Source organism: Stenella coeruleoalba (genome assembly GCF_951394435.1).
Source record: "Stenella coeruleoalba genome assembly, chromosome: 16".
Lineage (NCBI taxonomy): Eukaryota > Metazoa > Chordata > Mammalia > Artiodactyla > Delphinidae > Stenella > Stenella coeruleoalba.
Genome location: NC_137162.1, coordinates 47,803,088 through 47,947,266, shown reverse-complemented (window position 1 = coordinate 47,947,266; position 144,179 = coordinate 47,803,088). Strand labels below are relative to the sequence as shown.

Here is a 144,179-nt window from a genome sequence, read left to right as displayed (position 1 = left end):
GTGTCATCCAGTAGCTGATGGGGTAAAATCAGCGTGTGATGAGACTGAGGGTCTGTTGCAGGTCAGATTCGTTGCCACCTTGGTTCCAGCCGGTTCGGTTTTTTTTTTTTTTTTTTTTTTGGTCTGTATAGCTTCCTCCTTTTGTCTGCAGATCCTGTGACTTAAAGTTACATGTTTATTCCTTTTCGGGGGCGGGTTGGTGGGTTTTGGGTAAAGACCTGGCACAGCTCAGGCAACAGAATCCCTCCTTTCCTTGTCACTGTTCCTCATTCTTGAGGGGCGCTGAAGGTCAAAGTTCTGCCTTCTGAAGCCACTTCTCGCTGAATATGGGTGCAGATTTTCCCTGCATTAGAGGAGTAGAAGTGTTCCTAAGTAGCCGAAAATATGTCTGCTTCTCACCAGGCTGCAGTCCCAGTTGCTCGTACCCTTGTGTTAGTATCATCTGCAGTCTGATGGCTTCAGTCCATTCACTAAGGAAGTTGACGAGGCAGTGAAGGAGGCGAGGCCCCAAGATGAGCAGGAGGATAACAGCAGTTACTGGACCGAGAGGTGGAGGAGACCAGGTTTAACCGGGAGGCTCTGTGTGACCATATTCCAATGCAGCTTGGATCTGGACCTTGTGTGTTACATCTTTGTAGCCTTTGAGCTTGCTCGTAGGTCTGTTTAATGTTTACCTCAATCCGACCAGAGTTATTGCCAAAACTGCAGCAGGTTTTCTTCGTAAGTGCACATACTGCCCCTTGCTCAGCCAGGAGATAGTCAAGGGGCAGCCTGTTGTCGAGGACGACAGCTGCTAGTGCGTCCAGGGAATTACGGAGTCCTTGTAAGGAATCCCCCCTAGTTTTAGAAAAGTCATGAAGGGCCTGAAGGTAAAAGCTTGCCCTCTGTGCACCGGAGCCGGATCTAATTTTGGAGGCAGAGTTTAGGGTGAAATAGAGAAGAACAGCTTTACTGCTTTTTCGGGCAAGGGGGACACATCGGGCTTCTGTCCCGAAAAACTGTGTGTCCCCGACCCGTGGGGATTCGATGAGGAGTTTTATAGCAATCGTTTACGGGGATGTGGGTACCTGTATAGAGGCCTTGCCTCAGTCCTGGAGCTTAGGGGAGATGTGGGGAGCAGGGTAGAGGCCCAGCCTGGCCTCAGTACTGGGAAGCTCTGGGCTTCTGTCTGCATGCCAGTGCTCAGATGTCTGTGGCCTGGAGCTGAGATGGGCTTGTCTGGGTAACAGCGCTCCGCTCTGAGCGTAGTTACGTGGCCCCCCCAGGGTCAGTGCTGTCGTAGGGGCCTTAGTCCTTACCCCTCTGAGGGTCACCTTCCCTGGGCCCGGTGGTGACTCCTCAGGTGGGCTACCTGGTAATTATTCCAATTCAGCAGCACGCAGAGGGCGAGGAGGGAGGCAGGTTTACCTGGTGAATTGATTGCTGGGCCCATGGAGCTGGGCTTAAAGCTGATGGGCAGCAGGTGAGGTTGCTACTGCGCTCGCCTTCCGGTCGGCCATCCCCACTCAGCAGAGCCGGGCCCTGCTGCTCCTCTTTCAGCCCTGCTGTTGGGGAGTTTTCTGCACACCTCGGTGAGCAGGGAAAGGGCCGAGCCTGCCGGAACCAAGGTACTGTGTTCAACTTTAGGCTGAAAGCTTTAGAACAATGAAAATAACATGGAACCAAAGTGAAACAGGAAGGCACTGACTTTCCTGGGACAAATGTCAGGCGTGGAGATGGAACCTACACTTCCACTACAGTCCTAGGAGGTCCCAGGGACCTGGCTCGTTCACACGTTGGGAGCCCACGCAGCACAGCCACGGTGTCCTGACCAAGATGAATGTGTGACCCCAGGTACAGGGTCTGGGGAGGTGGGGTCCCCCTGGTGAGTGTGGACGTGTGACCCAAGGTGCAGGGTCTGGGGACTGTGTGGTCTCACCCCATCTGCATGGGTCAGGAGCACATATAGGGGGGAGACCCCATACCTGCTTTCTGCCTGCAGTGTGTCTTGTCCCCTCTGAGACTTCCAACGTGTGAGTCGAGGGTTTTGCCATGATTCACCTGTGGTCCCTTTTCGTCTCTTTATTGTTATGTTATTGTGTTCATGTGAGGATGAACAACCTGCAACGGGTGCTGCTCCATGTTTTTTTTTTGGCGGTACGGGGGCCTCTCTCTGTTGTGGCCTCTCCCGTTGCTGAGCACAGGCTCCGGACGCGTAGGGTCAGCGGCCATGGCTCAGCGGCCCAGCCGCTCCGCGGCACCCGGGATCCTCCCGGACCGGGGCACAAACCCGTGTCCCCTGCATCGGCAGGCGGACTCTCAACCACTGCGCCACCAGGGAAGCCCCTGCTCCATGTTCTGCTGAGTGGTCAGTAACCCTGATCTGATGTGAGGATTATAGGGGGGTCAGAATTGAAATCTTCATAATCTGTGTATTAGTAGCTTCGGTATCATTGCTGACCCGTAGTTTTTACTGTGAGGGAAGCGTTATCGATTTCAGGTGTCATGTAGAGGATTCGCAATGATGATAGGACAACTCCAATTAGAATGATGGTTGGTAAATGTTTCCAGTTGTCTCTACTTGGCCCTTTCTGGATTTGTATACAGCGTAGGATTTTCCATTCAGTTAATGTAAGGAATGCTATAGTGAGTAAAATTGGGTCATTAGTGAAACAACGTTGATTATAAACGCATTCTTAGGAAGAGGACTTGAACCTCTGTGGATACAAGTTTGCTTAATGCCGTTGCTGGGCTCTGCAAACCCTAACAAACCCTGTCTGCAGTAGGGTGTGCATGACCTAATTGCATGTAGATTTTATCATCATTTAGTTTGAGGACATTTTGTAAAGTATGCCTTACTTGTCTTGAACTTTCATACTGGGAGAAACCTATAGTACAGGTAGAAACCGACTGGGATTACACCAGTCTGAACTCAGATCATCTAGGACGTTCATCACTGAACAAACAGATCATTAATAGCAGTTATACCATTAGGATATCCTGATTGGAAACGCTATGGTTGACGTGAACTCTGGAAAAGGATTGCGTTGTGTATCCCTAGGATAACTTGTACCATAAGCATAAGCAGTATGCTTGATCAGTGTTTCAGAACAATAGGCAATAAAGCATTGTGACTAGTTGGTCTAAATTTTAATCACTAGAAGGTTGTTTCAATCTCCAGGGTCACCCCAACCAAAATTGTTAATACATTGAAAGCTATGTTATCCCTTAAAAGTTCAGTTGTTTATTTTTTTGGATTAATTAAGCTCGATAGGGTCTTCTTATATTATTCCCACCTCTTCACGGGAAGGTGAATTTCATTGCTTAAAAGAGACAGTAAAAGCCTTGTGTAACCAGTCATGCAAGTCCTTATTTAGAGAACAAATGACTATGCTACCTTTCCACACTCAGGATACCACAGCCGTTAAACAGATCTCACTGGGCACACGGTGCCTCCGACCAGAAGTGCTAGAGGTAATGTTTTTCATAAACAGATAGGTTTGTATTGCTGAGTTCCTTTTACTTTTCAAAATCTTGTCTTTTCTTTTTAAAAAATTTTTTTTTCTGTTTTTTTTTTGCTGCGTTGGATCCTTGTTGCTGTGCGTGGGCTTTCTCTAGTTGCTTTGAGTGAGGGCTACTCTTCCTTGTGTGTGCAAGCTTCTCATTGTGGTGGCTTCTCCTGTTGAGGAGCACGGGCTGTAGTCGTGCTGGCTTCAGTAGTTGCGGCACGTGGGCTCAGTAGTTGTGGCACACGGGCTTAGTTGCTCTGCGGCATGTGTTATCTTCCCGGACCGGGGCTCGAACCCGTGCCCCCTGAATTGGCAAGTGGATTCTTAACCACTGTGCCACCAGGAAAGCCCTAAAATCTGTTCTGAAACACATACTTGTGTTGGGTTAACAATGTTTGAATAGGATAAGTATTAGTTTACGTTTCTTTTATTGTTAACTGTCATGGGTTATCTATTCTGATGTAAGCTTATGCAAGGAGAAATTTCTTGTTACTCATGTTAACAGTATTGCTTCTAATAATGAATAGGTTAGCCCAGTATTAAGTTAGGAGTTGCTTTATCTACTCTTGGTATGAAGATGAAAGTGTGTGTGGTTGACCTTGCACACTTTCTTAACTGGTGGCTGCTTTTAAGGCAACTACGGTGTTGTTTATGCTTTTTCTCTAGAGAAGGTTTATCCTGTATCTGAAAAGCTGTAGCGTTGCAAAGTAAGATTTAAAATTACAGTAAAAGTTATGATTTTTTAAAGTAATATATAAGTTGAACTAAAATTCCTTTCTGGACAACTAGCTGTCACCAGGCTTGTTAGGCTCGTCACCTCTACTCACACGTCTTCTCACTAGTTTGCCTTTAGATGAGTTTGTTCTTGTACACTGTTCCTAAGTAGCTCATCTGGTTTCAGAATATTTAAGTTCTCTTTCTCAAAGTTTTCTAGTTAAATCATTATTCAAAAGGTAAACGGGGTAGTAAGTTTTTTTGGTACTTTTCATGCTTCTTTCATCATTCCCTTATGGTTCTTTATCTATAGCACCAGATTTAGATTTCTATCTTCTATACAATAGATGTTGACTGTTTTATTTAATTTACTTATGCCCGTTGAATTTGGTGGGACATTTGGGCTACTTCTAGTACAGATTGTTCATGCAGTATGAAATGTCCTGGGTATAAACTAGGTGCTTTTCTTTAAGCTACACTTTGATTCATCCAAGCACACTTTCCAGTCTGCTCACCTCATTACAGCTTATCTCCTCTTCTACGTTTGGTACTTGTTAATAGGTTATGAAAAGTTATCTATATTTAAGGAGAGTGATAGGCACTGTGCCCCTGCTTCAGGGCCTGATTCCATTAAGCACTCTATTAATTTACTAGGAAATCCTCCTCTGATTTTTAATGTCATAAAAACTTCCATATAAACTATTTTATGTTCTTGAGGTAGAAAATGTAGCCCACTTCTCACCCTCCCATGGGTTCCACTTTGACCTAACATTTTTATGTCTGATGATTATGCTTAGAGTTGTTCTTTACCCGGGTTTCCTGAGGATGGCGGTATATATGGCTGGTGAGGTTTCTCAGAGTTTATCGATTATAGAACAGGCTCCTCTAGAAGGGTGTGAAGCACCAGCAAGTTCTTGGACTTTCAGGCTGAGGCTAGTAGTGTTCGGTGAAGGATTCTGTTGTTACAGTTATTTGGATTTAGGGCTAAGCATAGTGGGACATGTAATCCTAGTGTGGATCTTAGCTGTCATGTAATCAGAAATGTTAAAGTCAGTTTCATAGCTCATTTTTGTTTTAGCTATGTCTTGTTACAGCTTAGCTAGGACTTAACTTTATTTGGGGATAATCTTTAACATCCTTTACATTGGGTTTCTATTAATGTGAGTTAATCTCTTGACCAAGGTGGCTGATACGAAATTTCCCAACCCTAATTACTTCATATAACTTACTGAAGCTTCCTTTTAATCCTGTATGAATTAGAGGGGATTCTTAATGGGATGCAGATACTTGCATGTGCAATTATAGTTAAAAATTAGTAGGCTGTGTGTTTATAAAGTTGGCAAAATCAACTAGACATTTGCAGAGCCTCACATCAACTACTATTGATGTGTGTTATATGGTCATTCAGTGTCGCAGTTTGGGTTGTGTTAAAATTAGTATTGAAATATTAAATATTTTTTCTTTCGGGGATTATTAACACGTACTTCACTTTTTATTTTCTTTGAGGTACATGGTGGGTCTAGGGGGATGTCTTTCTATATAAGCCTTCTGTAAGTAATTGATTGGCATTATTAGGAGGCTAGTTTGTGTTTGTACTAAGTTTGGATTGGTGAAGTAAGGGCAGTCTGTTTGCTAGATGGGTTACCTGACTCTTACGTAGTTCTGTGCTTCGCCTTGTTTGGGGGTTCGGCAGGGCCACGATGGCCTACAAAACATGAGATTTAGTGTTAGGTAGGAGGGTTTGATTAAGGAAGCTGTTTACCTGGTAATCACGTGCATATGCATGTATGTGTGTAGATGCTCTATGCCTGGTGATCGTCGACTCAAGAACACATTATAGTTGATTATCTTGGTAAATAATATTCAACTTAAGCTCAGCTGCAAGTTGCTTGACTTGTTAAGTGTTAACTTGTTGACTTGTTAAGCCCTCTGATGGCCACAGCTGAGTCACAGCATCCCACAAAATTAAAAAAATACCAAATGCATGACACCAGTTTTGTGTGAGCATAGGCTGCTTGGATCGTCCATCGAGGTGTCTTATTTAAGGGGAAAGAGTGGGCAAGTTTAGGTGAGATGGCCCTGAAGTAAGAGCCAGGTGCCTAATATAGTTCCTTTATAGATATCCGCATAGTTCATGGCCCAGAACGAGGAGAGAGGCACGTTTGTGGGCGGGTTGATGGTATATCGAGGCTTTCTGGTTATCGGTTATGATAAGCATGTTGACGGGAAATGTTCGGAAATAACGTTGCATGTACAATTAATAAACATATGTCCTGTGTAAAATCAATCACTCCAATTACCCCTGTGACTATTTCATAGGGACTGGAATCTAGTGTGCATTGAACTGTAATATCAGTAGACTGATGTACATGGTTATACACATGGAGTAGATAATTAATACCTGATTGTATGATCATGTATAATGATAAAGCATAGGTATCCTACTTATATATGTAGAAGGGCATGTAATGCACAAAGTCCATAGTAATGTCAGTTTTCATGATGTCATATTTTAATACTGAACATAGTACTTAACAATAGTGTTACTGTCCCATAAGCAAATTGTTCAGGGAATTCTTTAAGTCGAATTTCAGCTTTGGGAGCTGAAGGTGGAGGTGGAGCCTCTTCCTTGAGTCTCAGGGAGATATGTTGTTGTTTTCCGATTTACAAAACCAGGGTAATAAACATACTGCAAAGACTTTTCTTTTCAGGAGATTATTTTCAACAATGCTTGTTATTGGTATAAGGACAAAAATGAAAAGAAAGTATAGAATAGATGCTGGTTCGGGTTTGTGCAGCCAAAACGGGAAAGCGAAGCTGAGACCGACGCAGCCCAAGGTTTATTCTGTGGCCAAGGAATGGAGAAGCGAGACCTTAGTTCACAGATCAACTTCTCACCCACGGGGTGAGAGGGATTCGATTTTAAAGAGTGAAGACTGAAGCGAGGAGGAGTGAGGCTAATGACGGGGAGACAGATGCATTAGTCTACTAGGGAAGGGGCAGCGTTTTCCTGGAAGTGGGGTGCACCACCTTCTATCCTTTTTTGGTCCCCATCTTCCAGGCATGGCCACCAGTACGTGTGTCATCCAGTAGCTGATGGGGTAAAATCAGCGTGTGATGAGACTGAGGGTCTGTTGCAGGTCAGATTCGTTGCCACCTTGGTTCCAGCTGGTTCGGGTTTTTTTTGTTTGTTTTTTTTTGGTCTGTATAGCTTCCTCCTTTTGTCTGCAGATCCTGTGACTTAAAGATACATGTTTATTCCTGTTCGGGGGCGGGGAGGGGCGGGTTGGTGGGTTTTGGGTAAAGACCTGGCACAGCTCTGGCAACAGAATCCCTCCTTTCCTTGTCACTGTTCCTCTCTCGAGGGGCGCTGAAGGTCAAAGTTCTGCCTTCTGAAGCCACTTCTCGCTGAATATGGGTGCAGATTTTCCCTGCATTAGAGGAGTAGAAGTGTTCCTAAGTAGCCGAAAATATTCTGCTCACCAGGCTGCAGTCCCAGTTGCTCGTACCCTTGTGTTGTATCATCTGCAGTCTGATGGCTTCAGTCCATTCACTAAGGAAGTTGACAAGGCAGTGAAGGAGGCGAGGCCCCAAGATGAGCAGGAGGATAACAGCAGTTACTGGACCGAGAGGTGGAGAAGACCAGGTTAAACCGGGAGGCACTGTGTGACCATATTCCAATGCAGCTTGGATCTGGACCTTGTGTGTTACATCTTTGTAGCCTTTGAGCTTGCTCATAGATCTCTTTAATGTTTACCTCAATCCGACCAGAGTTATTGCCAAAACTGCAGCAGGTTTTCTTCGTAAGTGCACATACTGCCCCTTGCTCAGCCAGGAGATAGTCAAGGGACAGCCTGTTGTCGAGGACGACTCCTGCTAGTGCGTCCAGGGAATTACGGAGTCCTTGTAAGGAATCCCCTCTAGTTTTAGAAAAGTCATGAAGGGCCTGAAGGTAAAAGCTTGGCCTCTGTGCACTGGAGCCGGATCTAATTTTGGAGGCAGACTTTAGGGTGAAATAGAGAAGAACAGCTTTACTGCTTTGCCGGGCAAAGGGGGACGCATCGGGCTTCTGCCCCGAAAAACTGTGTGTCCCCGACCCGTGGGGATTTGATGAGGAGTTTTATAGCAATCGTTCACGGGGATGTGGGTACCTGTGTAGAGGCCTGGCCTCAGTCCTGGAGCTTAGGGGAGATGTGGGGAGCAGGGTAGAGGCCCAGCCTGGCCTCAGTACTGGGAAGCTCTGGGCTTCTGTCTGCATGCCAGTGCTCAGATGTCTGTGGCCTGGAGCTGAGGTGGGCTTGTCTGGGTAACAGCGCTCCGCTCTGAGCGTAGTTACGTGGCCCCCCAGGGTCAGTGCTGTCGTAGGGGCCTTAGTCCTTACCCCTCTGAGGTTCACCTTCCCTGGGGCCGGTGGAGACTCCTCAGGTGGGCTACCTGGTAATTATTCCAATTCAGCAGCACGCAGAGGGCGAGGAGGGAGGCAGGTTTACCTGGTGAATTGATTGCTGGGCCCCTGGATCTGGGCTTAAAGCTGATGGGCAGCAGGGGAGGTTGCTACTGCGCTCGCCTTCCGGTCGGCCATCCCCACTCAGCAGAGCCGGGCCCTGCTGCTCCTCTTTCAGCCCTGCTGTTGGGGAGTTTTCTGCACACCTCGGTGAGCAAGGAAAGGGCCGAGCCTGCCGGAACCAAGGTACTGTGTTCAAGTTTAGCCTGAAACCTTTAGAACAATGAAAATAACATGGAACCAATGTGAAACAGGAAGGGACTGACTTTCCTGGGACAAATGTCAGGCGTGGAGATGGAACCTACACTTCTTTCTACAGTCCTCTGGGGTCCCAGGGACCCGGCTTGTTCACACGTTGGGAGCCCACGCAGCACAGCCACGGTGTCCTGACCAAGGTGGATGTGTGACCCCAGGTACAGGGTCTGGGGAGGTGGGGTCCCCCTGGTGAGTGTGGACGTGTGACCCCAGGTGCAGGGTCTGGGGATTGTGTGGTCTCACCCCATCTGCATGGGTCAGGATCACATGTAGGGGGAGACCCCATACCTGCTTTCTGCCTGTAGTGTGTCTTGGCCCCTCTGAGATTTCCAGCGTCTGAGTTGAGGGTTTTGCCATGATTAACCTGTGGTCCCTTTTCGTCTCTTTATGTTGCTGTGTTCACGTGAGGATGGACAACCTGCAACGGGTGCTGCTCCATGCTCTGCTGAGTGATCAGTAACGCTGATCTGATGTGGGGATTATAGGGGAGTCAGAATTGAAATTTTCATAATCTGTGTATCAGTAGCTTCGGTATCATTGCTGACCCGTAGTTTTTACTGTGAGGGAAGCGTTATCGATTTCAGGTGTCACGTAGAGGATTCCCAATGATGATAGGACAACTCCGATGAGAATGATGGTTGGTAAATGTTTCCAGTTGTCTCTACTTGGCCCTTTCTGGATTTGTATACAGCCTCAGATTTTCCATTCAGTTAATGTAAGGAATGCTATAGTGAGTAAAATTGGGTCATTAGTGAAACACGTTGATTATAAACATATTCTTAGGAAGAGGACTTGAACCTCCGTGGATACAAGTTTGCTTAATGCAGTTGCTGGGCTCTGCAAACCCTAACAAACCCTGTCTGCAGTAGGGGGTGCATGAACTAATTGCATGGAGATTTTATCATCATTTAGTTTGAGGACATTTTGTAAAGTATGCCTTACTTGTCTTGAACTTTCATGCTGGGAGAAACCTATAGTACAGGTAGAAACCGACTGGGATTACTCCAGTCTGAACTCAGATCATCTAGGACGTTCATCACTGAACAAACAGACCATTAATAGCAGTTATACCATTAGGATATCCTGATTGTAAACGCTATGGTTGATGTGAACTCTGGAAAAGGATTGCGTTGTATATCCCTAGGATAACTTGTACCATAAGCATAAGCAGTATGCTTGATCAGTGTTTCAGAACAATAGGCAATAAAGCCTTGTGACTAGTTGGTCTAAATTTTAATCACTAGAAGGTTGTTTTAATCTCCAGGGTCACTCCAACCAAAATTGTTAATACATTAAAGGCTATGTTATCCCTTAAAAGTTCAGTTGTTTATTTTTCTGGATTAATTAAGCTAGATAGGGTCTTCTCATTTATATTATTCCCACCTCTTCACGGGAAGGTCAATTTCATTGCTTAAAGAAGACAGTAAAAGCCTTGTGTAACCAGTCATGCAAGTCCTTATTTAGAGAACAAATGACTATGCTACCTTTCCACACTCAGGATACCACAGCCCTTAAACAGATCTCACTGGGCACACGGTGCCTCCGACCAGAAGTGCTAGAGGTAATGTTTTTCATAAACAGATAGGTTTGTATTGCTGAGTTCCTTTTACTTTTAAAATCTTTTCTCTTTTTGAAAAAATTTTTCTTCTTTTTTGGCTGCGTTGGGTCCTTGTTGCTGTGCGTGGGCTTTCTCTAGTTGCTTTGAGCGAGGGCTACTCTTCCTTGTGGTGTGCAAGCTTCTCATTAGGGTGGCTTCTCTGGTTGAGGAGCACGGGCTGTAGTCGTGCTGGCTTCAGTAGTTGCGGCACGTGGGTTCCGTAGTTGTGGCACACGGGCTTAGTTGCTCTGCGGCATGTGTGATCTTCCCGGACCAGGGCTCGAACCCGTGTCCCCTGCATTGGCAAGTGGATTCTTAACCACTGTGCCACCAGGAAAGCCCTAAAATCTGTTCTGAAACACATACTTGTGTTGGGTTAACAATGTTTGAATAGGATAAGTATTAGTTTAGGTTTCTTTTATTGTTAACTGTCATGGGTTATCTATTCTAATGTAAGCTTATGCAAGGAGAAATTTCTTGTTACTCATATGAACAGTATTGCTTCTAATAATGAATAGGTTAGCCCAGTATTAAGTTAGGAGTTGCTTTATCTACTGTTGGTATGAAGATGAAAGTGTGTGTGGTTGACCTTGCACACTTTCTTAACTGGTGGCTGCTTTTAAGGCAGCTACGGTGTTGTTTATGCTTTTTCTCTAGAGAAGGTTTATCCTGTATCTGAAAAGCTGTAGCGTTGTAAAATAAGATTTAAAATTACAGTAAAAGTTATGATTTTTTAAAGTAATATATAAACTGAACTAAAATTCGTTTCTGGACAACTAGCTGTCACCAGGCTTGTTGGGCTCGTCACCTCTACTCACACGTCTTCTCACTAGTTTGCATTTAGATGAGTTTGTTCTTGTACACTGTTCCTAACTAGCTCATCTGGTTTCAGAATATTTAAGTTCTCTTTCTCAAGGTTTTCTAGTTAAATCATATTCAAAAGGTAAAAGGTGTATTAAGTTTTTTTGGTACTTTTCATGCTTCTTTCATCATTCTCTTATGGTTCTTTATCTATAGCACCAGATTTAGATTTCTATCTTCTATACAATAGATGTTGACTGTTTTATTTAATTTACTTATGCCCGTTGAATTTGGTGGGACATTTGGGCTACTTCTAGTACAGAATGTTCATGCAGTATGAAATGTCCTGGGTATAAACTAGGTGCTTTTCTTTAAGCTACACTTTGATTCATCCAAGCACACTTTCCAGTCTGCTCACCTCATTACAGCTTATCTCCTCTTCTACGTTTGGTACTTGTTAATAGGTTATGAAAAGTTATCTATATTTAAGGAGAGTGATAGGCACTGTGCCCCTGCTTCAGGGCCTGATTCCATTAAGCACTCTATTAATTTACTAGGAAATCCTCCTCTGAGTTTTTAATGTCATAAGAACTTCCGTATAAACTATTTTATGTTCTTGAGGTAGAAAATGTAGCCCACTTCTCACCCTCCCATGGGTTCCACTTTGACCTAACATTTTTATGTCTGATAATTATGCTTAGAGTTGTTCTTTACCAGGGTTTCCTGAGGATGGCGGTATATATGGCTGGTGAGGTTTCTCAGAGTTTATCGATTATAGAACAGGCTCCTCTAGAAGGGTGTGAAGCACCAGCAAGTTCTTGGACTTTCAGGCTGAGGCTAGTAGTGTTCGGTGAAGGATTCTGTTGTTACAGTTATTTGGATTTAGGGCTAAGCATAGTGGGACATGTAATCCTAGTGTGGATCTTAGCTGTCATGGAATCAGAAATGTTAAAGTCACTTTCATAGCTCATTTCTGTTTTAGCTATGTCTTGTTACAGCTTAGCTAGGACTTAACTTTATTTGGGGATAATCTTTAACATCCTTTACATTGGGTTTCTATTAATGTGAGTTAATCTTATGACCAAGGTGGCTGATACGAAATTTACCAACCCTAATTAGTTCTTATAACTTACTGAAGCTTCCTTTCATGCCTTCATGTTTATCACTTATTTCTCATGGGGCAGAAGTTCAGCAAGGGATTGTGAGCTATGCCTGCTGCTTTTAATCCTTTATGAATTAGAGGGCCTTCTTAATGGGATGCAGATACTTGCATGTGTAATTTTCGTTAAAAATTAGTAGACTGGGGTTTCCCTGGTGGCGCAGTGGTTGAGAGACTGCCTGCCGATGCAGGGGACACGGGTTCGTGCCCCGGTCCGGGAAGATCCCACATGCCACGGAGCGGCTGGGCCCGTGAGCCATGGCCGCTTTACCTGCGCGTCTGGAGCCTGTGCTCTGCAAAGGGAGAGGCCACAACAGTGAGAGGTCCAAGTACCGCAAAAAAAAAAAAAAAAAAAAAAGAAAACATTAGTAGGCTGTGTGTTTATAAAGTTGGCAAAATCAACTAGACATTTACAGAGCCTCACTTCAACTACTGTTGATGTGTGATATATTGGTAATTCACTGTTGCAGTTTGGGTTGTGTTAAAATTAGTATTGACATATTAAATATTTTTTTTTGGGGATTATTAACATGTACTTCACTTTTTATTTTTTTTGAGGTACATGGCTGGTCTAGGGGGATGTCTTTCTATATAAGCCTTCTGTAAGTAATTGATTGGCATTATTAGGAGGCTAGTTTGTAGTTGTACTAAGTTTGGATTGGTGAAGTAAGGGCAGTCTGTTTGCTAGTTGGGTTTCCTGACTCTTCCGTAGTTCTGTGCTTCTCCTTTTTTGGGGGCTCGGCAGGGCCACGATGGCCTACAAAACATGAGATTTAGTGTTAGGTAGGAGGGTTTGATTAAGGAAGCTGTTTACCTGATAAACACGTGCATATGTATGTATGTGTGTAAATGCTCTATGCCTGGTGATTGTCGACTCAAGAACACATTATAGTTGACTATGTTGGTAAATAATATTCAACTTAAGCTCAGCTGCAAGTTGCTTGACTTGTTCAGTGTTAACTTGTTGACTTGTTAAGCCCTCTGATGGCCACAGCTGAGTCACAGCATCCCACAAAATTAAAAAAATACCAAATGCATGACACCAGTTATGTGTGAGCGTAGGCTGCTTTGATCGTCCATCGAGGTGTCTTATTTAAGGGGAAGGAGTGGGCAAGTTTAGGTGAGATGGCCCTGAAGTAAGAGCCAGGTGCCTAATACAGTTCTTTTATAGAAATCCGCATAGTTCGTGGCCCAGAACGAGGAGAGAGGCACGTTTGTGGGCGGGTTGATGGTTTATCGAGGCTTTCTGGTTATCGGTTATGATAAGCATGTTGACGGGAAATGTTCGGAAATAACGTTGCATGTACAATTAATAAACATATGTCCTGTATAAAAGCAATCAGTCCAATTACCCCTGTGACTATTTCATAGGGACTGGAATCTAGTGTGCATTGAACTGTAATATCAGTAGACTGATGTACATGGTTATACACATGGAGTAGATAATTAATACCTGATTGTATGATCATGTATAATGATAAAGCATAGGTATCCTACTTATATATGTAGAAGGGCATGTAATGCACAAAGTCCATAGTAATGTCAGTTTTCATGATGTCATATTTTAATACTGAACATAGTACTTAACAATAGTGTTACTGTCCCATAAGCAAATTGTTCAGGGAATTCTTTAAGTCGAATTTCAGCTTTGGGAGCTGAAGGTGGAGGTGGAGCCTCTTCCTTGAGTCTCAGGGAGATATGTTGTTCTTTTCCGATTTACAAAACCAGGGTAATAAACATACTGCAAAGACTTTTCTTTTCAGGAGATTATTTTCAACAATGCTTGTTATTGGTATAAGGACAAAAATGAAAAGAAAGTATAGAATAGATGCTGGTTCGGGTTTGTGCAGCCAAAACAGGAAAGCGAAGCTGAGACCGACGCAGCCCAAGGTTTATTCTGTGGCCAAGGAATGGAGACGCGAGACCTTAGTTCACAGATCAACTTCTCACCCACGGGGTGAGAGGGATTCGATTTTAAAGAGTGAAGACTGAAGCGAGGAGGAGTGAGGCTAATGACGGGGAGACAGATGCATTAGTCTACTGGGGAAGGGGCAGCGTTTTCCTGGAAATGGGGTGCACCCCCTTCTATCCTTTTTTGGTCCCCATCTTCCAGGCATGGCCACCAGTACGTGTGTCATCCAGTAGCTGATGGGGTAAAATCAGCGTGTGATGAGACTCAGGGTCTGTTGCAGGTCAGATTCGTTGCCACCTTGGTTCCAGCTGGTTCTATCTGGTTGTTTTTTTTTTGTCTCTCTGTATAGCTTCCTCCTTTTGTCTCCAGATCCTGTGACTTAAAGTTACATGTTTATTCCTGTTCGGGGACGGGTTGGTGGGTTTTGGGTAAAGACCTGGCACAGCTCTGGCAACAGAATCCCTCCTTTCCTTGTTACTGTCCCTCATTCTTGAGGGGCGCTGAAGGTCAAAGTTCTGCCTTCTGAAACCACTTCTCGCTGAATATGGGTGCAGACTTTCCCTGCATTAGAGGAGCAGAAGTGTTCCTAAGTCGCCGAAGATATGTCTGCTGCTCACCAGGCTGCAGTCCCAGTTGCTCGTACCCTTGTGTTAGTATCATCTGCAGTCTGATGGCTTCAGTCCATTCACTAAGGAAGTTGACAAGGCAGTGAAGGAGGCGAGGCCCCAAGATGAGCAGGAGGATAACAGCAGTTACTGGACCGACAGGTGGAGGAGACCAGGTTAAACCGGGAGGCTCTGTGTGACCATATTCCAGTGCAGCTTGGATCTGGACCTTGTGTGTTCTATCTGTGTAGCCTTTGAGCTTGCTCGTATATCTCTTTAATGTTTACCTCAATCCGACCAGAGTTATTGCCAAAACTGCAGCACGTTTTCTTCGTAAGTGCACATACTGCCCCTTTCTCAGCCAGGAGATAGTCAAGGGGCAGCCTGTTGTCGAGGACGACTTCTGCTAGTGCGTCCAGGGAATTACGGAGTCCTTGTAAGGAATCCCCCCTAGCTTTAGAAAAGTCATGAAGGGCCTGATGGTAAAAGCTTGCCCTCTGTGCACTGGAGCCGGATCTAATTTTGGAGGCAGAGTTTAGGGTGAAATAGAGAAGAACAGCTTTACTGCTTTGCCAGGCAAAGGGGGAACATCGGGCTTCTGCCCCGAAAAACTGTGTGTCCCCGACCCGGGGTGATTTGATGAGGAGTTTTATAGCAATCGTTCACGGGGATGTGGGTACCTGTGTAGACACCTGGCCTCAGTCCTGGAGCTTCAGGGGAGATGTGGAGAGCAGGGTACAGACCCAGCCTGGCCTCAGTACTGGGAAGCTCTGGGCTTCTGTCTGCATGCCAGTGCTCAGATGTCTGGGGTCTGGAGCTGAGGTGGGCTTGTCTGGGTAACAGCGCTCTGCTCTGAGCGTAGTTACGTGGCCCCCCAGGGTCAGTGCTGTCGTAGGGCCCCTAGTCCTTACCCCTCTGAGGTTCACCTTCCCTGGGGCTGGTGGAGACTCCTCAGGTGGGCTACCTGGTAATTATTCCAATTCAGCAGCACGCAGAGGGCGAGGAGGGAGGCAGGTTTACCTAGTGAATTGATTGCTGGGCCCATGGATCTGGGCTTAAAGCTGATGGGCAGCAGGTGAGGTTGCTACTGCTCACCTTCCGGTCGGCCATCCCCACTCAGCAGAGCCGGGCCCTGCTGCTCCTCTTTCAGCCCTGCCGTTGGGGAGTTTTCTGCACACCTCGGTGAGCAAGGAAAGGGCCGAGCCTGCCAGAACCAAGGTACTGTGTTCAACTTTAGCCTTAAAGCTTTAGAACAATGAAAATAACACGGAACCAATGTGAAACAGGAAGGGACTGACTTTCCCGGGAGAAATGTCGGGCGTGGAGATGGAACCTACACTTCTTTCTACGGTCCTATGGGGTCCCAGGGACCCGGCTTGTTCACACGTTGGAAGCCCACGCAGCACAGCCACGGTGTCCTGACCAAGGTGGATGTGTGACCCCAGGTACAGGGTCTGGGGAGGTGGGGTCCCCCTGGTGAGTGTGGACGTGTGACCCCAGGTGCAGGGTCTGGGGACTGTGTGGTCTCACCCCATCTGCATGGGTCAGGATCACATGTAGGGGGAGACCCCATACCTGCTTTCTGCCTGCAGTGTGTCTTGTCCCCTCTGAGACTTCCAACGTGTGAGTCGAGGGTTTTGCCATGATTAACCTGTGGTCCCTTTTCGTCTCTTTATTGTTATGTTATTGTGTTCATGTGAGGATGGACAACCTGCAACGGGTGCTGCTCCATGTTTTGTTTTTGCGGTACGCGGGCCTCTTACTGTTGCAGCCTCTCCAGTTGTGGAGCACAGGCTCCAGACGCGCAGGCTCAGCGGCCATGGCTCACGGGCCCAGCCGCTCCGCGGCACCTGGGATCCTCCCGGACCGGGGCACAAACCCGTGTCCCCTGCATCGGCAGGCGGACTCTCAACCACTGCGCCTCCAGGGAAGCCCCTGCTCCATGTTCTGCTGAGTGATCAGTAACGCTGATCTGATGTGGGGATTATAGGGGAGTCAGAATTGAAATCTTCATAATCTGTGTATTAGTAGCTTCGGTATCATTGCTGACCCGTAGTTTTTACTGTGCGGGAAGCGTTATCGATTTCAGGTGTCACGTAGAGGATTCCCAATGATGATAGGACAACTCCGATGAGAATGATGGTTGGTAAATGTTTCCAGTTGTCTCTACTTGGCCCTTTCTGGATTTGTATACAGCCTAGGATTTTCCATTCAGTTAATGTAAGGAATGCTATAGTGAGTAAAATTGGGTCATTAGTGAAACAACGTTGATTATAAACATATTCTTAGGAAGAGGACTTGAACCTCTGTGGATACAAGTTTGCTTAATGCAGTTGCTGGGCTCTGCAAACCCTAACAAACCCTGTCTGCAGTAGGGGGTGCATGAACTAATTGCATGGAGATTTTATCATCATTTAGTTTGAGGACGTTTTGTAAAGTATGCCTTACTTGTCTTGAACTTTCATACTGGGAGAAACCTATAGTACAGGTAGAAACCGACTGGGATTACTCCAGTCTGAACTCAGATCATCTAGGACGTTCATCACTGAACAAACAGACCATTAATAGCAGTTATACCATTAGGATATCCTGATCCAGCATCATGATCGTAAACGCTATGGTTGATGTGAACTCTGGAACAGGATTGCATTGTTTATCCCTAGGATAACTTGTACCATAAGCATAAGCAGTATGCTTGATCAGTGTTTCAGAACAATAGGCAATAAAGCCTTGTGACTAGTTGGTCTAAATTTTAATCACTAGAAGGTTGTTTTAATCTCCAGGGTCACCCCAACCAAAATTGTTAATACATTAAAAGCTATGTTATCCCTTAAAAGTTCAGTTTTTTACTTTGTTGGATTAATTAAGCTGGATAGGGTCTTCTCATCTTATATTATTCCTACCTCTTCACGGGAAGGTCAATTTCACTGCTTAAAGGAGACAGTAAAAGCCTTGTGTAACCAGTCATGCAAGTCCTTATTTAGAGAACAAATGACTATGCTACCTTTCCACACTCAGGATACCACAGCCTTTAAACAGATCTCACTGGGCAGATGGTGCCTCTAACCAGAAGTGCTAGAGGTAATGTTTTTCATAAACAGATAGGTTTGTATTGCTGAGTTCCTTTTACTTTTCAAAATCTTGTCTTTTCTTTTTAAAAAATTTTTCTGTTTTCTTTTGGCTGCGTTGGGTCCTTGTTGCTGTGCGTGGGCTTTCTCTAGTTGCTTTGAGTAAGGGCTACTCTTCATTGTGGTGTGCGGGCTTCTCACTGTGGTGGCTTCTCCTGTTGAGGAGCACGGGCTGTAGTCGTGCGGGCTTCAGTAGTTGCGGCACGTGGGCTCAGTAGTTGTGGCACACGGGCTTAGTTGCTCTGCGGCATGTGTGATCTTCCCGGACCAGGGCTCGAACCCGTGTCCCCTGCATTGGCAGGCAGATTGTTAACCACTGTGCCACCAGGGAAGCCCTAAAATCTCTTCTGAAACACATACTTGTGTTGGGTTAACAATGTTTGAATAGGATAAGTATTAGTTTAGGTTTCTTTTATTGTTAACTGTCATGGGTTATCTATTCTGGTAGAAGCTTAGCAAGGAGAAATATTTCTTGTTACTCACGTGAACAGTATTGCTTCTAATAATGAATAGGTTAGCCCAGTATTAAGTTAGGAGTTGCTTTATCTACTGTTGGTATTAAGATGAAAGTGTGTGTGGTTGACCTTGCACACTTTCTTAACTGGTGGCTGCTTTTAAGGCAACTACGGTGTTGTTTATGCTTTTTCTCTAGAGAAGGTTTATCCTGTATCTGAAAAGCTGTAGCGTTGTAAAATAAGATTTAAAATTACAGTAAAAGTTATGATTTTTTAAAGTAATATATAAATTGAACTAAAATTCCTTTCTGGACAACTAGCTGTCACCAGGCTTGTTAGGCTCGTCACCTCTACTCACACGTCTTGTCACTAGTTTGCCGTTTAGATGAGTTTGTTCTTGTACACTGTTCCTAAGTAGCTCATCTGGTTTCAGAATATTTAAGTTCTCTTTCTCAAAGTTTTCTAGTTAAATCATTATTCAAAAGGTAAACGGGGTAGTAAGTTTTTTTGGTACTTTTCATGCTTCTTTCATCATTCCCTTATGGTTCTTTATCGATAGCACCAGATTTAGATTTCTATTTCTATACATTAGTTGTTGACTGAATGTTTTATTTAATTTACTTCTGCCCGTTGAATTTGGTGGGACGTTTGGGCTACTTTTAGTACAGACTGTTCATGCAGTATGAAATGTCCTGGGTATAAACTAGGTGCTTTTCTTTAAGCTACACTTTGATTCATCCAAGCACACTGTCCAGTCTGCTCACCTCATCACAACTTATCTCCTCTTTTAATTTCGTACTTGTTAATAGGTTATGAAAAGTTATCTATATTTAAGGAGAGTGATAGGCACTGTGCCCCTGCTTCAGGGCCTGCTTCCATTAAGCACTCTATTAATTTACTAGGAAATCCTCCTCTGAGTTTTTAATGTCATAAGAACTTCCCTATAAACTATTTTATGTTCTTGAGGTAGAAAATGTAGCCCACTTCTCCCCCTCCCATGGGTTACACTTTGACCTAACATTTTTATGTCTGATGATTATGCTTAGAGTTGTTCTTTACCAGGGTTTCCTGAGGATGGCGGTATATATGGCTGGGGAGGTTTCTCAGAGTTCATCGCTTATAGAACAGGCTCCTCTAGAAGGGTGTGAAGCACCACCAAGTTCTTGGACTTTCAGGCTGAGGCTAGTAGTGTTCCCGTGCATGATTCTGTTGTTACAGTTATTTGGATTTAGGGCTAAGCGTGGTGGGACATGTAATCCTAGTGTGGATCTTAGCTGTCATGGAATCAGAAATGTTAAAGTCACTTTCATAGCTCATTTTTATTTTAGCTATGTCTTGTTACAGCTTAGCTAGGACTTAACTTTATTTGGGGATAATCTTTAACATCCTTTACATTGGGTTTCTATTAATGTGAGTTAATCTTATGACCAAGTGGCTGATACGAAATTTCCCAACCCTAATTAGTTCTTATAACTTACTGAAGCCTCCTTTCATGGTTCATGTTTATCACTCATTTCTCATGGGGCAGAAGTTCAGCAAGGGATTGTGAGCTATGCCTGCTGCTTTTAATCCTTTATGAATTAGAGGGCCTTCTTCATGGGATGCAGATACTTGTATGTGCAATTTTAGTTAAAAATTAGTAGGCTGTGTGTTTATAAAGTTGGCAAAATCAACTAGACATTTGCAGAGCCGCACATCAACTACTATTGATGTGTGTTATATGGTCATTCAGTGTCGCAGTTTGGGTTGTGTTAAAATTAGTATTGAAATATTAAATATTTTTTCTTTTGGGGATTTTAACACGTACTTCACTTTTTATTTTTTTTGAGGTACATGGTGGGTCTAGGGGGATGTCTTTCTATATAATCCTTCTGTAAGTAATTGATTGGTATTATTAGGAGGCTAGTTTGTATTTGTACTAAGTTTGGATTGGTGAAGTAAGGGCAGTCTGTTTGCTAGTTGGGTTTCCTGACTCTTCCGTAGTTCTGTGCTTCGCCTTGTTTGGGGGTTCGGCAGGGCCACGATGGCCTACAAAACATGAGATTTAGTGTTAGGTAGGAGGGTTTGATTAAGGAAGCTGTTTACCTGATAAACACGTGCATATGTATGTATGTGTGTAAATGCTCTATGCCTGGTGATCGTCAACTCAAGAACACATTATAGTTGACTATGTTGGTAAATAATATTCAACTTAAGCTCAGCTGCAAGTTGCTTGACTTGTTAAGTGTTGACTTGTTAAGTGTTAAGCCCTCTGGTGGCCACAGCTGAGTCACAGCATCCCACAAAATTAAAAAAATACCAAATGCATGACACCAGTTATGTGTGAACGTAGGCTGCTTGGATCGTCTATCGAGGTGTCTTATTTAAGGGGAAAGAGTGGGCAAGTTTAGGTGAGATGGGCCTGAAGTAAGAGCCAGGTGCCTAATATAGTTTCTTTATAGAAATCCGCATAGTTCATGGCCCAGAAGGAGGAGCGAGGCACGTTGTGGGAGGGTTGATGGTTTATTGAGGCTTTCTGGTTATCGGTTATGATAAGCATGTTGACGGGAAATGTTCGGAAATAACGTGGTACGTACAATTAATAAACATATGTCCTGTATAAAGTCAATCACTCCAATTACCCCTGTGACTATTTCATAGGGACTGGAATCTAATGTGCATTGAACTGTAATATCAGTAGACTGATGTACATGGTTATACACATGGAGTAGATAATACCTGATTATATGATCATGTATAATGATAAAGCATAAGTATCCTACTTATATATGTAGAAGGGCATGTAATGCACAAAGTCCATAGTAATGTCAGTTTTCATGATGTCATATTTTAATACTGAACATAGTACTTAACAATAGTGTTACTGTCCCATAAGCAAATTGTTCAGGGAATTCTTTAAGTAGAATTTCAGCTTTGGGAGCTGAAGGTGGAGGTGGAGCCTCTTCCTTGAGTCTCAGGGAGATATGTTGTTCTTTTCCGATTTACAAAACCAGGGTAATAAACATACTGCAAAGACTTTTCTTTTCAGGAGATTATTTTCAACAATGCTTGTTATTGGTATAAGGACAAAAATGAAAAGAAAGTATAGAATAGATGCTGGTTCGGGTTTGTGCAGCCAAAACAGGAAACCGAAGCTGAGACCGACACAGCCCAAGGTTTATTCTGTGGACAAGGAATGGAGAAGCGAGACCTTAGTTCACAGATCAACTTCTCACCCACGGGGTGAGAGGGATTCGATTTTAAAGAGTGAAGATTGAAGCGATGAGGAGTGAGGCTAATGACGGGGAGACACATGCATTAGTCTACTGGGGAAGGGGCAGCGTTTTCCTGGAAATGGGGTGCACCCCCTTCTATCCTTTTTTGGTCCCCATCTTCCAGGCATGGCCACCAGTACGTGTGTCATCCAGTAGCTGATGGGGTAAAATCAGCGTGTGATGAGACTGAGGGTCTGTTGCAGGTCAGATTCGTTGCCACCTTGGTTCCAGCTGGTTCGGGTTTTTTTTGTTTGTTTTTTTTTGGTCTGTATAGCTTCCTCCTTTTGTCTGCAGATCCTGTGACTTAAAGATACATGTTTATTCCTGTTCGGGGGCGGGGAGGGGCGGGTTGGTGGGTTTTGGGTAAAGACCTGGCACAGCTCTGGCAACAGAATCCCTCCTTTCCTTGTCACTGTTCCTCTCTCGAGGGGCGCTGAAGGTCAAAGTTCTGCCTTCTGAAGCCACTTCTCGCTGAATATGGGTGCAGATTTTCCCTGCATTAGAGGAGTAGAAGTGTTCCTAAGTAGCCGAAAATATTCTGCTCACCAGGCTGCAGTCCCAGTTGCTCGTACCCTTGTGTTGTATCATCTGCAGTCTGATGGCTTCAGTCCATTCACTAAGGAAGTTGACAAGGCAGTGAAGGAGGCGAGGCCCCAAGATGAGCAGGAGGATAACAGCAGTTACTGGACCGAGAGGTGGAGAAGACCAGGTTAAACCGGGAGGCACTGTGTGACCATATTCCAATGCAGCTTGGATCTGGACCTTGTGTGTTATATCTGTGTAGCCTTTGAGGTTGCTCGTAGATCTCTTTAATGTTTACCTCAATCCGACCAGAGTTATTGCCAAAACTGCAGCAGGTTTTCTTCGTAAGTGCACATACTGCCCCTTGCTCAGCCAGGAGATAGTCAAGGGGCAGCCTGTTGTCGAGGACGACTTCTGCTAGTGCGTCCAGGAAATTACAGAGTCCTTGTAAGGAATCTCCCGTAATTTTAGACAAGCCATGAAGGACCTGATGGTAAAAGCTTGCCCTCTGTGCACCGGAGCTGGATCTAATTTTGGAGGCAGAGTTTAGGGTGAAATAGAGAAGAACAGCTTTACTGCTTTGCCGGGCAAAGGGGGACACATCGGGCTCGTGCCGCAAAAGACTGTGTGTCCCCAACGCAGTGTGATTTGATGAGGAATTTTATAGCAATCGTTCACGGGGATGTGGGTACCTGTGTAAAGACCTGGCCTCAGTCCTGGAGCTTCAGGGGAGATGTGGAGAGCAGGGTAGAGACCCAGCCTGGCCTCAGTACTGGGAAGCTCTGGGCTTCTGTCTGCATGCCAGTGCTCAGATGTCTGTGGTCTGGAGCTGAGGTGGGCTTGTCTGGGTAACAGCGCTCCACTCTGAGTGTGGTTACGTGGCCCCCCAGGGTCAGTGCTGTCGTAGGGGCCTTAGTCCTTACCCCTCTGAGGTTCACCTTCCCTGGGGCCGGTGGAGACTCCTCAGGTGGGCTACCTGGTAATTATTCCAATTCAGCAGCACGCAGAGGGCGAGGAGGGAGGCAGGTTTACCTGGTGAATTGATTGCTGGGCCCATGAAGCTGGGCTTAAGGCTGATGGGCAGCAGGTGAGGTTGCTACTGCGCTCGCCTTCCGGTCGGCCATCCCCACTCAGCAGAGCCCGGCCCTGCTGCTCCTCTTTCAGCCCTGCTGTTGGGGAGTTTTCTCCACACCTCGGTGAGCAAGGAAAGGGCCGAGCCTGCCAGAACCAAGGTACTGTGTTCAACTTTAGCCTGAAAGGTTTAGAACAGTGGAAATAACGTGGAACTAAAGTGAAACAGGAAGGGACTGACTTTCCTGGGACAAATGTCAGGCGTGGAGATGGAACCTGCACTTCTTTCTACAGTCCTAGGAGGTCCCAGGGACCCGGCTTGTTCACACGTTGGGAGCCCACGCCGCACAGCCACGGTGTCCTGACCAAGGTGGATGTGTGACCCCAGGTACAGGGTCTGGGGAGGTGGGGTCCCCCTGGTGAGTGTGGACGTGTGACCCCAGGTGCAGGGTCTGGGGACTGTGTGGTCTCACCCCATCTGCATGGGTCAGGATCACATGTAGGGGGAGACCCCATACCTGCTTTCTGCCTGCAGTGTGTCTTGTCCCGTCTGAGACTTCCAGCGTCTGAGTTGAGGGTTTTGCCATGATTCACCTGTGGTCCCTTTTCTGTTTATCTTGTCATGATCCTATGAGCACAGGCACCTTGGAACAAGCTGCTGCCTCATGTTCTGCTGAGTGAGCCGTAACCCTTGGTGGCCTAGTATTCACAACATGTCGTATATCAGATCCATTTATACGGGTCACCACTGTGTGGTTCCCCGGGTCAGAGCTCAGGTAGCATAGACTAGCCGCGCTGAGAATGGTCCCTCACAAGCCATGGGGTGGCACCATGACGGCCCCTGCCGTGGGGGAGGGTGCTTGGGCCTCGCACATTTGTGACAAAGGGGAGTCATAACTGGAATCGCAAGAAGACATCATTTCAAAAGTTTATCATCTTCTAAGTGGACTAACAATACGTTACACACCCTTTACCATCGTTACCATTTAGGTGCGTGTTTCTGAGGCATCAGGTACATTCACCTTGTCATGGAGCCATCACACCATCCCTAGAACTTCTCATCTTGTAAAACCAAAATTTCACAACCTTGAAAGTCTCACTACCCACCCCCTCCTGCAGCCCTGGCAGCGTCGTCTACTCTGGTCCACGAGTTGTTGACTCCAGGCCCCCCATGTGGGTGGAATCCCGCAGTGTTTGCTGATGGGTCAGTTTGGAAGAGCTGACTTTCATTCTGAAGCTCTCTCTTTGCATCTGAAGAACTTGCATTCAGGTAGAAGCTGTAGGAGGGACAGCGTGTCCAGGGTGCAGATGAGCTAGGACCTGACCAGACACTTTGGAGACCCTCTGGTCCCACCTCTTGGGCTGTGCCTCAGCTGCATCATCGTGGTCCCTGCTGCTGCCCCTGGGAAGCTGGTGCCGAGTGAGATTCCTCTGGTGCCCCTGCTGCCCTCCCCTCTTCCTGCCAGTTGGGGAGGGAGATGGCAGCTGAGTGGCCGTTGCTCCTGAGGCAGGAAGGAGCTTACAGGGCAGACTCTGAGTGTGGGGTGTGATCCCCAGAGCACGCACCCCTCATAGGACACAGTGTCGGTGTGGTGACAGGTGCTCAGGTTGCCTCATCACTAACATGGACTGTTCCCAAGATCCTGCTCAGGAGGGCGTGGTGGTTGGCCTGCGAACCCAGCGGCCCTGTTCCTATCCTGGAGCTCAGAGAGCAGGTCCACCATGAGCTCCGGATTCACCCTGGGTCTCAGCCGTCTCCTCTGTCCTGTCTTTGAAAACAGGAAAATGACTTCTACTGCTCATTGTCCGTAACATAGACCTGGTCCTGTCGATATTAGGGTTCTTTAATTTAGGCATCCTGGGATAGCAGGTGTTCTTAGCCCTAAAGAAGGAAAAGCTCATGAGTGTAAAAACATTTTCAGATGAAAGTAATATTTGATGACTGTCTCTATACTACTTTGCTGTTCACTTCTCTTAGTCATAATTCTCCCGGTTTTAGACCTGATGGGATTATAGGGGAGTCAGAACTGAAATCTTCATAATCTGTGTATTTGTAGCTTCAGTATCATTGACGATCCACAGTGTCTATGGTTAGGGAAGTTATTGATTTCATGTAAAGGATTCCCATTGATGATAGGGCAATTCAGATTAGAATGATGGCTGTAAATTGTTCAAATGTCTCTACTTGTGCATCTAGTGTATGCATCTGAGTCAGTCTAGTTGTCAATATTAGTGAAATAATATAGAAGACCAGAGAACTTATCCAAAAATAATTATTAATGTGATCATGAAAATGTAAAAGTTTTTCCATAATTGGTGACGTTGCATCTTGAGAACCTAGATGAAATGGATATGCCTTCGTGATATACAGTTTTGCCTACGATTTAAGTTTGACGGTTATGTAATTTTTGTTTTTACTGTTATCTCATTTATTGAGAAAGACATAATGATTATGCTGTTGGCTTGACACTGGTTGACAAGGACTTGATTTCTTCCTTCTTTATTTTAAATTAACATAGGTAGGGTCTTCAAACGTAGGATGTGGTGGAGGGCATCTGTCTAACCATTATAGGTTATAGTAGTAGTTTCCACTACTGAGACTTCTTGTTTCGATGCAAATCCTTCTCAGATTATGACGATTATTAGCATTACTGCTGATGATGAGAGGAATGAGCCTAGAGACAAAATGTTTCATGTTGTATGTGCCTCAGGGTAGTCAGAGTAATGCAGCGATATCCCTGAAAGGCCAGGAAAGTGCTGCGAGAAGAGTCATATTTACTACTACAAAGAGAGTTGTGAAGGGAATTTTTGCTCATGTTGAGTTAAGTGTGTAAGCTGAGCACAGTGGGAATCAGTGTAGGAAGCCTCCTGTAATAGTGGAGACTGCTCCCCCTGACATTACATGATGGAATGTGCTACTACATAGTCTGTATCATGGAGGACAGTGTCCCGGGATGAACTGGCTAAGATGATTCCTGTCAAACCACCTACTGTAAGGAGAAAAATAAAGCCTAAAGCTCATAATATAGTGGGAGATCATGTAATATGACCTCCGTGAAGAGTTGCAAATCAGCTAAATACTTTTACTCCTGTAGGAATAGAAATAATTTTGGTGGCTGATGTGAAGTGTGCTCAGGGGTCAACATCTTTCCCCCGGTAAACATCTGATGGGCCCACAAGATAAATCCTAAAAAGCCAATGGACGTGATTCATAGTCTTCCCATATATCTGAAAGGCTCTTTTTGTCCTAAGTAGTATGTAATGATTGTGAGATCATTTCAAACCCTGGTAGGCTACGAATAGAGACTTCTGGGTGACCAAAGAATCAAAATAGGTGTTGATACAGGATTGGGTCTCCTCCTGCAGAGTCAAAGAAAGTAGCGTTTAGGTTTGTATCTGTTAACAGTATGGTAATTTAGGCTGCTAGGACTGAGAGTGACGATTATAGTAATATGGCTATAGTTGGGGAGATCAAATAATGGTGTTTGGTGTGGAGATGTGTCTGCTGGTTTTATATTAAAAACTACAGTAATAATTTTTTTTTTTTTTTTTTTTTTTTTTTTTTTTTTTTGGCGCACGCGGGCCTCTCACTGTTGTGGCCTCTCCCGTTGTGGAGCAAGGCTCCGGACGCGCAGGCTCAGCGGCCATGGCTCACAGGCCCAGCTGCTCCGCGGCATGTGGGATCCTCCCGGACCGGGACACGAACCTGTGTCCCCTGCATCGGCAGGCGGACTCTCAACCACTGCGCCACCCGGGAAGCCCTATAGTAATAAATTTAATAGCACTAAGTATTGAAGAGATACTTGCTAAATGTTAGGAGAAAGTGGTTAGGTCGACAGAGGCTCCTGCATGGGCCTGATTGACGGCTAGAGCTGAATATACGGTTCCACCGGTACCAGCACCAGCTTCTACTACTGATGATACCAGGAGTAAGAATGAATGGTGGGGGAAGTAACTAAAAGTTTATATTATTTATTCGGGGAAATGCTATATCGGGTGCCCCAGTTATTAGTGGGACAAGTCAGTTTCTGAACCGTGCAGTCGTAATGGGTACACCTCTAAAGGACATTATTACCAAGGCAGGGGCTGCTATGACTAGGCTACAGATTGCTCCTCTCCAAGCAGTGCTCCAGGTCAGCATAGCTCAGCCTGGATTAATAGACTGAAGGTGCTGCCTACTCTTCCAGCTCAAGAAACAAACTGCAAATGTGAGGTGCCGATAACTTTGTGATTTGTTGCAAATAATCATCAGTTTATGAACAGAGGTAAAATGACTGAGCTAGCATTAGATTGTTAATCTAAAGAAAGAGATTGAGCCCTCTTTTTGCCAGACCCTGTGGTGAATCAACAAATCGCATTACAGATTGAAAGCAGCAGCTTCAATCCTGCTGGTGCTTTTCTTGCCCTTTTTTTTTCTTAAAGGCTGGAGAAGTAGATTGAAGCCAGTTGACTAGGGTATTCACCTGTTAACTAAAATTTCCTGGGGTGTAAGCCCATCAATCTAGTAAGAATTTGGCTTAATTAAAATGTTTTATTTCCATTTAATTGATGTAGGATTGAGTCTTGCTTATTTTCAGGATTTAAGTAAATTGCACTTGCTTAGGGTTTTGAAAGCTCTTGGTCTACACTAATCTAAATTCCTAGTCCAGCACTGATAGAGTGGGTGTTAAGGGTAGTAATAGTGTAGATATTATGATTAGTAAGGATAGGAATGTTATTTTTTTAATGCTACTGAAGTATAGTTGATTTACAATGTTAAGTTCTGTACAGCAAAGTGACTCAGTTATATATATATGTATATATATTCTTTTTCATATTCTTTTCCATGATGCTTTATCCAAGGATATTGAATACAGTTCCCTGTGCTATACAGTAGGACCTTGTTGTTTATCCATCCTCTCTATATATTAGCTTTCATCTGCTAATTGCAATCTCTCAATCCATCCCTCCCACACCCACCCCCTTGTCAACCACAAGTCTGTTCTGTCTGTTTCTGTTTAGTAGCTATGTTCATTTATGTCGTATTTTAGATTCCACATATAAGTGATATATAGTATTTGTCTTTCTCTTTCTCACTTTGCTTAGTATGATAATCTCTAGGTCTATCCGTGTTGCTGCAAGTGGCATTATTTCAGTGTTTTTATGGCTGAGTAATATCCCATTGTGTATATGTACCACGTCTCCTTTATCCATTCATCTGTCAAAGGACATTTAGGTTGTTTCCATGTCTTGGCTATTGTAAACAGAGCTGCTGTGAATCTAGGGGTGCATGTATCTTTTCGAAATACAGTTTTGTCTGGGTACATGCCCAGAAGGGGGATTGCTGGATCATATGGCAACTCTATTTTTAGTCTTTTGAGGAAACTCCATACTATTTTCCATAAGGGCCGCACCAAGTAGGTTATTTGTTTTGTATATTCTGTTTTATTTTTATGTTGTTTATTGAAGGGAATATAGTTAGTGATGTGGCATATGTTAGCTGCAAGTAGAAATATATGCTGAGGACTGCTCTGATGGCTATTAGTGTGGTAGAATGTTCTTCTTTTTTTTTTTTTTTTTTTTTTTTGTGCGGTACGCGGGGCTCTCACTGCTGTGGCCTCTCCCGTTGCGGAGCACAGGCTCCGGACGCGCAGGCTCAGCGGCCATGACTCACAGGCCCGCGGCATGTGGGATCTTCCCGGACTGGGGCACGAACCCGTGTCCTCTGCATCAGCAGGCAGACTCTCAACCACTGTGCCACCAGGGAAGCCCTGTTCTCATTTTTGTGATCTCTTGGATAATTATTCATTTGGGTAAAAACCCTGATAGTGGTGGGAGACCTCCTAATGGTGCTACAATGGTGAGGATAAGTATTGTGATGGGAGGTGTTTTATTTCATGTGTGTGATAATGATCCTGCTGTTGTACATAAGCTGGGCATAAATAGAAGACAGAGTGACATTGTGATATAAATTAGCATGCTTAAGATTGTTACGGTTAGATTATACATTATAATAGCTGTTGTTCATCCCATATGGGCAATTGACGAGGAGGCTATAATTTTTCCTAGGTGATTATAGTTAAGTCTGCCTCAGCCTCCAATTATGATTCATAATATACCTATGATTAATAGTTTGTTTAGGTTGATGGATGGTGAGATTTGGTATAAAACTGAGAAGGGTGCAAGTTTGTTCTGATAATAGCATCTGGCTTGCTGTTCATGGAGTGACTTGTGTTACTTCAGGGACTGAGATGTGAAATGGGGAAAGACCTAATTTTATGACAAGGGCTATTGTTATGATGGTAGATGCTGTTGCATTAAAGATGTTTGTAATTCATTGTGTTCATTGACCAGAGTATATTAGATTAACAAAATAGCCATGACAAGTAGTATTGATTTGGTAGATTGTTTTAGAAAATATTTGTTGGATGCTTCTATAGTTTATAGGTTAATGTTTTTATTAGAATGGGGTAACATTAACCAGTGTGGGCTTGTTACAATTATGGTTCCCGATATAACTGTCAGTAGAATGATAATAAAAACAATATGGTTTATTATTCCAGGAAGGATATAAAACAACATTTTGGGGGTATGGGCCTAATATCTTACTTTTGGTCCTTACTGTAGCATGTGGTGTAATGTGGTAGCATGGAGAATGTAAAACTCTTAAGAGTAGGTTCAATTCCTACTATTCTAGGAATAAGAGGGTTTAAGCCTATATTATTTATTCTATCAAAGTAACTATTTTGTCAGACATATTTATGTTTGTGGCGAGATGCCTGATGTGATTACAGATTGTGAAACCTCTCAGATACACAGAGCTAATGTTAGTGGTAAAAAAAAAAACTTTTATATAGAGATGTGTAAGCTGATCATATCAAAATTGTGGGTAGGATGCTCGAATTCCTAGAAAGCAGATTGTGAGGAGTGTTTTAATGATGAGGCTGGCTGTATATAATTCTGGCACGTAGTGGTTGTAAAATGCTCCTGTAGGTAGGATTGTCGTGAACATGTTTATTATGATATTGACATATTCTCTAGGAAGAACAGGGTGAATGTGCCTGTGTTTTCTCCATTGAAGCCAAATACACGTTTTGATTGTACGTTTGCAAAATCAAATGGCGCTTCATTGGATTTCTGCTAGAATAATCAAATTATGGGTAGGGGTCAGGATGGGAAAATTAGTCAGAGGTGTTTTTTGTGCGATTACTGTTGATAGTGTAAATGATCCACTTACCAGCAGGACTGATACGAGAATAATTGCTAATGTTACTTCATATGAGATTGTGCTACTGCCTGCAGAGCTCTAATTAGTTCATATTTTGAATCTGAAGCTCATCCAGGTCAGAGGATGGAATAAATGGCTAGGCTTGATACAGCTAATATAAATAGTATGCCTAGGTTTATAGTAATTGGTGGAGAAGTTATGGGAAGAGGAATTCATACTGTGAGAGCCAGGGCTAAGGCTAGCACTGGTGCAGTAATAAATACATAAACTGATGATCTTGACGGTCATAGTGGAGCTTTAATAAAGGATTTGACTGCATCAGCAATGGGTTGTAATAACCCACAGGGGCTGACCATGTTTGGCGCTTTCTGGATTTGCATACAGCCTAGGATTTTCCGTTCAGTTAATGTAAGGAATGCTACAGCGAGTAAAATTGGGTAATTAGTGAAAGAATGTTGATTATAAACATATTCTTAGGAAGAGGACTTGAACCTCTGTGGATAAAGGTTTAAGTTTCACGCAGTTGCCGGGCTCTGCAAACCCTGACAAACCTTGCCTACAGTAGGGTATGTATAAATTAATTGAATGTAGATTATATCACCATTTAGTTCAAATACATTTTGTAAAGTAGGCCTTCTTTCTCTGGTCCTTTCTTATTGGGAGAAATCTATAGTAGATAGAAACCGACCAGGATTATTCCAGTCTGAACTCAGATCATGTAGGACTTTAACTGTTGAACAAAGAGACCATTAATAGCAGTTAAACCATTGCAATGTCCTGATCCAGCACCAAGGTCGTAAACCCTGTGGTTGATATGAACTCTAGAATAGGATTGCACAGTTATCCCTAGGATAACTTGTTCTGTTGATCAGTGTTTTAGAACAATAGGCAATAAAGCATTCTGACTAGTTGGTCTAAATTTTAACCACTAGGAGGTTATTTTATTCTCCAGGGACACCCCAACCAAAATTGTTAATCCATTTAAAGCTATGTTATCCTTTAAAAGGTCAGTTGTTTATATTTTTGGATTAATGAATTAATTTAAGCTCCATAGAGTCCTCCCATCTTATATTATTCCCGCCTCTTCACAGGAAGGTTAATTTCACGGATTGAGACAGTAAAAGCGTTTTATGACCAGTCACGCAAGTCCTTATTTAGAGAACAAATGACTATGCTACCTTTCCACACTCAGGATACCACAGCCCTTATTAAACAGATGTCACTAGGCAGGAAGTGCCTCTAATACCGCAAGTGCTAGAGGTGATGTTTTTTATAAGCAGGCAGGGTTTGTGATTCCCAAGTTCCCTTTACTTCTTATAATCTTTTCGTAAATGCATACTTGTGTTGGGTCAACAGTGTTTGAATAGGTTAAGTATTAGTTTAGGTTTACTTTGTTGTTACCTATCAGTGGGTTATCTGTTCTGATATAAGCTTATGCAAGGAGAAATATTTCTTGTTACATTAAGAGTATTGTTTCTATTAATGAATAGATTAGTCCAGTATAAAATTAGGAGTTGCTCTATTTACTATTAATATTAAGATGAATGTGTGTGATTGACCTTGAATGCTTTCTTAATTGGCTGCTTTTAAGCCAACTATGGTATTGTTTATGCTTATGGTCTAGAGAAGGTTGTACCCTTTATCTAGAAAGCTGCAGTGTTTTAGAATGACACTTAAAATTAGAGTAAAAGTCTTTTTCTAAAAAAATATTTAAAGTTGAACTAAAATTCCTTTCTGGACAACCAGCTGTCACCAGGCCTGTTAGGCTCGTCACCTCTACTCACACGTCTTCTCACTAGTTTGCCATTTAGATGAGTTTGTTCTTGTAAACTGTTCCTAAGTAGCTCATCCGGTATCAGGGAATTTAACTTAAGTTCTCTGTAAAGTTTTCTAGTTAAATCAGTATGAAAAAACTAAAAGGGGTAAGTTTTTGGTACTTTTCATGCTTCTTTCATCATTCCCTTATGGTACTTTATCCATATCAACAGGTTTAAATTTCTATCTTCATACATTAGATGTTGACTGAATGTTTTATTTAGTTTACTTATGATAGTTGAATTTGGTGGGAAGTTTGAACTAGTTTTAGTAAAAAGTGTTCATGCAGTATGAAATGTCCTGGGTGTAAACTAGGTGCTTTTCTTTAAGCTGCACTTTGATTCATCCAAGCACTTTGCAGTCTGCTCACCTTCCAGTATGCTTACAGTTTATCTCCTGTTTTATGTTTGGTACTTGGTAATAGGTTATGAAAGATTATCTGTATCTGAGGAGAGTGATGGGCAATGTGTGTGCGCTTCACGGCTTGGCCTGATTCAATTAAGCACTATGTTCTTAATTTACTACTAAGTCCTCCATTGGTTTTTTTATTTCATAGAAATAAAAAAGGTTCCCCCATAGGCTTCACCTTGACCTGTCGTTTTTGTCTGATAATTATGCTTACTATTGTTCTTTACCAGGGTTTTCTGAGGATGGTGGTATATAGGGCTGGTGAGGTTTATCAGAGTTTATCAATTATAGAACAGGTTCCTCTGGAGGGGTGTGAAGCACTACCAAGTTCGACTTTTAGGATTATGCTAGTAATCTTCTGGTAATTTTGTTACAATTACTTTGATATAGGGCTAAGCATTGTGGGACATCTAATTCCAGTTTGGATCTCAGCTGTCATGTAATCAGAAATGTTAAAGCACTTTGATAGCTTATTTTTATTTTAGCTATGGCTTTGTACAGCTTAGCTAGGGCTTTATCTGGTGGTAATTTTTAACACGCTTTATGCTGGATTTCTTAATAAATATGGGTTAATCTTATGACCAGGGTGGCTGATGCAAAATTTACCAACCCTAATTCTTTTTTTAAAATATAAATTTATTCATTTTATTTATTCATTTTTGGCTGCGTTGGGTCTTAGCTGCTGTGCGCGGGCTTTCTCTAGTTGTGGCGAGGGAGCTACTCTTTGTTGCGGTGTGCGGGCTTCTCATCGTGGTGGCTTCTATTGTTGCGGAACACGGGCTCTAGGTGTGTGGACTTGAGTAGCTGTGGCTCACTGGCTCTAGAGCGCAGGCTCAGTAGTTGTGGCAACCGACTCAGTTGCTCTGTGGCGTGTGGGATCTTCCCGGACCAGGGCTCAAACCCAAGTTCCCAGCATTGGCAGGCGGATTAACCACTGCGCCACCAAGGAAGCCCCCTAATTCTTAGCAGAACTTAAGCTTTCTTTTATGGCTTAATTTTTAATCACTGCCATTTCCCACGGGGGCGAAGTTAAGCAAGGTCTGAGCTACTTTTTAGTGTGCTGGAGGCCTGCTCCCTTTAATCTTTTGATTCAGAGGGCATTCTCAATGGATGCAGACTTGCATGTGTAATTTTATTAGAAATTGGTAGGCTGGGACCACACCTATGAATTTATGGAGTTGGCAAATTCATCTAGGCATTTACAGAACCTGACTTTACTTATTAAGCTACATCAACAGGTTGAGGAGGACTTTGTACGTATAAGATTTATGTATTTATGTGATATATTGGCATTCAGTGTAGTAGTTTGGGTTGTGTTACAATTAGTGTTGAAATATTTAATATTTTTTCTTTTAAAGATTATTAAATGTACTTTTTTTTAAGGTACATGGCAGAACTAGGGAGGCATCTTTCTTTGTAAGACTACTATAAGTAATTGATTGGTATTATTAGGAGGCTACTTTGTAGTTATACTAACTTTGGATTGGTGAAGGACAGTAGGTTGTTAGATGAGTTACCCAGCTCTTACGTAGTTCTGTGCTTCGCCTTGTTTGGGGGGTTCGGCAGGGCCACGATGGCCTACAAAATATGAGATTTAGTGTTAGGTAGAAGCGTTTGATTAAGGAAGCTGTTTACCTGATAAACGTGCATATGTATGTGTCTAAATGCTCTGTCTGGTGATTGTGGACTCAGGAACACATTATAGTTGATTATGCTGGTAAATAACATTCAACTTAAGCTCAGTTACAAGTTGCTTGACTGTGTTAAGGCCTCTGATGGCACAGCTGAGTCACAGCATCCCCCAGAATTAAATGATACCAAATGCATGAAACCAGTTATGTGTGAGCATAAGCTGGTTTGATAGTCCAGCCAGATGTCTTATTTAAAGGGAAAGAGTGGGCAGTTTTAGGTGTGATGGCCCCAACGTAAGAACCAGATGCCAGATATAATTCATTTCTAGAAATCCCTGTGGTTCTTGGGCCCAGAACGAGGAGAGAGGCATGTTTCAGTGGGTTGATGGTGTATCAAGGCTTTTGGTTAAGCTCTGGTTATTGGTTATGATAAGCATGTTGCCTGGAAATGTTTGGACATAATGTGGTATGTACAACTAATAAACATGTCTTATATAATAACGATCACTTCAATTACCCCTTTGAATATTTCATAGGGACTGGAATCTAATATGGATTGAAATGTTTAATGTGTCCTATAGTATCAGTAGGCTGATGTACATGCTTATAGACATGGGGTAGATAATTAATACATGATTACAGGATCATGTATTATGGTAAGGTGTATGTATCAAACTTATTTATGTGGAAGAGCGTGTATGTACAAAGTACATAGTAATGTCAGCTTTTATGATGTCATTTTTTAATACTTACACAATACTTAAAGATAGTGTTAATGTCCCGTAAGCAAATTGTTCAGGGAATTCTTTAAGTAGAATTTCAGCTTTGGGAGCTGAAGGTGGAGCTGGAGCTTCTTGAGTCTTAGGCGGATAAGTTGTTCTCCTTTTCTGATTTACAAAACCAAGACTTTTCTTTTTAAGAGATTATTTTCAATAATACTTGTTATTGGTATAAGGACAAAAATGAAAAGAAAGTATAGAATAGATGCTAGTTCAGGTTTGTGCAGCCAGAAAAGGAAACCGAAGCTGAGACCGACGCAGCCCAAGGTTTATTCTGTGGCCAAGGAATGAAGAAGCGAGATCTTAGTTCACAGATCAACTTCTCACCCACGGGGGTGAGACGGATTCGATTTTAAAGAGTGAAGAGTGAAGGGAGGAGGAGTGAGGCTAACGACGGGGAGACAGATGCATTAGTCTACTGGGGAAGGGGCAGCTTTTTCCTGGATATGGGGTGCACCCCCTTCTATCCTTTGGTCCCCATCTTCCAGGCATGGCCACCAGTACGTGTGTCATCCAGTAGCTGATGTGGTAAAATCAGCGTGTGATGAGACTGAGGGTCTGTTGCAGGTGAGATTCGTTGCCACCTTGGTTCCAGCTGTTTCTATCTGGTTTTTTTTTTTTTTTTGTCGCTCTGTATAGCTTCCTCCTTTTGTCTGCAGATCCTGTGACTTAAAGATACATGTTTATTCCTGTTCGGGGGTGGGGAGGGGCGGGTTGGTGGGTTTTGCGTAAAGACCTGGCACAGCTCTGGCAACAAAATCCCTCCTTTCCTTGTCACTGTTCCTCATTCTTGAGGGGCGCTGAAGGTCAAAGTTCTGCCTTCTGAAGCCACTTCTCGCTGAATATGGGGGCAGATTTTCCCTGGATTAGAGGAGTAGAAGTGTTCCTAAGTAGCCGGAAATATGTCTGCTGCTCACCAGGCCGCAGTCCCAGTTGCTCGTACCCTTGTGTTAGTATCATCTGCAGTCTGATGGCTTCAGTCCATTCACTAAGGAAGTTGACGAGGCAGTGAAGGAGGCGAGGCCCCAAAATGAGCAGGAGGATAACAGCAGTTACTGGACCGACAGGTGGAGGAGACCAGGTTAAACCGGGAGGCTCTGTGTGACCATATTCCAATGCAGCTTGGATCTGGACCTTGTGTGTTCTATCTGTGTAGCCTTTGAGGTTGCTCGTATATCTCTTTAATGTTTACCTCAATCTGACCAGAGTTACTGACATACCAGCAACAGGCTTTATTTGTAACTGCACATACTCCCCTTTTCTCAGCCAGGAGATAATTAAGCACTTGCCTGTTGTTAAGAACATCTGCTAGTGAGTCTAGGGAAGTACGGAGGCCTTGTAAGGCATCCCCCATATTTTTAGATAAGTCCTTAAGGGCCAGCGTTGAGATTGTGTAGAGTGGTTTCATGCTATGTGAAACCTCCACAGGAAGCCACCAGTGTGAGGGCAATCTATGCTTCTGCCAGAATGAGATCTATCGCCCTTTTATCTCAGGGTGGGGTGATATCATGAATGGTTATACCTAGGTTCCTGGAACACAGCTGGCCTAGCATGCACTGTGCACAAATTGGGGACTACCTAAACAAGGGTAGCCTAGAGCCCACCCTGGAGAAGGGTAGGAGTTAGGGTTGTTCTTATGGGGCAATTGGTTTACTCTCAGGCCACAAAGGAAGAGGTACCCAGGGGGACTGCATGCCTGGTGCACTTCTGAGGAGTTGAACCACCTCCATAAGTGGCTAGCCAAGACGGGGTGCCCTTGCAGTGTGGGGAGAGAGGCCCACCTGCACAGCAGGGGTCACTGGGGTATTCTTGACTAGTGGTTTTCCCCCAGGCCTCAGGAGGGCCATATACTAAACACCAGACAACCAGTGTCTTCCCTCCCCAAAGAGTACATTTCCCATCTGGTCCTTGTGTGTATTCATGGAGTCAGCGTGGAGGGCACCAGTAGGAGAAATTTCCATAGAAGTCAATCCCGGGGCACTTAATTGTGGGGCAATGGAAGAAGCACTGATCAGAGTGCAGATCAGCCACACGGTGTTACTGGAAGTTCCGCCCTTTGGTGGAGGCTGTTGATAGGGGCAGTGGCAGCAAGACCGGTAGACAGATGGCACTGTAGCGTGAGTGCTCTGTACTCCTTAGAGGTGTTGATGCGAGGGGTGAGCTCCAAGCAGGAAAGCTGTGTTAGGGATGACATATGAACTTCAAGAGGGGTAGGATTAGCAGACCTGTTAAGCAAGGTGAGAGTGAGGCTGTCATTCGTAGGAGTAAAATGTGATAGCTTTAATCCATAGGCATCACCTTGTGGGTGGGGGTGACAGACCAGCACTGGGATGGTTTTGTCCACGGGCTGTGAGCCTCAAGAAATTTACTACTGCACTGAATTCGCATTCCGCGTGGATACTTATGAGGCAGAGCAGAGAAGGAAAGGAAGAACAGACAGTAATGGCCACTCATGCTGCCACCTGTATTAATATCCCCTATATCCAGCATGGACAGAGATGTTTGCCAGAGGAAGGGGTTTCACAGAACAGCAGAGCCAAGTAAGACAAGGGCAACTACTCAGCCTGTCTGTCCCATTACTTATTGGTAAATTCGTCCTTTTGAAAAGTAACTTAAGGTCTGTGACAGGTTCACAGATATATTGAATGGGTGCCCCAGTAACTTCCTCAGGCACAGGTCTATGCCCTGTAATTGTAAGGCAGAATGAGTGGTCACTGTTACTAGATAAGGTCCTATCCGCTTGGGGTCTAACTGGTCTTGTGGATTTCCAGCCTTCCAGGTTTTCAAATAAAGCCAATCCCCAGGGGAGAAAGGATGTAAAACCATGTCAGAAAGGGAAGGCAGCTCTGGATTCCTGCAGGCATGTAAATCTCTGATTACTTCCCCTCCCTGTAAGGTATATTTCCATCGGTCCATAGCCCTAAGTTTGGTCTTGGAGCTGGGTCCTTCAGCAATGGGCCTCCCATGCATAGGCTCCTAAGGATTCAACCTGAGCTTTCCTTTAGGGGCTACTTGCATTCTCAAAAGTGCTACAGGGAGAAGCAAGATCCAGGGTTGATGAGTGTCTTGACAAAGTTTGGTTAAGTTTCTTTTGAGGATTTGATTTCTTCTACTTTTCCTAGGGACTGTGGTCTCCAAGTGGAGTATAAACCCCATGTATACCTAGAGCTTAGACTCCCTTAGTAATTCGGGAAAGGCAGGCCCACTGTCACTCTGGATGGACTTATGGAGCCCAAACCGAGGGATTATTTCCTTAAGTAGGGTCTTAGAGACCTCCAAGGCAGTCTCAGTTTGGGGGCGGGGGGAATGCCTCCATCCACCGGGAGGTGTCACTAAAACCCAGCAAATGTCTAAAAGTTCCTTGTGCCCAGGGCCTGACTGTAAAATCACTTTGCCAGTCTTGACCTGGATATGTGCCTCTAAACTGGGTGGGGGGTCACTCCATTGACCTTGGGGTTGGGGCAGGGGAGTGTTGGGCTTATTCCAGAGGCAGATAGGGCAAGCTTCAACCACCTGTTTAAGGAGATTATGGACACTGGGAGTAGTCATGCATTTGATGAACCACTGATATAGGGCCTCCTGCCTGTAATGTGTGCTCTGGTGAGCTTGCCTGGTGGCCTGCAGGGTAACAGCTGATGGGAGGAACCGCTGCCCATGACCATTAACCATCCATCCCAGATATTCTGGGCTTTTAAAATAGCCCCATCTCAAAGCCTTTTCCCTTTCTTCTGGGGTACATATGGGAGTGTAGGAGTTAAGGTCTGGGTGAGCTGGTAGGAGTGGCATTTGAAGTCCGTCCCCATCCTCAGCTACTTGTTTAGCTGCCATGTCTGCTCTGTTAACTCTTTTTTTTTTGCTTCTCCCTTTAGTTGGCCTCTGCAGTGAATAACTGCTACCTCCTTTGGCAGGAGTATAGCCTCCAGCAGCTGCATAATTTCCCTCCATTCTTTTTTTTTTATTGGAGTATAATTGCTTTACAATGTTGTGCTATACAATGATGTGAATCATCTATATGTATACATATATCCCCTTCCTCTTGGACCTCCCAATCCCGCACTTCTAGGTCATCACAGAGAACCGAGCTGAGCTTCCTGTGCTTTATAGCAGGTTCACACTAGCTATTTTACAGGTAGTGTATCATGTCAATCCTAATCTCCCAATTCATCCCACCCTCCTTCCCCCCCCCCCCATGTCCACATTATTCATTCTCTACGTCTGTGTCTCTGTTCCTACCACGGAAATAGGTTCATCTGTACCCTTTTGCTAGATCCCACATACACACGTTAATACACAGTATTTGTTTTTGTCTTTCTGACTTACTTCACTCTGTATGACAGATTCTAGGTCCATCTGCCTCAATACAAATAACTCAATTTCGTTCCATTTTATGGCTGAGTAATATTCCATTGTAGATATATACCAAATCTTCTTTATCCATTCATCTGCTGTTGGACATTCAGGTTGTTTCCATGTGCTGGCTGTTGTAAAGAGTGCTGCAATGAACACTGGGGTACACGTGTCCTTTTGATTACGGTCTTCTCAGTATATATGCCCACTAGTGGGATTGCTAGGTCATATAGTAGTTCTATTTTTAGTTTTTTAAGGAACCTCCATACTCTTTCTCCATAGTGGTGGTCTCAATTTATATTCGCACCAACAGTGCAAGAGGGTTCCCTTTTCTCCACACCCTCTCCGGCATTTACTGTTTGTAGATTTTTTGATGATGGCCATTTTGACCGATGTGAGGTGATACCTCATGTAGTTTTGATTTGCATTTCTCTAATGATTAGTGATGTTGAGCACCTTTTCATGTGCCTCTTGGCCACCTGTATGTCTTCTTTGGTGAAATGTCTATTTAGATCTTCCACCCATTTTTTGATTGGGTTGTTCTTTTGATATTGAGCTGCATGAGCTGTTTGTATATTTTGGAGATTAATCCCTGGTCGGTTGCTTCATTTGCCTATATTTTCTCCCATTCTGAGGGCTGTTTTTTGTTTTGTTTATAATTTCCTTTGCTGTGCAAAAGCTTTTAAGTTTAGGTAACGCATTTGTCTTTGTTTTTATTTTCATTACTCTAGGAGGTGGGTCAAAAAAGATTTTGCTGTGGTTTATGTCAAAGAGTGTTCTTCCTATGTTTTCCTCTAAGAGTTTATAGTGTCTGGTCTTACATTTAGGTCTCTAATCCATTTTGAGTTTATTTTTGTGTATGGTGTTAGGGAGTGTTCTAATTTCATTCTTTTCCATGTAGCTATCTAGTTTTCCCAACACCACTTATTGAAGAGGCTGTCTTTTCTCCATTGTATATTCTTGCCTCCTTTGTCATAGATTAGGTGACCATAGGTGCTTGGGTTTATCTCTGGGCTTTCTCTCCTATACCACTGATCTATATTTCTGTTTTTGTGCCAGTACCATACTGTCTTCACTACTGTAGCTCCGTAGTACAGTCTGAAGTCAGGGAGCCTGATTCCTCCAGCTCCGCTTTTCTTTCTCAAGATTGCTCTGGCTATTCGGGGTCTTTTGTGTTTCCATACAAATTATAAAAGTTTTTGTTTTAATTTGGTGAAGAATGCCATTGGTAATTTAATAGGGATTGCATTGAATCTGTAGATTGCTTTTGGTAGTCATTTTCACAGTACTGATTCTTCCAATCCAAGAACATGGTATATCTCTCCATCTGTTTGTATCATCTTTAATTTAGAGTTTTCTGCATGCAGGTCTTTGGCCTCCTTAGGTATTTTATTCTTTTTGTTGCAATAGTAAATGGGAGTGTTTCCTTAATTTCTCTTTATGATCTTTTGTTCTTAGTGCATAGGAATGCAAGAGATTTCTGTGCATTAATTTTGTATCCTACAACTTTACCAAATTCATTAGTTTTCTCGTAGCCTCTTTAGGATTCTCTATAGTATAGTACAGTACCATGTCATCTGCAAACAGTGACAGTTTTACTTCTTTTCCAATTTGGATTCCTCATTTCTTTTTCTTCTCTGATTGCCGTGGCTAGGACTTTTGAATATGAGTGGCGATAGTGGACATCCTTGTCTTGTAGCTGATCGTAGTGGAAATGCTTTCACTTTTTTACCTTTGAGAATGATGTTTGCTGTGGGTTTATCATATATGGCCTTTATTATGTTGAGGTAGGTTCCCTCTATGCCCACTTTCTGGAGAGTTTTTATCATAAACGGGTGTTGAATTTTGTCAAAAGCTTTTTCTGCATCTATTGAGATGATCATATGGTTTTTATTCTTTAATGTGTTAATATGGTGTATCACATTGATTTGTGTATATTGAAGAATCCTTGCATCTCTGGGATAAATCCCACTTGACCATGGTGTATGATCCTTTTAATGTGCTGTTGGATTCTGTTTGCTAGTATTTTGCTGAGGATTTTTGTGTCTGTTCATCAGTGATATTGCTGTAATTTTCTTTATGATATCTTTGGTGTTGGTATGAGGGTGATGGTGGCCTCGTAGAACGAGTTTGGGAATGTTACTCCCTCTGCAATTTTTTGGAAGAATTTGAGAAGGATAGGTGTTAGCTCTTCTCTAAATGTTTGACAGAATTCACCTGTGAAGCCATCTGGTCCTGGAATTTTGTTTGTTGGAAGATTTTTAATTACACTTTCAATTTTATTACTTGTGATTTGTCTGTTTATATTTTCTATTTCTTCCTGGCTCTGTCTTAGAAAGTTGTACCTTCCTAAGAATTTGTCCATTTTTTCCAGGTTGTCCATTTTATTGGCATATAGTTCTTTGTAGTAGTCTCTTATGATCCTTGTATTTCTGCAGTGTCTGTTGTAACTTCTCCTTTTTCGTTTCTAATTTTATTCATTTGAGTCCTCTCCCTTTTCTTCTTGATGAGTCTAGCTAATGGTTTATCAATTTTGTTTACCTTCCTAAAGAACCAACTTTTAGTTTTTTTGACCTTTGCTATTATTTTCTTCCTTTCTGTTTCATTTATTTCTGCTCTGATCTTTATGATTTCTTTCCTTCTACTGACTTTGGGTTTTCTTCTTCTTCTCTGGTTGCTTTAGGTATAAGGTTAGATTGTTTGAGATTTTTCTTGTTTCTTGAGGTGAGACTAAATTGCTATAAACTTCCCTCCTAGAACTGCTTTTGCTGTGTCCTATAGGTTTTGGGTTGTCATACTTTGTCATTTATTTCTATGTATTTTTTATTTCCTCTTTGATTTCTTGAGCGATCTCTTGGTTATTTAGCAGTGCAGTGTTTAGCCTCCATGTGTGTGTGTTTAATTTTTTTCCTGTAATTGATTTCTAATCTCATAGTGCTGTGGTTGGAAAATATACTTGATACATTTTCAGTTTTCTTAAATTTACCAAGGCTTGATTTGTGACCCAAGATGTGATCTATCCTGGAGAACATTCCGTGAGCACTTGAGAAAAAAAGTTCCACTTTTGGGTGGAAGGTCCTGTAAATTATCCATTAAATCTATCTGGTCTGTTGTGTCATTTAAAGCTTGTGTTTCCTTATTTTCTGTATGGATGATCTATTAGTGTAAGTGGGGTGTTAGAAGTCCCCCACTATTATTGTGGTACTGTCAATTTCCCCTTTTATGGCTATAAGCACTTGCCTTATGTATTGAGGTGCTCCTATGTTGGATGCATAAATATTTATAATTGCTTTATTTTCCTCTTGGATTGATCCCTTGAGCATTATGTAGTGTCCTTCCTTATCTCTTGTAACCGTCTTTATTTTAAAATCGCTTTCATCTGATATGAGTACTGCTACTCCAGCTTTCTTGTGATTTCAATTTGCATGGCATATCTCTTTCCATCCCCTCAACTTTCAGTCTGCATGTGTCCCTAGGTGTGAGGTGAGTTTCTTGTAGACAACATATATATGGGTCCTGTTTTTGTATCCATTCAGCCAGTCTGTGTCTTTTGGTTGGAGCATTTAATCCATTTACATTTAAGGTAATTATTGATATGTATGTTCGTATTACCATTTTCTTAATTGTTTTGGATTTTTGTGGGTCTTTTTCTTTTGTGTTTCCTGCCTAGAGCTGATCCTTTAGCATTTGTTGTAAAGCTGGTTTGGTGGTGGTGAATTCTCGTAGCTTTTGCTTGTCTGTAAAGCTTTTGATTTCTCCGTCGAATCTGGATGAGAGCCTTGCTGGGTAGAGTAATCTTGGTTGTAAGTTTTTCCCTTTCATGGCTTTAAATACATCCTGCCACTCCCTCTGGCCTGCATTTTCTGCTGAGAAATCAGCTGATAACCTTATGCAAATTCCCTTGTATGTTATTTTTTTCTTTTCCCTTGCTGCTTTTAATATTTTTTCTTTGAATTTAATTTTTGTTAGTTTGATTAATATCTCGTTTGTTTGTTCTTTAGTTCTTCTAGGTCTTTGTTAAAGACCTTGATCTGTGCCTCCATTCTATTTCTGAGATTTTGGATCATCTTTACTATCATTACTCTGAATTCTTTTTCAGGTAGGTTACCTTGCTCCTTCATCTGTAACATAGTTTGTTGTCTCTTTTTTTGATGGGTGGGACTGCGTTCCTGTTTTACTGTTTGTTCGGCCTGAGGCTTCCAGCACTGGAGTTTGCAGGCAGTTGGGTAGAGCTGGGTCTTGGTGCTGAGATGAGGACCCTCTGGGAGATCTCACTCTGATTAATATTCCCTGGGGTCTGAGGTTCTCTGGTAGTCAAGCAGTTTGGACTCTGTGCTCTTACCACAGCAGCTCAGGCCCGACTTCTGGCCTGGGAACCAAGATCTCACAAGCTGCACAGCAAAAGAAAAGAAAAAAAGGCGCAGTACAATAACAAAGAATAAAAAATATATTAAGAAAAATAAAAATATAATTGAAACAACTACAACTAGGCAAAACAGAACCACAACATAAAAAAAGACATAAAAAATTAGAAAAAATATAAATGAATCAACTAGAAGGTGAAACAACCACAACCTGAAAGAAGAAAAAAAAAAGAAAAATGCCAGACAAGGCCTTGGCTGTGGAGGCAGAGTTTAGACAGGGAGTGGAACTTAGGCAGCAGCAGGCTTTAGTGGGGGCAGCAGGGCCTAGGCTCAGGTCCTTGTAGCTGGAAAAAGCCTTGGGGGTGGGACCTAGGCAGGGAAAAGCAGCATGGCCTGAGGGGTGCCTTGCACTGTGGAGTTTGGAGATAAAGGGGTGTGTGGGCAGGGTTGGAGGGGGTCTTAGGGTGCTGGGTGGGGCTTAGGCTTTGTGCAGCAGGAAGGAGACTCTGAGGGTGGAGCATTAGTCCTGGGAGCCCAAGAGGGCAGGGGAAGCACTTGTTGCTCCCTTCCATTCCTCTGCTCTCCTGAGGGTCTCCCCTGTCACTGCTGAACCCCTAATGTGGGTGGGCCCCAGTGGGTGTAGAAACTCCTCCCCTTCCCCAGCTGCCTCTCAGAGGCACCTGTCCCCTCAGTCTGGTCTTTACTTTTGCTCCCCCTTCCCTCCCTCCCACTCCCTCAAGACCCACATGGCTGAAGGGGGCCTTGGTGGGCAGAGGGTCAGGCCTGGGATCTCAGCAGGCTCCCTGGGGCCCAAGTGGGTAGGGGAAATGCTGGCTGTGCTCCCTTCTGATCCTCTGCCCTCCCAACAGTCCCCCTTCTTCCCCCTTGGGGCATGGGAGCCCCTCCCCTACCCCAGCTGCCTCTCAGGGGTGCTGGTTCTGCTCCCCACCACCTCTCCCCCTTCTTCCCCACAAATCCTAAGCAGTTGCTTAGGACATCCGAGGGGGTTTTCCTTCAGTCCCTGGATGACTCCTTGAATCCTATTCTAATTTATGGGTTTCTTCGCAGCCTATTGAATGCCCTGAAGTATCAAGTCCCTGAACTGTGTGAGGTGCTGCTGACCGTTTTCCTCTTAATGGTTCCACCCCTAGAGTCCATGTCAGGAATGGCCTGGATTCAAGTCTGGTATAGAGTGTGTCCTGCATTATTTTGGTCTTATCAGCTTCCTCCTTTTCATTAGTTATAATCAGTGCCTTTTCTTCCCCAGAGACTAAGATGTTCAGGAGGGTTTGGACACTCACCCAAGTGGGGAAAGGACTGTGGAATATTCCTCAGACTAAATTGGGCAGGGAGGCCAAATGCCCCTTTGGCGTGTGTCCAGTTCTCCATTTGCTCAGCTACAAGGACCCAAGGACTTTGGACGATTTGGGGGTCCTTTTCTTGTTTTCCCAGTAGGCAAGGTGATTTTCCTGAAATCTGGCAGAAACATTTGTAAAGAGTTTGTGTCTGAGAAGGGATCCCTAGGGATCTGCAGTGGAGGGTAGTGGGGAGAGACCTGTCCAACAGAGACATGTACCCTGCCCCGGGATGGCAAATTGGGATACAACAGACCAACACCAAGGATGTGCTCTTGGGTTTTTGATTACATCCTGAAGGTGGGAATGCAGCAGGGGTTCTGGGGGCTGTGAGCATTCACAGTTGCCTACTTACATTTTTTTCAGTCAGCAGGATGCCTAGTGCTCATCTACCCTGCTCTGTGACAGACTTATCCTTTCGTGGAAGTCTTCCAGTGGTAAGTGCCCCAGTGACCTTTAAAAATGCTCAGCGTGTGCCCACATTTGCAGCAAGGGGTTTCAAGAGCATTAGGACAGACAACAGAGACTGAAGCTTCAATCGTATAAAGAACAGACTAGGACGTACAACACACACAGAAAACAAAGAGATATTCTTACCATGTGGTGGCCTCTCGTCCAGTCTAGTCCCCTTTTGGGGAACCAGTTCAACGAGACAGCCAATTGTTCAATCTCACTCACTAGTAGAGGACTGGCTATATTTAGACAACTATGTAGCTGTATGGATCCCAAGGAGGGGTCCATACAACTTAATTTGGCAAAAAAAGCAGTGTACACATTCAATGTAATCCCTCCAATATTCAAACTGCATTTCTCATGGAAACAGAACAAACAATCCTACCAATTGTATGGAACAACAAAGAACCCTGAATAGCCTAAGTGAGCCTAAGAGAAAAACACAGCTGGAAGCATCTCCCTCCGTGACTTCCTACTACACTATGAAGCTATAGTAACTAAAACAGTGTAGTTCTGGCACAAAAACAGGTGTATGGGCCGGAGGAACCGAAACCCATTTGTACGTCATCAGTTAATTCATGACAAAGGAGCCAAGAACACAAGACAGGGAAAGGACAGTCCCCTCAATAAATGGTGCCAAGAAAGCTCTACACCAAACATCAAAGAACACCAGACACTGTCAACACCACACACAAAACTAATATCCACAATTTTCCACATCAAGCCCTTCCTCTGCTGGGTCCTCTGAAAATGGACACCCCCCCCCCCCCCCCCGCCCCACCGCTTAGCAGTAAAGCACACACAGGAGGTTTCTCCCCACCTTTTCCTCACCTTTTCGTCCCATGGTGGTGCCTCCTGGCAGTTCCTGAAGACATCTGGTTCCTGCCTGCATGGACTCAACAGTGTTGTCCCAATGCTGAAACCATGGCGGATCCTGAAGAGACTGAACTTCAATCAGCAGCATGAGAAGCCAAGTTCCTTCACAAGCCAAGTTCATCAGTGGAGCACATATGCACCTCAAGGATCAGCAAGGTGGGCGTACCACCTCCTGCTGGTCAACTGGGAAGTGCAGGTCACAACCTCTCAGTTCAGTGGAGCCCATGCTCCAAGCTGGCAAGCCTGCAGAAACCACTAAATTTGGAAATTCAAACTGAAATGGAGCCAAATATCCCATGACTTCTCCAAAAAGAGTTACAGAATAATTGGAAACCATATGCAATCAAAAGAATGTAGACACAAACTTTACAGCCTACACCAAAACTCACTCAAAATTGTCCACAGACAAATTTAAAATGGAAAACTATAAAAACTGTAGATGAAAACACAGAAGCAAATCTACATTACCTTGGATTTGGTGATGGATTTTAACACAAAACCTCAAAAGCCTATCCACAAAAGAAATAAAATGAACATGGACTTTAAAAATTTAAAACATTAGACTCCATGAAATACCTTATTCAGAAAACCAAAAGACATGCCACAAACTGAAAGAAAAATTATTTGCAACATGATAAAAGATTTGTACTCAAATTACACCAAGAAATCTAGAACAAACCTCCTTAAAAATGGGTGAAGATTAGAACAGACACCTGGCCAAAGAAGATTATACAGACAGTAAATAAGCATACAAGAATATGCCCAACATCATATACCATTAGGGAATTACAAATGGAAACAGAGATAGCACTGCACACCTATTAGAATTAATAAACTCCAAAAAAAAGCCACTACTGATTGATGGGAGGTGAACAGGAACTCTCCTCTACTGCTGGTGAAATGCATATACAGCTACTTTAAAAGATATTTTGGAAGTTTTTTCCAAAGCTAAATAAGACTCACCTCAGGATCCAACATCCTGCCTCCAGTATTTAGACAACTGCTTTTCAGAACTATGTCCAAACGCAAACAAGGATGTAATTAAGCACAGCACTTCTACTCATAATGGCTATAAACTTAAAGAAACCAGGATGTTCTTCAGCAGAAGAATGCATAAGCAAATTGGGGTACCTCCATTTCAAGGGGAGCGGAATATGCCACCCCAATATGCCTCTTGGCATAAGGATTATTTTGAGCTGATTATTTTTTGTTTTTTTTTTAAAAAGAAGACAACATGAGAATCTCTGAAAACCAAGTCAAGATTGCCCTTTTGTGAGGGAAATATATATATTTATAAGGGAAATCTCCATTTGAAAGGTTATCTCCCTTTCCATTGCAAGGAATAGGAAGGATGACTAAATCTCAAGAAACTCTACCAATGGAGAAAGCTACTACTTAAATCTGCACAACACCCATACCCTTCCTTTCTTTTGTCTTTAGATGAAGATGGTATTTAAGGTGATGGTTTGGGACATTTCAGGGCATTACTCAGTGTTCCTGAGTATCTCCCTTGCATATAGGAGGTACATATGTTATTAAACTTCTGATTATTTGTCTCCAGTTCATCTGCCTTTCATTTTTTATGGGGGGTAAGGAGGGGACCTCAATGAAGAACAAAGAAGGGTAGAGGGAAAATTATTTTTCCTTCCATATATGCAATGGTATAGCAAAGGAGTGAACCATCAACCCATGCAAAAACATAGATGAACCTTACATGTATATTGCTAAGTAGAAGAATCCAGTCTGAAGTGCTAAACACTGTATGACCCCATTTATGACATTCGGAAACAGGTAAAACAGACGGTAAACAGGTTATGGGTGGGGGACTGAAATATTCCATACAATACTTCAGTGATGAATACCTGCCACTATGCATTTGTCTAAACCCAGAAACTTTTACAGCCCAACAAATAAATCATAATGTATTCAATTTTAGTTATTTAGCATATGGGAGTGCCACAGGATGCATTACAGAATTTAACAAAAACTGATTTAGTAATGTATGAGAAAACCTCACTGTTGGTAGTGGGACAAAAGGTGCTGACCTTAGTAATTCTGGAAGTAAATGGAATCTCTAGACTAAATGCAAAATGTACTGTACCCAAACAGTGGACTCAAAGTTCTTTCCCTGCAGGCAGGAGCTAAGAATGTTGAAGCCACTGTATCTGTAATCTGGAATGGAACAAGCAATGAATTCAAAAAATGACAGATGGTGGAAGCCAGGTTTCTAACCATTGGAATAGGAAGCTACAGATAAGCAAAGGGAGAAGGTTACAATATCCATGTAATAATGGATCAGGGTGATGACATCTATATAAATTCATCTTTAGTTTAACATGGATACAGACAGTTCCACATAGAAATCTTTATAATTAGGTGTATATGCACAGGTTGGAATACATGCATATATATTTCAGTGCATTATCAGCTGAGTACATTTAGCTTTCAAACGTGTTTTTAATACCATCCTCTAATTAAAGGTATCAGGGCTCTTTGAAGAAATGGCTGCTACTAGGACTCAGTAAATATATGAGCCAGGATAATCTTAAAGTATCAAAGTAAAGAAGTACCAGCAGGGGGCTGGGGGGACGGACGACTCACAAGATGTTTTCATTTGACATAATTCCATGAGACAGTGGAGAAAGCTCTCAACAGTCAAAGCAAGAATGAACTAAGCACCCAAATACTGTACTGTACTGCTGAATTATAACCACAAGTGTAAAAACTATTCAGGTGTCCACACTAGTAAAATGACTACAAACACTTTTTACGAACTGTGTTGAATAGAAATGTCCTATGCAGAAGAATTCCAAATAACTGATGTAGACACACAGCCATCCATCCATCGAGGAGGGTAACCCTCTTCTGAAGTGTGGGTTCTTCCTAAATAAGATACACAGCATGGACATGGGAAAAATAACTTCACAGCAGGGAAAACTGACAAACAGGACCTCAGCCACGTGACCAAAGTTAACATGAATGGTGATAAGTTGCCTTGAGAGCCTGTTCCTTTGACCTAAAATGATGAGAACGCACTTGACCTAAAATGATGAGAACGCAGTTGACCTCTGTGATTTGCTTCCTCAAAACCCATAAACCCAGTCTTATCATGACAGAAAAACACCACGTAAATCCCAACATGGGACAGTCTACAAAATACCTGACGAGTCCTCCTCCACAAAGAACAAGGAGAGTCTGAGAAACTGTCAAAGGCCAGACAGACATGATGACTACATGTTATGTGGTGCCCTGGATGGGATCTGGGACAGAAAAAGGAAAAACAAAGGGAATTAGAATAAAATATGGACTTCAGTTAATATATAAAAAGGTATCAAAATGTGTTCATTCATTGTGACAATTCTGTAGGAAGCTAGAAGGAAGGAAAAATTAAAAGTCAAATAAGAGAAAGCTATTGTATCAAACTGGAAATGTAGAGGAAATGGGTGATTTTGTAATAAAAACACATTAACAAAATGCCCCTAAAATAAGGCAAATACAAACAGACCAATTAGCCACCCAGGGACCCCTTTCCGCTGCTGGTTCTCCTCTCATTACTCTGGGGTTTCCCTCTTCTAGACAGGGAAGGAACAAGAACAGAGATGCCCAGCAGCTCCCCTAAGATCTGACCCCACCCAGTGTTGCCACCTCTGCCCACCATGACCCCCCAGGTGAGGACACCCTGCCAAAGGGAGCCTCAGGGATTATTGGTTCTGATGTGTCAGCAAGGAATTTTTTGATTCCAAGGGACTGGACACACTTACTGACAGGAAATAAGTTAATAAATTTAATAAATTTCTTAATGATAGAAAATAATATACTTGCAAGAGGCAGTTATAGGAGTGGTTTTGAGCCTGGTGAGACAAGCTCACACTCTCACAGTATGACCTGGTCCCTTTCTCTTACTAAGTGACTTTGTGGTGGCCCCATCCACAGGCACAGTCTCTCTGCATCAGGAGCCTTCAGCAACTGCAGGCTAACACCCACTCATGTCCATCCTACTGCGAAGGGTCTCTCCTTCTTTAGGTTCCATGAAAAGTCATGGCTTTAAATACCTTTGCTCTGGCTTAGGTCATGGTCTCATGCTTGAACCCACCAGAGTGCCAAGAGGATGGAACATGGGATTGGCTAGAGGTGGATCATATGTCCATCTTCAAGGGGGGGTGGAACATGGGATCAATCCTCTGCAAATGTGTGGACCGGAAGCAGGCAAGATGTAATTCCCAAAAGCTGAGATGTTGAGAATAAATGCTGGGTTGCGGAAAGCAGCAGATACCACGTTACTGACAGCCTACTGCATAGCTGTGTATCTGAAGCCCAAGGAAGGACGGGATTCACTTAGGGTCAGGGGCTGTGGCCACTCATCCAATCCTGTCCTCCCAGTTTGGCAAGAAGCTCTTCCATTTGCTGAAAAAGCAACTTTGTTGCTGGTGGTAAACTCAGGGTTCCTGGTTTGGGCATCCGGTCCTCACATTTTAAAGACTGGCCAAGAATAGCCTGTGTGCCCTCAGAAGGCACACAGACCTCATTCCTGGCCCTGGGGGGTGGGAGCCATGCCTACCCCTTGGCCACATTACTCACTCACCCACAAGGAACAAATTTGCTCATTTTCCAGTCTCTTCTCTCTATGAAGAGCAGAGACCAACTACTAGAGTTGCAGTAGTTGAAATGAAACAGAGGGAGTCTCGTGGATTATTTTATACCATGATAACACAGTTGGTGTCTTTCCAGAGACCACAGGGTATGGGCCAGGGATGCACATATCTCCCCAAGGCCATATGGCCACAACATGAAACTGCCTGCTAGGAGGCCCAGATGCTTCCATACCTTTGATTCTCAATGAACATGAATGTCAATCTTTGTTACAACCAGAAGGTCAAAGAATTTCAGGGCCACAGTCTGTTCATTATTGTCATGACCAGGGCCAAGCTCAACATTTGGAGGGTTATTACTTGTCTTGGCAGGCTAAGAGGCTGTAAGGGAAGAGATATTTGTCTCAATGACATGGATGTTGGGAACTGAAACATCCCAAGGAACTGTCTAGGCTGCCCAGGTAGTTGTTCAATTACCCAGCAGCACAATCAGTAACTGGCCACAGGGGGCTTGAGGGGCCAAGGCTGACCTGAGCTGGAAGACCATGGATGTCTGCCTGGATGCTCAGAGGCCAAGGGCTGTTCTGAGTCCTGTTTCTACACCCATGCAGATGGAACAAAGAACACATCCAGTCCCAGGAGGGCCCCACCAGACCTCAAGAAGGCAGCACCTGGGGGCTGGCAGCTCAATGCACCCACTCCTGTATAAAATCCACACGTCGGGGCTTCCCTGGTGGTGCAGTGGTTGGGAATCCGCCCGCCGATGCAGGGGACACGGGTTCAAGCCCTGGTCTGGGAAGATCTCACATGCTGCGGAGCAACTGAGCCCATGCGCCACAACTACCAAGCCTGCGTTCTAGAGCCCGTGTGCCACAACTACTGAGCCTGCATGCCACAACTACTGAGCCTGCGTGCCACAACTACGGAAGCCCATGTGCCTAGAGCCCATGCTCCACAACAAGAGAAGTCACCACAATGAGAAGCCCGTGCACCACAACAAAGAGTAGCCCCCGCTCGCTGCAACTAGAGAAAGCCCGTGTGCAGCATCGAAGACCCAACACAGCCAAAAAAAAAAAAAAAAAAAAAAAAAAAAAATCCACACGTGTCTACTGAGTACCCTGCATGTCAGGGCTCTGCTGGACGTGGGGCTGCCCTGACAGAGTGGGGCCTGCATCACCCTTCCCAGGTGGGAGCGTGGAGGGAAACCCTGCATGACCTCTGAGACCCTAAGAACACTTGGCTGAGGTTGAGTTCAGTTTGGAACAGTGAGTGGCCAGAGCAGACATTTCATTCATCTTCTATCAGAGCCCAGAACAGGAGAAGGAGAAAAGCAATGGCCTAGCTCAACCCTGACCCCTAATCCTGACACTGACCCTAACCCTAAACTCTGACCCTGACCCTAAACCCTGACCTAACCTTAGCTCTAGCCTATACCCTAAACCTGTACCTTACCCTAACCCATATTCATACCCATATCCTACCTGTACCCTAATTCTAACCCATACCCTAACACCCATACTCCAACACAGAACCCTAAGGCCAAAGACCCTGAGACCAAAACCATAAACCTTAACCAATAAACAAAACCATAACCATAATCAAACCGTAATGCTTATTAATTAACCATATGCATAAGTAAGTCATAACCATAAAAATTAGATCGCAACAGCAAACATAAACCACGACCCAACTTGGCCCCCACACCAGTCTCAGCCCTAATGCTAACCCTCCAAACCACTAACACCAAACCAAATGAATAAAAATCACACAAATACATCATAAAAAAGAAAACAACAGCAGTATACCTTATAAATAGGAATGTAAGAATCCTCCACAAATAAGAGCATGAAACCAACTGAACATGAAACGGATGATGCCACAAGCAAATGTCTCTACACCAGAAAGGTCAGGTTGTTCAACATTAAAACTAAGCAATGTATTAAACCACAATAAAGGTGTGAAGTAAAAACACATGATCATATCAATTATTACAGAAAAAGCTATAATCAAAATCCAGTGCTATTTCATGATACAAACACTCAAGAAAGTAGGAATAAAAGGAAATTTGTTCAATATGGAAAAGAGTAGTATACAAAGCCACAGGAAACATCATGCTCAAGTTAAAGATTTATTCTTGAAATCAGAAACAAGGCCAGGAAGCTGGCCTTCACCACTGTTACTCAATAGTGTACTAGAGGTTCTACCCAGTCTTGAGGAAACAAATAAAAGGCACCCACGTGTCAATGGAAAAATTAAAACTGTGTCTATGCACACAACACAGACTATATCATCTTATAAATAAAACTTCCTTTATCAACAAAAAGTTATTTGAGCTAGTCAACTAATTCGGCAAAATTACAGGAAAACTATCAGGCTCGGAGTCTGACGTGGCTGACTATAGGGAGCTCCGCAACCCATTGGTACCGAACCACTCCCCTCAAAAATGATCCAATTGATGTTCAAACTGACAGGCTCCTGGATTAGAACTCACCTTTAAATGGTAGCAATAAAAAAAGCTTGGTGGGGAGTTGCCCTAAACCCAATCCTAACTTGCAAAAGAAGGAAAGCTGAAGCTGAAGGTTTGAGGCCATCAATCTTGTGACATATCTTACATGAAAAACATTAGCAAACTAGACAAGAAAAGGATTACTGACCAAAACTGAAGGAAAACGGCTAACAGGACTTATGTGAGATTGATTCATTATAAAGAACTGGCTGACTGGCTCATGCAACTGCAGAGGCCAACAAATCTGAAGATCTGTAAGAACGGGCCATCTAGGATTGGTTCAAGGTGGCAGAGTAGAAGGACGCGCTCTCACTCCCTCTTGCGAGAGCACCGGAATCACAACTAACTGCTGAACGATCATCGACAGGAAGACACTGGAACTCACCAAAAAAGATACCCCACATCCAAAGACAAAGGAGAAGCCACAATGAGATGGCAGGAGGGGCGCAATCACAATAAAATCAAATCCCATAACTGCTGGGTGGGTGACTCACAAACTGGAGAACACTTATACCACAGAAATCCACCCACTGGAGGGAAGGTTCTGAGCCCCATGTCACACTTCCCAACCTGGGGATCTGGCAACAGGAGGAGGAATTCCTAGAGAATCAGACTTTGAAGGCTACTGGGATTTGATTGCAGAACTTCAACAGGACTGGGGGAAGCAGAGACTCCAATCTTGGAGGGCACACACAAAGTAGTGTGTGCACTGGGACTCAGGGGAAGGAGCAGTGACCCCATAGGAGACTGAACCACACCTACCAACTAGTGTTGGAGGGTCTCCTGCAGAGGTGGGGGGTGGCTGTGGCTCACCGTGAGGACAAGGACACCGGCAGCAGAAGTTCTGGGAAGTACTCTTTGGCGTGAGTCCTCCCAGAGTCTGCCATTAGCCCCACCAAAGACCCTGGTAAGGCTCCAGTGTTGGGTCACCTCAGGCCAAACAGCCAACAGAGAGGGAACCTAGCCCCATCCATTAGCAGACAAGCAGATTAAAGTTATACTGAGCTCTGCCCACCAAAGTAACACTCAGCTCTACCTACCACCAGTCTCTCCCATCAGGAACGTGCACAAGCCCCTTAGATAACCTCATCCACCAGAGGGCAGACAGCAGAAGCAAGAAGAATTACAATCCTGAAGCCTGTGGACCAAAAACCACATTCACAGAAAGACAGACAAGATGAAAAGGCAGAGGGCTATGCACCAGATGAAGGAACAAGATAAAACCGGAGAAAAACTAAATGAAGTGGAGATAGGCAAACTTCCAGAAAAAGAATTCAGAATAATGATAGTGGGCTTCCCTGGTGGCGCAGTGGTTCAGAGTCCACCTGCCAATGCAGGGGGACATGGGTTCGTGCCCCGGTTGGGGAAGATCCCACATGCCGCGGAGTGGCTGGGCCCGTAAGCCATGGCCGCTGAGCCCGCGCATCCGGAGCCTGTGCTCTGCAACGGGAGAGGCCACAACAGTGAGAAGCCCGCGTACCAAAAAAAAAAGAAAAAGAAAGAATAATGATAGTGAAGATGATCCAGGACCTAGGAAAAGGAATGGAGGCCAAGATCAAGAAGATGCAAGAAGTGTTTAACAAAGATCTAAGAATTAAAGAACAGACAAACAGAGAAGAACAACACAGTAACTGAAATGAAAAATACACTAGAAGGCATCAATAGCAGAATAACTGAGGCAGAAGAACAGATAAGTGACCTGGAACACAGAATGGTGGAATTCACTGCTGCAGAACAGAATAAAGAAAAAAGAATGAAAAGAAATGAAGACAGCTTAAGAGACCTATGGGACATTAAATGCAACAACATTTGCGTTATAGGGGTCCCTATAGGGAAGGAGAAGAGAGAGAGAAAGGACCTGAAAAATATTTGAAGAGATTATAGTCGAAAACTTCCCTAACATGGGAAAGGAAATAGTTAATCAAGTCCAGGAAGTGGACAGTCCCAGGCAGGATAAACCCAAGGAGAAACATGCAGAGATACAGAGTAATCAAATTGGCAAAAATTAAAGAAAAATTATTGAAAGCAACAAGGGAAAAATGACAAATAACATAGAAGGGAACTCCCATAAGGTTAACAGCTGATTTCTTAGCAGAAACGCTACAAGCCAGAAGAGAGTGGCATGACATATGTAAAGTGATGAAAGGGAAGAACCTACAACCAAGATTACTCTACCAGGCAAGGATCTCATTCAGATTTGATGGAGAAATCAAAAGCTTTACAGACAAGCAAAAGCTAAGGGAATTCACCACCACCAAACCGGCTCTAAAACAAATGCTAGAGGAACTTCTCTAAGTTGGAAACACAAGAGATGAAAAGGACCTACAAAAACAAACCCATAAAAATTAAGAAAATGGTAACAGGAACATACATATCGATAATTACCTTAAACGTGAATGGATTAAATGCTCCAAGCAAAAGACAAAGGCTTGCTGAATGGATACAAAAACAAGACCCATATATATGTTGTCCACAACAGACTCACTTCAGACCTAGGGACACAGACTGAAAGTGAGGGGATGGAAAAAGATATTCCATGCAAATGGAAATCAAAAGAAAGGTGGAGTAGCAATACTCATATCAGATAAAATAGACTTTAAAATAAAGAATGTTACAGGAGACAAGGAAGGACACTACATAATGATCAAGGGATCAATCCAAGAAGATATAACAGTTATAAATATATATGCACCCAACATAGGAGAACCTCAATACATAAGGCAACAGCTAACAGCTATAAAAGGGGAAATCGACAGTAACATAATAACAGTGGGGGACTTTTAACACCTCACTTACACCAATGGACAGATCATCCAAACAGAAAATTAATAAGGAAACACAAGCTTTAAATGACACAATAGACCAGATAGATTTAATGGATATTTATAGGACATTCCATCCAAAAACAGCAGATTACACTTTTTTCTCAAGTGCGCACAGAACATTCTCCAGGATAGGTCACATCTTGGGTCACAAATCAAACCTCAGTAAATTTAAGAAAACTGAAATCATATCAAGCATCTTTTCTGACCACAACTCTATCAGATTAGAAACCAATTACAGGGAAAAAAACGTAAAATACACAAGTACGTGGAGGCTAAACAATACGTTACTAAATGCCAAGAGATCACTGAAGAAATCAGAGGATATCAAAAGATACCTAGAGACAAATGACAATGAAAACATGAGGATCCAAAACCTATAGGATGCAGCAAAAAGCAGTTCTAAGAGGGAATTTTATAGCAATACAAGCCTACCTTAAGAAATAAGAAAAATTTCAAATAAACAATCTAAACTTACACCTAAAGGAACTAGAGAAAGAAGAACAAACAAAACCCAAAGTTAGCAGAAGGAAAGAAATCATAAAGATCAGAGCAGAAATAAATGAAATAGAAAAAAGAAAACAAAAGCAAAGATGAATAAAACTAAAAGCTGGTTCTTTGAGAAGATAAACAAAATTGATAAACCATTAGCCAGCCTCATCAAGAAAAAGAGGGAGAGAACTCAAATCAATAACATTAGAAATGAAAAAGGGAAGTTACAACAGACACTGCATAAATACAAAGCATCCTAAGAGACTACTACAAGCAACTCTATGCCAATAAAATGGACAACCTGGAGGAATGGACAAATTCTTAGAAAAGTATAACCTTCCAAGACTGAACCAGGAAGAAATAGGAAATATGAAGAGGCAAATCACAAGTAATGAAATTGAAACTGTGATTAAAAATCTTCCAACAGGGCTTCCCTGGTGGCGCAGTGGTTGAGAGTCCGCCTGCCGATGCAGGGGAAACGGGTTCGTGCCCCGGTCCGGGAAGATCCCACATGCTGCGGTGCGGCTGAGCCATGAGCCATGGCTGCTGAGCCTGTGCGTCTGGAGCCTGTGCTCCGCAACGGGAGAGGCCACAACAGTGAGAGGCCCATGTACCACAAAAAAAAAAAAAAAAAATTCTTCCAACAAACAAAAGTCCAGAACCAGATGGCTTCACAGGTGAATTCTATCAAACATTTAGAGATGAGCTAACACCCATCCTTCTCAAACTCATTCAAAAAAATTGCAGAGGAAGGAACACTCCCAAACTCATTCTCTGAGGCCACCATCACCCTGATACCAAAACCAGACAAAGATGCTACAAAAAAAAGAAAATTACAGACCAACATCACTGGTGAATACAGATGCAAAAATCCTGAACAAGATACTAGCAAACAGAATCCAACAACACATTAAAAGGATCATATACCAAGATCAAGTGGGATTTATCCCAGGGATGCAAGGATTCTTCAATATACGCAAATCAATCAATGTGATAACCTTATTAACAAATTGAAGAAGAAAAACCATATGATCCTCTCAATAGATGCAGAAAAAGCTTTTGACAAAATTCAACACCCATTTTGATAAAAACTCTCCAGAAAGTGGGCATAGAGGGAACCTACCTCGACATAATAAAGGCCATGTATGACAAACCCATAGCAAAATCATTCTCAATGGTGAAAAACTGAAAGCATTTCCTCTAAGATCAGGAACAAGACAAGGATGTCCATTCTAACCACTATTATTCAACATAGTTTTGAAAGTCCTAGCCACGGCAATCAGAGAAGAAAAAGAAATAAAAGGAATACAAACTGGAAAAGAAGAAGTAAAACTGTCACTGTTTGCAGATGACATGATACTATACGTAGAGAATCCTAAAGATGCCACCAGAAAACTACCAGAGCTAATCAATGAATTCAGTAAAGCTGCAGGATACAAAATTAATGCACAGAAATCTCTTGCACTGCTATACACTAATGATGAAAAATCTGAAAGAGAAATTAAGGTGAATTCTATCAAACACTCCCATTTACCACTGCAACAAAAAGAATAAAACATCTAGGAAAAAACCTACCTAGGGAGACAAAAGACCTGTATGCAGAAAACTCTAAGACAGTGATGAAAGAAATTAAAGATGATACAAACAGATGGAGAGATATACCATGTTCTTGGATTGGAAGAATCAATATTGTGAAAATGACTATACTACCCAAAGCAATCTACAGATTGAATGCAATCCCTATCAAATTACCAATGGAATTTTTTTTTTTTTTTTTGGCAGTACACAGGCCTCTCACTGTCATGGCCTCTCCTGTTGCAGAGTGCAGGCTCAGCAGCCACGGCTCACGGGCCCAGCTGCTCTGCGGCATGTGGGATCCTCCCGGACTGGGGCACGAATCTGTGTCCCTTGCATTGGCAGGCGGACTCTCAACCACTGCGCCACCAGGGAAGCCCCAACCAATGGCATTTTTTACAGAACTAGAACAAAAAATCTTAAAATTTGTATGGAGACACAAAAGACCCCAAATAGCCAAAGCGGTCTTGAGGGAAAAAAAACAGCTGGAGGAATCAGACTCCCTGACTTCAGACTATATTACAAAGCTACAGTAATTAAGACAACATGGTACTGGCAGAAAAACAGAAATACAGATCAGTGGAACAGGATAGAAAGCCTAGAGATAAAACCATGCACCTATGGTCAACTAATCTATGACAAAGGAGGCAAGGATATACAATGGGGAAAAGACAGCCTCTTCAATAAGTGGTGCTGGGAAAACTGGACAGCGACATGTAAAAGAATGAAATTAGAACACCCCCCAACACCATACACAAAAATAACCTCAAAATGGATTAGAGACCTAAATGTAAGACCGGACACTTAAACTCTTAGAGGAAAACATAGAAAGAACACTCTTTGACATAAATCGCAGCAAGATATTCTTTGATCCACCTCCTGGAGTAATGGAAATAAAAACAAAAATAAACAAATGGGACCTAATGAAACTTAAAACCTTCTGCAAAGCAAAGGAAACTACAAACAAGACGAAAAGACAACCCTCAGAATGGGAAAAAATATTTGCAAATGAATCATTGGACAAAGGATTAATCTCCAAAATATATAAACAGCTCATGCAGCTCAATATTAAAAAAACAAATAACCCAATCTATGGGCAGAAGACCTAAATAGACATTTCTCCTAAGAGGACATACAGATGGCCAAGAAGCACATGAAAAGCTGCTCAACATCACTAATCATTAGAGAAATGCAAATCAAAACTACAATGAGGTATCACCTCACACCAGTTAGAATGGGCATCATCAGAAAATGTACAAACAACAAATGCTGGAGAGGGTGTGGAGAAAAGGGAACCCTCTTGCATTGCTGGTGGGAATGTAAACTGATACAGTCACTATGGAGAACAGTATGGAGGTTCCTTAAAAAACTAAAAATAGAATTACCATATGACCGTGCAATCCCACTACTGGGCATGTACCCAGAGAAAACCATAATTCAAAAAGACACATGCACCCCAATGTTCATTGCAGCACTGTTTACAATAGCCAGGTCATGGAAGCAACCTAAATGTCCATCGACAGATGAATGGATAAAGAAGATGTGGTACATATATACAATGGAATATTACTCAGCCATAAAAAGTAACGAAATTGGGTCATTTGTAGAGACGTGAATGCATCTAGAGACTGTCATACAGAGTGAAGTAAGAGTCAGAATGAGAAAAACAAATATCGCATATTAACGTATGTATGTGGAACCTAGAAAAACTGTATGGATGAACCAGTTTGCAGGGCAGAAATTGAGACACAGATGTAGAGCACAAACGTATGGACCCCAAGGGAGGAAAGCAGCAGCGTGTGGTGGTGGTGGTGGTGTGATGGGAGATTGGGATTGACATGTATACACTGATGTGTATAAAATGGATGACTAATAAGAACCTGCTGTATAAAAAAATAAACAAAATTCAGAAAAAGAAACGTATCGAAACTGCGATTAAAAATCTTCCAACAAGCAAAAGCCCAGGACCAGATGGCTTCACAGGCGAATTCTATCAAACATTTAGAGAAGAGCTAACACCTATCCTTCTCAAACTCTTCCAAAATATAGCAGAGGGAGGAACACTCCCAAACTCATTCTACGAGGCCACCATCACCCTGATACCAAAACCAGACAAGGATGTCACAAAGAAAGAAAACTACAGGCCAGTATCACTGATGAACATAGATGCAAAAATCCTCAACAAAATACTAGCAAACAGAATCCAACAGCACATTACACGGATCATACACCATGATCAAGTGGGGTTTATTCCAGGAATGCAAGGATTCTTCAAAATATGCAAATCAATCAACGTGATACACCATATTAACAAATTGAAGGAGAAAAACCATATGATCATCTCAATAGATGCAGAGAAAGCTTTTGATAAAATTCAACACCCATTTATGATAAAAAAAAAAACCCTGCAGAAAGTAGGCATAGAGGGAACTTTCCTCAACATAACAAAGGCCATATATGACAAACCCACAGCCAACATCGTCCTCAATGGTGAAAAACTGAAAGCATTTCCACTAAGATCAGGAACAAGACAAGGTTGCCCACTCTCACCACTCTTATTCAACATAGTTTTGGAAGTTTTATCCACAGCAATCAGAGAAGAAAAGGAAATAAAAGGAATCCAAATCGGAAGAGAAGAAGTAAAAGCTGTCACTCTTTGCAGATGACATGATACTATACACAGAGAATCCTAAAAATGCTACCAGAAAACTACTAGAGCTAATCAATGAATTTGATAAAGTAGCAGGATACAAAATTAATGCACAGAAATCTCTGGCATTCCTATACACTAATGACGAAAAATCTGAAAGTGAAATCAAGAAAACACTCCCATTTACCATTGCAACAAAAAGAATATCTAGGAATAAACCTACCTAAGGAGACAAAAGACCTGTATGCAGAAAATTATAAGACACTGATGAAAGAAATTAAAGATGATACAAATAGATGGAGAGATATACCATGTTCTTAGACTGGAAGAATCAACATTGTGAAAATGACTCTACTACCCAAAGCAATCTACAGATTCAATGCAATCCCTATCAAACTACCACTGGTATTTTTCACAGAACTAGAACAAAAAATTTCACAATTTGTATGGAAACACAAAAGGCCCCGAATAGCCAAAGCAATCTTGAGAACGAAAAACAGAGCTGGAGGAATCAGGCTTCCTGACTTCAGACTATACTACAAAGCTACAGTAATCAAGACAGTATGGTACTGGCACAAAAACAGAAAGATAGATCAATGGAACAGGATAGAAAGCCCAGAGATAAACCCACGCATATATGGTCACCTTATCTTTGATAAAGGAGGCAGGAATGTACAGTGGAGAAAGGATAGCGTCTTCAATAAGTGGTGCTGGGAAAACTGGACAGGTACATGTAAAAGTATGAGATTAGATCACTCCCGAACACCACACACAAAAATAAGCTCAAAATGGATTAAAGACCTAAATGTAAGGCCAGAAACTATCAAACTCTTAGAGGAAAACATAGGCATGACACTCTATGACATAAATCACAGCAAGGTCCTTTTTGACCCACCTCCTAGAGAAATGGAAATAAAAACAAAAATAAACAAATGGGACCTAATGAAACTTAAAAGCTTTTGCGCAGCAAAGGAAACCATAAACAAGACCAAAAGACAACCCTCAGAGTGGGAGAAAATATTTGCAAATGAAGCAACTGACAAAGGATTAACCTCCAAAATTTATAAGCAGCTCATGCAGCTTAATAACAAAAAAACAAACAACCCAATCCAAAAATGGGCAGAAGACCTAAATAGACATTTCTCCAAAGAAGATATACAGACTGCCAACAAACACATGAAAGAATGCTCAACATCACTAATCATTAGAGAAATGCAAATCAAAACTACAGTGAGATACCATCTCACACCAGTCAGAATGGCCATCATCAAAAAATCTAGAAACAATAAATGCTGGAGAGGGTGTGGAGAAAAGGGAACCCTCTTACACTGTTGGTGGGAATGTAAATTGATACAGCCACTGTGGAGAACAGTATGGAGGTTCCTTAAAAAACTACAAGTAGAACTACCATATGACCCAGCAATCCCATTACTGGGCATATACCCTGCGAAAACCACAATTCAAAAAGAGTCATGTACCAAAATGTTCATTGCAGCTCTATTTACAATAGCCCAGAGATGGAAACAACCTAAGTGTCCATCATCGGATGAGTGGATAAAGAAGATGTGGCACATATATACAATGGAATATTACTCAGCCATAAAAAGAAACAAAATTGAGCTATTTGTAATGAGGTGGATAGACCTAGAGTCTGTCATACAGAGTGAAGTAAGTTAGAAAGAGAGAGACAAATACCGTATGCTAACACATATATATGGAATTTAAGAAAAAAAAATGTCATGAAAAACCTAGGGGTGAAACAGGAATAAAGACACAGACTTACTAGAGAATGGACTTGAGGCTATGGGGAGGGGGAAGGGTAAACTGTGACAAAGCGAGAGAGAGGCATGGACATGTATACACTACCAAACGTAAGGTAGATAGCTAGTGGGAAGCAGCCGCATAGCACAGGGAGATCAGCTCAGTGCTTTGTGACCGCCTGGAGGGGTGGGATAGGGAGGGTGGGAGGGAGGGAGATGCAAGTGGGAAGAGATATGGGAATATATGTATATATATAACTGATTCATTTTGTTGTGAAGCTGAAACTAACATACCATTGTAAGGCAATTTTACTCCAATAAAGATGTTAAAATGAAAAAAACAAAAGAAACGTATCAATTCATGAAAATCTATCTTATACGTATACACTAGCAATAATCTGAAAAAAATTATGAAAAGAATTCCATTTTAAATGTCAACATTAATATTTAGGAATATATTTAATCAAGATACAAGACTTGTTTTTATGTATGTAGAGTTGTCTGTATGTTCAAAATTACTGGAAAGTAAATTACTTTTCAAAACACCATGTGAATACCATGCCGGAAAAGCAGAGAAAACATCAAACTTCATATAGAGGCCAGCCTTACCCAGATCCAGTTCACCCAAAGTCCACACGTAATTTAGAGGCACTGTGGGAAGATTATATTAGGAGCCACTTTCTTCCGTGTTATGGATGACCTGGATGTGGTAGAAAGAGTTGGGTTTTTGAATTCCAATTTTACACATCATTCCACCAACAAATTACTAGAAATAATGCATTCAGTAAAGTATCAAAATCAATACACAAAAATCAGTTGCATTTCTAAACACTAACAATGAACCATCAGAAAGAGAAAAAAAAACCCTATTTACAATTCCATCAAAAAGAATGAAATGGTATTCATTTAAATTTATGAATAAATTTAACCAAGGACGTGAAAGACCTGCACATGGAAAACTTTTAAGACACTGATGAAGAAATTGAAAAAGAACACAAATAAAGGGAAAGATATCCTGTTCTCATGGAATGGAAGAATTAACGTTAAGATTTCCATTCTACCCAAAGCAATGTACATAGTGAATGCAATCCCTACCAAATTTCAATGGTACTTTGTACAGAAACAGAGCAAATCATCCTAATATTTGTATGGAACCACAAAGGACCCCAATTAGCCAAAGCGATCCTCAGAAAGGAGAACGGGCATCTCGCTCCTTGACCTCACGCTACAGCAGGAAGCCACAGTCACCAAAAGTGTGGACTTGGCACAGAAACAGGCGCGTGGGCAACAGGAACAGAACAGAGGGCCCAGAATTAAACCCACGTGGATGGGGTCAGTTAATTTATGACAAACGGGCCAAGGACACACCAAGGGGAAGGACAGTCCCCACAATAAGCAGTGCTGGGAAAAATGGACACCACATAAGTCATGCCGGTTACACTGCCCACAAAACTGACGAAAACCCAGTTTTCAACATGAAGCCCTTCCTGGGTTGTATGAAGATGGACCGCCTCTCAGCAGTCAGTCGCACACAGGAAATTCTCCCCACTTTTCCTCACTGTTTTCTCACCTTTTCCTCCCGGTCGTAAGGAAACTCAGCTCCAGTCTGCAGGGACGCAGTCCTGTGTTGTTCTGAAGCTGAACCCCAGCGAGCCCTAAGGAGACTGAGCTCCTGTTGGCAGAGACGCTGTCAGCGAGGCATCCCAGGCCCAAGCGGGTGCCTGAGGCAACAGAATTCCTTTCAGGCGCGCAGAGCCAAGTCCCAGGTGGAATGCGTGCGCATGCGCCGTGGGTCAGCGAGGTGGGCTTGGCACCCCTGTGGACAGTCCCGGAACTGCAGGCCGCGCCTCACTCACAGTTCACTGGTGACAGCGCTCCCTGCAGGCAGAACTGCTGAATCCATTAAACTGTGGAAATTCAAACTGAAATAGAGATAGCACTCCACAACTTTCTTAAAAATAGTTAAGGAACAATTAATTGGAAACCGCATGGAATGAAATGAATGGAGATGCAAACTTACACAAAATTCACTCAAAATTATTCACAGAAAAATTTTAAATACAAAACTATTCAAAATTATAGAAGAAAACAGAAGAAAATTGACAGGAGCTTGGGTTTGGTCATGTAGATCATGAGCTCCAAGCTTTAACAAAAAACACAAAAAGCCAATCCACAAAGAAAAAGAAGGAATATCATGGACTTTGTAAAATTAAAGATTTCTACTCTGTGAAAGGCCTTATTCAGAAAATCAGAAGACAAGCCACAGACTGAGAAAAATATTTGTAAACACATATCTAACAAAGGATTTGTTTCAAAATATACAAAGAACTCTAACACAAACCCCATTAAAAATAGGGAAAGCTCTGAATAAACACCTGATCAAAGAATTACACAGATAGTACACAAAATCAGGCCCATGACCAGGGGCAGAGAAACAATGGTCCAGCTCAAGTCCCTAAGTCATGTGTGACCCTAGACTAGTCCTGTCCTTCCTGGAGGCCTCAGAGAGATGGAGAGGGAGGAAGGGAAAGAGGGCCAGTTATGCTTAAACCTAACTCTAACCCTGAACACTCTCGCCACTTTCGTTCCAAGGTCTAGGAAGTCCTAGCCATACTAATTAGATGAGAAAAAGAAATAAAAGGAATCTAATGGCAGAGGAAAAAGTAAAACTGTCACTGTTTGTAGATGACATGGTACTCTATAGAACAGCCTGAAGAAGACACCCCAAAACAGATAGGACCCATTGGAAAATTCAGTTAAGTTGCAGGATAGAAAATTAATCTACAGAAATCGGCTGCATTTCTATACACTCACAACAAACTATCAGAATGAGAAATTAAGAAAACAACTCCACTGACAATAACATTAACAAAAATAAAATACCTAAGGGTTACATCTAAACCAGGTAGTAAAAGACCTGTACTCAGAAAACTGGAAGACCTTGATGAAAGAAATTGAAGACCACACAAACAAATGGGAAAATATGCTGTGCTAATGGATTTGAACAATTCTTATCGTTAAAATGATTCCACACCTCACGGCAATCTAGAGATTCAATACCATTCCTATCCTATCAAAATACCAATGGGATTATTTGGATTATTTGGCTATCAACCAAAAGACAACAAATAACAAGTACTGGCAAAGATGTGGAGAAAAGGAAACACTCATGCATTTTTTTTTTTCTTTTTTTTTTTTTTACCCTCATGCATTTTGTTGGGAATGTTCATTGGTATAGCCACTATGGAAAACAGTATGGAGGTTCCTCAAAAAATTAAAAGTAGCACTACCATATGATGCAGGAATTAATTATACCAGGCCACCACTCTGATTCCACCCAGGTAACCCTATGTCCCCTCCTTGTATGTGTGGACGTCGGGGGTTTATGTGGAGTGGGTCTACTTCAAGCAAGAGCAGGTCAGAAGCCTGGTGAGCTGGTCATATCCACACTCCAGGTCAAAGCTGGCTGGGTGGGATGTGGAGAGCTGGGGCAGCGCCCTTTTGCCCGAGGTTTATCCCAAGCCCTCTAGAGGCATCTCTTTCCTCCCAGGTGGATATCTGAGCAGACACGGGTCTGTGCCTGATCTGGAAGCCGAAGGTCTAGCAGGCAGGAGAAGCAGCGATAAGATAAAGGCCTGGCAGGGCTCTGATACATCCGGGCCAGGCTGGCTGCTGGTCACTGTCATTGCAGAGCCCCACCCCACAGAGCCACGAGGAGCTTGTTGATGGCGACACTTAATCCATCTCCCCAAGTGAGGGGCCACTGCACCACACTGCCAACGAGGGCCAACGCAGCATCCTGGTGAGTGTGTCCATGGAGGGTTCTCCAGAACCAGGGCCCAGAGATGAATGGGAAAGGCCTCCTGCCCGCATACCACCCAAGCCATTCTCCAGGGTCCCTTCCTGGGCTTATGTGCAGCTCAGCACATCCAGCTCTGACCTGGAACACTGTGTCAACCTTCCCCTGAGTCAGCTGGAGGACCTGGAGCCCACCAAGGCAGAGACCAAAGGTGGGAAGGCCGGGGGTGGGTGCATGTGAGTGTGTGGGAGGGGTGAGTTCTGGGCCACACAGGGAGGAGTACCCAGAGGCTGGTGTTGGGCCAGGAGCAAAGACTGGCCCCAAACCACCCATCTGGTGGACTGCAGTCTGAGAAGTTCCTGGGCTGGGCCTTCTCTGGAAGGCTCTGGGAAGATTTCTGTCCTTGGAAAAGGACATGGAAAGGCAGGCATGTGGGTAATCTTTTCTTCTCTCACAGCTCCAGCCAGAGACCCAGAGCCAGGTCAAAATTCACCACCCCTGCAGGGAGAGCACGCACCAGCTCTTGCAGGAGACCTAAAGCCATTTCAGAAACCACCACACACCCAGGCAGAGCTGGCTCTGCAACCACCACTGCTGTCAACTCCCGATCTACACCATCAACCCACTCCCCCACCCAAAATTTACTTTCCTTCCCCTGTAGTTGTTTGCGTTTGTGTGGTTTGTAATTTTATTTTTTTCCCCACATTTATGGCATCCCGTCCTTTATGTTTTACGTGTGAAATAATAAAATTTAAACTTTTTCTATTTTAAATTGTGAAATTAAGTATTCACAACGCTGTGCAAATATCACCACTGAATAGTTTCAAACTATTTAATTCCCCCCAAATAACACCCTGTATCCAAAGCACGCACTCCCCATTCCTCCCTCCCCCAGCCTCTCACAACCCCTAATCCTCTTCCTTTATCTGTTTCTTTACCTATTCTAGATGTTTCCTATAAATGAAACTATACAAAAGGTGACTTTTTGTGTCTGCCCACATATTTTAAGAGGGGACTGGTGAATTTTTATTTTTTTAAAATTTGAAATAGCATTTTTGTTATTTGAAAGGGAAATCCAGATGGATTAAAGATGAGAGGTATAAAACGAAGCCCTTTTAGTAAATATATGCAGAATCTCGGGGTAGACACTCTTCTAAGTGTGACACCTAAGCCAGAAGATAGGAGGGAAATGCTTAGCTCCTAATGCTTTAGCATTTGTCTAAAACCATGGATTTTTACGACCCAACAAGTAAATAACATATTCAAATATAGTTATTTACGATATGGGAGTGTCATAGGGTAGAACAGAGAATGTGAAAAATAATCTGATTTAGAAATGTAGGAAAAAAACTCAACTGTTATTGGGCAAAAGGTACTTGACCTAGTTAGCTACAGAAAAGAATGGAATCTGTAGAACAAAGGCAAACTGTGCCATACCTAAATACTGGACTCTGTAAGTTCTTTCCATGGTGTTAGTGGCTAACAGTACTGAAACTACTATATCTGTACTAAGCTGGAACGGAGCAAGCAATAAATTCAATGAATGACAAATGTTGGAAGCCAGGTTTCTTACCGTTGGAGTGGAAAGTTACAGATAAGCAAAGGCAGATGGTTACAATACTCATGTAATAATGGACAGATTACATTTCCTCAACTTTAAAAAATTTTGTGCATCAGAAGGTGCTATCAGGGCTTCCCTGGTGGCGCAGTGGTTGAGAGTCCGCCTGCCGATGCAGGGGACACGGGTTCGTGCCCCGGTCCGGGAGGGTTCCACATGCCGCGGAGCAGCTGCGCCCGTGGGCCATGGCTGCTGAGCCTGCGCGTCCGGAGCCTGTTGCTCCGCAACGGGAGAGGCCACAACAGTGAGAGGCCCACGTACCGCAAAAAAAGAAAAAAAAAAAAGGTGCTATCAGAAAGTGAAAACACAGCCCACAGAACTGAAAAAATATGTGCACATGATATATCTGACAGGAGTCTCCTTCAGAATACATCAAGAACTTTTACAAATCATCCACAAAAAGACAACCCAAATTTTAAAATGGAAAAGGACTTTAACACACCTTTCTCCAGACAAGAAACATAGATGGTCAACAAGCACATAAAAAGATGTGTACGAAGATAGAAAGAAACCCACAAGATGGAATTATGTCAGAGGAAAGCAGGAGCAAATAGAAAGAGCTCTCAACAGCCGAAGCAGGAATGAATTGAGCAGCCAAATACTGCACTGCTGGATTATGACCAAAAGCTTAAAATAACTTTCTGGGTGGGGTGTCCACGCTGGTAAAAAGAAATGATTAGATAGTGTTTTGTTGTTTTTTAATGAGTACCACTGAATAGAAATCTCCTACGTTTAAGTATTCCAAATAGCTGATGTAGATATTCAGCCACTCATTAAGGAGGTGGGGCTAACTCCCGCTCCAGAAGTGTGAGTGCCGCATAGTGACTTCATCCTGAAGAAGACGCAAAGTACGGACTTGGGGAAAAAGTAACTTCACAGTGGGGAAAATATGACAAAAACTACCTCAGCCAGGAGGGCAAAGTTAACATGAACAGTGTTGCTTTGATGTATGTTCCTATGATATAAAGTAAGGAGAAAGCACTTTACCTCTGTGATATGCTTCCTTAAAACCCATGACCCCATTCTAATCGCAAGAAAAACATCAAGTAAATCCCAATGCAGAAGAGTCTACAAAGTAGCTGACTAGTCCTCCTCAACACTGCCTAGGTCACTGAGAGAAGGACAGTGTGAGAAAATGTCCAAGCCAGAAAGATCCTAAAGTGACATGATGACTCAATGCCATGTGAGACCTTGGATGGGATCCTAGGACAGAAAAAAGGGAGAACGAAGGGAACCCGAATAAAATATGGATTTTAGTTAGTAGTAAGGTATCCATATTTGTTCATTAACTGTGACAATTCTGTAGAAAACGAATGAAAGGTGAAATTAAAGGTCAAATACAACAAGCTATTGCATCAAACTATAAATCTAGGATAAAACAGTGATTTCCTAACAATATACAAACAAAATGAACCGTAAAATATGGAAAATACAAGCAGACCAATTAACCATGCTATGACCCTTTCTCCCTGCTAGTTCTCTCGTTGTTCTGGGGTTTTCCTCTCCTGGGACATAGAAGAACAGGGATAGAGCTGTTTGGCAGCTCCCCTTAGATCTGACCCCACCCAGTGTCTTCATCTTCCCCAGACATGCCCTATCCAACGAGGACACATGCCAGAAGGAGTCTCAGGAATCACTGATCCTGATGAGTCAGGACTTGCTGGCTTACAAGGGACTAGACACACTTGCTCAAGTAAAATAAATTAACATTATTTTAAATGATAGAAATAAATTAATACTTACAAGAGACAAGTTGAAGAGTGGGGTTGGAGGTGTCAGGTCCCATGGCTCACGTTCTTGCAGTATGTCCTGCTGAATCGGTCGCACTGAATGCCTTGGGGTGGTCACACTCACCGGCACAGTCTCTCTCACTGCATCCACAGCCACCGGCAACTCCAAGATGACACCCACACAACATCCATTCTACCAGCAAGGGTTTCTCCTTCCCTAGGGTTCCATGAAAACTCATGACTTTGAATGCCTTTGGCCTGGCTTGGGTCACATTCTCACCCTTGAACCGATCACAGCAAGCAGAGGATGAAAAATGGGATTGGCTAGATGTGGATCATACAGCCATCTTCTAGGTGGGTGGAATATAAGGTCAGCCCCCTGAAACTGTTTGGACTGGAAGCAGCTGAGATGTAGTTCCAAAAGGAAAGCTGAGGTGCTGCAGCTGGTCATGAAGACAGATGCTGGCTCGGCAAAAGCGGCAGATTCCGTATCACTGACAGTCCACTGCATGGCACAGAATCAGAAGCACAAAGCAGGAAGGGATTCACTTAGGGTCAGGGGCTGTAGCCACCCATCCGCTGCTCCCGCTATTCTCCCACGACAGCAAAAAGTTCTTCCATTTGCTGAAAAGCAAGGCTGCTGATGATGGTAAACACAAGGATCCTGCCTTGGTCACCGGGCCCTTGCATCATAGAGACTGTCCCAGAATAGCCCAGGTGCTCTCAGAAGGCACACGGACCTCGTTCTTGTTCCCGGGAGGTGGTTGCGCAGGATGCATATGCCTGCCCGCTGGCCACATTAATCTCCCGTCCCCGAAGAACAATATTGCTCATTTTTCCAGTCTCTTCTGCCTTTACAAAGAGCAGGTACCAAATGCTAGGGTGGTAAAGAAATTATTGCTCAATGAAGTACGGGGAGGCTCAAGGATTATTCAATACCATGGAATTCATAATTGGCAGGCTTTCCAAAGGCCGCATGGGTGTATATGACTCTCTAGTAACACGCAGTCCCTGTGAAACTGCCTCTTGGGAGGCCCAGCTGCTCCCATAGCTTTGATTCTTAAAGAGTATGAATGTCAAAAGTTTGTAACAGGGCTTCCCTGGTGGCGCAGTGGTTGAGAGTCCGCCTGCCGATGCAGGAGACAGGGGTTCGTGCCCCAGTCCGGGAGGATCCCACATGCCGCGGAGCGGCTGGGCCCGTGAGCCATGGCCGCTGAGCCTGCGCGACCGGAGCCTGTGCTCCGCAACGGGAGAAGCCACAACAGTGAGAGGCTCGCGTACTGTTAAAAAAAAAAAAAAAAAAAAAAAAAAAGTTTGTAACAACTGGAAGGCCAAAGGACTGCAGGGCCACCGTCTGTTGTCTGTTGTATGGTTTTTGTGGCCAGGGCCACATTCAACATTTGGAGGGTTATTACCTCTCTCGGCAGGCTAAGAGGCTGTGAGGGAGAGGACCCTTTTCTCAACCACATGGATGTTGGGAACATAAACATGCCAAGGGGCTGTCTATGCTGCCCAGGTTGTTGTTCAATTGCCCAGCGGCAGGTTCAGCTCAGTAACTGGCCAGAGGGCTTGACAGGGCCCAGGCTGGGCTGAGCTGGAGAACCACAGATGCCTGCTTGGATGGTCAGAGGTCACGGGTTATCCTGTCTGAGACTTGATTTTCTACTGATGCCCGCTCAGATGGGACAGAGGATTCATGAAGTCCCAGAAGGGCCCCAGCTGCCCTCAAGAAGGCAGCACCTGAGGGTCAGCCTGTCACTACCCAGTCCTGCGTAAATCGGCACGTCTTCAGAGTGCCCTCGCGTCAGGGCTGTGCTGGAACCTGGGACTGCCCAGGCAGAGTGGGGCTGGCACCACCCCTTTCAGGCAGGAGGGAGGGAAGAGAGAAACCCTACATGACTTCTGACGGCCTCCACAGCCCCTGACTGAGGTTGAGGTCTATTTGAAACAGAGACAGTACAGACATTTCATTCGTCTCCCAAGAGCCCAGGACTGGGGGGAAGACAAACAATGATACAGCTCACCTACCTGACTCATGTGTGACCTTGGGAGAATCCTGTCCATCCTGGAGGCTTCAGAGAGATGGAGAGAGACAAGAACGGTGAGAACAGGTTATCCTTTAACCTAACTCTAACCCTCACCCTAACCCTAACATCCTAACCCTTTACCCTATTACCCTAAACCTAACAATCCTAACCTTGGATCCTAGACCCTCGATCCTGACACCTCAACTCTAATCCCTGACCCTAACCCTTTAACCATCATCCTAAACCCTGACACTGACTCTAAGCACAGACCTTAACCTTAGCAAAGTGGATGCCAAGGGATGACTCTATAATCTCTAAAATAAACCAAGGGAATAAATCCTCATGACCTTGCATTTAGCAGTGGTTTCTTCGATCTGACATCAAAGCTTAAGCAATGAATAAAATATAGATACACTGGATTTCCTCAAAGTTAATAATTTTATCACATCAAAACTGCTATCCAGAAAGTTAGTCCACAGAATGGAAGAAAATATTTGCACATGATATATCTAATAAGAGTCTGTTATCCAGAACGTATCAAGAAACTCATCAACAGAAACACAAAGAACTCAATTTTTAAAATGCACAAAGGACTTGATCAGACTCTTCTCCAGACAAGACATGCAAACGGTCAACAAGGACATGAAAAGATGTCAAACATCAGTAGTCATGATGGAAATGCAAATTCGTACCGTAATGCAATACCCCTTCAAACACACAATTGTTATAGTCAAGAAAAATTAAAAATAATGAATATTGGCAACAATGTAGAGCAAATGGAACTTTTAAACATTGTGGAAATGTAAAATGGTGCAGCCTACGTGAACAATACTTTGACCTTTCTTCAAAAAGATAAATGTACTGGGTTGGCCAAAAAGTGCCTTCAGTTTTTAAGTAAAAATAAAACACACATTTTTCATTTTCACCAAGAACTTTATTGAACAACGTATTCACCCTTTTGTTTCACTAGCTTCTGCCCTTTTTCAGGCAACCTCATAATTCTGTCTTCCCAAAACTTTTTATCTTTTTGAGCAAAGAACTGTTCCTGGTGCCTTTTACAGTCTTCCACGGAATTGAAATTTTTTCCATCAAGAGAATTTTGTAAAGACCAAAAAAAATGGAAATCTGAAGGTGCAATGTCTGGTGAATATGGCGGATGAATCAGAACTTCCCAGCCAAGCTGTAACAGTTTTTGCCTGGTCACCAAAGAAACATGAGGTCTTGCATTATCCTGATGGAAGATTATGCATTTTCTATTGACTAATTCCAGACGCTTTTCGTCCAGTGCTGCTTTCAGTTGGTCTAACTGGGAGCAGTACTTGTTGGAATTAATCATTTCGTTTTCCGGAAGGAGCTCATAATCGAGGACTCCCTTCCAATCCCACCATATACACAATATCACCTTCTTTGGATGAAGACTGGCCTTTGGTGTGGTTGGTGGTGGTTCATTTCGCTTGCCCCACGATCTCTTCCGTTCCACATTATTGTACAGTATCCACTTTTCATCACCTGTCACCATTTGTTTTCAAAATGGAACCTTTTCATTGCATTTAAGTAGAGAATCACATGCAGGAATTCACTTAACTTAATGTGGAACTCAAACATCAAAGCAATTAATAAAATCAAGCTGGTGCAAATGATTTTCAGTGCTTGATTTGGATATTTTGAGTATGTTGGCTATCTCCCACGTGGTATAATGTTGATTGTTCTCAATTAATTTCTCCATTTGATCGCTATCAACTTCAGCTGGTCTACCAACCATGGAGCATCGTCCAGCGAGAAATCTTCAGCATGGAACTTCGCAAACCACTTCTGACACGTTCAATCAGTCACAGCACAAATCCATACACTGCACAAACCTTTTTTTGCATTTCGGTTGCATTTTTACCTTTCTTGAAATAGTAAAGCATAATATGCCAAAAATGTCGCCTTTTTTCCATCTTCAATACTAAAATGGCTAAACAAAAATTCACCAACTTTGATAAGTCTTTTGCTAAATGCATGCTGATATGACAGCCATCACATAGAACCTCACAAAATTGTTTTGAATGAAGTTAAACACAACTAAGGGCTACTAGCGCCATCTTACGGAAGAAGTCGAATAAACTTTTTGGCCAACCCAGTTAGGGTTCAACAACTCCACTCCTATACAGACACCAAAGAACTGAAAACAGGTGTTCAAACAAAAACTTGTACACAAATATTCATAGCAGCACTGTTCATATAGCCAAAAGGAAGAAACAATTAAAATGTCCATCAACAGGTGAATAAACCAAATGTGGTACATCCATGAACTACCATATTATTCTGCCATATAAATGAATAGAGTAAAATGGTGCAGCCACTGTGAAAATAAAAGCTCCTTAAAAAGTTACACTCTGGGTTAACATATGATCCATCAATTTCACTTTGGGGCATTTACTCAAAATATTTAAAAGCAGGGACTGGAACAGGTATTTGTACACTCATATTCATAGCAGCATCGTTCACAATAAGAAAAGGTGGAAGCAACCCAGGTGCCCATTGATGGATAAATGGATAAACAGAATGTGGTATATACACAAAGGAATATTATTTAGCCTTGAAAACTAAGGAAATTCTGACACATGCTACAATGTGGATGAACCTTGAACTTACTATACTGAATGAGACAAGTCAGTCACGGAAGAACAAATTCTATGGTTCCACTTACATAAGGTATCTGGGGGAGTCAAATTCAAAGACAGAAGGAATGTGGTTGCAGGAGCTGAGAGGAGTCAGTGTTCAATGGATACAGTTTCACTTGGGGAAAATGAAAAAGTTCAGGAGATGAGTGGTGAGGATATTTTTATAACGATGTAGATGTAGTGAGAGCCACAGAACTGTACACACCAAATGGCTTAAACGGTAAATGTTATGTGTTTTTATTCGCAGTGGGAAAAATGAAGTACTGATACATGCTACCATATGGAGGAACGCTGACAACACCCTAAGTGAAAGAAGCCATACAGAAAAGGCCACACAGATAACATACTCATTCTGTGCTTTAAATCCATCAAGGTTTTGAACATAAGGGAAAGTCGTAGTCAAGGTTTCAGAAAAAAAAGAAAACTGGGTCACAATGAAAAAAGATATTGCCATAGAGTTGGGGCAGGTGGTGAAAGGGGAAGTGGACCTATGGACCAGATTATTATAAGAAATTATAATCCTCCTCATTTGGTGGTTAAAAGTGCTTGTTCCCTGGGAGTGTATCCATATTTTGGGTAAAACACACTGAAGTGTTTTGTGTGAAGTGGCAAATGTGAGTACTCTGTACTGCTATGGAAAATTTTCTATACATTTTAAATTACTGTAAAATAAATTACTTTTCAAAGCAACTGTGTCAATAAAAGGACAGAAATGTAGAGAAGACAACGATCTTTGTATAGAGGCCAACCCTACCCAGATCCTGCTCACCCAAAGTGATGATGTAATTTGCCATTGTAAAATTTCACGTGTTTTCAAGGGGCAGTGTGGGAAGATTATAATAGTAGCCACCCTATCTTGGGTGTTGTGGATGAGCTGGATGTGGTAGAAACAGTGGGATTTCTAATTCCAGTTTCCCGTATTAAATCACCAAAACACTGTCAGAACCAATAAATGAATTCAGTAAAGCTGCAGGATACAAAATCAATACACTAAAAACACTTGTTTCTATACAGTAATAATGAACCATCAGAAACAGAAATTAAGAAAACAATCCCATTTCCAATAACATCAAAAGAAACAAATACCTAGGAATGAATTTAACCCAAGATGTGAAACAGCTGCACACTGAAAACCTTACGACATCAATGAAGAAACTGAAGATGCAAAGAAATGGAAAGATATCCTGTGCTTATGGATGGAAAGACTTAGTAGTGCTAAAATGTTCATTCTGCCCAAAACAGCATACACATTTAATGTACATCCTACCAAATTTCCAATGGAATTTTTCACAGGAGCTGAACAAACAATCCTGACATTTGTATGGAACTACAAAGGACCCTGAACAGCCAAGGGGACCCTGAGAAAGGAGAACAGCAGCTGGAGGAAACTCACTCACTAACTTGAAACCGTATCACAAAGCTACAGTAACCAAACAGTGTAGAAATAGCACAAAAAGAGGCATGGGCCACAGGAACAGAATAGAGCCTGGGAAAGAAATCCATATATATGTGGTCAGTTTATGACAAAGCCGCCAAGGACATACACCAGGAAAAGGAGAGTCCCCTCAATAAATTGTGCGTGATAGAGAGAAGGGAGAGAATTACTGTGTTGGCTTCTTGGGGACACTTGGAGGACTTTCTGACAGTGGGGATGCAATCCGTTTGTCTTTTCCCTCCTTGGTAAGAAATATCCGTATGACATGAGCCTCTCTAAGAATCCTCCCTGAATCGAGGCCTGAAGAAATCAGAGCTGAGATTCAAGTTGTCTTCACAGACAATATCTCAAGGTAAAGTATAAGTATGACTTCAACAAGGTAATTTAAAGTGCCATTATTGCCCTCCATTCCAGATGTGTAAGAGGGGAAGTGTTGGCAGAGGCCTAGTGTTTAAAGCTGTCAGGTTTGACTGGACATGCTCATTCATCCCCAGCTGGCCTCACACGCATTTGAGTTACTGGCGATGACCAAGCTGAATTCAGAGACTCGTCAGCGGGAAGGACACTGACAGAAACTCTGTTACCTGTCCTGTTGGTTTCTCTGTACCTTCTGCTCACTAGGTTGTGTCACTTGCTATGGTGCCTGGGCATCAGGTTTTTAATACAGTTATTACCAGTTGTGAGACTAGGAAGAACAGAAATCAGGCCATTCCACGAAATCTGAAACTGGAGGACTGGGTCACTTTCTTATTTTCCTGGTTTAACAGGCCAGTTAGTTGCTGCTCATGACTAACTAGCCCTGTTTTACTATCACACTGGGCAGTCGACTGAGATTTACCCATATATATACTTACACTAGTTCTACCTCAAAGAGCCTTCTTGATCAAACATGTCAACAACTTCACCTCAATCTGGAAATACTGGAAAGGCAGAATAAATTCAGTTTAAGGTGATTTATGTAAATCATTTATTACAGGAAATTTTCGTGGTGGGAAAGGCCAATATTTACCACCCAGTAAAAATAAATACTGATCTGATCTCAAAATCGTGTCTTCTACACACACACACACATACACACACACACACACACACACACACACACTGGCGTGGGCACACACTCACGTGCACATGGGCAGACACAGACCCTCTGCGGAAGTTACCAGTAGCTTGTGAGGTCAGTGAAACCCCATGATTACGAGCTTACGCTGTGCAGTGAGCTGGCTCTGGGTTTAAATCCTGCCCCTGGCTGTGGGATAGGGCACAGACCACTTCAGCTCTCTGCACAGTTTTTCTCTTCTCTTAAACAACACCCACTACAGAAGGGTTAGTGTGAGGATCAGGTGGAAGGTACCTAATAAACTGGTGCTTCTCAAACTCCAAAGTTCACACAAATCATCTGGGAATCTTGTTACAATGCAGATGCTGATTCAGGTTCTCAAGTGGGGCTGGATGTTCTAAGTTCCTAGGTGATGTTATGTTGCCAGTCCACGGACCAAACTTTGCGTAGCAAGGTACCTACTGAAAGCAAAATCGCTATCCTGTGGTCCTGCCAGCCAAGTAAGAGAAGAAAGCTGAGAAAGGATTTTTTGGTGCCCAGTGTGAGCTTGGCATGAACTCAGTTTCTCTAGGTACGGAGAAAATAACACATTTGGGGCCAGGCTTTATTCTGTCCCCTCATGAGCCTCAGCATGACTTAATTTCCATTCTTCTGCCCAGAGCCAGCCAGGGGCCACGGGAACACACAGAGATGGGGAGTCTCATACCTGTCATAGTCCTGGCAAATCTGCCCCATGGCCACCAAGGCCTTCAGGTACTCGCTGGCTGGCAGGGGTGGGTATAGCGCAGGGAACAGCTGTTACTGGGGTCCCTGTTGGAGGCAGCGGAATCTATAGCTACCTAGAAGAGAAGAGAGGCAAATAAGTGAATTTAAAGCGAATGCATCTCGTAAGAATTGCCACGTGCTGTGAGAGAGACACGGCCTGAGGGGGGAAAAGCAGCATATTACACACCCTGCCGATAAGCAGAGTTAGAGAAGAACTTCATTAGCCTTAAAAACTAGTTATTAATTTGGTTGAGGCCATTTCTGTAGTCTCCACTCTCCCTCTCCCCCGATGCCCTCTCTTCTCTGTGTCCAAAATGGAACTTGAGATTGACATACAGGTCAGAAAGCCCAACCACCGCTGATCTGCATCACCAGGCACCAAGGGCAACGGTGGAATATCATAGTTCACTAAGAAGAGTCTTCTGTGCTCTCCCAGCAGGACGATTCCATCGCCGAAGCCTAGGTAGGCCCCCTTAAAACTAAACTCTGTGTTAGAGATGCAGTCTGTATAACAAAGCCAGTGTTACTTTCGTGAGTGGCCGGCTGCAGAGATGTGCTTAAGTGGTTGTAATAAAATTTCTGCCAGAAGTAGAAAGTCTCTGCTTCTGTGTAAGGCTCCACTCATGTGAAAATTCCTGCCCACGCCAGAGAAGATGCATGAATCTAGGGCACTGTCAGTGGCAAATGGAGAGAAACCTCTGTTTTGCCACCAAGTCGTCATTATCCTTGAACTTCTTAAATTTTTTCTGACCTCCAACATCATCATGATCTAAATAATGGTTGACTCATCCAACACTTAACAACAACTACTACAAATGCTTAAGCCTGAGGCGGGCTCAATCGGGAAGGAGGATTTCTTCTGATTTTTCAAGATCATCACCATTTAAATGAAAGTTAACCTAGCAAAACCCTAGTCAAGAACTGTGTGAAAAGCTAGCGGGGGGTGGGGTGGGGGTGGGGGTGGGGGTGGGGGGTGGGGTGGGGGGTGGGGGTGGGGCGGGGCTAGGGTGGGGAACCTACATGCATTTTGTGAACAAAAAGGAGGTGTAAAGCACTCCAGGATCCACCCATGAGGGCCCAACCAGACAGAGGTCGGGATACATGCAGACAATCCTGGAAAACTCCTCCAAGGAGAACACTCGAGAGGTAGCTGAGAGACAGTGGTTTGGAGAAATCAAACATCTCAGGGCCTCCCGGATTTACCAAGCTCTAATACACACCCACTATTCTCTGCCTTTTTGTCCTACGGAGAGATACTTAAGAGATCACGGCACCTCACACGTGTGTGCATAGTGTTTAAAAGGTAAGAATAGTGCTGGGAAGGCTAGAAGTAAAGCCACCTCTTTCCTACTGAGGAAAGCATTTTAGAACTCTAGAGAATTCTAGAGAATGCAAGGATGTTATTAAGGAAATAACCTTGATTCTGCTCTGATTTATTATCATTGCAAGCACTGCAAATCATTGGCATGTATTGATACTTATTAATAACGAGTACCTGTGGCTCCCCTCACTTCTGTTTATGATGGCTCTCATCGTGGAGCATCCCCCTCTACCTGTGCTTCTTAATACCGCAGCTGACACCCTGTCCTATGTGTTGATTCCCTGATTGTCAAGGGTATCCTGTGATGACAAAAATATGCTGTTTTCTTGATTTAAAACCAGAGAAGGAAATCAGATAATATAAAGAGCAGAGGGAAAAACTTCCATAAAGAAAAATGGCAGCTCAAGAAACATAACTGAACATTTTATCCTCCCCAGGTAGGGGCAAGATCTCCAAGCATGGAGGCACCAAGTGGCAGCATCTGAGCCCAGGTGTATCACCTGCATGAGTACCTGTGGTATGGGGAGAAGTGGATGTAACATCTGGATGAGTGTTAGTAGATTCTGGCAATAATTTATACTAAAATTAAAGAAGAAAAAACATAGGGCTGGGATTAGGGTAAGACAAGAGAGGTGACTAGGGCATAAACTCAGAAAGGCACTCTCATCTGAGCTGACCCTACACTTGCTCAATCCTGAGAGTGATGCCTCCTTCCTTAAATTTTGCATCCTAGGTGCCTTTCTTCACTCTTGTCCTGGTATATCATTTCATTTCTATCAACTCTTCATCCTCAGGCTTGGGATAATTCCCTTATGCTTAACAAACTAGGGTTGGGCAGAGATGATGGTGAGAAGAAGATTGTGATTGAAGATATTAAAGACAGAAAATAAATAGGATTTGGTGACTGTCTGTGAAGTTGGATGCCAGGTAGGGTGCGGGAGCGGCCAGATCTCCTTGGGGATGGAGGAAATTGCAGTGTGACAACTTGAGCTGCCTGTTCCTGGTGGTGGTGTAGGGACATACAAACATGCCTGATGGAGACTGCTTTTATTCTGCAGGCAGGCCTCTGGGGTTTCTACTCTTCCTGTGGGGATGGCCCCTGTGGGCTGTGACCACAGAGCCTATTCCGACTCAGGAGACGCTGATATGACTTTGGTGAAGGGTATGAACTTAAAAATTATCTGATGAAAAAGGAAATAAACCAATGATCCTTATCACTCACTGTTTTCTCTAGTTCCCATTGCTTATAAAAATATTTTTTCATTTGACTAGACAGCAAATGGACAGCCTCAAGTACATGGCAGCTAAAAGATTTTTTTTTTTTTCCTGGCAAGTGATGGTTTCTGAAGTCTCCCAGATGAGGCTGGAGATAAAATCTGTCTTCAGGAGGTGGCCTTCTACCAACAATTCTCTGTGTTCTTTAAGTTAGCATTAGTGCAAAGGGAACAGAGCAAAAGGTTAGGTTTATTTTATTATTATTTTTTGCGGTACGCGGGCCTCTCACTGTTGCGGCCTCTCCTGTTGCGGAGCACAGGCTCCGGATGCGCAGGCTCAGCGGCCATGGCTCACGGGCCCAGCCGCTCCGCGGCACGTGGGATCCTCCCGGACCGCGGCACGAACCCATGTCCCCTGCATCGGCAGGTGGACTCTCAACCACTGCGCCACCAGGGAAGCCCTAGGTTTATTTTAAAAAGCAACAGGGAGGCCATGAAAGATGAGATTAAATTGAAAATAAAAGCAAACAATGACTGAAAAATGCCAGTTTGTGGAGGAGGCTTCCGACTCCCGGCTTCCTGAATGGGGTAGGCTTGCAGAGCCACCGTTTTTATCTTCTGCTACGAAGCATTTAGGAAAGCCTGTGGTCTGGTGTGTGCTCCAATCTGCCCAGCAGGCAGCCCCGGAACAGGCCTCCTTTGCCTCCCCTTCTGCCCAGGAGGCCTTGCTCTTCATTAAGCAGAGCCTTGAAACAGTTTTGCAAAACTTTGTAAAGTAAGAAAGCAAAATGCTTGCTCCCTCCATGTCACCAGATCCCCAGTATGTGGAGCTGCTTCCAGAAAAGGCTGGATGCTAACGATGAGTATCTTTCCTTGGATATTTTTAGCTTCTTATGTGAAATGAGCCCACGCCTCACATCCCTTCCCTGCCTGTGACAAACAGGCCATTTGAGAACCTCCTGGAAGTTTTCTGATGAAAGCTGCTGTGAACCCATCTCTGGTTAGCTGCCTGATCTCTCTGCCATCAACCTTTGTGATATCACCTGCTACAGGACAGCTTTTATTTTAAACACTTGTATACAATTTGGACCTATACAACATGCCTTGTACGTTGAGATGCTGTTTAGTCTGGACCACTTCTTAAATAATAGGTCTAATTCTAGGGCTTTCCTGTTTCCTCAAAACTCCACAGTAGGCAAAGAAATAGGACCCTAGGCAAGGTGGTAAAGACCCTGGAGGCCGCCTGGTTCATTTCCTGGGAAAGGCAAAGCATTCTCCTCTTCAACCCAGGACTCATCCTTATTTCTCAGAGGTCTACACCAGAGTCCATTAGTGTTTAATCTGGGATATAAAATCAGGATTTAAAACTTAAACTGAGACACAGCATGGGCACAGGATGTCCTAAATGTGTTAGGGTCAGAAAAGATTACGTGAGAGAACTTTAACAGGTGGTCTTTTCGTAGTCTTGAAGGTTAATCTGGGAGAAGCCACATTCAACTTATATTATTAAATTATAGCTGGTAAAGTCAGAGACAAAAGAAAGCAATACCATCTTTAATTTTAAATACAAATAATACAAAGGGCCAGTAAAGCTGTCACTGTTTGCAGATGACATGATACTATACATAGAGAATCCTAAAGATGCTACCAGAAAACTACTAGAGCTAATCAATGAATTTGGTAAAGTAGCAGGATACAAAGTTAATGCATAGAAATCTCTGGCATTCCTATACACTAATGATGAAAAATCTGAAAGTGAAATCAAGAAAACACTCCCATTTACCACTGCAACAAAAAGAATAAAATATCTAGGAATAAACCTACCTAAGGAGACAAAAGACCTGTATGCAGAAAATTATAAGACTGACTGATGAAAGAAATTAAAGATGATACAAATAGATGGAGAGATATACCATGTTCTTGGATTGGAAGAATCAACATTGTGAAAATGACTCTACTACCCAAAGCAATCTACAGATTCAATGTAATCCCTATCAAACTACCACTGGCATTTCTCACAGAACTAGAACAAAAAATTTCACAATTTGTATGGAAACACAAAAGACCCCGAATAGCCAAAGCAATCTTGAGAACGAAAAACGGAGCTGGAGGAATCAGGCTTCCTGACTTCAGACTATGCTACAAAGCTACAGTAATCAAGACAGTATGGTACTGGCACAAAAACAGAAAGATAGATCAATGGAACAGGATAGAAAGCCCAGAGATAAACCCACACACATATGGTCACCTTACCTTTGATAAAGGAGGCAGGAATGTACAGTGGAGAAAGGACAGCGTCTTCAATAAGTGGTGCTGGGAAAACTGGACAGATACATGTAAAAGTATGAGATTAGAACACTCCCTAACACCATACACAAAAATAAGCTCAAAATGGATTAAAGACCTAAATGTAAGGCCAGAAACTATCAAACTCTTAGAGGAAAACATAGGCATGACACTCTATGACATAAATCACAGCAAGATCCTTTTTGACCCACCTCCTAGAGAAATGGAAATAAAAACAAAAAAAAAAACAAATGGGACCTAATGAAACTTCAAAGCTTTTGCACAGCAAAGGAAACCATAAACAAGACCAAAAGACAACCCTCAGAATGGGAGAAAATGTTTGCAAATCAAGCAACTGACAAAGGATTAATCTCCAAAATTTATAAGCAGCTCATGCAGCTCAACAACAAAAAAACAAACAACCCAATCCAAAAATGGGCGGAAGACCTAAATAGACATTTCTCCAAAGAAGATATACACACTGCCAACAAACACATGAAAGAATGCTCAACATCACTAATCATTAGAGAAATGCAAATCAAAACTACAGTGAGATATCATCTCACACCAGTCAGAATGGCCATCATCAAAAAATCTAGAAACAATAAATGCTGGAGAGGGTGTGGAGAAAAGGGAACCCTCTTACACTGTTGGTGGGAATGTAAATTGATACAGCCACTGTGGAGAACAGTATGGAGGTTCCTTAAAAAACTACAAATAGAACAACCATATGACCCAGCAATCCCACTACAGGGCATATACCCTGAGAAAACCATAATTCAAAAAGAGTCATGTACCAAAATGTTCATTGCAGCTCTATTTACAATAGCCCGCAGATGGAAACAACCTAAGTATCCATCATCGGATGAATGGATAAAGAAGATGTGGCACATATATACAATGGAATATTACTCAGCCATAAAAAGAACGAAACTGAGTTATTTGTAATGAGTTGGATGGACCTAGAGTCTGTCATACAGAGTGAAGTAAGTCAGAAGGAGAGAGACAAATACCGTATGCTAACATATATATGGAATTTAAAGAAAAAAAACTGTCATGAAGAACCTGGGGTAAGACAGGAATAAAGACTGTGTCCTACTAGATCTACTAGAGGATGGACTTGAGGATATGGGGAGGGGGAAGGGTAAGGTGTGACAAAGCGAGAGAGAGGCATGGACATATATACACTACCAAACGTAAGGTAGATAGCTAGTGGGAAGCAGCCGCATAGCACAGGGAGATCAGCTCGGTGCTTTGTGACCGCCTGGAGGGGTGGGATAGGGAGGGAGACACAAGAGGGCAGAGATATGGGAACATATGTATAACTGATTCACTTTGTTATAAAGCAGAAACTAACACACCATTGTAAAGCAATTATACTCCAATAAAGATGTTAAAAAATATATCATTCAGGTATCTCACCTCCCTTTGTATTTAATTAAAAAAAAATAAGGGCCATTTGAATATAATAAGAAAAAAATGATGACTCAGTATTCTACTAGCCTGGTAAGTTGTATGCATATATATAAACAAAATATTTTAAAAATGTATACATAAAATATAGTTATATATAATATATATAAATATTCAACATAGCTGTAATCATAGGGTAACTGCTTTATATTCTTTTTTTCTTCACTTAACACTATGTCATAAACATATCCTCATGTTATTACCAATCATCATAATTATCACTTAAAATGGCTTTACCATAGTCCACTTAAATGAGTGAACTGCAATTTACATAGCCATTACCTTACCGTGGGACATTTATGTTGCTTACAACCTGTCTCTGTGAAAATCCATTTTACAGTGAACATTTTCTTGCATCTGGAAAGAAACATTTAATTCTGCTACCATTTTCTTTCCAAATACCTTATGGAGTCTGTCTGGTCTATGCTGTCTATACTTGTGTATTTTGTATGTGAAATTCTAGTATCTGGCTTTCTTTTTAGCTGCTGTGCCGTGTGCCAAACACATGGAACCCCATCTCTCTCCCTGAAGTCTCTGCTTCACCTCTGCCCAGCTCCTCCAAGACCACAACGTGATGTTGCCCCAGAGTACTTATGATTCAAGGATTCACACGAGGAACAAAGGTTGTCCTCGGGACACCCTGGACCTCCCGGAATTGTGTGCGCAATTGGGTGTATGCACTTTCCAGTGAGGGATATAGACCCTGTATCAGATTTCAAGTGGTCCATGTGACCAAAAAAAGAAGAAGAATCATTGACAGGGGCCCTTTTAGCATGCTTTATATCTCCTTCCCTCCTCAGGGCTTTCACTGCTTATTTGACAGCCTAAAACTCCCCTCTTCCTCAGGTTGCTACCTACTTTCCACCTCCTGCCTTCCCTTCACTGTTGGCCTTCTTGTACGAGTAGTTATGCCCACTGTGTTCACCTCCTGTCTGTTACACCCCAACTCCTAGGTCTCCCGTCTCATTCTGCTGAAGTTGCTCTTCTGCAGGTGATTTATGCCTACTCATCACATGGCCCAGTCACTGGTTTTCATTCTTCATCTTGTGTCTTCTCTTTAGCATATGGGATATTGCCCTCGACCTTGTAACATTTCCTCCTGATCATGAGTTACTGCCTCCTCCAGGACCTTTTCCTCTGGCATCTCCTCTTACTGTTTGCCCCTCTTTCCTCTGCTGCCAGTGGAGGTCTTCTACAATTTTCTGTCACCAGGTCCCCTTTCTGTATTCTTCTCTTTGGCCATCTCATCCAGACCCATGTATGTGCAGCTTCTACCTCTCTCCTGAAACTGAGATCCGTATGTATAAACGCCATCTCCACCGGGATACCTGAAAGTACCTCCACTACGTCCAGGAGGAAGCTCATCCTGTTGTCTGGCAGCTCCTCTTGATTTCCGTATTTCCGTGAACAGGGCTGCCATGCTTTGTCTTTAGGCACAAGAGATCTGAGTTATCCTGGGCTCCTTATTCTCCCGTGCTTTCCGTCTCCTCATGTATCGTAAGTCAAGGCTAATTGACTCTTTCCACAGTGCCGCTTCCTACTGCTGCCCCTACTGTTACCTCTTATTACCTGTCACCAGGATGGTTGCAGTGGGCTTTAATCTCTTCTTTCAGAGTCCCTTCACCACCACCGATGCCTTTCACCAAATACTCCCAGATTTACTTCCCTAAAGCATGTGCCTGATTGTTCCAGTCTTGCCCAAGACTCTCCTGAACGTTCCCTTATCCACCAAATTACCTCAAAATTCAAAGCCCTTCAAGTTCTCAATCCCAATCATTTCCCCAACAATCCCCTAAACATATCCTGTATAGTCACATTAACCCAAGTAAGGAAACGTATTTATCATTAGAATATATGGATACATAAATATTTAAGTTCATAGGGGTGCTTTTTAAAGCAAAAATCTAGTATCACATTTATCTGTCCAATTTCTTCTTTTCCCTAAACCTTATCTCTTCTTGAAGATTTAGGCTTCGGTCCATCATCATTCAACGGAAGTATTTTGAGCACCTTATATGCATCGGCCTGGGACCCGAAGGGAAAGATGCTCTACTCTTGATATTCTTAAGAATATCAAGGAGCCCTGGGCATCTGTGGAAGGTGCAAAAGCTTTTTCCTCACCTATTTGTAGTGTGTACTAGTCAGTCTTGACAGGAAGCAAATGGTCCACTCAGAAGGGCTGACTGCGGAGAATTTAATAAAAGGACAATTCAAAAAAGGTTAAAGGAGGCTGCCTAGAAAGGGTCGAGAGGGGCAGTTAGCAGAACCGAGTGACAGTAGTGTCTGCAGAGCAGGACACCTGATGGGAAGTGTGTCCTTTTGTAGAGGAATGTGGTCCCTGCCGAACAGCAGCCTGGCAAGCAGAGAGCTGGGAGGAAGCGCCCCAACTTCATTCTCCTCCAATCGTTTGACCTCTGGCTGCTTACCCCAAAGAGGAAGGCCTCCTGGGGCACAGGGGAAGGGCTGAGAAGAGTGAGGAAACGCGCAGAACTCTACTCCACTGCTGGCTCCTGAAGGTCTGTCTCCAGGGAGACGGAGGCTCATCCTGGCTGAAGCTCCTGGGCCTGCTCGGGAATCTCAGGTCATCCTGTGCCAGCAGGAGATTTCGACTCCGGAGGGCTCAGGGGTTGGGTGACTGCAACGCATCCTCGTTCCTCCCTCCCTCTGCTCTGCCCGTCTGCACGCCAGGAAGCCCTCCTCTCATTTCTCATCCCTCTGCCACTTTCCCTTCATTTTGCCAGATGGGTTCAATAAAATAATTGGGCAGATAATAAATACTTAGAGGCCAAGTTAAATAAGACATGTTAATTGTTATTAATAGCTTGCATTACAGCTTATCATTTACAGTAGACGGTACTGCTTGAGTAATAAGGAATTAATAATGAGGAAGTTGACTTTTAGAGGGAAATGACAATGAAGTGGCTGGTATGTTTTCTTTAATAGAAAGCTCAAAACAGAACACCTAGCAACCGTCTCCTGCGACCCAGGCCCGAAGCCCTCCAGGAGGAAGGGCTTTGTTGCAGGCGCTGCTGATGATCTGGCTCCTCCTCCTCGGCATTTATCTGTACGTGCTCCCCCTCTTCTCGTGCCTTGCTCCAGACTCACTCCAGACCTCCTACAGGTCCATCATTGGACCCTGGAGGGCTGAGAAGCTGGGGCTGGGAAGGTGGTGGAGGGAACAAAGCCAGGAGGGCAATCCTCCTGTTTCAGGCAGGCCAGATGACCTCTCCTCCCCTCCATGAGTCAGGGTGTGGAGCTGGGAACCCTGTGGGGTCAAACTTCCAGTTTTTACCTGGACTGATTCTTTGCAGCCCAACTCCAAGGGCAGAGTAAGCCCTTGGAGTCTCTCTGTCCAAACCTAGGAGGATTTTGAACATGAAGGTTGAATAAAGAATTGTTCAAAAGCATGGGATCCCTAGACTATAAAACAGACCCAAATCAATAGAGCTTTCCTTTGAAAGCCTGTAACAGTTGCCTAAGATTGTAGGACACTATCTCCTCTGTGACACTGCTGACTCCTCTACCTCCATTTGCCCAGGACAGCTGGAGTTAGGTGTGTGTGTGCCCACAGTGCACATGTCTGCTACCTTCTAAACGTGCCAGTGTATATATGGGAGGGCTGGGTGGGTGTGTCTTTAAAGAACCTTAGACTTTAAAGAGATGACCGAAATCTATAATTAACTCCTGTAAGTATTCAGGGGCAAATGAACAATGCCCTGAGTTTAGGCAGGACATAGGTAGACCCCTCTGAGGTTACAGTAGAGGACCTGCCTCTATCTCGGGAGATGCCTTATCCCATTCCCCTCTAGTCCTTTGGGTACCACTATCCCTAGTCCCAGTAATACAATGGTCCTGTCTATTCTCTTGGGCTCAAACCGAGACAAAAAAGTTAAACCCATTTTCCTTGCCTTCCTCACATGACTGAGCCAGTCCAGGAAGCTGATAAGCAGGGCTGAGTTTCACAAGTACGCTTCCGTAAGATGAGGAACAAATGCTGCACAAATTGCATTCCTCTTGTTTACATCCATGTTGCTTTCCCATAGGTTTTAGCAGATCTCTCTCTTGCCATCTGGGTATTCTCTTTCTGGAGGTCATGTCTGTCAAAACCTAGGAGGATTCTGAACATGAAGCCACTGAAAGCAAACTGTTCCAGGGCAGATGGACTCACAAGCTTGACCTACCCAGGCACTTTAAAAAGATCCAGTCCACCCACCCAAATACGTATTAGGAGTGCGTAAATCCCACGGGCTCAGTCAGATTCCATGTAGGAGATGATACTCAATCCACCATCTCATTCTATTTCTCAATCTTGAGAGACTGGTTATCCAATCTTTTGGAATTCACCTTTTCATTGCCTGATGAAACATTTGGATGGCTTACTCCCCCCCCCCCCCCCCCCCGCCCCGGCTTTCCACTCAAACACTCAATAACTTTATTTGCCTACGGTTGGTTTCTTGGGGATGTGAAGGACGGGGCTGGCAGCAACCTGGGCTTCATGCGCCCTCTGGTGGGCTTCAGAGGCAAGGAGCAGAATTGTGACCAACCCGAAAGGACTTGCCAGTCTGGAGGCCACAGTCAATACAGCCTAGGGGAGGGTTGCAGTGTTCCTCACGACTGCGGGATGACCACATGTTCTGCCGAGACTTCATCTGCTTCAAACAGTCCTTGTCCACTTCCCACTTGGGGAGGATAAAGAGGAGGATACCACGGGGGAAGCTGATGGCCCAGGCGAGTCCCACAGCTTTCATGGGGTTCTTGCCGCTCTTTCTGGGAATGTATTCCAGCTCAGGGGATGGGGCTTGGGCTCCTCCTTGCACTCTGTGGAGCTGTGGCTTCGCAGTGCCCGGGTCCTGTTCTGGGAAGCCTTGTTAGCTGTGGCTCCAGACAGAATCCCTTCGAAAGCCACTTCCACATCACTGAGGGCTCATCACCCTGGTGCCAGGAGAGTGACCTTCACTGTTATCTCCTCGGACACAGGACGTGAAGGACTGCAGGAGGGCTCACGTGAGACACGTGAAGGAAATCTGAGAAAAGGTTTTCAAACCTGGAGGACATGGGCATTTCTTGCCCCCCTGGCCCTTCAGTGCCACAGCAGCTACCACCGCCGCCATGTTCAGATCCCACCCCCATTCCTGGATGGCTCACTCCTGGCACTGACCATTGGGCATGACATGGATACTTGTGTTCTGGCCAGGTTAGGTTAAATAAGACCAAGAGCCTTCAAAGCCCTAAGCAAGTATAATTTTAAGTTAAGTATAATTTTACTTAACCCCTGCCCAATAAGGATTGCAAGACCATATCTCACATCAATTGAATGCAAATCAAACACTTTAATTAAGCTAAATCCTCACTAGATTGGAGGGATACATCTCCCATGAACTTTTAGTTAACAGCTAAATACCCTAGTAAACTGGCTTCAATCTACTTCTCCCGCGAGAAAAAAAAGGTCCCGGCAGGATTGAAGCTGCTTCTTTGAATTTGCAATTCAAAATGATTACTCACCACAGGACTTGGCAAAAAGAGGACTTTACCCCTGTCTTTAGATTTACAGTCTAATGCCTACTCAGCCATTTTACCTATGTTCATAAACCGATGACTATTCTCTACCAATCACAAAGACATTGGTACCCTGTATTTACTATTTGGCTCCTGGGCAGGAATAGTGGGTACTGGTCTAAGCTTGTTGATTCGTGCTGAATTAGGTCAGCCTGGCACACTTATCGGAGACGACCAACTTTATAATGTTCTAGTAACAGCTCATGCCTTCGTAATAATTTTCTTTATGGTTATACCTATCATAATTGGGGGATTTGGAAACTGACTAGTTCCCTTGATAATTGGAGCCCCTGACATAGCATTCCGTCGTCTAAACAACATAAGCTTCTGACTACTTCCCCCTTCCTTTCTACTACTGATAGCATCTTCAATAATTGAAGCCGGTGCAGGTACAGGCTGAACTGTATATCCTCCTCTAGCCGGAAATCTAGCACACGCAGGAGCCTCAGTAGACCTTACTATTTTCTCTCTGCATTTAGCCGGTGTATCTTCAATCCTTGGGGTTATTAACTTCATTACAACTATTATTAATATAAAACCACCCGCTATAACCCAATACCAAACACCTCTCTTCGTCTGATCAGTCTTGGTCACAGCAGTCTTACTCTTACTATCACTACCCGTCTTAGCAGCCGGAATTACCATATTATTAACTGATCGAAACCTAAACACAACCTTTTTCGACCGGCAGGAGGAGGGGACCCAATCCTATATCAACACTTATTCTGATTTTTTGGCCATCCCGAAGTATATATTCTAATTCTACCCGGCTTCGGAATAATTTCACATATCGTCACTTATTATTCGGGGAAAAAAGAACCTTTTGGGTATATGGGAATAGTATGAGCTATAGTTTCTATTGGTTTCCTGGGTTTTATTGTATGAGCTCATCATATATTTACAGTTGGAATAGACGTAGATACACGAGCATATTTTACATCAGCTACTATAATTATCGCAATTCCTACAGGAGTAAAAGTCTTCAGCTGACTGGCAACACTTCACGGAGGAAGTATTAAATGATCTCCCGCCCTAATATGAGCTCTAGGCTTTATTTTCTTATTCACAGTAGGAGGTTTAACCGGTATTATCCTGGCCAACTCATCCCTAGATATCATTCTCCACGACACCTATTATGTAGTTGCCCATTTTCACTACGTGCTTTCAATAGGAGCTGTCTTTGCCATCATAGGAGGTTTCGTCCACTGATTTCCACTATTTTCAGGCTATACACTTAACCCAACATGAACAAAAATCCAATTCATAATCATATTCGTAGGTGTAAATATGACATTCTTCCCACAACACTTCCTAGGCCTATCTGGAATACCTCGTCGATACTCCGACTATCCAGATGCCTACACAACATGAAATACCATCTCGTCAATAGGCTCCTTCATCTCACTGACAGCAGTCATACTGATAATCTTCATTATCTGAGAAGCATTCGCATCTAAACGGGAAGTATTAGCAGTAGACCTCACCTCCACAAACCTTGAATGACTAAACGGATGTCCTCCACCATACCATACATTTGAAGAACCGGTATATGTCAACCTAAAATATTCAAGAAAGGAAGGAATCGAACCCCCTCTAATCGGTTTCAAGCCAACATCATAAACATTATGTCTTTCTTTATGAGCGAGATATTAGTAAAGTCTTACATAACTTTGTCAAAGTTAAATCACAAGTGAAAATCCTGTATATCTCCATGGCATATCCCTTCCAACTAGGCTTACAAGACACAGCATCACCTGTTATAGAAGAACTTCTACAATTTCATGAGCACGCATTAATGATCGTCTTCCTAATTAGCTCCTTAGTTCTTTATATTATTACACTAATACTTACAACCAAATTAACACACACTAGTACAATAGACGCTCAAGAAGTAGAAACTATTTGAACTGTCCTCCCAGCCGTTATCTTAATTATAATCGCCCTACCTTCTCTACATAATAGACGAAATTAACAATCCCTCCCTTACCGTAAAAACAATAGGACATCAATGATACTGAAGCTATGAGTATACCGACTACGAAGACCTAAATTTTGACTCATATATAATTCCAACCTCGGATCTAAAACCAGGAGAACTACGATTGCTAGAAGTAGATAATCGAATGGTCCTACCCATACAAATAACAATCCGAATACTAGTTTCCTCAGAAGATGTATTACACTCATGAGCTGTTCCTTCCCTAGGTCTAAAAACAGATGCAATTCCTGGACGCCTAAACCAAACAACCCTAATATCAACACGACCTGGCCTATTCTATGGACAATGTTCAGAAATCTGTGGCTCAAATCACAGCTTTATACCAATCGTTCGCGACTTAGTACCCTTAGAGAATTTTGAAAAATGATCTGCATCCATATTATAATTTCATTAAGAAGCTAAACTAGCGTTAACCTTTTAAGTTAAAGATTGAGAGTTATAAACTCCCCTTAGTGATATGCCACAACTAGATACATCAACATGGCTCCTTACCATTCTCTCTATGATCTTTACTTTCTTCGCATTACTTCAACTAAAAATCTCAAAGCATTTTTATTCTCTTTCCCCCAAACCAATGTGCACTAAATTACAAAAACAACAAACCCCTTGAAACCACACATGAACGAAAATCTATTTGCCCCTTTCATAATCCCGATTATACTAGGTATTCCTATTACTACTCTAATTATTATATTTCCCACCATACTATTCCCAACACCAAATCGATTAATCAATAACCGTATAATCGCTATCCAACAATGACTAACCAAACTCACATCAAAGCAACTGATAGTTACACATAGCCTCAAAGGACAAACCTGATCTCTAATACTTATCTCACTTTTCCTCTTCATCGCTTCCACAAATCTTCTTGGAATATTACCCCACTCATTTACACCTACTACTCAACTCTCTATAAATTTAGGCATAGCTATTCCATTATGAGCTGGCACTGTCTTTATCGGCTTCCGTAATAAGACAAAAATATCCCTAGCCCACCTTTTACCACTAGGCACACCTACTTTCCTGATTCCTATACTAGTAATAATCGAAACTATTAGCCTATTTATTCAACCTTTAGCTCTAGCAGTACGACTAACAGCGAACATCACAGCAGGTCCCCTATTACTACACCTAATCGGATGTGCAACTCTTGCATTAATAAATATTAGTCTATTCACAGCCCTCATCACATTTATCATCCTCACTCTATTAGTCATCCTCGAATTCGCCGTAGCCCTAATCCAAGCCTACGTATTCACCTTACTAGTAAGCTTATACTTGCAGGACAATACATAATGACCCACCAAACCCACTCATATCATATAGTAAACCCCAGTCCTTGACCACTTACAGGAGCTCTCTCAGCATTTCTTATAACATCAGGCCTAATCATATGATTCCACTTCAACTCAATAATTTTACTGACTTTAAGCTTTTTAACAAATACCCTAACAATATACCAATGATGACGAGATATCGTCTGAGAAAGTACCTTCCAAGGCCACCACACACCAACCGTTCAAAAGGGGCTTCGATATGGTATAATCTTATTTATCTTATCAGAAGTCCTATTCTTTACAGGCTTCTTCTGAGCCTTTTACCACTCAAGCCTCGCCCCTACTCCCGAATTAGGAGGCTCCTGACCACCAACGGGTATCCACCCCCTAAATCCACTAGAAGTCCCACTCCTCAATACCTCCGTACTATTAGCTTCCGGTGTATCTATCACTTGAGCCCATCATAGTCTCATAGAAGGTGACCGCAAACACATACTCCAAGCTCTTCTCATCACAATCATACTTGGCCTCTATTTCACCCTACTCCAAGCATCAGAATACTATGAAGCCCCATTTACAATCTCAGACGGAGTCTATGGCTCTACCTTCTTCGTAGCCACAGGCTTCCACGGACTACACGTCATTATCGGATCCACTTTCCTTATCGTCTGCTTCATACGCCAAATAATGTTCCACTTTACATCAAACCACCACTTTGGCTTCGAAGCCGCCGCTTGATACTGACATTTCGTAGACATCGTGTGATTATTCCTCTATGTATCAATCTATTGATGAGGTTCATAGTCCTTTTAGTATTAACGAGTACAACTGACTTCCAATCAGTTAGTTTCGGTACACCCCAAAAAAGAACAATAAACCTTCTATTAACGTTACTGACGAATACAACCCTAGCCTTACTACTCATACTTATCGCTTTTTGACTCCCCCAACTAAACGTCTATGCAGAAAAGACCAGCCCTTACGAATGTGGCTTTGACCCAATAGGATCTGCTCGCCTACCCTTTTCCATAAAATTTTTTCTAGTAGCAATTACTTTCCTCCTCTTTGACCTAGAAATTGCTCTCCTACTCCCCTTACCTTGAGTAATCCAAACAAATAATCTAACAACAATACTCCTTATGGCCCTATTCCTAATCTCCCTACTAGCAGCTAGCCTAGCCTATGAATGAACCCAAAAAGGCCTAGAATGAGATAAATATGATACTTAGTTTAAAATAAAACAAGTGGTTTCGACCCACTAGACTGTGATCTAAACTCACAAGTACCAAATGTCTCTAGTCCACATTAACATTTTAATTGCCTTTACAGTATCCCTCACAGGCTTATTAATATACCGATCCCACCTAATATCTGCATTACTATGCTTAGAAGGCACAGTACTATCATTATTCATCTTAGCAGCCCTTACAATCCTAAACACACACTTCACCCTGGCCAACATGATACCAATCATCCTCTTAGTATTTGCAGCCTGCGAAGCAGCTATTGGACTAGCCTTACTAGTCATGGTTTCCAACACGTATGGCACCGACTACGTACAAAACCTTAACCTCCTTCAATGCTAAAATTTATCGTTCCTACTATTATACTTATACCTTTAACTTGACTATCAAAAAGTAACTTTATCTGAATTAATACTACAACCCACAGTTTACTAATCAGCTTTACAAGCTTACTTTTACTTAACCAATTTAACGATAACAGCCTTAACTACTCTCTAACATTTTTTTCTGACTCCCTTTCCGCACCACTCTTAATATTAACAATATGACTTCTCCCCTTGATACTAATAGCAAGCCAATCTCACCTCCTAAAAGAACCACTTGCCCGAAAAAAACTCTACATTACAATACTAATTATACTACAAATCCTCTTAATTATAACCTTCACTGCCATAGAACTAATTATGTTTTATATTACATTCGAAGCCACATTAATTCCTACTCTCATTATTATTACCCGTTGAGGCAACCAAACAGAACGACTTAACGCAGGACTCTATTTCTTATTTTATACACTCATAGGATCTCTCCCCTTACTAGTAGCACTAACGTATTTACAAAATACAGTAGGCTCCCTAAATTTCCTATTAGTACAATACTGAGCTCAACCATTATCAACCTCCTAATCTAACACTTTCATATGATTAGCTTGCATAATAGCCTTTCTAGTAAAAATACCCCTTTACGGATTACGTCTTTGATTACCCAAAGCACATGTAGAAGCCCCCACTGCAGGCTCAATAGTCCTTGCAGCTGTACTACTAAAGCTTGGAGGCTATGGAATACTACGAATCACATCAATTCTTAACCCCCTAACAGAACACATAGCCTACCCTTTCCTTGTATTATCTCTATGAGGAATAATCATAACCAGTTCTATTTGCTTACGCCAAACAGATCTAAAATCACTAATCGCATACTCCTCAGTCAGCCACATAGCACTCGTCATCGCAGCTATCCTTATCCAAACCCCTTGAAGTTACATAGGAGCTACTGCCTTAATAATTGCCCATGGCCTTACATCCTCCATATTATTCTGTTTAGCAAATTCAAACTACGAACGTATTCATAGCCGAACCATAATCCTAGCACGAGGCCTACAAATTTTTTCCCCACTAATAGCTACCTGATGACTGTTAGCATGCCTAACAAATCTCGCCCTACCCCCTACCATTAACCTGATCGGAGAACTGCTCGTAATTATGTCAACTTTCTCATGATCAAACCTCACTATCATCCTCATAGGAACAAACATTGTAATCACAGCCCTCTACTCCCTATACATACTAATCATAACACAACGTGGCAAACACACACACCATATTAATAACCTTACCCCTACTTTTACACGAGAGCATACCTTAATAGCCCTACACATTATCCCCCTCCTACTCCTGTCCCTAAACCCTAAAATCATTTTAGGACCTCTTTATTGTAAGTATAGTTTAAAAAAACCGTTAGTTTGTGAAACTAAAAACAGAAGATAAAAGCTTCTTACTTACCGAAAAAGTATTGCAAGAACTGCTAATTCATGCGCTCCACACTTAACAATGTGGCTTTTTCAAGCTTTTAAAGGATAGTAGTTATCCATTGGTCTTAGGAACCAAAAACTTGGTGCAACTCCAAATAAAAGTAATAAACTTATTCACTTCCTCCACCTTACTCACACTACTCATACTGATCGCCCCTGTCATAGCATCTAGTACAAACCTCTACAAAAACAACAAGTACCAACATTATGTAAAAAATATAACCCTCTTTGCTTTCATCACCAGCCTGATCCCAATAATAATATTTATCCACACAAATCAAGAAGTACTCATCTCAAACTGACACTGAATTACTATCCATACCCTTAAACTAAAGCTCAGCTTTAAAATAGACTACTTTTCACTTATATTTATGCCCGTAGCGCTATTCATTACCTGGTCTATCATAGAATTTTCAATATGATATATGCACTCCGACCCTTACATCAACCAATTCTTCAAATATCTACTTATCTTCCTCATTACCATACTTATCCTCGTCACAGCTAACAACCTCTTCCAATTATTTATCGGATGGGAAGGAGTAGGAATCATATCTTTCCTATTAATTGGCTGATGATTCGGACGAACAGACGCTAATACAGCCGCTCTTCAAGCAATCCTATATAATCGTATCGGAGACATCGGATTCCTTCTGTCCATAGCCTGATTCCTACATAATACAAATGCATGAGACTTACAACAAATCTTCACACTCAACCAAAATCCCCCAATCCTCCCTCTTATAGGACTCACACTAGCCGCAGCTGGAAAATCAGCCCAATTTGGTCTACACCCCTGACTACCCTCAGCAATAGAAGGTCTCACTCCAGTTTCAGCCCTACTCCATTCAAGCACAATAGTCGTAGCGGGAATTTTCCTACTTATCCGCTTCTACCCTCTAACAGAAAATAACAAGTTTATTCAAACAATAATACTTTCTCTAGGTGCCCTCACCACCCTATTCACAGCTATCTGTGCCTTAACCCAAAATGATATCAAAAAAAATTATTGCTTTTTCCACCTCCAGTCAACTTGGCCTAATAATAGTGACATTAGGCCTCAACCAACCACACCTAGCATTCCTGCACATTTGTACACATGCTTTCTTCAAAGCCATGTTATTCCTATGTTCCGGCTCCATCATCCACAATCTAAATAATGAACAAGATATTCGAAAGATAGGAGGGCTATACAAAATCCTTCCCTTCACCACAACTGCCCTAATCATCGGCTGCTTCGCACTAACAGGAATACCATTTCTCACAGGATTCTACTCTAAAGACCTCATCATTGAAGCCGCCACTTCGTCTTATACCAACGCCTGAGCCCTACTACTAACACTAATCGCCACCTCCCTAACAGCTATTTACAGCACTCGCATTGTTTTCTTTACTCTACTAGGACAACCTCACTTCCCTCCTCTCATAAACATTAATGAAACTAACCCCATACTGATTAACCCCATTAAACGCCTATTAATCGGAAGCATCTTTGCCGGATTCATCCTCTCCAACAGCATACCCCCAATAACTACCCCTATAATAACTATACCTTTATACCTAAAACTAACAGCCCTTATAGTAACAACTCTAGGCTTTATTCTCGCATTCGAAATTAACACCTACTCAAAAAACCTAAAATATCCCTATCCATCAGACTCTACTAAATTCTCTACCCTGTTAGGTTACTTCCCCACAATCATACATCGCTTACCCCCTCACCTAGTCCTGACAATAAGCCAGAAATTCGCAACCTCCTTACTAGACCTAGCCTGAACAGAAACAATTCTACCAAAAACGGTAGCTCTCATTCAACTAAAGGCCTCCACACTAACTTCAAACCAAAAAGGGCTTATCAAACTCTACTTCCTATCTTTCCTCATCACTATAACCCTTAGTATACTATTTAATTACCCCAAGTAATCTCCATAATAACCACTACACCAATAAACAAAGACCATCCAGTAACAATAACCAACCAAGTGCCGTAACTATACAACGCAGCAATCCCTATAGCTTCCTCACTAAAAAATCCAGAATCCCCTGTATCATAAATGACTCAATCCCCTAACCCATTAAACTCAAATACAACATTCACTTTTCCACCCTCTAAAACATACAACACCACTAAAAACTCTACCACCAAACCCAGAAGAAATCCCTAGTACAACTTTATTAGAAACCCAAACCTCAGGATACTGCTCAGTAGCCATAGCCGTTGTATAACCAAACACAACTAACATTCCTCCTAAATAAATTAAAAACACTATTAGACCTAAAAACGAACCCCCAAAACTAAAAACAATTCCACATCCCATAGCACCACCCACAATCAACCCTAAACCACCATAAATTGGTGAAGGTTTTGAAGAAACCCCCACAAGACTAATTACAAAAATAGTGCTCATAATAAAAACAATATATATTGCCATTATTCTCACATGGACTCCAACCACGACCAATGACATGAAAAATCATTGTTGTAATTCAACTACAAGAACCTTAATGACCAACATCCGAAAAACACACCCACTAATAAAAATTCTCAATGACGCATTCATTGACCTACCCACTCCATCTAACATCTCCTCATGATGAAACTTTGGCTCCCTACTAGGCCTCTGCCTAATCATACAAATCCTAACAGGTTTATTCCTAGCAATACACTACACGCCAGACACCTCAACTGCCTTTTCATCAGTCGCACACATCTGTGGAGACGTTAACTACGGTTGACTCATTCGCTATTTACATGCAAATGGAGCCTCTATATTCTTCATCTGCCTTTACGCCCACATCGGACGTGGCCTATACTATGGCTCTCATATATTCCAAGAAACATGAAACATTGGCATACTCCTACTATTAATAGTTATAGCCACTGCATTCGTAGGCTATGTCCTACCCTGAGGACAAATATCATTCTGAGGCGCAACCGTCATCACTAATCTCTTGTCAGCAATCCCTTACATCGGCACTACCTTAGTAGAATGAATCTGAGGCGGGTTTTCCGTAGATAAAGCAACACTAACACGTTTCTTCGCTTTCCACTTTATCCTCCCATTCATCATCACAGCATTAGTAGCTGTTCACCTGCTATTCCTACACGAAACAGGATCCAACAACCCCACAGGAATCCCATCCAACATAGATATAATCCCATTCCACCCCTACTACACAATCAAAGACATTCTAGGCGCTTTACTATTAATCCTAACCCTGCTAGCACTAACCCTATTCACTCCTGACCTGCTAGGAGACCCCGATAACTATACTCCAGCAAATCCACTAAGCACTCCTGCACACATCAAACCAGAATGATACTTCCTATTTGCATATGCAATCTTACAATCAATCCCCAATAAACTTGGAGGAGTACTAGCACTACTACTTTCCATCCTCATCCTAATCTTTATTCCAATACTTCAAACATCCGAACAACGAAGCATAATATTCCGACCCTTTAGCCAACTCTTATTTTGAACTCTAATCGCAGACCTCCTAACCTTAACATGAATCGGAGGCCAACCTGTAGAACACCCATACATCATCGTAGGCCAATTAGCATCTATCCTATACTTTCTCCTAATCTTAGTGCTAATACCAACAATCAGCCTTATTGAAAATAAACTCTTAAAATGAAGAGTCTTTGTAGTATAACAAAATACCCCGGTCTTGCAAACCGGAAAAGAAGAACCCCATTCCTCCCTAAGACTCAAGGAAGAGACATTAAACCTCACCACCAACACCCAAAGCTGGAATTCTACATAAACTATTCCTTGAAAAAGGCTTATTGTAGAGTTACCATAACATTATAGTACTATGTCAGTATTAAAAGTAATTTGTTTTAAAAACATTTTATTGTACGCATCACATACATATATACACATGCATATTAATATTTAGTCTCTCCTTGTAAATATTCATATGTACATGCTATGTATTATTGTGCATTCATTTATTTTCCATACGGTAAGTTAAAGCTCGTATTAAATTTCATTAATTTTACATATTACATAATATGCATACTCGTACATATTATATGTCCCCTAATAATTTTATTTCCATTATATCCTATGGCCGCTCCATTAGATCACGAGCTTAATCACCATGCCGCGTGAAACCAGCAACCCGCTCGGCAGGGATCCCTCTTCTCGCACCGGGCCCATACCTCGTGGGGGTAGCTAACGGTGATCTTTATAAGACATCTGGTTCTTACTTCAGGACCATCTTAACTTAAAATCGCCCACTCGTTCCTCTTAAATAAGACATCTTGATGGACTAATGACTAATCAGCCCATGCTCACACATAACTGAGATTTCATACATTTGGTATCTTTTATTTTTTGGGGGGGGGCCTGCACCGACTCAGCTATGGCCTTAGAAAGGCCCTGTCACAGTCAGATAAATTGTAGCTGGACCTGTGTGTATTTTTGATTGGACTAGCACAACCAACAGGTGTTATTTAATTAATGGTTACAGGACATAGTACTCTATTGGGCCACATGTTCTGGCTAAGATGTCTGCAGTGGCGCAGTGGGACATCCTAGCACAGTTCACTTCCCTGCCATCCTTCTCACCAGGTGATGGGATCTGGCAACCCGCCCACTGCTCATGTCTCATGCAGTTACTGAAAGAATGGAAAGCACTAGGCTGGTTCCCCAAACCACCTGAGGTTGAATGGCATGAATTTCCTGATATGATGTGGAAAACCATATTCACTGGGGAAAACATAAGTATGAACTCATTTAAAAAAACAAGTTGCTGTACGATATTTCCGCGGTGAGACTTGAGCAAAGCTGACCCCGCGTCTTTAAAGGCTTTTGTCTCCTCACGCCCCACCCCCAGCACCACTCCCCGCCCTCACTCCCTGAATAAGAACAAACATGGAAACAATTCACTGTCAGCTGGGTTTGGCAGCCACCCATGGTGTGGTCCAAGAAAGAAGGCATCTTGTGGGTCTGCACAGGAGGAAGAGAGGAAACTGTATTAGGAACAGTATGATCTGTGCTGTTATAGATGAGAGGCCTAGACTTTGGGTGCTGACCTAGAGGGAAGAGCAGAGAAAGATCTGTGGGAAAACGAGGGGTCAGCTGATTTTGTTCCATGAAAGGAGAGAAAGAAAGCAATGCTGAATTCAGATGGGCCTGTGAGGGCTGCAACCATGCACCCCCTGCTACCCTCTCTTTTGGTTTATGCATGATTTTAATCAGCCTCTGGCTCTGGGGTGGGACTAACACTATGTTTTCAAGGGTCACCACTGGTTTGAAAAGAACAAAGTCTCACACCTGGCTTCGGTCTTTCTGCCCATGTCTAAGTCCCAGTTCTGGTAAGGTTCCTAAAATCATAGTAATTTAGATGGGCAGCTTCAAGATCACAGTTACCTGAGAAGGTCTTTACCGCCAGCTAGTCAGATTCCTCCCATGCCATGAACAACAGGGATTACCATTTACTGAGCACTAACTGTACGCCAGGCACTTAACATCCATTACCTAATTTAATTCTTAGAACAAGCCTGTGAAGGTGATGCTATTATTATCGTGCCCATTTTATAGATGAGGAAATTGAAGCTAAGATCACCTATCTAGTGGGGGTGAGGCTCAAGTGATGGCAGTCTGACTGCACAGTCCATCCTTTTGACCTCTAGGCTGAAGTCAGCACATTCCCTGCCTTCTGACCAACTCCCAGCACCTGTGTTCTCACACGCCTTACTGATTTCTAGTCTCAATTTCTGCTTCGTTATGATCCTGCTGCTTGAGTCTTGGTGACATTCATCTGTTCATTTATTCAACAAGGATTTGTTGAGCCCTTACCATGCACTGGATGCTACGGATACAGGGATGAGAAACACAGGCATGGTACTCGCAGTCATGGAGCTCACGATCGGGATCCTTTTACCAGGACAGCTACTAGCTGATTTTTGACCCTCACTTCTCAGACTCCATCTGACACTCAGGGCAGCGTTTCAGAGACTGACGCACAAAACCCTGTGGTTGTGTTTCCAGGTACCACTTCCAGGAGGCACACATCTATCAGCAGCTTTGTCTCAGGGCTGATGCTTACTGGGGCCTCTGAATAGTTCCTGCTCCTGGCTTCCTTATGGTGATGCTTTGCCTGATAGCTGGGATACCTTACTACTGTCTGTATACCAAGAAAATGAGTTCAATAACCAAGGCCTCTGAGGGCCGAACTCTTAGATCAAAACAGATATATGCACAGTCACCTTACAGAGATGGACAGTTGAATTGGTTCATCTATATCTTCCTTTCTCTTGCTTCTATGGTCACAGGACTATTCTGAATGTACTAGGATATGGTCTGTACAGGTAGGTAAGATGACGAGAAACAACTGCCTTTGAAAGAAGAGTTTATCACTGACAGCTCCCCAAGGGACAGGAGGTATGTCCTGCCACACAAGGGGGCCACATGGAGAAGCACTAGGGTCAGTCAGGAGACAGGAGGAGTGAGGGGAAAGCACGGGCAAAAGTCTTTGTTGTGGTTTTTGTGGGAAGGACTGTGTGAAGCAAGGCAAGCAGTTAAGCACGTTTAAGGTTGAATAGTCTGGGACTTCCCTGGTGGTGCAGTCATTAAGAATCTGCCTAACAATGCAGGGGACACGAGTTTGATCCCTGGTCCGGGAAGATCCCACATGCCGTGGAGCAACAAAGCAAGTGCACCACAACTACTGAGCCTGCACTTGAGAGCCCATGAGCCACAACTACAGAGCCCACATGCTGCAACTACTGAAGCCCACATGCCTAGAGCTCATGCTCCGCAACAAGAGAAGCCACGACAATGAGAAGCCTGTGCACCGCAATGAAGAGCAGCCCCCACTTGCTGTGCGTAGCAACAAAGATCGAACGCAGCCAAAAATAAATAATAAATTAAAAAAAAAAAGATTGAATACTCTGAGTAGCTTAGGAGGCTCTGGGCGATAGGGATGGTCTCTAATTATCTGAAACCTGGCTCTGGGGTGATACAGGGCAGGGGAAATATTGGCTTGGTGTGTGTGAGTTCAGGAAGGGAGGTGGCTGGGGGTAGAGGCTCTGGATGGGTTGGTCTGCATGTCAAAGGCAGGCTCACAGGCAAGTTGGTTGCTATCTCTAGGAATTAGCTAACCCTGGGAGGAGCAGTTCCTACTCAGTGTGCAGGGCCCCAAGATGTCAAAGCATCATAAAATACAGAAAAAAGAGAAACTATTAAAACAATGACCCCAGATGGCCAATCATAAGCATTATCCCCCAGTTCCAGTGGTTGGTTCAAGGGGTGGGCATGTGACCTAAGCCAGATCCATCAGTCTTTTCCTTTACTCTCTTGTCATGTAAGGATGTGCTTCTGTAGCTCCTGGGAGCCAGGAAAGGTCAACTCTGAGCGAACGAACCTGACATATGTAGAGAGAAACTGGATGGCACCTAAGTCTTATATGGTGGAGTCAGACAGACCTAAACTAAAATCTCAGCTCTTAAACTTCCCACTCATGTGACTATGAGCTAGGTACGAAAGCTCATATGAAAGTAGAAATCTCAGAGCTGTGATAAGAATAAATACAATGGACTCCCACTTGCAAGAACGCTGGAATCACAACAAACTGCTGAACAATCATCGACTGGAAGATACTGGAACTCACCAAAAAAGATACCCCACATCCAAAGACAAAGGAGAAGCCACAATGAGACAGTAGGAGGGGCGCAATCACAATCAAATCAAATCCCATAACTGCTGGGTGGGTGACTCACAAACTGGAGAACACTTATACCACAGAAGTCCACCCACTGGAGTGAAGGTTCTGAGCCCCACATCAGGCTTCCCAACCTGGGTCTGGCAATGGGAGGAGGAATTCCTAGAGGATCAGACTTTGAAGACTAGAGGTATTTGATTGCAGGACTTCAACAGAACTGGGGGAAGCAGCGACTCCACTCTTGGAGAGCACACACAAAGTAGTGTGTGCACTGGGACCCAGGGGAAGGAGCAGTGACCCCATAGGAGACTAAACAAGACCTATCTGCTAGTGTTGGAGGGTCTCCTGCAGAGGTGGGGGGTGGCTGTGGCTCACCACGGGGACAAGGACACTGGCAGCAAAAGTTCTGGGAAGTACTCCTTGGCATGAGCCCTCCCAGAGTCTGCCATAAGCCCCATCAAAGAGCCTGTAGGCTCCAGTGCTGGGTCACCTCAGGCCAAACAACCAACAGGAAAGGAACCCAGCCCCACCCATCAGCAGACAAGTGGATTAAAGTTTTACTGAGCTCTGCCCACCACAGCAACAGCCAGCTCTGCCCACCACCAGTCCCTCCCATCAGAAAACTTGCACAAGCCTCTTAGATAGCCTTATCCACCAGAGGGCAGACAGCAGAAGCAAGAAGAACTACAATCCTGCAGCCTGTGGAACAAAAACCACATTCACAGAAAGATAGACAAGATGAAAAGGCAGAGGGCTATGCACCAGATGAAGGAACAAGATAAAACCCCAGAAAAACAACTAAATGAAGTGGAGATAGGCAACCTTCCAGAAAAAGAATTCAGAATAATGCTAGTGAAGATGATCCAGGACCTTGGAAAAAGAATGGAGGCAAAGATCGAGAAGATCTTTAACAAATGTTAAAGATCTTCAAGAAATGTTTAACAAACACCTAGAAGAATTAAAGAAGAAACAAACAGATGAATAATACAATAACTGAAATGAAAAGTACACTAGAAGGAATCAATAGTAGAATAACTGAGGCAGAAGAACAGATAAATGACCTGGAAGACAGAATAGTGGAATTCACTGCCACAGAACAGAATAAAGAAAAAAGAATGAAAAGAAATGAAGACAGCCGAAGAGACCTCTGGGACAACATTAAATGCAACAACATTTGCATTATAGGGGTCCCAGAAGGAGAAGAGACAGAGAAAGGACCCGAGAAAATATGTGAAGAGATTATAGTCTTCCCTAATATGGGAAGACTTCCCTAATATGGGAAAGGAAATAGCCATGCAAGTCCAGGAAGTGCAGAGAGTCCCGTACAGGATAAACCCAAGGAGAAACACGCCGAGACACATAGTAATCAAATTGGCAAAATTAAAGACAAAGAAAAATTTTTGAAAGCAGCAAGGGAAAAGCGACAAATAACATACAAGGGAACTCCCATAAGGTTAACAGCTGATTTCTCAGCAGAAACTCTACAAGCCAGAAGGGAGTGGCATGACATATGTAAAGTTGAAAGGGAAGAACCTACAACCAAGATTACTCTACCAGGCAAGGATATCATTCAGATTTGATGGAGAAATCAAAAGCTTTACAGACAAGCAAAAGCTAAGAGAATTCACCACCACCAAACCAGCTCTACAACAAATGCTAGAGGAACTTCTCTAAGTTGGAAACACAAGAGATGAAAAGGACCTACAAAAACAAACCCATAACAATTAAGAAAATGGTAACAGGAACGTACGTATTGATAATTACCTTAAACGTGAACGGATTAAACGCTCCAACCAAAAGACACAGGCTTGCTGAATGGATACAGAAACAAGACCCATATATATGCTGTCCACAAGAGACTCACTTCAGACCTAGGGACACAGTCAGTCTGAAAGTGAGGGGAAGGAAAAAGATATTCCATGCAAATGGAAATCAAAAGAAAGGTGGAGTAGCAATACTCATATCAGATAAAATAGACTTTAAACTAAAGAACGTTACAACAGACAAGGAAGGACACTACACATAATGATCAAGGGAACAATCCAAAGATGTAACAATTATAAATACATATGCACCCAACATAGGAGCACCTCAATACATAAGGCAACTGCTAACAGCTATAAAAGGGGAAATCAACAGTAACACAATAAAAGTGGGGGACTTTAACACTTCACTTACACCAATGGACAGATCATCCAAACAGAAAATTAATAAGGAAACACAAGCTTTAAATGACACAATAGACCAGACAGATTTAATGGATATTTATAGGACCTTCCATCCAAAAACAGCAGATTATACTTTTTCCTCAAGTGCGCACAGAATATTCTCCAGGATAGGTCACATCTTGGGTCACAAATCAAACCTCAGTAAATTTAAGAAAACTGAAATCATATCAAGCATCTTTTCTGACCACAACTCTATGAGATTAGAAACCAATTACAGGGAAAAAAACATAAAATACACAAGTACGTGGAGGCTAAACAATATGTTACTAAATGCCAAGAGATCACTGAAGAAATCAGAGGAAATCAAAAGATACCTAGAGACAAATGACAATGAAAACATGAGGATCCAAAACCTATGGAATGCAGCAAAAGCAGTTCTAAGAGGGAAGTTTATAGCTAAACAAGCCTACCTCAAGAAACAAGAAAAATCTCCAATAAACAATCTAACCTTGCACCTAAAGGAATTAGAGAAAGAAGAACAAACAAAACCCAAAGTTAGCAGAAGGAAAGAAATCATAAAGATCAGAGCAGAAATAAATGAAATAGAAACAAAGAAAACAATAGCAAAGATGAATAAAACTAAAAGCTGGTTCTTTGAGAAGATAAACAAAATTGATAAACCATTAGCCAGACTCATCAAGAAAAAGAGGGAGAAGACTCAAATCAATCATATTAGAAATGAAAAAGGAGAAGTTATAACAGACACCGCAGAAATACAAAGCATCCTAAGAGACTACAAACAACTCTATGCCAATAAAATGGACAACCTGGAAGAAATGGACAAATTCTTAGAAAGGTATAATCTTCCAAGACTGAACCAGGAAGAAATAGGAAATATGAACAGACAAATCACAAGTAATGAAACTGAAACTGTGATTAAAAATCTTCCAACAAACAAAAGTCTAGGACCAGATGGCTTCACAGGTGAATTCTACCAAACATTTAGAGAAGAGCTAACACCCATCCTTCTCAAACTCTTCCAAAAAACTGCAGAGGAAGGAACACTCTCAAACTCATTCTCTGAGGCCACCATCACCCTGATACCAAAACCAGACAAAGATGCTACAAAAAAAGAAAATTACAGACCAATATCACTGGTGAATACAGATGCAAAAATCCTCAACAAAGTACTAGCAAACAGAATCCAACAACACATTAAAAGGATCATACACCATGATCAAGTGGGATTTATCCCAGGGATGCAAGGATTCTTCAATATACGCAAATCAATCAATGTGATACACCTTATTAACAAATTGAAGAAGAAAAAGCATATGATCCTCTCAATAGATGCAGAAAAAGCTTTTGACAAAATTCAACACCCATTTTGATAAAAACTCTCCAGAAAGTGGCATAGAGGGAACCTACCTCGACATAATAAAGCCATATATGACAAACCCATAGCAAACATCATTCTCAATGGGGAAAAACTGAAAGCATTTCCTCTAAGATCAGGGACAAGACAAGGAGGTCCACTCTCACCACTATTATTCAACACAGTTTTGAAAGTCCTAACCACGGCAATCAGAGAAGAAATAAAAGGAATACAAACTGGAAAAGAAGTAAAACTGTCACTGTTTGCAGATGACATAATACTATACATAGAGAATCCTAAAGATGCCACCAGAAAACTACTAGAGCTAATCAATGAATTTGGTAAAGTTGCAGGATACAAAATTAATGTACAGAAATCTCTTGCATTCCTATACACTAATGATGAAAAATCTGAAAGAGAAATTAAGGAAACACTCCCATTTACCACTGCAACAAAAAGAATAAAATACCTAGGAATAAACCTACCAAGGGAGACAAAAGACCTGTATGCAGAAAACTATAAGACACTGATGAAAGAAATTAAAGATGATACAAGCATCATCTTGGGGAGAGATATACCATGCTCTTGGATTGGAAGAATCAATACTGTGAAAATGACTATACTACCCAAAGCAATCTACAGATTCAATGCAATCCCTATCAAATTACCAATGGCATTTTTTACAGAACTAGAACAAAAAATCTTAAAATTTGTATGGAGACACAAAAGACCCCAAATAGCCAAAGTGGTCTTGAGGGAAAAAAACGGAGCTGGAGTAATCAGACTCCCTGACTTCAGACTATACTACAAAGCTACAGTAATTAAGACAACATGGTACTGGCACAAAAACAGAAATATAGATCAGTGGAACAGGATAGAAAGCCCAGAGATAAAACCACGCACCTATGGTCAACTAATCTATGACAAAGGAGGCAAGGATATACAATGGGGAAAAGACAGCCTCTTCAATAAGTGGTGCTGGGAAAACCGGACAGCGACATGTAAAAGAATGAAATTAGAACACCCCCCAACACCATACACAAAAATAATCTCAAAATGGATTAGAGACCTAAATATAAGACCGGACACTATAAAACTCTTAGAGGAAAACATAGAAAGAACACTCTTTGACATAAATCAAAGCAAGATATTCTTTGATCCACCTCCTAGAGTAATGGAAATAAAAACAAAAATAAACAAATGGGACCTCATGAAACTTAAAAGCTTCTGCAAAGCAAAGGAAACTACAAACAAGACGAAAAGACAGCCCTCAGAATGGGAAAAAATATTTGCAAATGAATCATTGGACAAAGGATTAATCTCCAAAATATATAAACAGCTCATGCAGCTCAATATTAAAAAAACAAATAACCCAATCTAAAAATGGGCAGAAGACCTAAATAGACATTTCTCCTAATAGGACATACAGATAGCCAAGAACCACATGAAAAGCTGCTCAACATCACTAATTATTAGAGAAATGCAAATCAAAACTACAGTGAGGTATCACCTCACACCAGTCAGAATGGGCATCATCAGAAAATGTACAAACAACAAATGCTGGAGAGGGTGTGGAGAAAAGGGAACCCTCTTGCACTGTTGATGGGAATATAAATTGACACAGCCACTATGGAGAACAGTATGGAGGTTCCTTAAAAAACTAAAAATAGAATTACCATATAATCCAGCAATCCCACTACTGGGCATATACCCAGAGAAAACCATAATTCAAAAAGACACATGCACCCCAATGTGCACTGCCGCACTATTTACAATAGCCAGGTCATGGAAGCAACCTAGACGTCCATCGACAGACGAATGGATAAAGAAGATGTGGTACATATATACAATGGACTATTACTCAGCCATAAAAAGGAATGAAATTGGGTCATTTGTAGAGATGTGAATGAATCTAGAGACTGTCATACAGAGTGAAGTAAGTCAGAAGGAGAAAAACAAATATCGCATATTAACGCATATATGTGGAACCTAGAAAAATGGTACGGATGAACCAGTCTGCAGGGCAGAAATTGAGACACAGATGTAGAGAACGTATGGACACCAAGGGGGGAAAGCAGAAGCGTGTGGTGGTGGTGTGATGGGAGATTGGGATTGATATGTATACACTGATGTGTATAAAATGGATGAATAATAAGAACCTGATGTATAAAAAAATAAAATTTAAAAATTCAAAGAATATACACAATGTACTATAGTTATTTTCACATAAGTACTCCACTCGTGGCAAAATTATTCTCAGCTGTGATTTAAGAGGTTTAAGTATCAGCACACAGGATTTTCTGTGAAGTTAGAGCCCCTCTGGGTGGAATTTTTAGCCCCTTTAATCTTCCCCCATTGTTTTTTTTCGTGGTACCCTTTCAGCAGGGGGGAGGTGCCACATATAAAGCAGCGGACCCTGTGATAGGCACATAGTAGGTGCTTTAGAAATGTTGGCTGACCAGGACTTTCCTATCTTTGGGGAGAGGACTATCCTTGTGGAGGGGATGGAGGCTTTGGGTTACCACAGCTCCAAGACCACCCATGCTTCCATTGCCCATGTACATCCATTAATACATTGACTTTCCGATTTTTATTTTAAAAAATATCACTTCTCCTTGACACTCTCTCCTCCTGACCACACAACCTGAAGTCTTCCTCCCAGGCAGTCCTAGCTTCATACTCCTGGAAGACAGGGGCCATGTATATTAATACTACTCAACTCTGCCTTCCTAACACGAAAGCAGCTGTAGGCAATATATCAATTCATGGGTGTGGCTGTGTCCCAATAAAGCTTTATTTATAAAGACCAGTGGCAGGCTAGAGTGGGTTCCTTGGCCACAGTTTGCCAACTTCTGCTCGAGGTGGTGTTAGGCATGAAGTGGGCAGAACCTGAGCCCCAGCTCACTGACATGAGCTGTGAAAGCCACCAAGAGGTGATGCTCCTGGATAAACAGAAGTTCGTAGCCAAGATGGCAATGGTGCGAAATCCTTCCTCCCATCCTACCCTTGAGTGTCATCGAGTTGGGAAGAGGATTAAACTGAAAAGATTGGCATCACACAGTAAGAGGAGGGACTTACCCAGAGCACGGAAGCTTCATTCTAAGAGATGCATCTGTCTGGGCATTATGAACTTGATAAATTCATATAAGATTCCGCAAATCAGACTGGTCTCTCCTCTGCATTTTCCCAGACTGCATTTCCAAAGGGACACAACCAAAAAGGTGGCCTCGAGAACAGTAGCATATTTAAGAATGCATGTCTATTCTACTGATATTTCTTCAGGCAATTACATGTAGTTATGCCTGTGTAACCAGGAGGCTGCTTTTATTTATTTTTTTGAAAAAGAGTGAATGAAACTCAGGACTTCTCAGAAGTCTAAGATATGGAAGAAACTAACATGATTAGAGGGCTTAGCTCTTGTTGGGAAACAGGAAGCCTCTGTCCCATCCATGCTAGACGGTGGGGGGAGGCATGGCGATCCATCCTCAGACAGAACAACCGATCCTTTGCTGGATGCACAAGATCACGAGACCAACTTCCTTCTTCATGACTGAAAGATGTTCAGCTTCCCAGATTATAGCATAATCCCTCCAGGGCAGGGACGGTATGACACCCGTTGCCCTGTGTCCCTATAGGTTAAAGTGATAATCTTTGCTAACGTTTAAGGAGCAATTATTTTGTGCCAGGCACTACCAAAGTGCTTTAAGGCCCTTCTCATTTAACAACCTCACAACTCATGCCTTGGGACCCTTTATCATTATTATTCCATATCGACAGATAATAGAACTGGGGATAAAGAGATTGAGTAATTTGGCCCAAATCATGCAGCTACAAGTGTGGAGTCCAGATTTGGACCCAGGGATCCCAGCTCCAGAGACACTGCTCTTAACTTCTATCTATACTGCTTCTAATAATGCAACCAATACAGGTGATCAGTAAACTTTTGGGGTGGATGACAGTAGTGACTTGGAGAGATGGGGAACAGAGGAGGAGGTCTGGGTTGAAGCTAAGCCAAACTGTGCATGACTGCCAGTGAGCTCACTCGGTGCTTTCTCCTGGGTGGGCAACACAGGACTGTCTTGAGGGCTCTGCACTGGAGCCCGGCTCTAAGAGGGTGGCTGCTACTGGAGGAGCTGCAAGGCACGTCTGCAGCTCGTAAAGGCCTTTGTTCAACCGCCTGAGCTGGGAGGCACGGGAGATGTGCCTACAGCTGGGATCAGTGCTCTCTCTGACCCTCCCAGAGCCTTCCCTAAGGGGCCAGGCCTTCCTAATTTCTCAGTGATTGAGGTGAAGATGAGGGGCAGCTGAGCAGGAGGAGAGGGAAGCGGCACTATCAAGCTGGGGCTTGACATAATAGCTTTGTTCATTAGACCACTTGGTTTTTCCTTCCTCAATACCCAGATTATTTTGATTTTTCTTTCCATTTTCTTTCTTTTTTTTCTTAAAATGTTTTTGATTCGGAAGCTATTTTAATCTCTGTTTTTCTTCTCTAACACTGGCGTTTGGGAGTAGGAAATGTAGTCCAATTACAGTTTTGATTGCATCCCATGGTATACAGGGAAGACTGCACTTCTACTGTCTTTTGATATATTGTGTACTTGGTTTACTTCTTTCACAAAACAGCTATTTAATAGTTTTTGAGCAATTGGATAGCTTTTAATTAGCTCAGCATTCTACACCTCCAAAGTCCTTATATCATGTTATGAGAATGTCGTGGGCAATGAAGTCTGATTGCTTTTTTTATGAGAATATTTTTCAAACAGACCCTATATATCTTTGTAAAAGACCTCTGTACTCTTGAAATATATTTTATCCTTCACTTTTAAAATTTTTCTTAAAAATTCTATTAAATCTCTCCCAATGAAGTGTGGAGCAAAGCTGTTTCATTTATTCTGCTGATCAAACATTTAATTTACTTATCATTGCTTTCTTTGTCTAACATACTCTGATAACAGGGTGCAAAGATTCTGTACATGCAATTATTTCCAAGAGTCAGAGAACCTGTACTCAGATCCTGGTTTATCTTTAAGCTGCTGTATCACTTTGGCCCAAATCACTTGACATCTCTGGACCTAGGTTTCCCTTTTTTATAACATGTAGAGTTGAATTAAAACTTTCAAAGCTGTCTTTTGACGATATCATTCTAGGACAGCTTTCAGTGAGGCTTTACCACCAGGACCATCTTTCCCCTTCCTTTCTGCTCCAAGGTAACCCTTTTAACCAGATTTCACCTGATGAAGGGAAGGAAAGATCAAATAGACCCTGAGAATCACTACACTGTCCTTGAAAGGAAAAGGAATTCCTTGTTCTGCCTACACACACACAAACAACATATAGGATGCCTGAATGTGAACTTTTTAATAATCAATTGTAATGTACTGATGAGAAAATTTTTATTCTGAGCAACCAGCAAGTATTTGGTAAAGGGATTTTTCCTTTTACCTAAGGGCAAATATCAAGAGGCCACAAGCCTAGGGGGACCCTGGCCACCTTATATCTCCCTAGCCTTGGAACGGATACAATGGAACAATCGCAGAGAAATGCCAGCCTCAGAGGGAATAAACTTAGAATCTTCAACTTCCACAGCCTGGTTGTCACCACAGTATATCGGTCAGATTTCACTCAAGTCACTGCCGGGAAAGACCCAGACACCTGGCTAGGATCAAGGTTCTGCAGGCATCTGAAAATCAACTATTCCTTCATGGACTGAGGATGTCGGAACCAAATAATATGGACTGGCTTCAGCATACAACACACATCTACTATGAAAACATCCAAGAACAACTGTTCAATGTACATACAGTGTGCAAGAAAAACGAGCATTCCCTGGATTGGACTCAATCACGGTGGGCCAGCCGCGCCGGGAACTCCAACTGGAATCCTTGACTTCAGGCCCTCTGAGATCTCCAGCATGTCAGACCATGCTCTGGTTCACCCAGAGCTGATAAAAATTACAGTTGGAATTTCAACCACCAAGCTGGGAATAACATTTCAACACCCTCTCTTCAGTTCAGGTGTCCCCTCCAAGAAGCTCTTTATGTGCAGCAAAAAGTGACCCGTCTGCTGATCGAGGCAGGGACTGAGAGAAACGGGGTGCTTCCCCTGAGCCCATCAACAGGTGAATTTAAAATGTGGGGAAAGACACAGAACTGAAGAGGAAGTGGCGGCAAAGGAGCCCTGGGAAAGAAAGAGGTTCCCTGGACTGGAACGTTCCCTTGGAAAATGTAGGCGACAAAAAACAACAACAAAAAAGACCAAAACTGCTGAGCTTTTACCCACGTCATTCCCCTTTCCTGGACTGAAATTTTCTCTTTTCCAAATATGAAAATCCTATTTGGAACCCCAGTTTACGCTCCTTCTCTATAAGCCTTTCCCAAACCCATCCACCCCACAAAAACTGCTCTATTCTCTAAACTCAGCCGGTGTCTCGTTTAACTCTAACAATAATGCTCACACTGTCTTCTGGCACCTCACATCCTTGTTTTGTGACATCATGTAATTATTCCACTATTATTCAGCTTTTCACATACTCATACCTCAATTTCTAAACTTGATTTTAACCTTCCTTCCTGAAAGTGAACTCCATGATCATTTTAGCTTTTTCCTCTAAGGCAGCTGTTTCATACATGCTAATTGATAAAGGAAGGAAAGAGGAGGGGAAGGTAACACAGTACAAAAGTGTTCCCTGGTAGCACAAGGGTGAACCTGTCCTGACAGAAAGGGCAACAAAATTCCATGCAAACTAAGTACCAACAGCACCCAGCAGACACCTAAACATGTCTGTTGAATGGAAGGAAGGGAGGAAGGGAGGGAGGGAGGGAGGAAAAATTAGAGGAAATGATAAAGGGAAGTGAGGAGGGGAAAGAAAAAGAGGGAAGGATGGAGGGAGAAAGGGAGGGAAGGAGGAGAGAAGAATAGAAGAATGGAAGAAAGGATGGAAAGAAAGACGGATGGAAAGATGGACAAAGGGGTAGAAGGAAGAAGGAGGGAGAGTGGAAAAAAGGGGAAAGAAAACACAGGATACAGGCCCCAGATGGCTGAGGTGCATATCAAAGGAATGATTTCAGTGAGCCCAGACTCTTGCATCTTCCCATACACTGAAAAGCGCTAAATTCCTTAACTTGAGATACCTGGTTTTCTTTAGTTAACAATAACCTTTTGATGTTCTGACTACCTGCCCTTTGTTATAAAACTTCTATATAACCCGGCTCCCCTCCTCGTCTCCCCGGAGCAGTTTCTCAGAGTTCACTGAAACGCTGTCTGCTCCGCTGCAGTCCTCATTTTGCCCCAAATAAAACTTAACTCCCAACTCTCATGTTGTGCTTTTTTTTTTAAGTCAAGAGTTAGGGCGACCACGAATAAGGGACCCAGAGTGGACTTCTCTCCTTCGCCTGAACTCTAAGAGGAAACGGAGCCTTGGTACCAGTAGCGACCCCTTGTGCCCATCTGCCTCCTTGGAGAGTCCAGACGAATTTGGGTAAGTCTCTCCTGGTTCTTGGATCTCCTATGTTGGTTGATGAATCTGAGTTTTATTTGGTGGTGTATAGCAGGTACCTGCCCCCACCCAGCTGAAAGATACTGGGGTGGTGGTGGGGGGGGGCCTGGTTGAGATACCGGGGTTTGCTCAGTTGTAGGAGACTGAGTGGTCTTGGCTGAGTGGTTAGGTAAGAGGCTGATCTGATGCTTTTCCTCAATTTTGCTGCCTTAATAGAATTTGTCAGGGTAAAAGTAAAGATATTACATGAGAGCGTTGCTCTGAAAAAAAGGGACACGACTCCTCCCGGCTGGTTACGGCTTTGAGAAACTTATGGGAGTGGTGGATGCAGAGTCCTCGTACCATGCAGTGGTCCCATAGGAGAAACCTATTACAGGGAAGGGTGAACCATCCTGGGTGCTTACGTATACACCCTGGACCTTGGTAGAACTTAGAGCCTTGGCTAAGGAATTTTCCGATCTGAGTCGTGATCCATTGGGATTTGCTAAGAAATCTGAGTTAACCATCCAGACCTATGAGCCTCTATATCAATCAGTATTTACTTAATTGGAAGTTAAAGGAAATCACATCCTAAAAATGACGAGGCTCTTATATTGCATACGCAGTTAAGTTAAATTAAGGTTAAAAAGCTGGCTTGATAAAAATATCTTTTCAGAATTCTAACTTTAAACAAAGGCCTTCTGGGGGAAACCTGCATTTCTCTTCCTGTGTCTTTTAGATGTAAATGTTCTACCTGATCTTCCTAGGACTTTCCGTGTATGTCTGTGTTTTGAAAACTTGACCTCTGCCATACTATTTTTTTTTTTTTTTTTTTTGCGGTACGCGGGCCTCTCACTGTTGTGGCCTCTCCCGTTGCGGAGCACAGGCTCCGGAGGCGCAGGCTCAGCGGCCATGGCTCACGGGCCCAGCCGCTCCACGGCATGTGGGATCTTCCCGGACCGGGACACGCCACCAGGGAAGCCCTGCCATACTATTTTTGAGAGTAAACTTTCTGGATTTTACTTAGGTTACACCCTCCCTATCTCTCTTATGGGGAAGCCTCTTGCGTCTTAATGGTTCGAATCACTATAAATACATATACTTTATTAATGGCCAAATGATGGATCCTTTTAAAACTGGAGAAACTAACAAATTGGTCAATCTAGAGTGCTCTCATTATAAACAGCTGTTTTACTGGTACCTATAAAAACAAATCACATTAAAGGTGGAAAAAAGAAATATATCTAATGATTACCTAAGAACTTCTTTAGTTTAAAACAAGTAAGAAAAACTGGTGTGGGAAGCTTCATTTGTGGTCTTTGCCTTCCCTCAATGGGTCTCACAGATGCTAACAGAATCATTAGAATAATTAATGTTAACAGTAAAAATCCTATAAGGAAAGTCTAGATACTATTTCCAACAAGGTAGAAATTTTAAAGGAATTCTCTCAAATGAATAAAGAAATCTTTAGATGGTTATTTAAAATGGGATAAATAAAATGGACACTGATGTGACTTAAACACAAGGTTTTGATATTACACTACCTAAGGTTAAATGGGCCAAAGGGACCCCCTACTGGTCCCCAACATTAAAAGCCAAACACGTCTGTTCTATTTACCCCAGCTTTAAAATATATGTAACAGGCTAAAAAAATTTTTTTGACACTGAGATACCCGACCAGCAATTACTTGGGACAACAGTTAGGCCAAAGGGTCTAAGTTCCTTGCGTCAACCTCACTCTGGGGATCCCAGAAGCCTTTTATATAAAAAAAGATAAAATGGACAGGGAACAAAAAGAAAAACTTCTAGAATTCCTCCTGTAAGCTTGTTGATTGGCTCTTAATGAAAAGTAAAGTTAAAGGTATAAAGTTGATGGAATTGAGATGAAAGTATATAAAATTGGTATATTTAAATGGGCTTTATATAAGATGGCTACATCTCTTTTGTTTAATTATACTGTGGAATAGTCATGTTTCACTGGGAAATACTTCCCCTACATGGTATTATAAGACAACGCATATAAATCTGCCCCTCAGGAAATATTAATTGAACATACTAAAAGACACCAACAGGGTTACCTGAACCATACAAGTAGGTAAAACTGGGAACTAACATTCAAGGGCTAAGAAAAATAAAAATAGTGATTTTGCTCTGGGTTTAACCTGTAAACTCAGAAAGAAGGTCTTTGCTGAATGCCTTATACAAACCTCTGAAGGCATGATAAATTAAACTCTAAAGTCCTAGAACATAGAACTTGTAAAATAATTTCCAGTTTAATTAGAAATCTTGTCACTGATAAAATCTTTTAGTATCATTTAGGTGACAGACCTGTTCTTTGGGAAACTAAATCAACTGTCTTTCCCTTGCAAATCTCTTACAAAGCAGAAATGTAAATACAGGCCACAAGGACCTGAGACTGAGCCTAATTAGCTCAATCAGACAAGACCTGAAATCAAGGAAAAAAAATGACAAAGTGGCAGTTATAAAATTCAAACCGCTGGGAATGCTCCCTCAGCCAAACTTTACAAATAGTAAAGCCTTAGTCATATAAACAAGCAACTTTAATGTATTCCAACTGTCCTTTGTAAACTAGTAAGTTTATATTGTAATACCTAATTCATAACTAAGTTTTTTTTTCTTTTAAATGAAGCCATGAGATCTCTAGTTTTGCCTGTTTATGTCTGTGTACACATTATACATGTGCGATATCTCCACCTCTGGAAAGTATTATCAAAATTTAACTTATAAAGAGCTCTATTTAATTTTTTAAAAAGCGCTTACAAATAAAGAAACCGGCCAAAATGACTTTCAGGTTCACGTAAACCGGGAAATATTCAATATTAAGTTGATATCTGGTATTAAAGTTTGTTTGTGGATCTAATTAATATAGACATACCGTTAGAGTCATCAACATTAAGCGTAATACTTTATTGTACCTAGGTTTAATAGAAGTCAAATAAGACCTCATCATATCTGCTGCAAGAAAAATAGCTTGATAACACTTTAAATAACACTTTAAATGTAAATAAAAGCTTTGGGGTAAACTCTTTAAAAATATATTTTAGCTATGTCTACTTAAAATTATCCCTTCAGATATTTGATAACTTAAAGTTCTAGAGTTGTGCTAATTTAAGTTATGAAAGTTTATTGAATACCTAATTTCCAAAAAAAAAAAGATACTGAGACATCAATTACTAAGTAGAGAAACTAAAGGTATTTAGGACTATTAATGAAAATGTTTGCTGCCACTCTGAGATGTCCTCTATAAGAAAACAAATGTTTTTAGAAATTATCACTGGTATTTATGCTCACCAATCTACAGAATGCTAATGTAAAAGACAGTTCATAATTGCTTACTTCTTAACTTTCACTAGAAATTAAGGTTTTTAAGAGTTGAGGATTCTAATTTAAACATGTAATTAAAGCTGATGGGAATAATACAGAAATATTTCAGTGTACAGAAGGAAAGTAGAATGTGTGTTTCCAGTAAAGAAGATATGAGGAATGGAATTAAATGTTATTGAGGGAAAAGGAAGAAAGTATATCTTAGGGCTGGTTGGTTTATTTGGATAGAAAAAATAAGGGACAGGCTGATATGAATACAGATAATGAAAGTTTGTGGAAAAGAAATCCTGAGGAAAAAAAGTTTTATGCATGGTCAGGATTAACTAAATTTAGACTGAAGTTAACTAAGTAAATAGATTTTGTTAAGTAAACTGGTACAAGACTGGAATCTGAACAAAGTTTCTTAGAGTGCTCCTTTTTGATAACAGATTGTGTGAGTTTCTGTTCCCTTAACTAATCTTTCTGTGACTTTGGTTAAATGAATAAGTATTGTTTCACAATGACCTGTTGTGTTTTAAAACCTTTTTGATATTTTTAACAAACGTCCCAAATATTAAAATCCAACTAAAGTTCTTTTTAGCCTCCAGCTGACTCTGGGATGCTTTGAAGGAACATCTCTGAGACATCTTAGAGAGGAATTTTTTTTTTTAATCTTTATTGGAGTATAATTGCTTTACAATGGTGTGTTAGTTTCTGCTTTATAACAAAGTGAATCAGCTATACAAATATCCCCATATCTCCTCCCTCTTGCATCTCCTTCCCACCCTCCCTATCCCATCCCTCTCTCTAGGTGGTCACAAAGCACCAAGCTGATCTCCCTGTGCTATGCGGCTGCTTTCCACTAGCTAGCTACTTTACATTTGGTAGTATATGTTAGTCCATGCCACTCTCTCACTTTGTCCCAGCTTATCCTTCCCCCTCCACGTGTCCTCAAGTCCATTCTCTATGTCTGCGTCTTTATTCCTGTCCTGCCCCTAAGGTTCTTCAGAACCTTTAGAGAGGAATGTTAAACTAAGTTTATTTGGTATGTTTAATTACTTCAGAAACATTGTCAAGTGATTGGAAACGAACCTTAGGTTATAGTGTATGGATAAATGTCATTAATATAGATATTCCAAAATTTATATGGAATTCCTAACATCTGATATGCCCTGATACAATGTTATCAGTCATAATTCTAATTATTCTAAAATGTTATGTCACGGAAATATCCAAGTCTCCTACTAATTGCACTGTACTCAAATCTTTAGCCATGCTATTTTAAGTTTTGTCCTGATGCTTTTACAGAATGAAGATTTTCAAGAAGACTCATAAAAAGAACTTTTTTCAAAACAAACATAAGTTTCTGATGGCCTTTAGATAATACCACTGAACTATGTAACAAATGATGGAAAACCTGATTACTTCATCCAGATCAACAGGAATCAATTACATGGGGCTGAATGAACTGATGAATGTGATTTATAACTTTATGACTTTGGGAAATATACTAGCTTTAATATTGTTTTTCCAGAAAAACCTTTTCTCTTATGCTATGACCTACAAGTTGATAAAGTATACCCTTGTAAACAAAGATAAAACATTTATCTTTTTCGCTCTACCTGATCCTGCCAGAATTTGGCTTTTCCAGCTGGCCCTCCTATGGACTTGATGGTTTATTGCAACTGGATTACAACAAGTTATACTAAGCATTGTTTTAATTTGTTCTTTGTTTCTAAATTGTTTATAATTGTGTCTCCCTGCTGCACTATGACTTTGTCAATATTACTAGCTGCATTACTTATATCCTGTCTATTTTTTTTCTTTTTTGCGGTACGCGGGGCTCTCACTGCTGTGGCCTCTCCCGTTGCGGAGCACAGGCTCCGGACGCGCAGGCTCAGCGGCCATGGCTCACGGGCCTAGCCGCTCCGCGGCATGTGGGATCATCCCGGACTGGGGCACGAACCCGCGTCCCCTGCATCAGCAGGCGGACTCTCAACCACTGCGCCACCAGGGAACCCCCATATCCTGTCTATTTTATAAGATCGTTGTCTCTTACAGTACTCAATGATAGTAATCAGGCTATTAGCCTACTGAATTCTGAGGTCTAAATGATGGGAAAAGCAATGCTACAAAATTGCACGGCTCTTGACACCCTTACAGCATCTCAGGGAGGCACCTGTGCCATAATTTAAACTGAATGCTGTGTTTTCATACCTGATGAATCCTCTAATACAACATGTTTAATGAACCATATGAAAAATCAGATTTCTGCCTTAAGTGACCCACTCCCAAATCCTGACGACCTCTTAGAAAACTGCTTTGGCGTGGGACGCTCTTGGCTTAAGTATTTACTCATAACTCTATTAATATTATTAGCTATATTATTTGTATTTTGCCTGTTTTACAGGATCGTTTTCTATATTACCAAATGTGTGACTGAGCCTCTAACAAAAATAATGACTAGGCGGCTTGAAACAGTCGATCAAATAAATAGTTCTGTATGCGATCAGTGATTGTAATAGTGCAACTCTAGATATGGGAAGATTCAACAAGGGAAAACATTTCCTGGATCATAATAGGTTAGTAAGAAAAAGGATCCAGAAAATCTTTAATCTGATGATTAAACAGGGCCTAATCTGAAAATTAACACCTGGAGTTGCGTATCAACAAGAATTTTCACCTGATCTGGGATGAACCTCCCAGCGCTGTGGGACAAAATTTGGTCATGAAATGTCTCCCAAACATTGGTCTAATTTCCGACCAAGAGGAGGGACTGATAAATGGAATATTTATAAATGTAATGGAATATTTATAAATGGAATATTTCCTGCCATATCACTAAACAAAGGATGTCACAGTCATCAACGATTGCAGCCCTTCAACGTGAGCCAGTGAGCCCTGAGGGAACTCAGGGCTGCAAAGAATACCTGCCATCTAGCAGCCAACTGACTGCAGCCACTCCCTACGGTGAGCCCTGAGGAAACTCAGGATGTGAAAACACAGGATACAGGCCCCAGATGGCTGAGGTGCATATCAAAGGAATGATTTCAGTGAGCCCAGACTCTTGCATCTTCCCACACACTGAAAAGCACTAAATTCCTTAATTTGAGATACCTGGTTTTCTTTAGTTAACAATAACCTTTTGACGTTCTGACTACCTGCCCTTTGTTATAAAACCCCTCCTCGTCTCCCCGGAGCAGTTTCTCAGAGTTCACTGAAACGCTGTCTGCTTCGCTGCAGTCCTCATTTTGCCCCAAATAACTCGCAACTCTTATGTTGTTGTTCTTTTTTTTAAGTCAACACTGCCATTTCTTGATTACAGAAAATAGGCTTCATTCAGTCTCCATTACTTTCCCTGAGTTCCAACCAGCAGGTTCAAACAGTTGCTAATTAGGGAAGGGGGGGGCATGCGCAAACAAGGGAGGAACTGCCAAAAGAAACAATAGTGCAGCCTTGGGGTAGGGTCCTGGTTCCCCCTCAAGGGACACGCAAAACAATACCTTTGAGCTGTTTTGCAGATACTGAAACCCCAACCAGGTGGGAGAAGTTAACTGTATGCTTCCCACAAGCACGTAGACCTCAGGCCACCAGGTGGAACCAGAAGGTTGATGATGCTGCCTCCCACTTTACCTCACCACCAACCCAATCAGAAAAATGTCCACCAGCTGATCACGCCCTCTTCGAACCATTACTAATAAAACGCTTCACTACCCCCTCCCTGTTGGGACGCATAGTTTTTGAGGGCACTAGCCCGCTCTGGCCCCCTTTGCCTGGCAAAGCAATAAAGCTATTCTTTTGTACTTCACCCAAAACTTTGTTTCCAAGATTTAATTCGGTGTCGGGGTACAGAGGCCAGATTCAGCTTCACTTACAGGGCACCCAGCACCTAGTTCCAGGCTGCCTGATTCACCTGCATAAAGATGTGCGTGAACCACCTCCAAGGCCAGTTTGCTTCACTGGTCAGCACCCACCATCTCCTTCGAGTGCCCCCCGGTCCAGGGACGCCGGCTCCCACAAAGCTACGCCTCATGACCCAGGGCTTGGAGCTCTGGGGGACGTCTCGGCAAAAACCTGGGCACTCCTGGTGCAGCGGAAGGCCATCTCCTCTTACTTGTGACAAGGCAACACATGACGCAGCCCACTGGCTTCCTGGGCAGCCCATTAGGGAATCAGGGATCCTGGGTTCCGAGGGGTCGGGGCGGGGAGCGCCTCTGAGGACACGCACTGGCGCGCATGCAATACTTCCCTCACTGCCAACCACCGACCCCCCCTGCAGCCCTCGCCCCTCCTGCACCCCCTCCTCCATGCACCCCCAAGGACCTGGAAGGCGGGAGCAAGGGGTGGGGGGAACTAGAGCCTTAAAGCCCACCCGCGTCCTTCAAGGGGAGGGAGGAACGCATCTTCCTAACAGTACTTCTCTCAGGGATCAGCCTGAAAGCAAGGACCCTGTGGGGCCCTCCTGGACACAAAAGCCTTTCTGTGTCCCCCGTTTCTGGTTTGTAGGAAGTAGGCGTCATTCAGCCTCCAAGACCTTCCCCGAGTTCCAAACAGCAGGTTCAAACATTTGCAAATCAGGGAAGGGAGGGGGGGATGCGCAAACAAGGGAGAGGCAATCCAGAAACAATGTGCAGCCTTAGGGCTGGGTCCAGGTTCCTCCTCAAGGAAAATACAAAGCAAGATCTTTGAGTTCTTCAAGGGACCTACAAGCCAATGGGTGAGTTTCGAGCCCGTGGATGAGTTGTAAACCCGACAGCCCAAGACTCAATCAAATACTGGAACCTACTGTAAGAGTGGGGGGAATGGTTAGGAGGCTGAGTCCCACTGCAGCGGCTCCAGCCCTGTGACACCGCACATCCCCGCCCCCCCCCCACTTCCCCTCGCTCAGTAGGTGGGGCGCTGCGACTGCAGCTGGGACGCTGAGACTGCGCCTCCCCCTCCCCATTCCCCTCAGGAGGCGCAGGTTGGACCTCTCCCCACTCCCGCCGGCCCCGGTGGGCCGGGTGGAAGGCAGGAGCTAGACGGCGCACCAAAGTTCCTCTGGACCAAGACGCTGCCCCCAGCTCTTCCCAAACAGCAGGGACGGCCCCGAACGAACGCGAACACGTGGGACTCAAAAGTTGGTCTCCCGCAGCAGCCCAGGGACCCGGTATTGGGTCTGCCCCTACTTACCAGGCGCGGGGCCCCGAGGGTGGACTGGGCTTCGGCTGGCGGGGTCCAGCCCGAGTGCGGCGGCGGTGCGGCCGTGGGCGAGGTCGAGGGTCGCGCCGCCCTCCCCTCGGGCTCCGGGGCAGCGCAGCGGCGGCAGAGAGAGGAGACGCCAAGCCGGGAGTTCGGGCTCCGCGGGGACCCGGGCTTCACTCTAGGCGTCGGGGGTGGGTCCGCTCGGCCCTAAGTCTCTAGAGGAGGGGGGCGGGGGCGGCGGAGAGTGTGGGGAGCTAGAGGGAGTAAGCGGGGCCAGAGCGGGCGGCGGGGCACCACGCCTCCACAAAGAGTTTCCACCTTATGAAGATCCGCGGGCTACGCCAACGCACGCGTCGCCCACGCGCCGCCTGCTCCTATGCCTTGGCGCGAGCGCCCCCTGGGGGCCGGGAGGAAGGCGGGCAGGGAGCGGAGTGCACCGCCCGGCCCCTCCGTGCCCCGCCCGCCGGGTGTCCCGAAGCGGGCGGTCCGGACTGGGGTAGGCCCGCCTTGGCAGCAGACCTGGCTCCTGGCTAGGCCCCATCGCTCACCTACAGCTCCTGGGGACACGTCTCCTCTCCACTTTGGGGTAAAGCGGGGATATCTGGAAGCGGGTAGGAGTGAAGCTTCTTTCCGCACGCATTCCAGGAAACTTCTTGGATGGTTGTTCAACTGCCACAAAAAACGGTGAGGATATCGCTCACCTGTGCATCCTCAAGGTCTCCAAGAGCGCCTGGCCTATGGTAGGAGCCTGGTAATTATTTTTTAGTAAATAAGTGCATGAATAAATGGATCCTGAGGCTTTTTTCCATCCCATAATGTCTTCTGGAATACATCCACTTCACAAATAAGTGGAAGATAAAGAAATTCTTGGGGAGCACCAATGTTTTAAAATAAATATAAACAGGCTGTCTTATGTAAGGGGTAACCACTGCCACATGTTCTGAAGCACTTTAGAAAGGAAATGTGGCTTTCCTGTTCCAAGCTTATTAAAAGTCGAATTCAGACAAATGAGCGCTGGAGGTGTATACTGTGCCTTACGTCTGATTCTTTCTGCAACAACAGATAAACTAGACAGCTACAGTAATCAAAGAGGATTATTCCACATCCAGAAACGGAGCCAGCTGTCAGGTGGAGGAGCATACAAGCCAAAGGAGGCCTGTTGGCGTTTTTGAGAGTGTCTGCTTCCAGCGTAAGGTTTACTTTATTTATTTACATTTTTATTTATTTTATTTTATTTTTAAAAATCCATTATTTATGAAACCGTTCTCTTTGGTCAGATATATACTGGTATTGAAAGCAGTTAAAACATGTAATGGTTATCTACAAAAAAATCATTTCTGATTGTTGTATTCCCTCAATAACATATGCATCTACACAGGTGCAAGGATATTATATTCCCCAAACATTTTATATTCAGAATTAAATTTTAAAGGACCATGTTTTCCATAGTTTTGGTCTGGTGAACAGGTTATTAAAAAAAACCCATTAAAAGGGGCACAAGTCATCAGAATAGGCACCCAATATCACAATAGGCACCAACCGTCAGAATAGGTGCCAACTGTCAGAACAAGGCATCAGCCATCAGAACAAGCACCAATGACCAGAAGAGGCATCAACCATCAGAATGCTTGACATACTGCTTATTCCCCATTGAACTTTCACTTCACTTATTCATGTATTTATATTGGAAAGGACTCAGCTTTCTGTTTGATTCAGTGGGTTATTATCCATTACTTTCATTGTTTATTTTAATCCTCACATTGTCCCAGATTTGACCAGTGAGGACCTCTTCAAACTGGATTCTGGGTCTTTTTAACATGCTCCATCATTCTTAGAGCATTTTGTTACTTTGTAGGCCCCAAAGATCTTACAGGCTCATCTTGTATTTTCCCTGCCCCTTGGATTCTTTGAATGGAGAATGGCTTTTAGAAGTCAGATATGGGTGCTAGGTGTGCTCATTGCTATTGGGGTGCTCATTGCTCCTAGGCTGTCTCAGTGGACAGAACAAAAAGTGTGTGTGTATATGTGTGTGTGTCTCACAATGACATTAATATTTATCTCTATATATTGAAAGCCATTAATTTACATAATACCTCTAATTCTAATTCAAAGCCACAGGGCTCATTCTGGTTTTCTCCCCTTCTGTATTTGTAACTGCCTTCTTAATCAGTGAGAAAACTGGCTCCCATCATTCTTAATATATTCGCTTTGCTTGGTTGATCTCCCTGCATGGAGCCAACTTCCCATAGTAGGACACCCTCCCACCAGCACCTCGTTCTGCTTGGGCTTTGGCATTCCACCTTGGCTCTTCCCTTTTCTTGTGTGGACACCCTCTTCATTGTATTTGGGCTCTGACACTCTGCTCCCCTGTATGGATACTCTCTTTGTTCTGTTCTGGCTCCGACATCCCATGCCAGACCCTCCCCACCACGGGGTGCTCTGCTCTCACAGTGCTGGGCTGCTCCAGTAGCTGCCCTACCCTGTGCAGATGTACTCCTCCCTACTCAGCTCCAACACCCACCTGGTCTGCCCCTTATGGGGACATCCTCTCATTCCACTTGGGCTCCAACTCCCTGCTCTTAGCCTCTGAGACTCCCTAACCCTGGCCCATCCTCATGAATGCTGAGTCTCTGGTGATGGTGCCATGCCTCTAGACTATAGCAGTTAATCAGGTAGCCCTTCCTCCACAGTCCCCTAGTTCTATGACTGGATTGTCTCCCCTGATTCCATTAGCTGTAGGCTGGTAACTTCTTTTGCTAGTCTTTGACTGCCTCACCATATCCTATATTTTCCCTTAACTCTGCCCACGCCTCTCTGTTACCTTCCCATTTAGATCTCTTCATGTGGCTATCTGGGGGTGAACTCTCTGCTTAGAGTACGACTGATATGCTACCTTTCATTTTCTTGGTCCTTCTTCCTGGAAATGTTATCAATTGGATAATGGATCATTTGCCTTAATCATCTATGCCTCTTATTTTTGCATAGAATTTCCATCTTTTTGTGTTTTTGCTCTACATTATGAGACATTTCTTTACCTTCCCAGTATTCCCATCCCTCCCAATAAAATTTTTCAGTTTCAGCAATCATACGTTTAATTTTCAAGGGTTCTTTCTTGCTTTCTTGGTCTTATGTTTTCATAGCAATCTGCCCTTATTTGCTGGATTCAGCAACTTTGTTAATCTCCCTAAGGATTAATGGAAGTTTCTTGTCTCTTAAGGTTCTTTTCTATTTCCTGAGGTATTTCAGCTTCTTTTGAGCCCAATTATTTTATTTATCTTGATGATTTTTTCTTTTGTGCTGTTGATTTTCTGAATGTATGGGACTCTTTGGTTCTCTGTTCATAAGAATGGGAAAATAAATGGATTTTCCTGGGTAGCTGATAAGGCTTTCCTTTGCTATGGGTCTTCCAGGGAAAAAGCAAGACAGCTACCCGGGAGCTCTCTGTATGGGCGACATACTTGTCAGCTTCCCTTTAAAATGAGCAGGTGGAAGGCCAGGGACATTTCACAGAGGGCTGTGTCTCCAAGAATAAGTAGGAGTTTTCCAAGTGCAAAATGAGCTCAATGAGTCCAGGTTCTGGAAGCAACATCTACACAAGCCTGGATGTGTAAAACACAATGATATTCCCTAAAAATGAAGAGTTTATGTGGAGAAGGAGTCTGGGGGAGGCACCTTAGGAAACCTTAAGGAGAAATAGTGTCAGACTGATTTTATTTATTTAATCATTAGAATTTGTTTTTAAATTTTTACTAGGGTATAATTTATAGATAGCCCAGTGCAGATATCTTAATTGATGAAGTTATGTGTATTTATACATTCAAGTGACAACCACCCAGATGGCGATATAAAACATTTTCATCACCCCAGAAAGAGTGTCAGGCTGACTTTACAGGCTCCCATGGCTGAGCACGTAGAGCCCGTTAGGACCCTGTTGGACTAATTCAGGAGAGAGTTGTGGATCGTGCCATGTGGCTGGAGAGGTTTTCAACTAGAATTGGTAGGCACTGCTCATTAGCTGTGGGTAGGGAGCTCAGGGAGGTGGACAGGCACATAGGACACAGGAATGATAACAGCAGCCACAGATCTCCAGGATGTGTTTCCTGCCAGGGACTGTCCTAGGAGCTGTTTGCATCTCATCTCATTTTTTCTCAAGCAAGATTTTATTACTGACTCCATTTCATAAAAGAGAATCTGAGGCTTGGCGAGTTGGCTCCCACGCCTAGCTCCTGACCACTCACCACACTGGTTCTCAGGATGCTCAAAGTAATAGCAAATGGCCCGCAAGGAAGTGGGTTGGGTCCATCTTCATTTCCTGACCCTCAGCTTTCTCCATCAGACCAAGGACAGCATTGATTGACCTTGCAGTGGACTGAGAGTTCAAACTTTGAGCTGTCGAGGGCCAAACACACCTTTTTGACTCCAAGGTGATTCATGTGGAACATTCCTAAGGGGGCAAGGAGTGAGGTCTGTCACTAAGCTATTAAGGAAGGTCAATGTCTAGGAGGTTGGACAAAGCCAGACACTTTTATGGTGCAGGGAAAACCCTATTGAGCCCCTTCCTCAGAGACTGCAGAATGCAGCCTGGCCACTGGCAGGACCTCCCAGACTGGGATCCTGGCCCCAGATGCCAGCGAGTGGGGAAGTACAGCTCCCGGTTTCTTGCTCATGGGCTTTGCTTTCTTGGGGAGCTCCAGATATTCTTGCTCTGCTCTGTTCAGGGCTCAGCTGCCACCAGGGGTTGCTGTTTCCTTCCCCGGCTGAGCAAAGGGTCTGATAGCTAGCTCCTGCTGCATTGGTTTAACTAGGAATGTCTGCTATCAGGCACTCCGTCCCCTTCTCAGTGGCTCTCCGGTGCTGAAGAAGGAGTTCGGACTTTGGATTCAAACCCCAACCCCACCATCTACAATTTGGATGACTGAGACAAGTCATTTCACTTCTTTGAGCCTCAGTTTTCTCACCTGTGAAATGGGGTGATCATACTTCACAAGGTGGGAGTGAGGATGGAATAAGAGAAAGTGCTGCTGTCCGGCGTGGGAGCTGGTCACTATTTTCGCTGCTCCCTCAGCTGCTCTCTGATCCATAGGGGCTCGGGCTCAGGCCTGGGAGCCCTGGGCAGTTGCTCAAAGGGCTCACCTGTAAGACCTCAGCCCTCGGCCCCACACAGCTTCCCCACGAGGAGGAGCTGTCAGTGTCTGAGTTCTTGCCCACACAGAGAACAGGTGTCTATAGGTGAATGGTTTCTGGACAGGAAAGACTCTTCACTTTATTATTTTTTTAGTTTTTACTTTTTTGGCCGCGCTGCGTGGCTTGTGGGATCCTAGTTCCCTGACCAGGGATCGAACCCCTGCCCCCTGCAGTGAAAGCACAGAGTCCTAACCACTGGACCACCAGGGAAGTCCCAAATACTCTTCACTTTAGACTCCTGGAAGCCATCATGATTAAGTTCCGTCAAATGCATTCCTTCCTTCCTTTGTCGGATGCTGTCACTGTATATGGACCCATGCTGGGCTCTGAGGGCAGAGACAAGGAATAGTGCCCTAGACACGGGGAGTATGTTATGTAAACATACAAGCAGGCTTTGCCACCTGCCTCTGCAGCAGAGCACAGAAGGCTGCGGGAATGCGTCATGGCACAGGGGACATCGGAGCTGGGCTGTGAAGGAGGAGCAGCATTTTCCCAGGCAATCAAGGCAGGGACGAGAGTGGTCCTGAAAGAAGACGTGGCAGCTGCAAACCCGGAGGGGCCGGTGAGCAGAGGCATGGGTGTTTGGCAGACTGGATCTGAGTGTTTCTTAGCTGAGTGACTTTGGGTAAGTTGCTCAATGCTTGAGTCTCACTTGGCTTCATCAGTAAAACAGAAATAAAAATGCCCACCTCTCAGAGCTGTTGTGATGATCCAATAGGGTAACGTCTGCAGAGCCCACATGGACCATAAATGACAGCTGTCATTCTAGAAAGCTGTCACTGCCCACAACTCTGGAAACATTTCCATAGTTGGCACCATGGATGGTGCCTCTGGGATTACTTGGTGTGTTGGGGGGAGCGGCTGGGAGGCCTGGGCCGTGTCCTGTGGGTCATGGGGAGCCATGGAAGGTTTTTTTCCCCCCAGCTTTATTGAGATATAGTTGACATATAACATTATGTACATTTAAGGTGTACAATGAGTTGATTTGATACATTTATATATGGCAAAAGGATTACCACCATAGCATTAGCTAATACCTCCATCCCATCACATAATTACTATTTCTTTTTTTCGTGGTGAGGACATTTAAGATCTACTGTCTTAGCAACTTTCAAGTATATAATACAGTATCATTAGCTATAATCACCAAGCTGTACATTAGATCCCCAGAACTTGTTAATCTTATAACAGGAAGTTTGGACCCTTTGACCAATTATCTCCCCATTTCCCCAACCCCCTGGCCCCTGGTAACTGCTGCTTTATTCCGCTTCTGTGAGTTGGAGCCATGGAAGGTTTTAGAGAAGAGTTGTATATGTCGGATACTTAGGAAGTTCCCCAAAAGCAAAGCCTACTCTCAGGAGGTCCTCCAAGTACACACGTGATTTTACCGTGTGGCCTTCTGGAGGAAATTATAAGTTAGTGTATTCAAAATTGAAGCAGCCTTTGTAATAAACATTGTCCCCTTTCAGGCAAGTCCTGTTTCACGTGGACTCCAATGGAGAAGTGCTTTCTTTTTTTTTTTTTGCGGTACGCGGACCTCTCACTGTTGTGGCCTCTCCCGTTGCGGAGCACAGGCTCCGGACGCGCAGGCTCAGCGGCCATGGCTCACGGGCCCAGCCACTGTGCGGCACGCGGGATCCTCCTGGACCGGGGCATGAACCCGTGTCCCCTGCATCGGCAGGCGGAATCTCAACCACTGCGCCACCAGGGAAGCTCCAAGAGAAGTGCTTTCTTACTTTATTCTTGTTGCAACAATCTTGGAGGCCTTTCCAGGATCTACCAGGGCCTCCCTGACAGTTCCCACATGCACCTCTGAAAGCCCTGGCCACACCGCCCTTCAGTGATCTGCAGTGAGCCAATGCCTCCAGTCTCAGGGCCTTTGCACTTGCTGCGCCCTCTGCCTGGCCCACATATCTAAAGTTGACCCATTTCGCCACAGCATCTCACTCCCTGCAATAACTTATTAACTTATTTACTCGTTCTTGATGGGCCTTCTCCCCCCAGGGCTGGGAACTCCAGGATAACACAAGGACGGGAACTCTGTTTTGCTCAGCTCTGTGTGTAGCAGGGGAGCCAGGTTCATAGGAGGCCTGTAATTAATATTTGTGAACGAGTTCACGAAAGGCAGGTCTTCTTATGCCCATTTCATGGGTGAGGACACTGGGGCTCAGAGAGAACACCAACAGGGCAGTTCCAGCCCTCTTGTGTGTAGGGTCGGGGTGGGCGTTGGGGAGGCCGGCGTGCGGGGCTGCAGCTCCTGGCGCACGGCGGACGGGAGGGCTCGCGGCCGCAGCTCCGGAGCAGGCGCCTGGGTCGCCTGCGGCCGGTCAGAGCGTCCTCAAGGGCGGTGCGGGCGGCAGACTGGGCGGGCACTGGCGGCGGCGGCGCGGGAGGGAGGCAAGCGGGCGGGGAGACCGGCAGGGCGGCTCCGCTCCGCACGCAGAGAGCGCCGGGCCGCCGAAGCAGGTGAGACCGGCGCGGGCCCCGCGATTTGCCCCGTGGATCCCAGGGGCAGAAGGGACCCGGGCCCGAGGGGTACCCGGGAAGCCGCGCGCTTCCTCTGCCGGGCGCCTGGGGAGGGGTCGCCGGGTGGGCTTCGCAGGGGCTCAGAGCCGCGCAACCGGGGCGGTGCGGGGAAACCCTGCCCCTCGAGCGGACTTGGGCTCCTTCAGTCTCACCTGTCCTCACCTGTGTGCTGCCGGGAGAGCAGGTAGGGGTGAGTGGAAAATGTGGGCGCCGCGGGCTTTAGGAGACAGAAGCTGTTTGCTGAAATTTCAGGAAACAAAGCAGACATTCTTCTCTCCATTCTTAACCTCATGGGAGAATTGATATTATTTGTATTATCCATTAGTTTTCCTCTGAGTGCTGGGAAGGCAGGCTGCAGTGGAGGGCTCCTCCCTCCCCCCTCCCCCCCGGGTTGCAGAACGAGAGCTGCTTGGGATCTAAACCCGGAGACACTATTTCACTGACTTTGCACAATAGTCTGCCTTCCCGCTCCCAGAATTGCCACCCCCTGGGGTGTGCCTGGAGGACCTGAGGTCTCCTGGCGCTCACTGGGCATCTCTGAGGAATGCAGTGGGAAGTGCGGGACAGTCTTGGTGTGAGGGCCCTCGGGGGAACTCCAAATCACCCAGAAGGGTTTGAAGTGGTCGGAGTGGCCCCAGCTCAGCAGCCCTGGGGAGTGGATGCGATCACCTTGAGGTGATCCTGGTGAAGAGTTGCATTGCTGGAGGCTGCAAGGGATGGACACTAGCTTGTGATAGCCCTTCAAGCCTACGTCTCTCCCCTGGGAGCTGTGCTCTTGTGTTCTGCCCCGGCGAGGGGCCTCTGGGGTTCCGAACTGTGTCGGGAAGGAGGCAGCTCTATCTAGGAGTGTCATTCCATTAGGGACTCCAAACCCGCATCTGCTTGGGAAGGATGAGGGGCTGGAGAGGCTGGGCTGTCCGCAGAGCTGCCCCGGGAGGAGGGGGCTCTGAGCCGGCATGCTGGGGCCCGAGGCCAGGGGATGCTGGGCAGCTGCCACCCCACCTGGGGCATCTTCTCACTTGGGCGAGCCACATCCGGCACCCCCAGGTGCTCACCCAGTCACGCTTTGTTGGGGACCTTGGATGTCCATATCCAACCCTGCCTCTACCGCTCCACCTGCCCCACATTAGTTCACCTCCTGCTTCAAGACAGGCCCCGCTCCTCTTTCCTCCTTTTCAAAATCTCTGTCTGGCAGGGCCTGGTGCAGGGGGCTTCAGAATCAGACTGACCAGGGTTCCAGTTCAGCTTTGCCACTTACTGACTGTGGGGACATTGGCCAGGTCCCTTCATCTAACTGGGCCTCAGTGTCCTCCTCTTTGAAATGGGGCTGATATTAGATCCAATCATATGAATTTGCTGTCTTTGCAGGTTGAAAGTGCTTGGATACTGGCAATTTCACATGGTTCAGCCTAGGAATGCCTTCCTCCCGGGGCTGCAGTGTGGATTAATGATCAGGGAGATGTCTTGTGCCCAAAGCTCAGTGAAGGCTAAAGTCCCTTCTGCCCTCTGTCTCCCAGCAAAGTGTGCGCTCTCCAGGGTGAGGCAAGACACACCCCCTCCTTGGGCTCCCTGCAAGACTGGGCTCCCGCCTTCCCTCCCCTACCTGTCTTTCCAAATTCCCTTCCTGCTCCTCTGGGTATGGCAGGCTCAGTTGCTTCCATTCTCTCCCCAACCCCTGCCCAGGTACAGCCCCTGAGGCTGCTTGGGCCTCCCATGTGTCTGCGGGACCAAACTCAGACCAGAGTCACCTCTGCATGCGTGCTGCCACTGCCTCCTCCCTACTGCCCCTGTGCACTTTCTACAGAAGGAAACCAGCTTTCGTGCTGACCTGGGGCTCAGGGGTTTGAATTATTACTGCCTTGCCCCTGGAGAATGCTTCTGGAAATCCTCAGTTCCTGTGTACAGAGGGCCTTTCTGGGGTAGGGGCTTATGGAGTGGTCCATAAGTGGTGTTCCCTTCCAGCATCTGCAGCTCTGGAGAAAGATGCAAGGGCCAGCTGGCAGTTCTGCTCCTTTCTTGGTCCCCCCAAGATCTCCTTCCCATGTTGATGCTCTCCCAGCCCCAGCACTTCCCTCCTCTGCCCCAGTCCCAGAAGCTGCTGGGAAGGGCTGAGTTGGGTTCAGGCATCTGTGTGGTCTAATCAGCAGGGACTGGCTCACTGGTGACCACCCCTTTTGTTAGCTCTTTATGGATTGTCTGAGAAGAGGGCTGCAAGTCAGGCAGATCCCCAGTGCTGCCTTCAGCCCTCCCCCTCCTCCTGTCTTGGCCCTTTCCCTCAATCTATTCTCTACATCCAAGTGACCTTTCTGGAATGAACTTGGGCTTGCTGGCAGCCTTTCAGCAGCTCACCCAGCATTCCTGGTCTGGCCCACCTCTCCAGCCCATCTTTTGTCACTCCCTTCCACCTACTCTAGGCTCTAGCTATTCTGAACTGCTTACTGTTCTCTGAGGAGGCTTCCTTCTTTCCTGCCTCCTTGCCTCTGTACCCTGTTTCCTGTACCTTGAATTCCTTCCTCCACCTTGTCTATTTGGATAGTTAACTCCTCTTCATCCTTTGAGCCCTGGATCCATGTCCCCTCTTCTCTCATCTCCTTCCTTCCTTCCTTGATCTCCCAGCTCACAGGCATTCCATTCATACTGGTTTTGGCGATGGCAGTGTGGCATTGAGGTTCATCTGTGTTCCTGGTGGCCAGTTCCCCTGGTCTGGGAGGGACATGGCTGTATAAGTCATCTTTGCAGACCTTGTTTCTAGCGTGGGACTTGGTACCTGCTTACTGAGTGAATGAATGAACGAAGCAGGGAGGATTTTCTGGAGCCCTCCCCGTCTAGTAATGGCACTCTGATCATGCTGAGCTTGGCTAGTTTGGAACCAATGGTGTTGTTTCCCACTGTTGACCCAGCCCTGGCTGTTGGTCAACCGAGTCTTGGGTTTCCATCTTACTTGCTGCTTCTGAGCACAGTGTATCTGCCACAGTTTCATGCAGCTATGGCTGTTTTTTCCCTCAAATACTGGACCTTATATTTCACCTGGTATATTTCATTTTGTCACATTCAATTCCAAATGACTCTTTTTGCCCGAAGACTGTGGTACCAGAAAAATCCTCTTGCCTCTGGGATTGGGTAGCCGAAATAACCAGACTATAAACTATCATTTGAATTCATGACGGTCTTGTACGTGGCAAAATGTGCCTCACCTTTATAAGCCAAATTAAATGTACAGTGAGTGACGTTTTTGACGGCTGACAAATAGGTTTTATTGGCCTCTGGTTAATTTTGGCTATACCCTGTAAAAACTGTCTCTAACTTAGCACTTGAACATAAAGAACATATATAATGTTCACAGTTCACAAATAGACACGACGATCATAAGGCCTTAAAGAGTATCTGTCATAGGGTGTTCCTCTATGAACTGTACTTATCGAAATGGGGTCCAAGGACCATGTGCATCGGAGTCATACGGGTCAGTTGTTAAAATACAGATTCTTGGGCCCCATCCTGGACTCACTTAACTGCATCTCCTGGTGAGGGATTCCGGAATCTGCGCTTTCAATCTGCTCCTAGAATGATTCCGGTGTCTCCTGAAGGTTGAGAACTGCTTGTGGGATTAGTGATGACTAGAGAAGTCATGAGGAAGGTGAGCCCCAGTGGTGTGTGATGATGCGGTGGCGCTCCACGTCAAAATATCTCTCATAGGCATTACCACCTGGAGGCTCTGGAGTCCAAATTCCAATTAAGTCCCTTGTGTTGAGGCACCAGAGGAAAACGGCCAGGCTGGGCCGGGACATGGAGGTATGGCCCAGGCTGGAGTCTGGGAGCTGCAAGCTGTAACTTGAGCATAGGCATGGAGGGGACCCATAGGGAAGGCAGTGGGCATCCCTTGACCTTGGCCTGGTGTGTGTGTACACATAGGGGTCAGGAGGAGAGAGCTGGTGTGCTGATGACCCAGTCTTTGCATACCTGGCTGTCTTCAACTCTGCCATGTGTCACCTGAGAAACAAGGCTGGCAGGGCAGGTAGGGACTGAGACCAGGAGGGCACACTGTGTGTCAAACCCTGAGGTTTTTGTTCTGTCCTAAAGGGGGTGCCATGGAAGGACCTGAGCACATGGCAGAATGTGTTGCTGTCTCTATTTGCATAAAATGTGATAAGGGGATTTCTACCCGTGTTCCCTAAATAGTTCTCCAGCCTCCAGGCCATGACTCCAGCCTCCTCCGCTCCACTCTGACCTGGAGCTGACTTGCCCCAGGTGATTCGTCACCGTTCTTTCAAAGCCTCCTGAACTCTGCATACAACAGTCCAACTTCTTTATCATCAAAATAGCCTCAAACTCTGAGGTCAGAGGGAATTTGTGGAACAGGTTCTGACGTCAGACAGACCTGGGTTTGTATCTGGGCCCCATTACTTATTAGCTGTGTGACTATGGGCAAGTTGCTTTACATCTCTGAGTTTCAGGTCCTCTAGGTCTCAGCCCTGGGAAGGAAGCAGCCATGAACCTCTCTACCTGGTCCCCACTCTTCCATGGATTCCACACAGGAGGCACTATCCTTCAGTGCCATTTGTCTTTGCTTTGCAGATGTCGTCATTGAATCTCCTGGAATCTTTTCACATCCACCATGAACATCTCTCACTTCCTGGCCTTGCTGTTCCCAGAATCCCCACAGGGTCAAAACAGGAGCAAGTCAAGTTCTCTTTACACTCCATACAACTTCTCTGACTACTGCCAGGATTCCATAGACCCAATGGTCTTCATTGTCACCTCCTACAGCATTGAGACCATTGTGGGAGTCCTGGGCAACCTCTGCCTGATATGTGTGACCATTAGGCAGAAGGAGAAGGCCAATGTGACCAACCTGCTTATTGCCAACCTGGCCTTCTCTGACTTCCTCATGTGCCTCATCTGCCAGCCACTCACGGCTATCTACACCATCATGGACTACTGGATCTTTGGCGAGGTCCTTTGCAAGATATCGGCCTTTATCCAGTGTATGTCGGTGACAGTCTCCATCCTCTCGCTCGTACTTGTGGCTCTGGAGAGGCACCAGCTCATCATCAATCCAACAGGCTGGAAACCCAGTGTCTCGCAGGCCTACCTGGGGATTGTGGTCATCTGGCTCATCGCGGGCTTCCTCTCCTTGCCCTTCCTGGCTAACAGCACCCTAGAGAATGTCTTTCATAAGAACCACTCCAAGGCTCTGGAGTTTCTGGTGGATAAGGTGGTCTGTACTGAGTCCTGGCCACTGGACCATCACCGCATCATCTACACCACCTTTCTGCTGCTCTTCCAGTACTGCATCCCACTGGCCTTCATCTTGGTCTGCTACGCTCGCATCTACCAGCGTCTGCGGAAGCGGGGGCGGGTATTCCGCAAGGGCACCTACAGCTTTCGGGCTTGGCAGATGAAGCGGATCAATGTGGTCCTTGTGGTAATGGTGGCTGCCTTTGCTGTGCTTTGGCTGCCCCTGCATGTGTTCAACAGCCTGGAGGACTGGTACCATGAGGCCATCCCCATCTGTCATGGCAACCTCATCTTCTTGGTGTGCCACCTGCTTGCCATGGCCTCTACCTGTGTCAACCCTTTCATCTATGGCTTTCTCAACACCAACTTCAAGAAGGAGGTCAAGGCCTTGGTGCTGACTTGCCAGCAGAGTGTCCCTGTGGAGGAGTCCGAGCATCTGCCTCTGTCCACAGTGCACACGGAAGTCTCCAAAGGGTCTCTGAGGCTCAGTGGCAGGTCCAACCCCATCTAGCCAGGGTTAGGGCTTCTCTCTGCCATGTTCATTACCAGCCTCCCCCACTTAGCTAAGTGGGCACGTTGCAAGCTGGGGGTGGCACTGGCTTTGTGGGGCCCAGATAGGGGCCTTGTGAAGCCGAGCGTTCTGATGGTTCAGCTGTTGTTCTTGGGAGGATTCTGAGTCTGGGTTCTGCAGGTCACACACAGTATGTCTTGCATCCTGAGCAGATGCCAGAGCCGGAGATGGTCTGATTGATGGTCTGTAGTTCATTCTGGTAACTCAGCAACAGATGCCCAGCCCGGGAGCCCAGGGATTTCACTTCCACCAGTGAGGCTGCAAGGCCGTGGTGGGGTGAGGGGAAGAACACGTGGAGTCAGAGCTCTGGACCTTGGTAAACCCCTAACCTCTGTGGGAGACGATGTTTGTGGATGGGCTTTGTAAGTGGTAAAGAGTTCTATGGAGGCAAGACAGGGGGATTACTGTATATCATTAGCACATCCAGCTGCAGAGAATGGACCCTGGCAGCCAGCTCACACTCCTCTGCAGTAGGAAAATCAGCCCTGAGCAGCAGGAATTCCAGGGTTCACATGCTACTCCATCCTTTTTCTCTTTCTTTGTATCTGCCACCTTGAATGGAAATAAGCCTGCAAGTATATCTCCTTGATAGGACTGTGGGCCCCTTGAGGGTGACATCTGTATTGTCAAAGAGCTTGGGTCCCCTATGCCTGGGACAGTCCCTGGCACAGGGAGAGAGCTCCAGAAAGATTTACCATGGTGACAAGAAAGGTAGCAGGTGCCCCTGCTGAGTGCTGAGCTGAGGACAGCACCCTGCGCCACAGTCCAGTGTAGGAAGGGCCCAGGCTGCTGCAGCCACACTCTCTCGCCTGCACTTCCTTGCCTCCCAGGACCTCTCTTGACAAGGCAGCTGGCCAAGGACTCTGCGACCCTCCCCAGTCCACCCACTGCAGAGACTTACAGTACTTAAGGCCATGACTCCAGCCTCCTTCGTTCCACTCTGCCCCTGAGCTGACTTGCCCCAGGTGATGTGTCACCATTCTTCCGAAGCCTCCCCAGGACTTCGGGCCTCCCAGTGGCTTTCAGTAATGGCAGGGCCAGGGAGGGAGTTCTTAAAGTCTGGGGCATGGGCTGAAAGGAGCAGAGTGTCCCCCTTCCTCCAGCCAGCCTGGGAAATGGAGAAAGGGCTACGATGAGTGTGAATATCTCACCCGTGGAGGTCAAGGTTCAGGCTTCTGGATCCAAGGCTTCATCTGTGTGTGGACCAGACAGCTTGTCCTTGCAGAAAGGGAAATGTCAAGATTGCTGTGGGCCACCTTGGATGGGATGTCCAGACCTGGTTGTACCTGCTCAGTCCTGCAGAGTGGCTAGTGGCTGGACCCACCACGGCCTCCCGGGGCAGGGTATTCAAGTCCCCAGACCCTTCGAGGGGTGTCACTGTGAGGCTCCTAGGGTTGGCTCTACACAGGGCATCTGGCAAAGGGCCAGGTAGCAGGAGATTGAACAGCCACATTTGATCATCTCTCTGGCCTGGCCTCTGACCAAGAACCTGTACAGCTGACACCAAAGACAACTGCTCTTTGAGTCACCAGCTCCCTTCCTGGAACTGTTTATTTTGTCCCAACTTTTGGTCACATCTCTCATTCCATCCCTTTGCTCACCTTTATCCTGGTTTTTTGGGCAGGTGGTTGAGCCATTCTCTCGGTTGCAGCTCGTGCTTGTCCTCTGGTGCCACCTGCTGCTGGCTGCTCCAGGTAACCAACTGCCAGCAAAGCCCAGACCCTGGGACCCATTCCAGAAAGATGTCATTGCTCAAGCTCCGCAAGGAACTGGGGGCCTCAGGCCCCTCCAGATCCCAGACGGTTGCCTGGAGTTTGTGTGTCACCACTCATCTCAGTGGTGCCAAGATGCTTTAGGGTGCTAGCATGCTTGAAGACTGGGGGACCAGGCTGAGCATCTGGTGAAGGTGCTTGGCATTGGGAATTCAGGTAGAGGATGGAAGCCTCGCTGAGTATCTTCTGTGCTCCCCTCACCTTGCTGGGTTGGCGCAACTTGCGTGGATGGCTGTCTTCTGCTCCTGTTCCTAATGACCCTTGGGGTTTCCCAGTTATCCAGCACCTTTGGCACTTGTATCTCAAAGTGTGCTCAGAAGACCAGCAGCCTTAGCATCACTTGGAGCTTGGCATGTAGAATCTCTCTTCCCACCCCAGACCTATTGAATCAGAATCTGCATTTTATCAAGATCTCCGAGTTAATGGTGCAAACATTCGAGAAGCTCTCCTCTAGGAAACAGATTGCTCTGGAGCCTGGAGCCAGTCAGTGAGCACCTTCAGACACCCACGGTGGGATCTACAGTAGAGCTATAGGAATCCTAGTTCTAGAGATATGGCTGTAAAATGGTATTGCTAAAAAGGTGGATTCAGTTTTGATTGTATATCTGGCTGCATGTGGACATATTTCTTGTGGCCTTTTCCTTCCTTCAATAAATATTTGTGAAATGAACAGTTTGCATGGTTATATTCTTGGCAAACATGCTCCTCTGTATTCTGCTCTGTTTCACTTAAAACTGTATCATCAACAGTTTTCCATCTCGCTGGATATTATTTTTGCCAGCTGGTTAAGAATCTAGAAAATGCTCCAGTGAAAGCTGGTACCTCTGAACAGCATCTCTCTTTAGCGCTTGGAGGGGCCTTTTCTCACCCAGAAAACAGACCTGTCCCTGATAGTAGTGGGAGGAACCCATCTTCATAGGAGCACCATGGCTGGAATTGGAGACTCACACCGACAAAGACTGCCTGGGGACACTCAGAGGGTGCAAAACCTTATTGAGTCCTGTCGATGAGAGTGTAAATCCTGCCTAACTTTAGCCCTTCCTTATTATTTTTATTTCTTATTTTTTGGCTGTGCCATGTGGGTTGTGGGATCTTAGTTCCCCAACCAGGGATTGAACCCGGGCCATGGTAGTGAAAGTCCTGAGTCCTAACCACTGGACCGCCAGAGAACTCCCAAGCCCTCCCTTTGTAAAGAAATGACCTTGACTTGTTTTTTCCCATCATAAAAGTAATCATATTCATTTTTTAAAATATGCAAAATTAAAATAAAATGAAAAAGGAAATCATATTTCACCACCCAAAGATGATTACCGTTTACATTTTAGGGAGTTATTTCTTTAGTTTTTATATATATAGTGTTAGGGTGTATTTTGTTTGTTTTTTTAAAACATGGTTGAGATACTGTGAGCGTATGCAGATTTACGTGTAAATTTAAGGATTATTTTATCTTGTTTTTGCTTAACTTTATAAGAATATTTATTCATTCATTCAACAAATATCAGTTACATGGTAGGTACTGGGGGTAAGTGATAAATAAAATAGACACCATCCCTGTTCTCAGGGAGTTTATAATCCAGTCAGTGGATCCATCCTGCATCCTTAATCATTACCTATTGTGGCATATTTAGATGTTCCTAGACCTATTATAAATAATTCTGTGACAAATGTCTATGCAGAGAACTTTCTTCTGTATTTGGAATTATTTCCTGAGGAGAGATTTCCAGAAGTGGAATTAGTGGGTCAAAGGGCATGGACATCTTTCAAGGCTCTGGATGTGTATTGCTAAAGTGATTTCCCAAGAGGCTGGAATGATTTCCACTCCCTGACTAGTGCCTGCTTCCCTGTACCCTGGACACTGTTGAAAAATTACCATTAATGAAAAGACCCCCATGTTCACTCGATCTTGTTTTCCTCTCATTCACTCACGAGCATCAGTCCAACATCACCAGTTTTCTGGGCTCCCCTTCACACAAAACTCCAGAGGCTTGTGGAATCTCGAAGTCTCTGCTTCTCCTCCTCCCATGCTGTTTTGTCCATCCAAGTAGCTCTTGCCAAGGTCACTGGTGACCTCCGTGTTGCCAAATCCCATGGCCAGTTCTCAGTCTTGTCTTATGTGGCAATCAGTATCATGCGGCAGTTGGTCAGTTTTTTCTCTTTGAAACTCTTCTGCATGTGACTACTTCAGGATGCCACACTTGCGGTTCTCTCCTGACTCACTGGGCACTCCTTCTCAGGCTCCTTTCCTGGGCTCTCATCTCCCTGACCTGGGAACATTGGCCTGTCCCCAGGAAGCCATGGAGGCCCATCTGCTCTCATTCCCTAGGTGGGTTCATCCAGGCTCCTGGCTTTCTTTTTTTTTTTTTTTGCGGTACGCGGGCCTCTCACTGCTGTGGCCTCTCCCGTTGCAGAGCACAAGCTCTGGATGCGCAGGCTCAGCGGCCATGGCTCACGGGCCCAGCCACTCCGTGGCATGTGGGATCTTCCCGGACCGGGGCACGAACCCGTATCCCCTGCATCGGCAGGCGGACTCTCAACCACTGTGCCACCAGGCAAGCCCTCCTGGCTTTCAATACCACCAAATGTTTCAATGTCCAATGCTCCCAAATGGGAATCTCTAGTCTGGACTTCTCCCTGCTCTCCAGATTTGTTTATCCAGCCATTACTTTGTGTTTACTGGACATCCAATCAGCGTGTTCAAAAGCAGGCTCCTGATTTGCCTCCTCACCTCTTCTTCCTTAATCTTCCCCTTTCAGTAAATGGCAACTCCCTCGTTTCATTTCGTTGCATCCCAGAATTCATTTCGTTGCATACCTCAGAATGTGACTTTATTTGGAAATAGGGGCATTGAAGATGTTCTCAGTTAAGATGAGCTCATAGTGGAGTACGGAGGGTCCCTAATCCAATATGACCGTGTCTTTACAAAAAGAGGAAATTTGGACACAGAGACACTCAAACACAGGAAGAATGCCATGTGAGGTTGAAGGCAGAGATCTGGGTGATGCTTCTACAAGCCAAGAAGGGCCAAAGATTGCTGGAAACCACCAGAAGTTACTAGAAAGGCATGGACAGATTCTCCCTTGCAGCCCTCAAAAGGAACCAACCCTGCTGGCCCTTTGATTTTGGACTTCCAGCCTCCAGAACTGTGAACAATACATCTCCGTTGCTTAAGCCACCCAGTTTGTAATACTTTGTTATGGGAGCCCTAGCAGACTAATACAGGAGGTGAGATTGAAGGGAGGGAGACCCGTCCATGTGAGCTACTGGGTCAGCAGGTGTTCAGTAGTTGGAGACAGACCACAATTCAAACTTGTTATGATGAAATAGGGAATTTACAGACTCATGTCATGGGGCTGTCCAAAGGAAGTTCTTTGACTGTAGGCTGGATTCAGGGGTTAAAACAATGACATCAGAGCTCTCCTTTCCTTGCCCCCTGGTCTCTATCACTCTCTCTCATCCCTTGATTCTGCTGGTCTCTTCATGGCTTTGCACTCTACATGTGATAGTAAGAGGCCCCACAGCTCCTGTCTTACCTTGGTCCTTGTGAGCCCAAGGAGAAAGGGCATAGCTTTCTCGCCATGCCCAGTAAGAACTCCAGGGAGGATTCTGATAGTTCAGCCCTTAACTGATGACTGTGGCCGAGTGGCTGGAACACTTTCTGTATCCAGGCCTGGATCCCTTGACCACACCTAGATCAAGATGGTGGGGTCAGCCCCACTTGAATCACATGGATGTGCCGGGTTATCATACCAGGGCACAGAGGTCGTCCCCAAAGAAAGTAATGCCAGGCAAGCAACAAAAGCAGAAGTGGACTTAGAGAGGATAAATGGATTAGAAAGATACTTGGGTGTCAAGCGGACAGGATGACTTGGGTGTGGGAGAGAGAAAGAAGATTCCCAGGTTCCAGACTTGGGAAAGTAGGTATATGTCTGGTCCATTTAGTGAGATCGAGAGGGTTTTAATTTTTTTGGTTTATCTTTGGACATGCTGTGTTTGGGGCCCTCTTGGGTGTGCAGATGGATGGCCAGATGCTTGAGTCTGGAGCTCTTGAGAGCTTTGGCCAAGGCCTGACCAAGTCATGCTGAGGGGTGGGGCTGGGTTATGGCTAGACTGGGGTGTGAGCTGATCTGGAGCTGGATGTGGGCCAAAGGAATTCCAGTTTCCCAGAGCTGAATCTGCTGATAGGACACTGAGGTCAGCAAACCAGGTGGGGTCCTGGGATACGGGGTGGGGTAGTGCTCAGCAGGATGCCCTGGTAGACAGGGTGGAGTAAGCCGGCACAGGAACTATTTTCCCAGAGATGCCACCAGGTAAGTTGCCCTTCATCTGTGACCTGTGGCCTCAGTTCTTCTGAGAATCAAGGACTGTTTCAATCAAGGTCAAGCTTCTCGGCTAGAAGTTGGGAGTTGCTGTGACTTACTGCTTTGTAGGGACACAATGATGCCTGAGAAAATCCTGAAAAGACCTGGAAGTTCTTCAGAGAAGAAATCTGTGATTCCTACACCCTGTTGAGAGATGGTCTGGTGATGGAGGAGTGAGCACAGCTGTCATCTCTGCCTTAAAGCGTGTCATGCTCACTTGGACCGACATCTTTAGTGACAAGGCCCTTGGCCTGACTTGGTCTGGTGGTGGGGCTTCTCCCCAGAGTACCTCTTCAAGGCTCTGATACATCTCACAACGGCTGCAAATATACAGACAGACAAGACTGGGGCTTCTGGGTCCTGAGAAGACACTGGGAAAGGATTTGCAGAGCATATTCAGATGCCTCCTTAACCGACAGCAGCCAGGCACTTCCTACCTCGGGCAGCTGGGAAGGCATCTGCAGGGGGAACTTGCCAATGAACCATCGAGCAGGAGGGTGCTTGTGAATGGGGCTGTGTAATCATGGCCCTTGAGGTTTCTAGTTGTTTAAATGTCACCCTTTATTTGAAACTGATTCTTGTCAGACTTTGAAAAGAGTTTGTCGGTGCAATTGGGTACCAGCACGAAGCTCTCTCAAAATACATTTCCTTTCATTCATGAAGCTGTTAATGGGCATTCGATTAGTCATTCAGTCACTGCCAAGGGAACCATACTGAAAATGGGGCATGCATTCAGAACAAAGAACTTCCACTCCCTGAGATAACCATATCTCCCTTAAAGATAGTGCGCTTTGTGATGGCCAGCAGCCTGTTGCCACCTTGTAAATGTCATTTGCAGCCCCTTCTGGGTTTGATAACTTTAAGGTGTGGGGGTGGATCTACAAAGGATTTCTTAAAGAGAGAGACCTCCTTTTCCTACCTTTACTTTTACAGACCCACGTACCTGGAGCTCGTGGG

General features: G+C 43.8%; 1 protein-coding gene and 1 long non-coding RNA gene across 9 annotated transcripts; one reads left to right on the top strand and one right to left on the bottom strand.

Annotated features, from left to right (window-relative positions):
* Nucleotides 1–23,522: 23,522 nt before the first annotated feature.
* LOC307175076 lies at nt 23,523–124,301 on the bottom strand. 8 transcript variants are annotated; one of them, XR_013824246.1, is made up of 7 exons: nt 123,565–124,301; nt 72,270–72,313; nt 70,255–71,521; nt 64,665–65,016; nt 63,704–63,794; nt 34,373–34,473; nt 23,523–25,347 (listed from the first exon to the last, which is right to left on the bottom strand). It is a non-coding gene; the product is annotated as an uncharacterized lncRNA (long non-coding RNA). The 8 variants fall into 8 exon arrangements; XR_013824247.1 differs by lacking the exons at nt 23,523–25,347; nt 34,373–34,473 and adding exons at nt 35,267–37,530; nt 49,861–49,960; XR_013824248.1 differs by lacking the exons at nt 23,523–25,347; nt 34,373–34,473 and adding exons at nt 39,503–44,043; nt 46,656–49,960.
* Nucleotides 122,730–139,348, top strand: NPY4R2 (neuropeptide Y receptor Y4-2). The gene is made up of 4 exons (XM_079899920.1): nt 122,730–123,511; nt 124,222–124,316; nt 124,639–124,765; nt 135,859–139,348. Exon 4 carries the CDS (start codon nt 135,899–135,901, stop codon nt 137,030–137,032), a length of 1,134 nt encoding a protein of 377 aa, XP_079756046.1. The 5' UTR covers nt 122,730–123,511; nt 124,222–124,316; nt 124,639–124,765; nt 135,859–135,898; the 3' UTR covers nt 137,033–139,348.
* Nucleotides 139,349–144,179: the final 4,831 nt, after the last annotated feature.

What these genes read in the sequence shown, in the direction of transcription:
- NPY4R2 (XM_079899920.1), top strand. Translation starts at nt 135,899, where the DNA reads ATGAACATCTCTCACTTCCTGGCCTTGCTGTTCCCAGAATCCCCACAG.